This window comes from Emydura macquarii, unplaced genomic scaffold (assembly GCF_026122565.2).
Source record: "Emydura macquarii macquarii isolate MOO-44397 ecotype Brisbane River unplaced genomic scaffold, CSIRO-AGI_Emac_v2 contig_1483, whole genome shotgun sequence".
In the NCBI taxonomy this organism is placed as follows: Eukaryota; Metazoa; Chordata; order Testudines; family Chelidae; genus Emydura; species Emydura macquarii.
Window position 1 is genome coordinate 9,461,228 of NW_027131620.1, and position 144,179 is coordinate 9,605,406.

The window sequence follows — 144,179 nt, forward strand, 5'->3', positions numbered from 1 at the left end:
CGGGGTTGACAGTTTCTCCTGCGTCCCTGCAGTGCTTGCTGGTAGCGACTTCCCTCACCAAATGAGAAGTAAGTTTTCAACTGTGGATTCTTCTGGAGATTAGGGTGACCAGATGTCCTGATTTTATAGGGACAGCCCCAATGTTTGGGGCTTTGTCTTATATAGGCACCTATTGCCCACCCACCCACCCGTCCCAGTTGCTATCTGGTCACCCTACTGGAGATAAGCAGGAATAGGGAGCTCAAACAAGCATTAGACAGAGGTCTCTCCAAGGAATACTGTGCTTTCTGCAACAGGTGCATTGCATGGATGCTGTGAGACAGATTGTGTGTCACATGTAGCTGCAGTAAGGGAGTTCGAATATTATTAGTAATTATGATAAGAGCATTTTGGACAGTCCAGTGGCAGCTTCTTCATTGTCACCTGGCTTGGCTTGCATTTCCATCTACTTGGCTCACTTCCCAAGAATCCCATGTAGGCAGCAAACTCAGTCCCTGGGGAGGAGTAAGCGTTGTTCAATAGTAACTCCTCTGCATGATTAAAGAAGCCACATTGACAGAGATGGTTGCAAGAGCGGGGCCCAGCAGAAAAGAGAAGGAAGGCTGGGGCGAAGGCTGCTAAGGACTGCGAAGGACTCTTGGAAGGGATGAGTTCTGATCTTCAAAATAAGCAGAAAAAGGTCCTCGGAAATCACATACAATGTAATTACTCCAAAGCCTTTTATTTCTACAGCAACTGTAGGGCCCAACGCATTTGACACAGAGCTCACAAAGTAACCCATCACTGAAATACAGACACTTCTTGGGTGCTGCGTGGCAGCCATCTTCAGCCAGCAATACTCTCTTTCAGTCTTTAGGATTGAAAGTGACAAATAAATTCTGCACGTGAAACTGCAGGAGAATTTAGGGTTCCTGAACAAATGGGTGTTAGCTATGTGTTTGTGAGATAATTAACCCTTTAGTTACTGTGCAGGTATGCCCATGACCTAAGCTAGTGTTCGTGGACCAAATACTATCCTGCTGAAAACTCAAACTGAAATCACTAGGGCTTAATTTCTGCCCAAAGAACTGATCCAATGTGTATTGACATGAGTGGAAAGACTCCCACTGACTTTAAAGGGCTCCAAATGAATTGCTGTGTTCCCAATGTCTAGAAAGGTACAGGCTCAGTGAAAAGTGTTACAATATTGAAACTAATATTTTAGTTTATATTTCTTTTTAGACACACTGGAGAGAGATATTTAAAAGAATATGTGCTGGATTTAAGATGTTTGGATTGCTGCTTAGATCTCTATGTCCCTTTGAAATTTTTTTCCTTGATTAACTAAGCATTTTGCTAAGGATGTACAAAGAGGTACTTTATTCTTCAATATAAAACTGGCTGTATTTGGCTTGAAATCCAGGGTTAAACTTTCCATGTCTACTGGAAATTCATCAGGAAAGAGAAACAAAATGAACCAACCATCTATTATGTTTGGGATTTGGGGAAAAAATCCTATTTGCACTTTAGAGGATAGGTCTAGTCTGACTACTTATTAGGACCTGGAAAGCAACAAGCAAGGATACTTTGGAGAGAAAGATCAATGTAGATCTGACAGCCAAGTTTAAGAATACTTGTTCAGCACTAAAGAGAAAAAGGCTGGATTAAAGTGGGAAAGAAAGAAGGGATCAATAGTTCCCATCTCAGAGACCGTGAGGATTACGGGACAAGTCCCTGATCTTAGCCTTTTGGTTGCAGTAACAATTTCTTACTCAGAAATCGATTGCCTCACTAATCATATTTTTAATGCAGTTTTATAAGGTTTTGGGTTTACCTTTAAAAAGGACAAACAGAAGGGGATAGAAGTCAGAAAAGGCTCATTGTAAAGTAACTCCCTTTCTCAGACAACATAGGCCATCAGTGCTAAAGGAGTGTTTGTGGATGTCTCCCAGTTCCCTTCAACACCCTGAGGAGAGAAGATCATGGCGAATAATTTAGCTTGTGGGCTGCTTTTCAGATTAGTTTTGCCATTTTCCTTGATAGCAGGTAAGAAAATTTCCATTCATGTTTAAAGAGTAATGTATCATGATGGCATGAAAAGTGGGCACAAATTACCTTTGATGTAATTCCATGGAAGATAATAGATGTAGACCAGGGATAAAACTGGCCACATACATTCAAAATTCAACCAAAAAGAGTATGAGAACTAAAAGAAAGATGTTTTAACAAGTTGGTTTTAGATGTATCTGGCTATCATTTGAATGAGAGATACTATATAAAATACAATGGTATTGCAATAGATAGAACATCACATACTTCAGATGGGAAGAATACTAGGCAGCCACCTATTTATAGTGTGGGATTATTAATTTACAGAAGATGGAGAACACATTACATTTTTCTGCACCTTGTATTCAAATACTATGGTAAGTAATACACAAGCGTGTATGTTTCGAGACATCTTGTAAGATGTTCTCTCTATTCTCCAAAATATCTTCCTGATGGATAATATTTTTAGAGAAAATTGCTTTACAGTGAAGAATTACTACCAAAATATCATGGCTCAGTTGATAGGTATGCTTTTTTTGTGAAGGTTTGCTCAGTGTATTTTTCTAATGAAGGCTCTGATTATAAAATATGAATATATAAAATTGCAGTAAATTAAATTATTATAATATATCCTGCTGAGACCTTATTGGTTTTGTACAGCTACCATATCTCAAGTTTTAATCATGTAACACTATCCGGGCAAAAATGCATGGACAAAATATTTTCTTTTATTGTTCTACTATACTAGTCAATTTTACACACAGGTTCTCAATTCAGATAGCTATGTCTTTATGGCATGAGGCAAACTTGCTTTCCTAAATTCATATTTTCTTATTGTGTCTTGATTTTTTTATTGTTTTACACTTTTGCTTTGTTTATTGTTGTACGTTTTTGTTTTGTACTTAATGTACTCTTAGTAATACTTCACACTTATAGAGAGAGAGACGACATTTAGGAAACTTAGCACATAATAGTACAAGTTTATATTAGGGTTAATTGAGCATAAAAATACATCAGCTAAAGATTAATTGCAGCTTTGGCCTACATCCTACATAAATAAGCAATCCTGGAAACTAGAAGCCTGCAACTACATTACTGTTTTGGTAATATTTACTACATATAAAATTTGGCTGCATTACACATTTCTTTGTATGGTTTACAATTTAAATTCCTTTTCCAAATACAATGCTTGAAAGGTAAATTTCCATAGCATAAATAGTTTGCATCGCAAAGCTGGCCAATATTTGTTTTTGTTTTCAAACTTGGCAATATTAGTTTTATAGCTGATGACATGAAATGCATATTTTCAATGGTTTGCATGTATTATTGAAAATTTACTTGAAACAGAGATTTGGGTCAATTTAGATAGTAAAGATTAGTGGTCCATTCCCAAACGCTTCCATAAAACCAGAATCCCTTTGATTTCAGTGCAAGCTGTTATAAGAAGAGCAGGATTACACTCTGTGTTTCTAGACAGAGTGGTACTTGGGAATAGTTACATCTCCTCCCCTCAAAAAAACCCTTAATTAAAGTCAAGCATGCTTCAAGTACATTTCTTATCAATACAATCACTAAAAATCTTGGAAATCACTAGCAAAGGAAAAATTTGCGTCCAACCCACCTCCATCTCAATATTCACAACCACATATTCATCCATATTCCCGTCCTACATGCCACCACAACATGTTCTCTGCCAGTACAAACCTGACCCAACCACAGCTTCAACATCTGATTACTTAAGATTAAATCTTTACCCTAAGAGTGAATGCTGTAAGTGTGGTGAGGATAATCATTTTTTTCAAATGTTATAAAGACACTTAATCCTCACTATGACAACAGGCCACAATAGAGCCTTAATTATGGAATGGTGCTGATTCAAGTGATCCTCACTTTGATCATACAGCATGTTTTATTCCTTTCCAACAGTCTTCATATCTATCACCGATACTGATATGGCTTCCATTACCAAGCTATCTGAGCAACAGTCTTTAATGTATTTATCCTCACAATACCCCTGTTTGATAGGGCAGTGTTATTACCCCCATTTTACAGATGAGGAATTAAAGCAAAGAGACTAAGTGAATTGCTCAAGGTCACACAGGAAGTCTGTTGCAGAGTAGGGAACTGCCGAGTCCAAAGCTAGCTCCCTAACCACTGGAACGTCCTCTCTCTTTTTCCCTACTTTTATCTCTTTATGCTGGAAGCACGTTAGGAATGGGAGTGTATCTTCCTATTTGTCTGCAGAGCACCCAGGATATTGTGGATCCACTAGGATGATGATAAAGAAGAACAAGTGAATTTGCGAATGGTTAAGCTGAAGAGATAACAAGGGGTAAAAAATAAAATTAAAGTAGCAAGAGGCAGAGCAATGTAGCAGAATACATTGGCATGGCTCTTGCTCTGAAGAGTGGTATATGGTAGAAATTAGAGAGAATGAGCGATATCCTTGAAATAAAACAGCTAAATTCCTCTATTGATCCAGCGTTAATGATACAAATATACATAGACTTTCTTTTTATTCCAGTTTATGTCTCAGTTAAAGTCAAGTTTGATTATTTCACAGCGATATCGTTCAGATACAATGGGTTGTCTCTGGCCTATCTCATCTTTCTACTGCTTATTCCACTGTTCCCCGAGCCAACAGCTGTCACAATGAAAGGTGGGTGACCTCCTTCAAGTTCTAGACTATCAATATTGCAGTAAGCCAAATTCAATTAACTGAATAAGCAGATTCCACCTTATAGAATCCTACAGAGGCACGTTGTACTAAGTTCTCATTTACTTCCTTTACTTGACCTTTAAAGAACGTAGCTGTGGTAGAGCATCTTTACTATTTGTTAGCCTGGGGGTTGGTCCCACTCATTGGCTGGCAGATGTTTGGACTTTCCGAGGGTGGAATTGCTTTTGTCCACAATGCAGTTGGGAAGGGCATGGAACTGTTGCCCCAGGCATTGCATCCATTTGGTTTAGTCTGTTAGCTCCTTGGGGCAGGGATCTTGGCTTGTCACATGTTTTGTAGGACGCTTGGTGCGCTATCATAACAAAGCCGGCATTTTATTTTTCAGGAGGCACACGGCAGTTGCTTAGAACGATAAATTACACCAGCTTCACTTTTCTTGGGATCCAAGTGGCGTTTCAGATTGCTTTCTACTATCTGCCACCTAATGGTAAATTTGATTTCCACTGCAATAATTTATCCTGTGGTAAAGAGCCCAAGGAATTCATCTATGGGAGCAGAATGCCATCATTGGGGGATGGGCCTGTAGCCAATTACCTCTGAGCTAAAACGAGTTTTGATTAATCCCAACTTCTCATCTGATTGCATTTTCTATTCTGGGCTGAAACAAACCCTGAATCTAAATGTTGCAGTTCAGATACATCTCTTATTGCTGCTGAAACTTCTCCTTTAAAGCCTCGATTCACAATACATTTAGACACGTGCTTCAATCCCACTGAAACTCCATGATTGCTAGGCCCCTTTGGAAATTTTGGCCCACATGCTTCACATGTGCAAATGAAGCATTTTGCTTGGGCAAATAATGCAGGTATGTTCTTTGGAAGTCTTTTGAAACTCTTTAAACCAAAAATAGATTATATTCCTGTCACCCCAATGTTGTTACAGTATAAAGGGATCCATGTCAATGAATCTTGTTTTGGGGAGTTATGCACTCATAGAAAGCAATAGCAAACACCCTCCCTATTTTACTGTTCTGCATGCTGCACTGTATTTCCACAGTCTATAGATTTACATCGCAAAAGGATGCATGCAGGAAAGTGAGACACAAGCCTATTGACAAGAATGCATGTTTGGGTTTGAAAACGTTAGGGAATCAAAGTTTATAAACAGGCCTCTTTGTTCATTTCTATTAGACTACAGATGGGAGGACTTGCTGAGTCATTTTGGAATTCTAAGGTAGGATGCTACTTGGATGTCTCTTCTTTTGAGATGTGGACACTGAAAATTTAATGCTTAATACAGGGGTGCTGGAACAATTTTTATAGAGCGGGTGCTGAGAGCCATTGAATCAAACTGTAAACCCTAGATATAATGGAAATCACTGCAAGCCAAGGATGCGGTAGCACCCCTAGTTCCAGCATCTATGGTTTAATAATAACATCACAGATTTGTTTATGTCTGTGAGAAAGTGCCAAGTTATACAAGAGAACATCTGGTATTGTCTTGCAGAGAATTACAGTCCTCTGTAAACTATATAAGCATATCTTGACAGGGAGAATAAATTCTTTAGGACAGGCACTGTCTCTTTATCACACGTTTATATAGTACCTGGCACACAGAGGACCTGATCCCTGATTGGTGCTTTTAGGTCCTATTGTATTATAATTAAAAATTAAGAGCAATATCTGTTTTAGCAGCTGATTCAGGAACTGTGGTCAATGACCTATACACTTAGATGTTGCAGATGGGATTTATGTTAATATTGGAGATCTCTTTTTTTTTTTTTTTTGATCTGAAAGAACTGTAAAAACCTTACTATCCTATTGGTGTGGGAAAATATCCATTTACTTTTTTTGTACTGAGGTCTTCACTTTGCCAGCCTTGTCAGTTTGCTTTGAAATAAATAAACTACAAATTCTGAAGCCATTTGAACCAGAGATGCAGACTAAATGGAGTTGAAACACACATCACTGGAGCTGATCGTTCTGACAAAGTGTTCTCAAGCTGATTTCTCACTGACTGGTTGACTTTGTATTAAAAAAAAAAGAAGTCATTTATTGATTTTGGTTATAAGAGTATCAACAATTCTTTCCTTAATATTGCAAACTTTATAAGTTATGTTGATTATAAAATCTTTAGTTTGCTCACATTCTGTTAATAAAAGATGGAGATTTAAAGATTCTTCATTTCAAGAGATGTTCAAAGCCACTTATGGGAAAAAAGATATCTGAAAAAATTCTGCTCAGTAGCCGAGTATAATATTATCTGTTATTTAATAATATGGTATTGTTCTCTGCTGTTGAATACTGAAACTACAATAGAGCAAATTGCAATAGGATAACCAAGTGCACTGCGTTGTGTCCTTTTATTAATGCACAGATGCATTTCTGGGATTAGTTTTCAGGTTAATTATTAAAGGAACATTTGGAAAAATTAGGCAGTCGTTTTTGAGCACAAGCCTTATGTTTCACTCCTGTGCTTTCCACTCTGCAGGCTCAGCAAAGTTGATGCTGGAAATATAATCCGCCTACTGGCTCCTGATATTGGAATGTTTTTCACTGGCTTCATGGTTATAAGGCTTTGTAAAAAACAGGTGAAACCTCGCATTCCCCAAACGGAGCTTCACTTTGAAGACCAGGAGCAGGATGAGGAAGAGGAGGATGAGGAGGAGGAGGAGATGGTGTGTTCAGCTTCCTCTTATGTGAATTAAGACTTCAACAGGCCAAACCATTGGACATTTTCAGATGGGTCAAAATGAATTGGGCTGTGTGTGGGGGAGCTGCATGGGCAGTGGGTTACGTTTACACTAGATGCAGCCATGCTTACAGGAGCCAAATGCGATGACTGCTGCATGGTGGGACCGCTATGCAGGGAGCTAAAGAAACAATTCCGCTCCCTGAGCCAGTAGGAGTCCTGCCTTATGTACACAGACATGAGATTTGCTTTCTCCCTATTCATGACTGTCTGTCTAGCCTGATGAGATCACAGGACCTAAATGTTTACACATCAGACCGTATGTTTTCAGTGATGCATTTAGGGACTCAAATGTGCCATGACCATTCTTTTTCAATAGGACTCTGTGCCTAATTCTGCACTGCAGCATGTCCAGGCTGTAAAACACAGTACGCTCAATGACAGACGGTGCAGCCAAGGAGTTTCAGATCTGTCTGGCAACAGCTTGGCTTTGATGTTTAGATCTTGCTTAATCATCCGTGTTTTCACAGGACTATGAAACGGAAGCAGAAGACAGTGATGAAGACGAGACCGACTGTTTATCTGAAGAGGATTTGGGAAAAGAGGCAGGTGACCGAAAACCAGGTTTCATTCAGAAAGTCACTGTGTTCCTTGCAGGCTTGAAAATCATATTTGAAGCCATCCTGGCAAGTGCTGGAAAGGTGGTAGCAACTCTTCTATTAGGCTTAGCAGGTAAGAATGTTAAAGCGGGAGGTTAAAAGGAGGCAAGAGTCTTCGTCCCATAAACAAAGGATGAAAAACAAGACCAGCAGCTAGAAGCTCTTAATTGCCCTACTGTTCTTGCTTGTTATTTGCTGTTGCCCAATTATTTTGTGGTTTGATCTATGCACTGTTTTGTTATTGCCAGCCTTTATTGTTATAGTTTATTGTTGCAACATTGCAATCGCCTATGGGGCAGAATTTCCCTTTCCGAGCCGCAGAGAGACCTTTACGCAGCTGTTCTGACCTCCCCACATTGCTGCGAGGTTGGAGAAGATAATTTGTCTGCACTGGGCAAGTCGCTTAGGCCACTGAAAACTGTGAGGGTCTCACTTCTTTTTCTAGTGAGTTAAGATGATTGAAGGCGTCACCTAAGATTGTGCTTGGCTTGCTTAATTTTTATTCAGTTGGAGATTAATAAATGGCACTTTCACAGAAGTTTCTCTTACTAATTGGGATCGCTGTCCATCAGCTGAGGAGCCACTTTGGCCTGACCTGTATGTCTTGCTTGTTGCGGACCAGAAGCCCTTTCACAGCCTGTTTTTCCCCCTAGGTATAATTTTGCCTTCTGTGACTTCTTCAGTTTACTTTTTCACCTTCCTGGGCTTGTGCTCCTGGTGGGCTTGTCATCGCCCCATCACCTTGGTCACCTTCAGCAGTTTGTGTGTGATGATGGCTATCTTCAGTGCAGGGCACCTTGCTGCCCTTTACCTGTACCAGTTGCCATACTTTCAGGAGCTGGTTCCTCCAGATGACATTTATGCCAGGTAAAGACGTTAACGTCCATGCAGAAAAGGATAGGGTTAATACTTACAAATAAACTGTTCTGAAGGCAGAATTGAAATATATACGAATGATCCTAAGTGGGCCCATTGAGGCAGTATAAAAACAAGTATCATGTCAACATTTCCCAAGAAAAGAGGTATGTAGGGAACGTTTCGCTTTCAAGCTTTTAGGACTTCCGTGACCTCGCTGTTGTCTAGCGCCTTTGCTCTGAGGAGTTCATGGCAATTTACAAACATTAACTAAGCCCCAAGACTTCTGTGCTTTATCATCATCTCCCTTTTATAAATGGAAGAGTTGAGGCTAAATAACTTCCTCAAAGTCACGTAGGAAAACTGGCAGGAGAATAGAATCGAATCCAGAGAAATCCTGGCCCCCCAGTCGCCTTCTCTAACCACTAGGCCACATTCAGGAATTTGTCATTGTCTCTAATAATTACTCTGAGTTGCAAGACAATCTGACAGAACAATAAAAATGAGGATGATCATTTTTATTTTTAGTAGCAAAGTACTTAGTGTTATTTGAGGCTGTTCTTAAAAATTCTTAATACTGTATAAAAAAAGCAATAGTAAAAATTGTAGAAGACAATCAGTGCTAGCACTGTCTTCATCTTTTGTGTCCCCAGGCTACTGGGGATGGTGGCGCTCATCAAGACAAACACCACTGAAATCTGGAAGCTGCAGGTTCATCCTGGATTAAGCTGGCCTGTGTTTTTAAATCCTCTTATGCTGCTTGTACTATACTATTCACTGGTCATGTTGCTACAGCAGTGGGCTTTGAGTCCTAAGGTAATGCATACATGAAAGTGCAGAATGGACAAGGTAGATCGCAAATGGTCCCATTGTTAAATGCAGTCACATTCAGGAGAGAAATCAAGAAAAAAGTGCTGTTTCTTTCCACATGATTTCTCCATTTTCTCTTTGGAATTTATGAGGGCTGCCTGGCAGAAAGTTCTTTAAATATTCATCCCTCTTGTCCTGTGCACTGCACAAATGTGAAAACAGGCTGTGTCGGCTGTTCTAGTTCCCGCTTGGATCGTGTCCATGGAATATTATAATAAGGGTGATGGCCAGTATCAGTGCAGTAACAATTATATTGGATGGTAAGTAGCTGTGTCCAGAGGTGGCGTGACATCTTCCTGTTATATTTCCTTTAATATAGGAATGTGAAGAGGGCAGCCGGTCACCACTGGAAGAGCAGAGTAAGTTAGAGCTGGACACCAGGCGCTGGATGGCAAAGAATGAGAAGAAAAAGGTAATGGGTATCTTAAGAAGGATCCTGCAACTGCAACTCTTACAGGCGACACTAACGGTTCAGAATAGGCCCATCATTTGGGTCTTGTAAGAAGGGCCAGCATTTCCAGAAGTGAATGCCTAAATGTAGGCCCTTAAATCCGTAGTTAGGCACCTAAACATGTGGCCAGGTTTCTGAGCGCTCCCATAGACACCACATTCAGGGCCATCACTCCACTTCACTGTTCTCCTGTGCACTCTGGAAACCAGCTGTCACATTTACAAGGCTAGCTGCATCTCTGTCCCCTTTCTGGTCTCTGAATATATGCCCTCAGGTGTCAGCCTTGTGCCTTTACCTATTCCACAATGGGATACTGCAGTTCTCCTACTTTTAGATTGGGCCCTGGGCTACAATACCCATGTATCGACCATGCTTACACAGCTACACGACTTCTGACTGAATTCAGGCCCCTGCGGTTCTTCCCTTTGGGAGTCCAGCCAGGGGTGAATACTGGGCTTAGACAGCCTTCTGAAAAGCAAGTATTATTTATTCTAACTGTAGGAACAAAGGGCTTTAACTCACCAAACAGTCCACATGCATCTCCTACCTAAAAGCTTACCATCTCCTGACGCTAATCTATGCAGCTGTAACTTCTTCAGAATCCCATTGTGCCTACATCTTAGTCTGATTCTCCCAAACACCCCACTTTTGACCTCCTGTGTTCTCAAGCCTTTTCCTGTCCTGGTTTTTTCTCTTAAAAAAGCTCTCATGTGTTCACTGCAAAGTAGCTTGTCTTGAGCCGTTCTTTCCCTTCCTGCTTGTCCACCCCCTGCCACTCCCCCGTTAGTCCCCAGCATAGTCATACAATAAACATCCCAATAGCTAGATCAACATACAGTATTCATCAATTACAGAGCAGCTCCAATTCTGTCACACCAGCCTCCTAGACTAATGCAGTGTCTGTAGAAAAGCGAGGCAGAAAAAACAATGTTCTATTTCCTTTTCTAGGTGGCTTATTTTGCAAATGGAAGTTGGCAGAACATGCCCCTTTTACAGTGTGAACATAGCACGAGCTGCGAGGCTCCTGCTAACGCCAGTGAAGGACACAGCACTCCTTTATCAGGTACTATCCATCTCAGAGTGATGTTTGCATGACAAAGCATGACACACAAACCACAAAGTGTAGTAGGCATCCAACATCTTGGAAAGTGGGAAGTACCAGGAAGATTAGGAAAGAAAGAATTTGATTTCATTTTGCATTTGTCATACTCAGTACATTTTTCTGATAGAGGACAATGGATTATACAGGTAGCCTGTCTCCTTCTCCTTCTATGGCTGGCTCTGTCACTACCAACTTGGAAAACAAGCTAATTTTTGAATGAGGTGTGGAATGCAGCATCCTCAGTGCATGATGCCAAGGAGTCTTGTGCATTACATGCTACCTGGAGCAAGGCAAAAGCTGCAGGTAAATGAGGAATGTATATTGCATTATGCATCCCGAGTGCTAATGTCTGCCCTTGAATATTCATTCAAGGGATCTATTCAAGATATGGGCAGTTATATTTGCACATGTAAAGCAAGGATTTTTCTCCATCCATTTAACATCGATCATTTAGGGGGAATATCTTCTATGTAGGATCTATGGAGGTAACAACTTCTTCCAAGGTTCAGGGGAGTTGCAACACACACCCATAAGACAAGACTTCTAAAGGCTACAGAATGCCATAAATTCTCAATGTGTACTAGACACCCCTTCAATCGCCTTCACCTGGATCTATACCCTTTACGTTTCTTGCAGAGGATGGTACCTGCTCTGAAAATGCAGACACTGATGGGAATGGGACTAGCAGTATGGCAGGACTTGGGCAGTTCATTATGAATCAAAGTTATGTCAGTGCACTGATTGCCATGATGGTAAGATGTGGAGTTGATGGGACTCTTTGTACATTCATGTCATTTTCTGGTTTCCATTAGCCTTCCTGAAGAGTTTGCCGTAGCATCGAACATATTCATTGGTGTGGGGTGGAAAACATATTGTAGTGCCTCAAAGCCTTGTAAGAAACAGGGATTCCACTGCTTTCTTCTTCTTTGTATTCTGCACTACTTCCAGGAGGTCCAACAAAATTCTGCATATGTTTGTGCATGTGGTGTGTGTCATTAAATCAGGAACGGTGAATAAGATCAGCAGTGCACATTGTAGAGCAGAATTTTAGTAAGGAATAAAGGATGGCAATGATTGGATTCTGATTTGTGACGTAGGTGTAAATCCAGAGTAAGTTCACTTTTAGAGCAAGCTCTGAGAATATGCTCCCCTTGCAAGTACAATGAAGAACACTAATAGCAAAAGTATATCTAGTAATAAGAAATTCTATCTACTCAGATTTTGTAACGGTCAGTACACTTTGGATCAAATTTTCAGCTAAATCTCAGACTGGCCTACAATTGTGTGTCAACTTTTGCACAGACAGGAGCACGTACCAGTGTTATGCACAGAGAACCTGCACCTGGGTGTAAATCAGACTGCTGGTTGTCCCGCTGTTCAACAGAGGGATACAAAATAGAAATATGTTCACTTGGATGGCCACAGTCAGGTGCATGTGCCAAAGTTGTGTGCACAATTAAAGATGGAAGCTGATAATACTTTTCAGCCACCCCTGGTTTTGCCTTCTTTAAGATTTAAATAGCTGCATTTTTTACTTAAATGTATCTGTTGGCAGGTTTGGAGCATCACCCATAACAGCTGGCTGACTTTTGTTCTGCTGATTTGGTCCTGTATCATTTGGATGGTTCGGGATCGGCGGCGTTATGCTATGCGTAGCTCTCCGTTCCTTGCCTTCTATGGAAATATCCTGGTGATCCTCAATTTCTTTGTAGGGTTCAATATTTCACAGGAAGAACTGTTTCCTGAAATTCCAACCTCAGTGCTCACGGACTTTGATTTAAAACCATACTCTTTGCCATGTGTGCATCTTGGTGCGAAGGTACGGACTCAATGTTTACTCACTTAATTGCAAGGTTAGTAATGCAGAGGACACAGGAAAGAACCAGAAAATACAGATTTAGAAGTTGCACCTCCATTTTGAGAAAAATTTTAGATATCATGATCAAGGACCGAATGAGAAAGATCACAGCCTATACAGAGATAGTCATCAGGGATTTACACAGCATGATCATCATGTACTTATCAAACCCAATTAATTAATTAATACATACAAGCAACATTGTGCTTTCTTCCTAAGCCAAACTCAGTAGGTTGGCAACAAATAAACTAACTTACTGTTTTTTCCACTAAAAATGTTGGTTTGCAAATTATTATTCTCAGTTTGCACTGCAGTAGTGCCTGCAATCAACCCCACTGTGCTAGGTGCTGTACAAACACATAATACAAGATAGTGTGGCCCCTAAGGGCTTGCAACCTAGATTCTGCTCCTTTATTATAATGTAAACATATGTAAAATCTAAACCCTGGACCAGCTTTCTTGTTTTTTTTACATTGTGCTACTATTTTCCCCACCTCATTTGGACAGAGAATTAGGGAACTATATTCCTAGGGAGAGGAGTTATTTGCATTTCTATGTGGATTCTTTACATGAAAAAATAAGGCACAAATATGGTTTAATTGCAGATCTTTTATGCATTTACATTCTGGCTATTGCTAAGGCAGCATATGATCAAAAGACATACGGAGGAGAAGCAAGAATTGCTCAAAGAAGTGACTGTGGATGCGAATGGTAAGAAAATGTAATACTGTATCATCAGATCACCCTGATACTCCATCTGCCTGTTGTGGTTCTGTAGTTCTCCATCACTACTTGTACTTGTGCCTCACCATTATAGGGGATACCAAATCTCTTGATGCATTAGGTCATTTAACAAGAAAGCTTAAGGCCAGTAAGCCATTGCTATATTATTACTATATTAGCAATATATTTTATTGCTATGTTAGTTATTCATACTATTACTTTAGCACCTAGGAGCCCAGGTCATGGACTAGTACCAAACTGTGCTAAGCACTGTGCAAACTCAGAATAAAAAAAACCTGTCCCTGCCCCAAAGAACTTAAACTATGTCATAGGCTTAGATTGTAACACAAGACATTAAACGCATTAGGATAGATATTTGCTAGCCTAGGAATTTTGAATGATAATAAAGGTATTAGAATGTTACAATTATCAAATCATACTAGGGTCACACCTGACAGATTTGCATTGCTCTTATTACAGAAAGGGAAATCCCACACAATCCTCTGCTGGAAATCTTTGGCTCTCTGATTAAAGGAATGCTGGTGAAATACTGGATCTATTTCTGCGCGGCCATGTTTTTCATTGTCAGTTTCAATGGCAAAGTAGTGGTCTACAAAATTCTGTACATTATGCTCTTTTTGCTCTGTGTAGCTTTATATCAGGTAAGCAAACTGGAATTTAAAGTGCTCACATTCTCCACTTTGTTTCCTCCAGGGCAGACCCACAGCTGCTGCAAACTGTCATAGTCCCATTGAAGTCAAATGGAGTCAGCCACGGATTTGCCCTTTTGTATCCTACCTTTGCCTACAGTATGACTATCTTGATACAGCAGCTGGCCTATATTTGATCCTTAGTTTAGGAAACTTCGTATGTGCTATAGTTACAATTCAATTTGAATTGACGTGACTGTCTCAAGCAGAATAAGGTATCCAAGCTGCTTATTTTGTTGGGGAACCATTGCAGGTGAGAGCAGCGGTTCCAATAAGTTTAGAAAAACAAAGTAAGATTTGCTCACACACATACACACAAGATCACATTGTCACGTGTTCCAGACTCATCAATAAGAGTTCGGATTTTGGCATTTTAGACAGGAGAGGGGATTTGACTCAGATGCTGTCAGTGGACAGCCTTCAGTTTACTTAACAAACCGAGGTTCATCTAACCTGAAATGCATTTGGTTTCAGGTTCACTATGAGTGGTGGAGACGAATTCTCAAGTATTTTTGGCTCACTGTTGTCTCTTATTCCATGGTGGTCCTCATCGCTGTGTATGCCTACCAATTTAAAACCATTTCTGGGTTTTTCCTCCTGACCTTGGGATTGTCAGAAGAGGGGTAAGAACTCTACATTTTAAAGAGCTGAAAGAAAATTATCCTCCTGGAAATCTTATTTCACGCTTTTTACCTAAGAATCTATGTTATAATTTACATGTATTATGGTAGTGTTTTGAGGCACCAACGCTAGATTAGGGCCCACTGTGCTAGGTAGTGTATAAACATAGTAAGCAACAGTCCCTGCCCCAAAGACCTGAGAGTCTAATAGATAAGACAGAGATTATAGACCAGACTGTGATATGCTCATTCATCCTGAATAGTGCCCTACACCACAAGTCGTGCTATTGACATCAATGGAACTTTGCCATTGAGCTTCTGGCTCAGAATCTGCTCACCTGCGTGATGAAGATCATGATGAAAAACAAATGATCATTTATTGGCCCATCCAAAAATTGCTCACCCCAGGGAAGATGCAGAGAGGAATTTTTCAAGGCTGAAGGAATCATTGTCACATTGGTTATTCAGGTACCCTTACTCCAAATGCCACCTTACTTCATAAGGATAGCCACTGATTTCAATAGAATTCAGAGTAAGTGTAAGTCACACAACATGAATAAGGATATCAGTAGCTAGCTCTTGGATCACCCCACACACACTACACATGTCCCCTCCAACAGTTATACTAAGCCACTAAAATCCATTGCTAACAGTAGCCAGTTCTTATCTCTCCATCATCAGGTGTGGCTGCTGCCTCAGTTTCCCTTCATAAGCAGCACCTGATGGGGGTGGACATTTTAGCCCTTTGGCCAATCTTTCAAGGCCCCCCCTTGCAGAATATCCAAAGTCCCAAGTAAACAACTGGGCAGCCGGCACAAAGGTTCACTATACACACTGCCTCCTCGTCAGGTTCCTTCACTCAGGCATTTCCACCCTAGAGGCTGATGTACATAAACAAAGCAAAGAGAGTACAAAATACACAGTCCGTGGAAGGATCCCTGACTACTTGATCACAGGCTCCCTTAGCTGAAGTGGGGAATGTGGGTCTCCTTCCTTCCCCCCTCAGCAGGAAGAGACAACTCTGGTCCCTTCACCCAGGAGAAGAAAACTCTAGAAAAGCCCCAAATTAATTCCCTTGCCCAAGGTTTTCTTCTTTGCCCAACCCCCAGCTCTCTTTCTCACATACCTTTGCTCACCTCCTAGGTCTGTCCTGGAGAAATCCACCAGCAGCTACTATTCTTCTCAAAACCTCTCTGGAAGGGGAGGAACAAAAGGGTTTATAAACCAGGCCCTCTTTCCCAGCATGCCCTGCAGCCCACTAAGGCCTGTTTTTTAAAGGGCTCATACACACCTGTACACTGATCACCTATTTAACCATAATTTCCTCCCCATCACTCCTTTATAGCGCAATTCAATTAAACCTCCCCCTCACATTTTACGACCCCACCCCATTCCCATCCCGAATGGCCTGATTTCAAAGTCTACTGAAGTCCATGGAAAGACTCCAATTGACTTCAGCGGGCTTTGGATCAGGGCCTAAATGCCTGTGAAGAAAAGAGAGCCTCGCAGTGTGCCTGGAAGATTAGTAACTCTGGGCTATGTTGCATTAATTAATGATTGTAGGCACTCCGAGAAGCATGGAGGAAAGGATTGGTATGGGTCCAGTCCTGCAAGGTGCTGAGTGCCTCCTCTGATTTCAGTGTGAGCTGGGGGACCTCAGCACTTCCCTTGATAAAACCCAATAAATGCACAACCTTATTATGAGATTAATAATGCAGGGAGGGTGCATTACCCTATTCCCTTTGTGGGTGTCTACAGGGACTCCAGTGGTTTTTGTATTTCAATAGTGTGGCTAAGGCAGCAGGATGTAGATTATAACCCAAACAAACCACAAGGGGTGACTTGCTGAAATACAAACCCAAGGATCGCTTGAGGGACTCAGCTTTTTAATTTTGGGAACTATCGCTGCTGTTAGATTGAAAATAGTGTAGCAAAAGTGCAGGCTTTTCTGGAAAGACTCTGTGCTTTGTTCAGTTACATAGTTTGAGGGTTTTCATAGTAATTATAGCCATACAGTGGTGGCTGTTCAAAGATCAATGGAGTTTATTCCCCCCGCAAAGTGGTTCTTGGATCTTTCCTGTGGTCAGAGAAACGGAGACAGCAGAAAGGAAATTCGGGAATAACATTCTGTGCTTGAAAAAAGACAACGGGGTTCTTTATGTGAACTCAAGGTAACATTGAAAATAAAGGGCTGTCTCTCTAGTAGATGTAGTGTAGTCAATAGCCCCTGTCATGATTTCAGAGTCCAGAACAGGATTCAGAGTCCAGAACAGGATTCAGGGAGACTATGACTGGTGACACAAGGCTCCATCAGTCAGTCAGGGATCTTGAGATCTAGAGAACACGATATGGTCTCTGCACCCAAAAATCTCAATGAAGAATCCCCTTGATGCACATTATCACTGAACTCAGTCTATCCTCTATTGCGAGGGACACTGCAGTAGCTCCACAAAACTAGCTACCTCACTACCTTCTAGAGTAACCTTTTTCAGTACCCTTCCTAGAAATTTTCCCTTAGTTTATAAGGCTGAGCTGTGAAAAGCATTTCCCTTTTTACCTGGCAGGTTAAAAGATCTGGGTCTTGAACAGTATGACACGGTAGAGCTGTTTGCTAAGATTCTGCTTCCTTCCACTTTTCTCCTGGCCTGCATCCTTCAGCTTCGTTACTTTAGTGAGGATTTTCTGAAGATCACTGACCTGAGTAATATTCCCATCAAGCATGAATGTACTTCTGGCAGGTATGTGAGCAGACCTGCACGTTGGTAAACTGTAAAGCATGTGAGGATATCCCTATCAAACAGTTATCATCAGCTGGAAAATGATATTTGAAAATGCTTTACATTTACAAGAATTATTGGGTTTCTGATGCACATGAAGAAACAAAGGCACTTTTACAGATAAGTTAGACCTGCAATTACACTGCAAAGTGGTGCACAGCTGCATATCTAACCAGTGCATGCATTTATTATAGCTGCATATACAAAATGGTACCTGCAGAAACAAATACTTAATTGTGATCATTTGTCCTGCACTTACTCTCCTGGGGGAATTTCACATACACACTAATCACGTACATGCATGTGCAATTACTATGCCTCGCTTATTTGAAATCTGGTCTTTTAAACATAATGGGCCAAATTTTCAAAGCCAGACCCACTGATTGTGCCCATAAAGAGGTGTGCATGTATTGTACCAGTAATCCCACTTTTGCATTCAAAAGCTTCTCTTTACATGTAAAATGGTGGGGCTTTATGGGTGCATTGGTATGGAAATGTTACATCTTGGGTTGAAAATTTGCCTCAAAATAAGAGTCAAACAAGAACAGAACAACAAATCCTTTCCTTAATTTCCTAAACATTGGCAGGAAAGGGTTTCAACTGCTTAATATTTATAAAGAATTTTCACAGAAATCTTATTACCTGTGGAAATACATTAACAGGTTACTTTCCCTCAATGAATTGTAATGGCCCATATTGCCCTTAAAATATTCCATTTTGATTTTGTTGATTTTCTGTTTCTGAATGGAGGGGATGGGACTAATAGAAATATGCCAATATATAGGAGTTTCATACACAAAAAACCTGATTCTACTCCCACTGAGATCCCTGGTAGTTTTGTTATTAATTTCAATGGGAGCAACACGGAGCTCATAAACTCACTTTCTGTGAAGTACACACTGAACCATTGCCATGTAACATGCAACATAGTGACACGTCCATAATACAGAAAAGGCCCAGTTATCAAACTTGGGTGCCTAAAGCCCTAATCCTGCATTAGGATATGCCAGCGTGGAGCCTTGTGCCCGTGCGGATTCCCATAAATGCAAAAAAGATCCTTGAAACCTGTGTTAGGTACCTAAGTGTTAGTTTGAGCACCCAGAAGCACAAATGGATTCCCTGATTTAGTAACCCCGCTTTGAAAATTGGACTCTGTATAACTCCAGAAATACTGGCCTCATTTTATTTTTGGAGGGGTTTTTGGAAAGGAAGGTACTAGCACCGATCCTCATTGTGATGCAGAAAATAATGGGGGAGACTGAGGCACATCCTATCAGCCATGTGCTAAAGAGAACACACACTGAGCTTATGCTATATTTTCTCCATAGTAAAAAGAAAACTGAAACTCAGGTGTATCTCCTGGCTGACATGTGAGTTCATGTGATCTCTTCATCCTTTTCCAAATGTTTTCTTTTTAACTGTATCCAACAACTGTTGTTTTGATTGTACTTCATTTTGCAATTGGGCTCACAACTAACACACTGTGGAGCTCAGTCAGGATAGGAAAGTAGGTCACTGGTAGAGCGGGGAAGAAGAAATAGGGAATGGGCCACCACTGACCTCATGCACGTCCCGGCCAACGTTTTCTTTCCTCTATTGTTGGGCAGTATTCTGTGTGCAAGTTAGCTGCCTTCTCCACTCAAGGCGGATGCACTGTAGTTGGTGCGGTGCAGGTGTAAAACACTTGTTCAGTGTGTGAAGTTGTCTCTATCTAGTGGCTGTCCCCAGCCAGAATAGGCCCTTGCTGCTTCCCTGTTAGCTGCTTACTGATAGCTCGAGGAGTAAGGTGTTGGGTTTGAGTCCTGTGAATGACCTGTATGAATGTGGCCATGTATAATTTGCAAAGTACTTTTGGCGGGGGGAGGGTGTGTGTGTGAAAGGCTCCATACATCTGTAAGGGATTCAGATCAGTAGGTGGACAAAACTAGACAGATCAAATCCAGTCGTTGATGTTCTATTTTTCCTGCTCTTAATTTTCAGGCTTAAAGAAAGTATTTGGAAACTGCAAAACAGGTGAGACTGAAACGACACGGAGACATGCATTTCTCTGTACACCTCATCGGGGTCTACTCCGCTCTTGATGCCTGGATGATACACAGGTTTAGCTCTGATTAGGAGTAAATGGATTTAGTCGTGTTAGTTCTCCATGAATCTATAGATTAACCAAATGGTACATTTGGTGCTTAGAAGTCTAGGAATGCTTGTTCCAGATATGCAGCATTGCCATAGCATGGCTAAGAAAATATTGGAGACAGAATTTTTTTTAAATAGATTCCCATGAGATTTGTTTGCTTTAGTTTAGTTTCCATACTCACAATACAGTAGTATTATTTACAAATGAAACGGGGGGATTTGCAAACTTGCTCAGCTTTGGTTCAATTCTGCTTCTATTAAAGTCAGCGGGAGTTCTACCATTGATTTTAGTTGGAGCAGAGCTAGGCCACCCATGAGTTCATTTGAAAATCCCACCCATAAGTTATACATAGATCACGTGTTTACCTCCACTTTGTATTATGGTCCCTTCGATTAGCTGCAGGCAATTACAAATGGATCGCAAATTGCATGATATGTCTAACTCTCTTGAACACCACAAAGTAACGAGATCAATGTCTAAGTTGTCTGGTATTAGCAACTTCCTCGTGTTCCCAACAGGCTGGCAGCCACTGAACTGCATGGTGAAAATCAAACCACCTTGGACAAAATAGAGAATACAACAGTGGATGAACCCCTGGGAGAGAGTCAGCAGGAGAAATCAGGTGAGGATATGTAGCTCCTTGTACCATTAGTTAATGACTTTTTTTTTTTTTTACATGAAGCAAAGCCAGTATTATGTAGTTTATAGGCAAGGGGTTGAGTATTTTTATTCAAGTATTGCAGGTGTATAGCAGTGAGATTCCTGCCCGCCTGGCCACACCTGCAATCCTTGTCCTCCCTAAACCCAAGGGCTATAGTAAGCAATAATGATTAGTGGGTATAGAGATATAAAGCATGGTGGGTATATAGTTTTTCCTTATTTAGGCCCCAAATACAGTTTTGCTTTGTTCTGTATTCCTAACCTGACTTTGCTCTAGGAACTGTGAGACAGTAGAATTCACAGCTTGTTTCTTAAACTGTAATTGTGCCAAAACAGAATTGTCACCAAAGCCAAAGGAACAGCGCTCCATGTAGGAGATATTGTCGACCTCTTTAATCCCACATTTCTCCACCACAATACTGCCTCCCCTGCACTTTTCCTCCGCATCAGAAATAGGAAGGATGAAGGCAATTGATAAGTCATCTGACAAAGCAGTAAAAATCATAAAGAATCTTTATATCTCGGTCTCCAAAATATTCTTTAAAGGTTATTTTAAAGCACTAACCCAGCATTTTTTCTTTTCTTAGTGGAAGAGCCTAATAAATGGACTCTGGTGATCGACAAGTTGGCTTCTCTTCTCCTGCAGCTTTTGGAAATGGTTCATAAAACTCAGGTGTTAGCATGGAGAATCCTAGAGCTGCACATCCTTAAAATTGTCTCCACTTGGGTCATCTGGATCACTCTCCAGGAGGTCAGTGAATAATACGAAGAACCTGAAAATCTCATTTGTTTTCTGCAAACTCCTTTTCTGGTATTACAAGAGACTCTGATCTCCTCCAGATCAACAGCCATGGCCAGTTATGTTAGTATTTTAGGCCAGTAACTGGAATCCTTGAAGTACATAGAAATGTATAATGACTTAGTCGGGGGCTTGTTCCCCCACTTCTAATAAGGTGTATGCACTCTGTCTGTCATCCAAAACTAGCAGCTTCCTGGGGTTTGGCTTTATTGTCAATACAAGCAACCCAACATAAACCTCAATCCAAACCATTGCTGCAAGCCAGCTGTTTGTAGGGTTTTCCATCCAAGGACTCTCTCCCACTCCCTAGTTTCCTCTGCTTTTTGAAAGGCCCCAACCCCTTTGCTATATTTTGGATGGACCTGAATGAATAGAGCTGCCGGTACTTCTCGGCTACAATTCCAATGCACCTTCATACAGGGTTCATTTATGAGTAGAGTTCTAGACTCTGCCCCCTGTGCCCATTACAAGGCTTCTCTTTAATGCACCAGCCTGTGCACCGCCTCCCAGATCTCCCAGGGAGTGCAGCCAGCATGCCGCCCTTAAAGTGTAGTGTGAACTCTCACCTGACAATGAGCTGCTTTGCTAACTATTGTGGTGGGAGATGCAGAGCCACAGCCTCACTTCTTCCCTGCCCCTTTAGTTAAGATGTGTAGTCCTTGAGTCCAGGAGAGCACAGGGACTGCTACTGTGCCTAGATGGGGGGAGGGGAGACACCATCTGACTTGTTTTAGACATTTTATAATGTGATATGGCATGACAGAGCCTACCTGCTTTTCTTCTCAGTTTGCTAAGTAAAGAATTTCCTTTCTTCCCTGCAGCCATCAGAATAAATCTTAACTGAAACTCAGGTGGCCTATGTAATTCAGACCCAAGGTTTCATAAGTAAATAGCCAGTTAGACAGGGCTCCACCAGAACCCACCTCATCTGTTTGTTTCTGTTAAGATCCAGATTTTCATAACTGTGCCTGTATAATCTCTTTCTAGAGTTACCATGAATGTATGCAACTTCAGTATCTGTCTGTGCAAACTGCCAGTTAGATATTTAACTCTACAGAGGTAGGAACCTGCATAACAGGGACCTAAATGTCACTTAGTTCCTTGTAAGGTAAAAGTCATCCTTAAATATCAGTAAGAGAAAAATGTAAGTAAAATCGTATCACTTCCTACATTTATGTAGGCCCTTTCCTGATGATTAGAGAATCTTGTCCTTTCTGCCCAGCAGCATTAGTGGCCATCCCAAACCACGGAGGCATGTTTTCCTCAAATAGTCTTTTGCTTTATCTATAGTTTAGCTGTTCTTCTGTATTGTGTTGTTGCAAATACTATAAACTGAATTCCTCAACCCACAACCACTGCAGCAGGGAAGTAAGGTACAGGGAAACAACTCAGATTGTTTTCTGCACTGACTTTAGGTATCTTTGATGAATTACCCTTTCTTCATCCTTTGGGTGTTTGCTCTGCCCTATTCCAAGCTGCGCCCCCATGCATCAAGGATCTGCACAGTTTGGTCCTGTGTGATGGTTATCTGTAAAATGATGTACCAGCTGAAATTCATCAGGCCCCATGACTACTCCTCAAACTGTATACAGGTAAGCATTCTAGAGCCCTCAAGTCCTGATTCTGCAAACACTTGGGATATACTGTATCTAGCGCAGCATTTTGGAGTGAACAGAAGCAAGTTTCCCAGCCTGAGTCAGACTCAGGCTAGTGAGGCTCCTTCTGGCGCTCTGAAAAGAGCCATGTAGACGGTGATTTGATGTTGCATCTCAGACTAGAGTTCAGGCTCTGAAGCCTGGGAGAGGAGGGAAATGAGGTTCTGAGTGCATCACACTCAGCAAATATCTATGAACAACCAGCCAGGACAACAGTGTCTGTCTCCAAGTTCAAGAATATCTTTGAACAACGTGCAACTTTCAAGACAAAAATTAACATAGTCGTGTGAGTACAATTCTCTCAGCCAAAGCTTTCCTAACAAGCTTTTGTAAGTTTGTATTTGATAAACAGCTGCTCAATAGGAAAGAAAGTAGAAAGTTTTGAAACTTGCTTATTGAAAGCTAGTAAAGAACTGTAGATAAACACAGACCTTCCGTTTGTGGGCACAATTCATGCATGTAGTTTTCACACTTACGAAAATTTAACCCACAAATTTTGCGCCTGCAAAAGATTTAGGGTCTCACATATTACAGCACGATGGACAACTACCTGATTTGTACTTGAGCTTCAAATGATGGCAAACAGAAGCAAAAAAAGAAGTTGCTTGCCGTTGGTCACACAGCAAGTAGCTGACCCAGGATTCAGGAGTCCTGCTGAGGGCATGTCTACACAAACACTTCATGTGTAGCAAGCTGGGATGTAAATCTACCATGCTCCAATGTGCCATGCACTGATTGTGTATGTGGAAGCTGCTGTGCACTAAACATACCCTGTTTCAGCGGTAGGTCAAGGTGCACGATGGAGCTTCATTTCCTTTACTCGATCACTTCTCTCTCACGTTACTTAATGGGCACAAAAGTAATGAATGGTCAGTAGGCTTATCAAATTAGAGACATATAAATGATAGCTATGCATATAGGAGTGTTGCCAAGAAATCAAGTACTCCTGGGTGAAAATTCTGGCATACAAAAATCATCCATATCTGCCACAAAAGCTAAATTAGAAGGCATCTCTTCCATGTATGTGTGTGTATTACATTCTGGATATAAATTGGTAGACAGACACTTTAAACACAATAGGGAAGCTAGTAGGACTTGTGCTTCCCCTCCCTAGTATTGAAGAAGTTAGTTTCTGAGATTATGTCAGACAAACATGCTTCTTTCCATAGGTGCTGGACCAGAACACGACCTACTATCAGGACAGCCTGGATGAACTGTTGCAGAAATCAGTGTTGTACGTTGCTCCTGTTGATCCTGCAGATTGGTGTGGAGGGTTACGGAAGTGCAATGACAACGTTTTACCCTGCCTGAAGGTAGGATTCTCACTGAGCTGTCTTCTGCCACTATTACTAAAATGAGTAACCAGGGTAGGCAGCAGCTTCTTTGCTCAGCACGAACCCTCTGCTACTGTGTCAGACTTTGACATGCACAAGCAGAAAGAAGAGCGTGAAATAGGAACAGGGCTGAACAAAGGGATCTGAACATTTCTTTAAAATAAATCCTATTTAGATCTTAATGATAAGATTGATAAAAAAGGTTACAGGGTAAGCGGAAGAGAGAGGAGATATGAAAGAAAACGAGAAGGTTCTCAGCCATTCTTCTGTACTTGGTTTTCTTCTCATTCTGCTTCAGTAGCAGAGGAGACATCAGTAAACATTCTCCCGACCTCCAAGAGTCATTATTGTTTGTCGCAAAGAACATCTTATCCCTTGAAATTGTCACTTGCCTGAATCCAGTATAGCTACTACGCTAATAATATGGAGAGAAGTCTCCGAGGAGAATCTTTCCCAAGTCACCATGTTGCAATCTCCCAGGAGAGAAAAGAAGCCTTTATCATTCGTTTCTCTTAGCACTTATTCTTATGAGACATTTTTATAGTGCTGGAAATGTACATGGTACTTCACATCACTTAACATAGCAAAGGCAGTGTCCCTGGCATCCAGTGTAACAGACAAGACATGATACAGAACAGTTTAGTTGTTGTAAACTTCATTTGTCCTGCCATGTGTCTCTCAGGGCTGGTTGCTCAATATTGCATTTAGAATGTCATTAACGTCTGGTGCCATTTCATTCTGCCCTCCCAGAACCACCTCACCATCTTGGCATTAATGGTGATCGAAGTGACCGTGCATCGCCACCAGCTTTTCTACCGGACTCAAAACCAACTGACACCGCCCGTTATAGGGATCATTTTTGATACCATCACCCGAGAGCAGTTGGATGATGGGTTACTCAGCTGTGTCAAATACTTCATCAGCTATGGTTTTTACAAGTTTGGGTTAGAGGTGAGCAAATATCAGGGGAGAAACAGTCCTCTTGGGATCAGGGCCCCAGCAGTAGCTCACTGAGGTATTAAAAAGCCTGTGGAAAACAGAGAGGCTAAATTCTCTTCTGGCGTGAACAAGCACAACCCCATTGACTCTCCTTATAAAATGTGCTCTCATGCAGATACGAGCGGCAATTATCAGTGATATCAGATTGGCACAGATGCAGAGCTCTCAGGGCTTGATTCACCTGCCTGGTTGGAGATCGAGGCAGTTTGAAGTCTGCCCTGCCCAGGTAGCCATGCCAGAGAGTAGATTACAGTAGGAGGGATTCAGCTTGGGGAAGTCAGCTTTAAAATCCAGGCTGCCTGCAAACTTCTGGCCTGGTCTTGTGCTTGCCATACTCCCTTTTGGGTGGCACCAGCTGGCTCCTGTGCCCTGATGGAGAACCACACTCCCTCTCCCATTGGATAAGGAGGGGAAAGGTCAATACAAAAAGTTGATTGCTGCTAAACAATTTTACATGTCAACAGGTCCTTTTTTTGCCTGTTGCGGGATAGTTTTTACTATAGCGTAAGGTGAATGCATTGTTTTGCAGGTACATCCCCTTCCCCAGCTTTTGAAAACTTGGCCCTTGTAGTCCGAGTCATTCTCTTCACGACATGAACTTTTTAAGTGTTTCCCCTTCGTAGCCCCAGTTCAGCGAGAGTCACCCTTGTGGAAGAAAGGCAGAATTTGCCTCTCCCTATCTTATTCCCTTGTGACCAACACTCCTTTCTTTTATCTATCAACTTTGACTAAAGTTTTACCAATATAATTAAACCACTATAGTCATATGGTTAGAACTCATGTGGACCCTTATTCTGGAATGAGTGCCTTTCAGATTAGTTTAAACTCCTTCTCAAGTGACAGAAGATAACTGAAAAAGCCTCTCTTACACCAGAGTAAGAGTGTCCACGTGGCAGGGCTATACTGCTAAAGTTACATTGGTTTAAATGTACATCTTAGCTTATACCAGTATGACTTTCCCACATAGCCAAGTGCTAACACGCACCCCAATGGTGACTTCTGAAAAATTAAGCCGTCGGAGGGTTTTCCGATGAAGCCACCACCTGGGCTCACTGGAATATTCCATTCTTGCAGATATGTCTCATCGCTGCCATTAATGTCATTAAGCAGCGTATGGATTTCTATGCCCTTCTCCATGGCTGCTGGGTGATCTACCTGCTGCATCGCCGCCGAAGGAAAGCAGTGGCGGAGGTCTGGCCGAGATACTGCTGTTTCCTTGCCAGTGTCATGACCTTCCAGTATTTGCTGTGCATTGGCCTTCCTCCTGCTTTCTGCAAAGGTAAATGCAGCACAGTGCATTGTCCGAGTGGGTGTGTGAGTGAACACGCACCGCTGGTCTGGCACCTCCTCCTGGTTGCTTTGGAGATTAGCTCAGGGCCGACACCCCCTGTCCACAGCCTGCGCACGGTCACCCAGTCCCTGCTTCTGCCCACAGCCTCTCTCTCGGCTGCCAGAAATGCAGTGTCCTTTTAGTGGCTTGGCCCGCGGCTGCATCGCTATCCATGTTTCCCCCTTCCGGGGGCTAGTGTCTCAGTCCAATAATCATGCCACTTCCCCGTGGTGAGTGTGGAGGAAGCTTTCTAGCCCAAGGACCCTGAGTATAGCAGCCTCCTGCTGTGCCTCTGTTCCTCTCACCGCTGCTACGATCCCCTGGACTACTTCCCCACAGCCCCAGTACCTATTTCATCCTTACCTCAGGACACTCCGCTGCTCAGTCCCTGCAGCCAGCCAGAAGCTCTATCTTCCCCACGCCCCGCCAGCAACTGACCTGTCCGTGGTGCTAACTTTCTTTCAGCCTGCTAGGGACACAGCCCTCACTTCTTGGGCTTCCAGCAGCAACTGACCTTTGTCTGTCCTGCAGCTGCTTTTATGTGAGCTTGCTAGGTCCTGATTGGCTGCTCCTTGCAATCTCTCTCCTATTGGCTGCATTCCATGCAGCCTCTCTAGGCCTCTTTGAACCCTATACATGCCAGTGTGGGGCAGGAGCCCCATCACAGACTCCCATTGAATTCTTCGGGGGCTTGAGTCAACTCACACTGAAGAACTCACAGCATCAGCATTACTTGTTTCAGCGCTGATGAGAGCTCGATTTTATTGGTAGCAACAGTACCAACCCTGTGCTGCTAGCCAGACATGTGCCATTTCCCTTGAGAAATGCTGATGCACAAATGTTTTGTGTGATAAAAAGAACCCATTTGCCAACAGATTATCCATGGAGAACCTCTCGCTGGACAATCCACTCCAATCTGATCAAGTGGCTCTATCTGCCTGATTTTGCCAAGAGACCTGATGTCAGTTTTCTCCTGTGTAAGTAACAATCATCCAGTGCAGCATTTTACTGTCTGAAAGTCCTGCTGCTAAATACTAATAATTGTTAACCATAATATTAAACATCATTAGAATAATCTTGTCTGAAGCTGCTGAGAACCTGTTTTCCTATGGCTTCTCTCCTCCAGATGACTTCCTGCTTCTGCTTTTTGCCTCGCTGCAACGGCAGGTATTTGAAGATGAGAATAAGGCATGTGTGCGAATGCAGGCAGGAGACAATGTGGAGATCAGCTGTGAATTAGACCCAGCCACTCTCAGCCAGTACAGCCCTGTGCCAAACTTTATCTATTGCAGGTAGGAACCAACAACGTTTGCTTTGGCCAGGTGTAACAGGTGGAAGGGTGGACTCTTGAAAGTGTTTGGATGCAAGATTTCATTCAGGCCTTTAAAAGAAGTAGAGGGCAGCTATGCAGTTTGGGTCTGGAGCCAGGTTTGTGCCCCATCCAGTCCAAAGTTTGTGGGTGTTTGTATGTGCGGTTCATCTTTAGTTACAAACCCTTTCGTAGATTACGATTTTAAAGCCAGAAGGGATCACCCAGTCTGGCCTTCAGTGCAACACAAGTCAGAGAATTTCACCCACTTACCCCCATCTTGGCCCCAATAACTTGTATTTGACGAAATCATAGTTTCAAGATGGGCAGCCCGTCTTTAGCTGAAGACATCAAGAGATGGAGAATCCACCACGTCCTTAGGTAGTTTGCTCCAACAGTTCATCACCCTCACCCTTAAAAATCATAAGCTGACCCACTGCTGCCATGCTGACTAAACTCTAGCACTCTCCTGGAATTTCCTGTGTCTTATATAATACAGTAGCTGGTTTTAGTATACTCAGTGCATCCAAATAAAATGTCATTTCATTAGAAGCCGGCATAGTATCAGAGAATGGACTGCTACAGTATCCTTGGATAAATAACAAAATAGATTTACAGTTAACTTTATCAACTCATTAGCAAAAGATCTTGAGTGGGTCTATGCAAAGTTCATACCGAATGGAAAATTTTTGCAAGTAGCAACTTTTCTCTTCTCTGTATGAGCCAGCAACATATTTATGAACCACTTTAATTTTTAGTGTAATAGGCATATAAAATAACCCATGATATTTAGCTCTTTTCTTGCTGTTTGCAAAAGGAGTGGGCAAGCCTGTTAACTCAGTGCACCTGGAGGAACTGCTTCCTAGGGACCACAACGTTCACTGATCTAGTCTCAACTGAGCTGGTGTGTAAGGTGTAGGTGCAATGGTGTGCTGCCATCAGTCAAGGGGCACTGTTGATTTAAATATTTAAGTGCATGGCCACCAGTTGGCGAACACAAGAGCCGCCCTGAAACTGCTCTGACACTCCATTCCCCCTCCCACAGGTCCTATTTGGATATGGCTAAAGTGGTTGTGTTCAGCTATCACTTCTGGTTTGTGCTCTGTCTGATTTTTATCACTGGGACAACTCGAATCAACATATTCTGTCTGGGCTATCTGATGGCGTGTTTCTACTTTATGATCTTTGGAAGCAGTCTTCTCCTCAAGCCGGTCAAGAATATTCTCAGATTGTGGGACTGTTTGATTGCGTACACTGCCTTGGTTATAATGATGAAGAATCTTCTAGCTGTATGTATTGTCTTTCACAAAATTAAGGGAATATCTGCCCTCTTATTATTTTTTATATTACATTTGGACCTAGAGGCATCAGCTGAGATCTGGGACCTAATAGGCTAGGGTTTTTACATATGCGTAGTGAAAAATGACCCTATCCCAAGAACTTACAGTCTGAGGCCCTGATCCTACAATGATCTCCTCATGGGCAGATCCTTGGTGCCAGAGAGGTTCTTGACAGACAAAAGGTGGAAGAAAGGGAAGTATTAGTATCCCCACTTTTCAGCTGGGGGAACTGAGGGACACAGAGTGCAGGTGACTTTCCCAAGGTCACACAGGTAGTGTGTAACAGAGTAGAGAACATAACCCAGAACTCGTGAGTGCCAGTCCAGTGCTTGAATCTCAAGACCGTCCATCCACTATATTTCCATAGCCAAGTAATAGCCAGTGGGCAGTGGAATTGGTGGGCTTCTGCTGTGTGGGGGAAAGCAGGATGTGGAGCCCGCACTTCTGCCTCTGCCGAGTTGAGGAGCTTGTGAGTGAAGCTGGTTTCAGGAGATGTGGCGTGCAGGGGAGCTGGGTTTCAGGGCAAGACAGGGGAGTTACAAGGACATGTCCAGGGCCCCTACAATGAAGTGGCTTCACTGGTTAAAGCCTTTCTCTCCATGCATGAAGGGGTGGGGACACAGCCACTATGAAGGCCACTGAGTCCTGAGGCCAACTAATGGCTCTGTGACTGCCCTGTGGTCTCTGGGGCAGGATTTTGCCACCCATTTGTGGAACTCCCCTGAGCACAGCCCACTTACTCTCTCTGGAACATGGCCCTGTTTGATTTTTCCAGTTCAGTTGATTTAAGCCCCTGTATATTATGATAAATGTTACATAATAAAATTAAGCACGTTTCAAAAAAATAATCTGGCCATATATCTGAATGACTTATTCCCCTAGAAGGCAGGGAAGCATTCCCAGCTGTGGTCTGTGCTGGATCTCTTCTGTGAGTGAAAGGACAACGTCTTTCCCCAAGCTATTCACACGGCACTTTTGATCGGAACTAAATTCACTGAAAAAGTAAAAAAGAGTTTTCGGAAATAGCTTCCTGCTCATGAAAATCTATGAAAATCTATCAGTCCGTCCATGAGAGACGTGTGGCATGGCTTGACCCCAGCTTTCCACATGCATGCCCTACCAACAGCAAACAGAGAGCAAAGCAGTTATAGGCCATTCCTCCATGCTGCCTGTCTTCTCTGTTCCATTGGCAGGAAAGGGTTGGGATACATGAGAATCCTCTTCTCCAGCTAATTCAGGAACAGCGGCTAGAAAGGCTCATTAAATTGACCCATTATACTGGTTTGGATAGAAAGAGCAAGTGCAATTAGAGCTGAGATGATTGAATGCAACGGAACAGAATGCTGCTGAGCCTTTTCACTGTCTCCTTTTTGATTGTAGATTGGAGCGTGTGCCTATCTTGATAAATTACTGAGAAACCACTGCTGGCTAATACAGACGTTTGGCATGTTCTGTACTATAACGGGATATGACTTGAGTAAGTAGCAAATAATGAACAGGAAGAGAGGAGGTACCACACGACTGTCGTTCCAGGCAAACATTTTCTTACTGAGGCAAAGTCAATAAAACCCTGCATGCCTAGCCGTGCAAGCAGATCCCTGCTCTATTGAAGTGGAGGGCAAAATGTGTATGGTATGTTACAATTCCATGTGGAAAGATACCACTGGCCCATCTAGGCTGGGGAAAGGACAGGAGCAAGTGCTAGAGGCTCCAGAGTAAGGTAGCAAGCCACCGTTGTGCACCCTATTCACTCCAATGTGTTATGGGATGTGTGTGTGAGAGAGATGGTAACCACAAAGGAGCCCAGCAGCCTCTAGTGGAATTGTATAATGGGTCTGATACAAAGGCCATTGAAGCCAACGAGAGTCTTTTCATTGACTTCACCGGGCTTTGGATCAGATCCATAGAGAATGAAAATAGGAGCTGAACCTGTCGTCCCGGCTTGCTGTCTTCCTAGTCGCTGTTGCCCTGTTTCACGATGTCTATAGCACAACCCGAGGGAGCTTTATGGCCTGCAAATTGCTGGACGCCAAGCCCGTGTCCATCAGTTTTCCTGCTGTGTTGCAGCATGAAGGCTGGACACTGCCTGTCTCAGAGGCACAACATGCAGCGAAGCACGTGTAGAGCTGGTGTGATGCTTTCTCCTATGTAGCTCTTCCGGAGGACGAGAAATGCGAGCTGCCTGAAAACGAAGCCGGGATTATCTGGGACGCGATAAGTTTCACTTTCTTGCTGGTCCAGCGAAGAGTCTTTATGAGCTATTACTTCCTCTACGTAGTGGCAGATCTGAAAGCTGCCAAGATCTTAGCTTCCAGGTACATGCGCAGAACGGAACCAGTTCAAACCAATAGTCCTCAGTGGTGCAGACAACAGTTGGAGGCCCTCTCCTCTGCGTAAAGAAATGGGGTCTCCTAGGGACTTGGCTTTCTGGGAAGGAGGATGGGAAACCTCCCAAGGGTTGTGTTGCTAAAGCAAGGGATCCTGTCAGACAATTATCACTTGCTGAGCACTGGTAATGTGCTCAGTGCTGTAGAAGTGAATAAGACATGGTGCCTGCCTGAAGAAGCTTACAACCCGACTCAGGCCTGGAGAGTGCCCTGGGTGATGATGCAAACTCAAGGTGGAAGTAGAAATCTTGCAGAGGCCATTGGTTAAGCAGTGTGACTTAAGGAAGCAGATGCTTTAAGTGCTAGCGGCTCCATTGCAATGATCATGCCTTAGCAAACTGGTCAGTGAGGCAGGAGATGAGGAGGATGGGCCTATGTTAAGCCTGGCTTTAGATCCTGACTTTCATGACCATATAATTCACACAATGGAGAGGGTGGGGAATTGAGACCTTTTTTGAAAGTCATAACATTCTGCTGTAGTTCTGAGGATTTCAGTGGCAATCCTGAAGGGTTTGACAAGCAGATCATCATGGGTTTAGGAGCCAAGTTTGTGCAGTATCAGAAAGTGGCTGAGACAGAAAAAATGTTACCTAGAATAAATAATGTGCACTCTTAATTGTGAGGTTATAATTCCATTGGGAAGTTCCTGGGGCACCACAGACCATGAAGAAGAAGCTTCTTATGGTGGAGAGGATTCCCTTTACCCTTTCTTCATTCCTATCCCACTCCAAATTTCTCTCTCTCGTGTTTCTTTATCCATTATCTATATCTGCTTGTCTGTTTCTGCATTTATAATGCCCCCTTACATTAGTATTTAATATCGATCAAGTCCTCTTTCTGGTCAAACTGCTGCTGGTGTGATTTACCCTGAATCATCCATCTCACTGCCTGAGTGACTCTTCACTGAAATCTTCTGAAACTGCTGTTTTTATTGGTGGAATCAGAGGTCTGATGTCAGTTTCTCTTTTTATCAGAACCTACCGATCAGAGCTTAGAGAATGGTGTAGTTGCTGTCAATTATCTTAATCCACCAATGAGATCTGGGATAGAAGTGTCAGTCCAATGATTTACCTGATTGATAATGATCTGGTTAGCTGGGTGTATTTAACATGGTGTACTCCTTTATGGTGTGATGATAGTTGCATGCTACACAGTGAAGTATTTAATTAATGGTCTGGTTTGTTTCTTCATGCAGAGGAGCTGAACTGTTTGAAGTGAAACTGAAAAAAGTTGTGGCGCTCAGATTGGAGGAAGAGAAAAAATCATTGCAAGCCATGAGAAGGCAGTAAGCTTACTGTTCATTTAAAATCACATACTACTACACCACACATCTAACTGGTGACTATAGAGATGTGTAATTTTTTCACTTCTCTCTGTTTTCAGGATACTCTATTTTCCATCCTCTTTTGTTGTCGTCCCCCTCCCCGAACCTTCTTAATGACTCATAACTCAAATCCTTTCCTGCCATTACAAGGAAGAGTTAAGGATAATGCTAAAAACAACGATAGCAATCAAATAATTATAATTATGAAAATGAATGATAATTATGAAAATAATTATCGAGGAGCCATAATCAAGATTTAAATGGAGGGGCTCAAAGTATGGCCTCAGTGCCTCCCACACACTAACAGCTCCCTGCCTTTATTCTTCTGTGTGACTTTATCCTAACAGAGTTAGTTCTAGGAGAGTTTTGAACTCTAGGCTGCAAGACCAGAAGGCTATTGATTCTGCTCCATGGCTGATATTGCAGAGGAATTTTAACTCAGGACAGCTGTTCAGCTGGTACAAGATCCTTGTGCTGGATGACAATCAGCTGTTCTCTCCCATGGAATTTTAGCCTTTTCACTGTTCTAGAACGAATTGCTAATAGGTTCAAGGATGGTATCCAGTCAGAATGAGTCTTAGACCTCGTCTACATTAGAGCTTTAGCCAGTAATGTAGCTACCCTGGTACAAACCCTATCATATTGCACTGGGGTGAACTGGGGCTAGCACTGGTGCAATTTATCCCAGTTTGAAACCAGGTAAGTAGCATTGGTACAAGTCTCCATTAAGACAGCACATCTACAGAAGGGACTGGCACCAGTACAACTACACCAATGCATCTATACCAGTGCCAAAAGCCCTGCTGTAGACAAAGGCTTTATTAAAGAGTCCCTCACTGGAGATACCCCCATTCAGACAGAGAAAAATACAACCTAGAGACATATTAAAGCTTCCCTTGAAGACCGAAAGGATGTGTTAAATGGGAACGCATACTGGGCCTATAATCATTGGCCCTACAGAGATGGTAAATCTGATTGTACTTGGCTGTGTCAAGTCCCTGGGTGCTACATGATTACTGATGTGGTATAGGTGAGAGCACCACTGTTAGAAATAATATCATCTGCCTAGTGGTGTCAGCATTGGAACAATGACAGCCCCCCCGTCCATCTTGCAGTGGGGACTGGATGAAACCTTGATTACTTGTTAGATAAGCAAAGACTGATCAAACATTTCATATTATCTGCTGCTGAATTTTACAGATGTTTCCTTGCAAAACTCTCAAGCAAAATGCCAAACATTTCCTCACCCCATACAAAGTTGGCCAAAAGCCAAACTTTGGCTGAGTTTATTTTGGGTTTGCCTAGAGTATTGCATGCATATGTCAAAGCTGTTTCCTGTTTTGAATATTAGATCTTGGAATGGAGAGCTTCCAAACCTTAGCCAGCTCAAAAGTCAGCTGTGCTCAGTAAAATAATAAATAATAATAATTACTACCAGCAACAGTATACATAGTCAGATGAATAATTATGCTTTTATTATTTCCTGGCTGGCTGGCTTGTATGTGTTCTTCTGGTTGTGGCCAGCCTTCTCAGAGACATATGCGTATCTTTTCTGGCCAAAGGGTATTAAAGTCTCTGTTATTATCACAACCTTCATATTTTAGATGTCAAAGGAGTGCTCATCAAAATGTGTATTTAGAGTCTAAGCCAGTTCCCACTGAAGTCCATGCAAAGATATCCTTTAACTTCAGTGGATTTTGGATTAGCCCCACTTAGAATGTTAATCTTCTCAAATTAATTGAAGCCCAGTGAAGACACAGACCCCCTGTGTTAGTATCAGTTACAATATTTTAGATAGCTATGAAGAGGGAATTGTGATAAAAGCTTCAGAATGGCGCATATTGGTGACACTTCTGGTGTTAGGAGGAGAGAGCAAAAGAGTGGGCAAGGAGATGGAAAGAGAGAGAGACAAAGAAATGTCTTGTTATTTGGGCGCAGGAGCCAAAAACTCCAGAGATCCAGACCCATCTCTGACAAGGCCCCTGCTCCATCTGTGTCTTTGGGTAAATTGTTTCCACAGTTCACTTTTTTTGATGGAAAATTGGGTTTTTGACAGAACACAATGTGTAGAAAGTGCGCATTTCCTTGAAAATTTGTAACTTTTTTCAAAAAACCGAACCCCAGCCATTTTTAGCTGAAAACAACATTTTTGATTTTGGTAGTTATCGGCCAAAATTGTTTATTTTGGGTTTTGCTTTGTTTTGTTTTGAAAAAAAGTCAAAATTTTACACGAGGGAAAAAACCCACATTTTCCGATCCCCTCTCTTACTAATACTGTGCTGGGGATAACAGTGACACAGTTGGGGATCATACGTCATGGGGATGTTTTTGAGGATAACGATGTAACGTTTGTAAGGCACTTTCGAGTGAAGACAGAAAGCACTTACTTATATGCTAACGATTTTTATACGCCTGTCTTAAACCTATAGAATGGAACTAATCAAATCGAAGCAGAAGAAACTTAACAGTTTGAAGCAAAAGACACCACGCCCAGAAGAAACAGCTGTGGAACAATCTGCCAAAGAGCAGCTGCTGTCAGATCCAGGTGAAATGATCTTGTCACATTAAATAGCCTGTGGTCCCAAAATGGAGCGTGGGCACTGTGATTTCCCTTCCTCTGCTTTCTGTTTTCGTACTGCTGTGTTCCACAGTACAAAGCTCTAAAATGCCTTTTCACAGCCCCAGTGCCACTGAGGGTGAAATTCACATTCAGCCTTCACCACCAAAGCCAAAACAACTGGGCTCTATCCTGGGTTTGTCTGTCGGGTCTGTGGGATTAATTTAATCCCTGAAACTCACAGTTACACCACTGGTCTTCAATATAAACTCCCTCTGCTGCTTCTTATGATGGGGTTTCTAGGCAATGGGATCCTGGGCCGAGAGATCCACTGAATGGATCCTGCTGTCCATCTGTTTCATTAAGTACATTTTATAATCATCTTTGCAGAGGAGGGTGGCAAGAAGGAAAATGAGGACCAGAAGATATGGTGGCAACCCTGGGCTACCCACACCTCCAGTAAGTTTTCTGTGTGTGCTTAAAGTCTGTGAGCTACAATTAAGTGGAAAGAGGACATGTATACATTAAGGCAATGTAACCTGCTGGAAACAGCATCTCTGCACACAGCTGCTGGGGTTGCACACCACAGGAACCTGCAGAAATCTTTTGTTCACAACTAATTGCTGGATGGTTGCATTTTAGCCCCCTCACTCCAAAAAACCAAACAGACCAAAAAAAACCAAACAAAAAAAAACCAAAACCCCACAAGCATGGGGCTTCATGTAGAAGTCAATGGGAGTTTTGCCATTAACTCCAGTGGGAGCAGGCCCATGATTCTGCTGTAAACCTCAGGCCAGATTCTGCTTTCGGCAACATTACTTCCCCAGCTGTACACAGCTGGATGACAGGAAAAAGGAAACATCGGGGCCGGGGGTGAGGAGGAAGTGAAACCATAAAGGACAATTGTCATTATTTAATTAGGGGACAGCTGACAATTACATGATTTTAAAAACCCATTTATAATGCAACCAAACTGTTCTTCAATAGCTGTCCTAACAGTCATCCCTATTTAGGGAGGACAGTGTGTGCATTTTGGCAAATACTGTACCATTTGTCTTCTCTGTCCCTCCCAAACTCTCTCCTAGCCCTCCTGAAAGGTGGTTTTCTCTCCAAATGTCCCTATTCATAGTCTAAGGGCTGCTCTAAATTATATTAAGCATAAAGATACTAAGGAAGAGAATAAAAACTAGTAACAGTAAAAATACTCACATGCTCCACTATGCTAGTTAATATTCACTAAAACATGTGTCCTATTAAAATGGGTAGGCTAGGATTTTCAAAGCCATGTAGATGTGCAACTCTTATTAATTTCAAGGGGAATTATGCATCTAAATCCCATAGGTAGCTCTGAAAAATCTCAGCCATATCTCTTTCTGGAACTGATTTTAGCGATTCGGGCTGGGAGCTACTACCTCTTTGAGACAGACAGTGAGGAAGAAGAGGAACAAGGGCACACAGAAAAGAGGGAGGAAGAATCACCAAAGAAGAAAACAGCATTCCAGGTGCAGGACTTAATTCTTGATAATATGCAGCAGCATTGTCTAGTGGATAGAGCACTGGACTGGGACTCAGGAGACTTGGGTTGTATTTCAAACTCTGTCACAGGATTGCTGAGTGATTTTGGGCAAGTCACTTGATTTCCCTGTGTCTCATTTCCCCTTTCTTTAAAATGACAGTGATGATGCTTACGTCCCTTGTAAAATGCTTTGAGAGCTATGCGTGAAAGAATTAGGCATTATTATTAATTAATTATTATTATACCCGGTTACCTTTTTCCAAAGAAAATAAAAGATTTATTTCACAACCAAATATTTTCCTAATGTTGCTTTTCTGTGGAAGCAATCGCTGTTGTTACTAGGGGGGTGGTAGGTGACTGTAAAGGGAAGCAAAGGGTGTCAGTGAATTGCCATTGGGCGGGAAAGAGGTCTGTGAAACTATGAATGGGAGGGGAGCGAAGGGGATCCAGGTGAATGGAAGTGGGAGCAGGGAACACACCACATATATGATCCACTCTATTAAAAAGTTCCCAGCACACCAGAGTACATCAAACGAAACACAGCTTAGACTTGATCAGCCGGATGGAAGCAGCAAGCTTCTCACCAAAGACTAATGGGGTTTCTCTATGCAGCTTGCATATGAAGCCTGGATGTCCAGTTCCAAATCAGCTCTAAGAACAAGAAAACAAGATGAAACCAGAGAGCAGAGAAAGAAAGAGGAGGAGGAGCAACTGCGACTGGCGGGTAACAGGAAGAGTACACAGACACCCGTGCATAGGGGCTGCTAGGCCAGATTATACCAAAACAAAAAACAAAACAAAAAAACCCTCCAAACAACTGTTTGAATGAGAGAGGCTGGAATTCCTCCGGCAAGAATCAGCTAACACAATGTTAAGAGTAGTCATTTACATGTGGCCAGGTCAGGAAACGCTTACACCAGCTTTAATTGCCATCCATATTGCCGGCCCCCAGCACACCCCACATGTTGGATGAGGACTTCCGTATTTCATAGCCATGATGCCCTTAACTCTGCCTCACATACCTGTGCATTCCAATACAGAGTCTTATTATCTGACTAGTTAACCCTTATCTGGAGTCATAATCCCATTGATTTCACTTGGGCACTTGGCTGGACTCATAATTGCTGAATTGGTGGAAAGATGTCTAGGCAAAGTTTATCTCCTCTGTGATTCTGCTTATGTTCCTATATGACACAGGAGAGGTGAGGCTGGAATCCCATGAAGAGAAAGTGGAGATATCAGCCACTGATGAGAACCTAGAGGAGCCAGGTGAGTAGCTCCATATTGTAGCAGCAATCCAGAAGCCCTTGCTCACATGACTTCATAGATTTGAAAGCCAAAAAGGACCATCATGATCTAGTCAGACTTCCCGCACTTTCAAGGCCACAGAACTGCACCCACCCCACACCTGTAACAGACCCCTAACCTCTGGCTGAGTTACTGAAGTCCTCAATTAACAATAAGAATTTTTCCTAAGTGCATGACCTGGTACTTTGCACTATTAAATTTCATCCCAGTTCTATTACTCCAGTTTTCAAGGTCATCCAAATCTTATTGTATAATATTCCAGTCTTCCTCCATATTGAGAATACCACTCAACTTCAGTAAAATGGATCAGGATTGGAGGGGCATAAAGATGACCTAAACTGACCTTTGGAATCCTTTATCACTGTGTCTTAGCCAGTGTTGAGAAGCTGGTTGAAATAGAATAGTACGTAGAACCATTTCCTGTTTGTAATTTTATGTGATTTTTCTCTTTTTCGCAGAAAATATCATCGAAAGAATAATCAGCACAATCAAGTTTAGTTGGGTCTTTGTTCAAGCATTGCTAGATGATACTACAGAGGCACTGAACTCGCTCTGTAAAAATAACCTGGACATAGCAAATGTACTGAGAATTGAAAGGTGCATGCTATGGCGAGAAATAAATAAGGTAAGATCACTGTCATTTTACATAATTTTTTTGGTTTGTGTTAACAGGATGTCTGGACTTTATTAAACTAGAAAGCTGCAAAGTGTAGACTCTGTCCTGAAATCCTCATATACACAAAATTCCCATTGAGTTAGAGGTGCATAAAAATGCACCATTGAGTACAAACTCCTTGCTAGAGCTGTCTTCAAAAGAGAAAAGAAAAATCACAGAAAATATTCATTGGTCACTTCAGTTCCAGCCCAAGACTCCATTTCAAGTCACTTTTAATTTTCTTTTTCGTTTTCAGAATATAATTTCCAGTTTTTTTATGGAAATTTTCCAACCAGCTCTGCTCCCTGACAATTTATGCATTACAATAGCAACCAGAAATATGTCCATCTGCAGTTGACTGGGGTCTGAAATCCATTGTTTCTGCCCTTAAAGAGACTCGATGTCAATAAAAGTTCTGAGCAATGCTTACATCACTGAACAAAAACGGGCCAGGGGCCTGAAGGACTGACTTGCAAGGAAGGATTAAAAGTGCTAATATTTACAGCTGGCTGAACATTTTTCACTGAAACTATTTTCCAATGAAAAATGGTTTTTTGACTAAATGGGAACTTTCATGAAAAAAAATTCTGTTTTTGTAAAAAAAATTGGGATTTTCACTAAAAAATAGAAAACAGGATGTTTTTTTAGTTTTCAGCAACAAAAACAACTAATTGAAAAATGGTTTTGTTTTTTCAACAAGAACCGGGAAAATGTTGAAGAAAATTTTTGATGAAACTGAAAATCTTTTGTTTTCATCTAAATTTTTCATGGAGAAACCCCCCCATCCCTCAAGTAATTTCATAGGAATTGGTGTATTGGATCAGACCCAAGGTCCAGCTAGTTCAGGATCCTGTCTCTGACAGTGGCCAGCATCAGATATTCAGAAGAAGGTGCAAGAAATACCACATTAGGGAGAAAGGGGTCTTCTGATCTCTAACAGAGATGGACTTAAGTGACAAAATATGAGGTATAATATTCCTTCCAAAATTTGTGCTATTAATTATGATAAATCTCGGTGTTCTTGAGATCCATATAAATGTCCATTCCCAGATGTTTCTAGTAACTACATGTAATGATGACTGAGAGAGGTCATGATTATATTCTGAAGGGCATTAACTGTAAGGAAGAGAAATTCTTATTTAGTGTGGGATATAAAATGAGCAGCAGCTATCTGTTTTAAAGGTGGAAATTCCTCATGAGACTGTAGGGGGTCTCAAAGAGTGGACTGGGATTATAATCATTTCCATTGATAGAAATGAGGACAGCGTGACTGATTTTGTATTAATTTTTTAAGGGAAAAGAAGCCTCCCCAGATACTATTCTCCAGTATTACAACCTGAAGAAGAATCAGCAAGTGCAAGCAAATCCTTATGGAGGAAATAAAATGAAAGGCACAAGGGATGATCAGAGTGAAGACACATCATCAGAGTGCCAGCTGATACCCCGAATAGACAGTGGGGATGTTATAAGGTGAATAGACAGTAGGGATGTTCTCGTTATCAGAACTTCTCATAAGAGCCGTGCAAACCTTTAGTAGGGCAACTCACAGCTAGGCAATATTTGCTCCATTTGTTACAAATCTAAGGTATTTAATGGCCCCCACTACCACAAAATCTGAGCAACTAATGATCCTTTAATGTATGTATCCTCACAACTCCCTAGAAGGGAGGAAAGTGCTGTTATCCCCATTCTACAGCTGGGAAACTGAGGCACAGAGAGGCTAAGTGACTTGACCTAGGTCACACATGAAGCCTGTGGTGCACAGGGACTTGAGCCCTACACTTGTGCCCTAATCATTGAACCATGCTTCCTCTCAAGACTCCAAGCCTGGGGTGTGGCGTGAACCTGGTCCCCATTCAGCATGAGTCTGGGATAACTGATGGTTTGAGTGGAAGCTGGGTGATGCTTGGCACCTTTGCTTTGCTTCACTTTGAGATTTTTAAATTCATTTGAGCTCAAAGCAAAAAGTGCGGCATGCAGCAGGAATAATCCCATGGGAGAGGTACCAGTGTCATCAGTTAGCAGCTCCTGGAGTCAACCAATGAATGGCTACAGTGAGATGAGGTGGCATACAGCAAAACTCAAAAAACTGGTAAGTAAAGTCCCAGGAAGAAAAGCTAAGGGGAAAAAGAAGTTCAGGAGAGCTGGCAGTTTCATGAGGAGACAATATGAAAGGCACAACTGCAACCTATCCTGATGCAAAGGAAAGATAGGAAGAATAGTAAGAGGCCAATATGGCTCCATGAGGAGCTCTTTAATGACCTGAAAGTAAAAAAGAAATCTATGAAAAATAGCCCCTAGGGAGTTACTACAGTGAGGTCAATTAGCAGCAGCTAGAGTAAACTCAGGGGAACAGTTACAGTGGAATTAGCTGGCATGCAGCTGGAGTAATCCCTGTGCAGTACTGCAGGGAGATCAATTAGCATGCAGCTCAGGCAATAACTGCTGTGAGGCCACTGAACTTGCAACTAGCATGATGCAACATGAAATACGTAGAATGCTTTTTGAAAATTAAAAGAATAAGCTTGTATGGAAATAACGTTAAATTCTGTGTGAATCCTTTCGAATTACTGTCATGGTGACCTTAGATGTTGGAATTCTTTGCTAGATTCTGAGTTTATGGTGGGTGAACCCCTTCTCACTTTGGCATGAAACAGGAGGTTTCATATTAGTACCATTTTTTCATTGTCTATTAAGACACTTAATTTGCGGTTTCAGTGATTTCTGTTTTTAAAACTCCTTCTGGATCTAGGACATCGGATGAAGTTGCTGAGGAAATTCATGGAGATGAGGCAGGAGAGAAGGTGGAAGATGAAGATAGCATAAAAGCAGCTGCCCCAGAAATGACCACTCCACTTCCTTCCCAGGCAACAAAAAATTATGCTGTTTCCCCATCTGCTGAGAGGAGCAAAGAACCAGGAAGGCCATTAAATGAAGTTCCTGTTATCATGACTGCCAGTGAGCTGCTTCTGAACAGGCAAGAAAGATCTATAGCCAAACCCAGCTGCAGTGATACACACAAAGTGGTCATGGAATGATGATGTGCCTTAAACAACATGGAGGCGCTTAATTGTGTCTAGTTTTTTCACGTGCGCAAGCTGACATTGGATATTGTGTTTGATGTCAGACTAAAAAGAGACTTCATGAGTTGGTGTCAGTCAGTGTAGCTGCATTCACAGTAAAGCTATGCAAGTTTTCACCAGCTGAGGGATATGGAGCTGTGGATTATATTCTCTGCCCATGAGACTAATACTACTACATGGTAGAACTGGTCAAATATTTTCACATTAGAAAGTATTTTTGGTCCAAAAATTGCTTTTTCCCCCCCAAAATAAAACTTTTTACAAAAAAATTGTTGAAATTCTAATTTTTCACAATTTTTTCCATGTGATTTCACTGAAATCTTTATCAAAATTGTTTTCAAAATTTTTTGTTTGCCACAAGTTGTTACATATTGAAAATGGTAGTTGTGGTAAATTAAACATTTACATTAAAATGTCAGTTTAAAAAAAAAAACCCACAGAAAATTTCAGGCCCAGTTTGAACCTTATGAGATGGAAACAAGTTAAAAAAGGTGTTTTCTGTTGTTGTTTGTTTTGTTTCCCAACCCCTGACCAGCTCTACTATTAGGGCTAGATTTGAAGAATTGTGCTCATGCACATGCATTTGTGTGTGTGCAAGCACTATGGTTGTCATGCACTAATGCTATTGAATCGGTGAATTAAGGGCCAAGGCCAGTGAGAATTGAGGGTATGCAGCACCTCCAGGAGTTGCTCTGTACTGGGAGGCTTACGTGTGAAAATGCACCCATGTTTTTATGGAGGCCATTGAGCAGGTGCCGTTCAGAAAATTTGCCCCCATGTTCTTCTAAGCTTGCTCAATTCCATTAGGAGACTCCATGTGTATGGAATGAGTGGGGACTATGAGTGTGTGTGAGTTGTATCAGTGACAGCTTTCACTGAAGATTTGTTTGACAATTATTACAGCTTTAGGCATGCAGTTCTGAAGCGATTATATTATGCCATACATCTGGTCTGATATATTTAATCGTCTGTCTTAAAAATACTGGCTTGTAGCCTTGCACCAATTTTTTGAGGAAATATAATTAATCTATTTTTTTGTTCCGTGCTTTAGGATGTTTCATGACAACGAACTGGAGCAGTCGGACAAGTTTTACCAGCGTCTGCCTCGATCCCTGAAGTTGGGCTTTGCTCTGTACAATGCAATGGTGTCCAAGTCAGAAATGCTTTGTTATTTCGTGATCATTCTCAACCACATGGTCTCTGCTTCAATCCTCACTTTGGTTCTGCCTATCCTTATATTTCTGTGGGCCATGTTATCCATTCCAAGGCCTACTAAGTTCTTCTGGATGATGGCTATTGTTTATACAGAGGTATGCAACAGCCAGAAAATCGCTTTACTGCAGATATGAATGTCTCTCTGCAAAGAAGTACTATTCTTTACATTAAAGTGCAATAAACTTCTGTTAAAATTGATGTTAATGGGATAGACTAGATGGAGGATGTGGCTAAAGGACATTGGTAGGTCTGAAGGTAGTTCATGAACTACAGGTAATTTACTGAACATAAAACCAGAAATAAACAATAAAATTAGAAAACATCCATATGTGATAAATCTCAACTGGATCCCAAAACAAGGCTAGCTCTCCAGAATCTCAAGTTTTTCCCTAGATTTGGAAGATCTACAACCTCTTCAGAAAATGTTTAAGACTAGCTGTTGCCCTAACAGGCCATGTCTTCCAGCTAATTTTGTATTTTTTCCTCTCTAGATAACAGTAGTTGTCAAATATTTTGCTCAGTTTGGATTCTTTCCCTGGACCACTAAGTTATACTGTGGCATCAATTCAGAAGAGCCATTTGTTCTGCCAAACATTGTTGGGATTGAGAAGAAGGATGGCTATGTGCATTTTGACCTTGTGCAACTGCTGGCTTTGTTCTTTCACAGGTCTATCTTGAAGGTAAGTTGTTCTTGAAGAGAAGGAGGAGGAGAAAAAAATGGCTAATTTCTCAGAGCTCTGCTGAATGTTTGCAGAGAAAAACTGAAACTCTGCTAAACTTGCCTGATCTTTAATTCTGTTATAAATTCAAAACTCATCCTCATGCTTTGGGTGGAGGGACTCAGACTCCAAACTCACGTTTGGATTTAAATTTAGCATTTGGTCCTGAACGCTAACAGGCTGAATGAAATCCCAGATTTGAACACTTATGGACCTCATTCTTCTGCCACAGGCTACAAATAAATACCATTTACTTTAATGTGAGATACTCACATGCTGTGATGGGAGATTAAAGTCCTTGGGGTGAAATCCTAGCCCTGCTGAAGTCAATAGGAGGTTTGCCCCTGGGTTTTAGAGGGTTTGAAGTGTGGATCCAAATTTGGGGACTTGTGCCCATTCTCTACCCACCATGAAACCATCCTTTCAGCTCAAGTGTAAACTCTCCTTCTCTCTCCCATTCTCTGTCTCCATTGGTAGAGTGATTCATGGTTACTGTGAATTTAAAACGCTCTTTTGAGGACACAGTGTATCAAACTGTATTAATCATTCTTTAAATGCCATTAGTGCCATGGACTATGGGATTCCAAAGGTGTCAGTGTGTCTGATTCCAAGAAAAAGAGATTTTCTAGGAGGCAAAAGAAAATGGAGTTCAGAGGTGACCTGCAGGAAGATGAGCCTGGATCGGGGGCATGGCACCTTCTCAAACATCACAAGCCCTCAGCGAGTGTCTTCAGGGGAAATAAGACAGCCTCAGTTAACAAAGGTAGTGGGGGGCCACACTGAGCTATTTTTATACACTAAGCGGGCTTTCATTTTAAAATTAAGATGGAGAAAATACTATAGAGGCCACATTTTCAGCAGTTCAGCTTCCTTTTTCTGGTTGCACCTGAAAATACGGAGGTTGGGCCTTAGATGGTTGTAGTCTCTATACCCACCCATACTAAAGTATTACTGTCATTTTTTCCCTAATGTGCCCATCAGCATGGTATGTAGATGCCAAAAAATTCTTTCTGAGTAACTTAGTGTATTTGCTGGCCCAAGAAACTATATTTATAGGGCATTCTCAAACAATGATTTCTTGTGAGATAACCCTACTGGCTGAATTAATGCCTTATTGGGACACCTAAGGTTAAACAGAATTGTAAACCTTTTTGACAAAATTAGGACCCGGCTTTAAGAAAAGAATGGCCCCCAGGCAGAACTGTGATTTGTCCTCTCTTTAGTAGGCCAGCCTCAGAAGAAGGAAGCCAGGAGGAAATGGAGTCTTTTTAGAAAGAGTCCCATCAGCAAGAAGAAACTTCTTAAGCAAAAGATGAAAGAACAGTTATTGAAAGCAAAGAAGCTGGTGATTAAAATGTAATTGGGGTATTATTTATAACATCTCTTAAGAAAATGAAATATTGTTGCACTTCAGTTCAGTGGAATTATGATGATTCCAGTTTTTATGGGTCTTCAGCTGAAGATGTGTACTGGATACATCTGATCATTCTGAGAATGCATTGTTACAATTTCCATTGAACTAATTTATACTTGTTTTTACCCTTAGTGCCCTTCAAATCTATCGACCTATCAGGCAGTTCTTCTATGACATTATACATCCAGAGTACAGCCCCGTCTGTGATGTCTATGCACTGATGTTCCTGGTTGATGTGATCAATATTATAATTGTCATCTTTGGATACTGGGCTTTTGGCGTAAGCACAAATGCATTTTATTTATACAGACTGCAAAGCAAAATAGCTTGATTATTAACTTGGGGACTGGTATATAGTCAGCAGTCCCTTCCATGACTGCATACTCCAGGCCAGAATTTAGGGAGACACGAGGAGGCACAGGCTATATGGAGCCAGGAGGAACCACAGGTTCCTGGGTGTGTGAATAAAGAACACACTTTGTATTCACTACAGTCGAGTCCTCTCTCTTCTCTACCACCAGAGACATGATGGAAATTTCCCATGAATTACAGCCACTCTGTTTGTTTGTTTTTTGATTCAGCTTTCAATTCTGTTGAGCAAGGAATCTCCATAGAGAGAAGAGACTACAAAAGACAAGAGAAAGGCTAACTGATACAGATAACATAGTGACTAATGATGACAATGGAGAAGGGAGAGGTTCAACAGCAGACACTGGGAAGAGAGTACCATTGTTGCCGAAAGAAAGTGAATGTTTCACTTCGTTTTATCATGAATTCTTTCTTTGTTCCATTTCCCCCCCTTCTCTAGGCATTGCTTTGTTTTATTTATTTTATAGAGCCTGGCTCCAGGCTGGGAGTAGATCACCTCCGTGCAGAGATTAGAGATGGAAAACTAGTCAAAAGAAAGGCAGGGTCATGGAGGGCCCAAGGTACTGAACACCTCCTGCAAGGTGAAGAACTCCGTAAACATTAATGGGAGCTGAGGGCACTTAGTAACCCATCAGCTTCTTTCAGGAGAGAGTCCTCATGCACAGAGAGGTGGAGCCTGTTTCATTTCCAGAAGGCCTATAACACCAAACCTATGGTAAAGTAGCAGTGAAATGTAGGCATCTGGTACAGAAGTATAACCCAGTCAGTGTTATGCTGCTCATCATGCTCTCAGCGTTGCTGCTTTGCACACTGTGCTTGGCTGTTTTAGCACTTGCTTGTGCTTTCCACATCTGGATGTTGTTGTTACATCTCAAAGAATGTGATTCCGCTTCCAAGTGGGGGAATGAGCAGTACTAACAAAACTAACAACAGACAAGTCTATCAAGATATTAAGAGCTTGGTTCCATGCAAAATAGTTTTAGTTATAAAATCTTAGAGGGGAGAAAGAGAAAGCTAGGGATGGAGATGGATCAAAACCACAGATCTGAAACCCTGATATTTTTATAATGGGTCTCGTTAAAACTCCAGATCTGAACCCTCCCAAGTCTGGGGATTTGAAATCTGGATCTGAATATTTCCAAACCACAGGCTGTTTGATTTTTGGAGGTTCAAGCTACAAACATGGACCTGGATCTGCATGTAGGGCCATCTCTCTTTAAAACAAATTAATAGAACTGTTTAACAATCGTTCTTCCGAATCTTCCATGAGGCATCAGCAGCTGCTCACTGTCATTTTATCTGTGTCCTTATTTAAGATGCTTCTACTTAGTGCCTGAAGAGTAGGGATTTGCTTGTAGAGAGGAGGGATTAGGGTCTTGCCTTTCCAACCCTTACACCAAATGCAGCACTTGCTTACAGCAGTAAGTCCCCTTGCGCTCAGGGGGAATACTTGCTTGAATAGGGACTACTCATATAATTAACTGTTTGGATTTTCCCACTATCCTTTGGGCTATTTAAAATCATCGGATAAATCCTGAGTGGTATTTGTTTGTAACTAGATTTTTTTTCCCCTTGTTTGTTATGATGAATTTCAGAAACACTCAGCGGCTGCTGACATAACTGAATCCCTGTCAGAAGATCAGGTCCCTGAAGCCTTCCTGGTGATGCTCCTGATTCAGTTTGGCACCATGATAGTGGACCGGGCCATTTACTTGCGGAAGACCATGTTTGGGAAGTGTGTATTCCAGGTTGTCCTTGTCTTTGGCATTCACATCTGGATGTTCTTCATCTTGCCAGGTGTTACCGAAAGGTACAACTGGGGCTCATGTCACATGTAAATCTTTCTCTCTCAAGACCAGGCTTTTCTTTCAATGGGAAAACAGACAGAAGCAGTGGTGGCTTTGTATTCTGACATTTCTGCATGCTTTGAGCAGAGATTTAATTTGTGCTTTTGGCACTTTTGCTGGGATGGATGGGTTTGGAAATGGATAGATGGATAATTTAATTTCCTACTGTAGGTCTCATGTGGCAAGTGTGGAAATCTGGCATGTGTTGGACAAAGAGACCAATAGAGAGTGCAATTATGTGTGCAAAATGCAAACTGAGCTGCACACTTAGTTTACTTGAGCAAATAGTCAGGTATGTGATTCATATGCAAGCTCAGTGCATGACTCTTTGAAAATGAGACCTCAGCCGTCCCAGGAAAGGGAGACCTCTGCAGGCTTACAAAGTATGGCAAGGGGAAAAACCTGGCAGAAATATTCTCCCAACTTTAGACATATCCTCTTTTGAAGCTGCTCACTGCTGGCCCACACCCTCCTTTCATGGGTGGACTTTTACTATTCAAGTTGCAGGGAAAAGACGCTGCATTTAATAGAACCCATGGCCACTCACGTTTCTCTTTTTTATTAGGTTCCAATCCAGTCTGAGGTGGAGTTATGAACACGAAGGTCAAACTAGTGATTTAGGAACTGTCATATTAAAAAATGCAAGGACTTTGGTGACAAAAAGAGTGGAATGAAATCTCTGTTCTCTTTACTTACAGGAGATTTAACAGGAACCCCGTGGCTCAGCTTTGGTACTTGGTCAAATGTGTTTATTTTGGCCTGTCAGCATATCAGATTAAATGCGGTTATCCCAATCGGGTCCTAGGCAACTTTCTGACAAAGAGTTACAATTTTGTAAACCTATTCCTATTCCAAGGGTAAGTAGAGCGGGGATGTTCCGCTTTTATAACAGAGGCTAAAAAACTGTGGGCCAAGTCCTAGTCTCATTAAAGCCACTGGAACGATTCGCACTCAATTCAAAGGGACCAGTATTTAGCTCCATGCATGTTGACTGCTCTTTTTTGGAGTATGTGTGATTCATGGCACGTATATCAGAAGTCAGACTCAATCCCTAGGTTTGCACTTGGGAAGAAGGGAAAGCTGGATCTAAATGCCATCATTTGACTCTTGAATACAACCCACATTTCTTGTTGCTGGAGCTGTTTTTCCCTCTACCCTGATCGCTACTTTTCTACATAATTGCTAAATAAGCTTTTCAGACAAATCTTCTCACTTCCTGGCTGTCTCCCCTTTGCTAGATCCTCTGCGATTGCCTGGAATAACTGCTTTTTCCTCCAGCATAGGTCTCTGAAATGTATATACTGTAACACAGTATCAAGAGGCAAGGAAATATTAGCAGAATTCAATGTAAATATTGTATAAATCATCCTGAAATAGCATGCTCGTGAGATGAGCCAAAGACACTAACTGAAAGTTAAATAGACTAAATAAATATAGACTAAATATATTCCATGCCTGGAATTGCCACTGGAATGGATCCAGACAGGAAATATGTTGAAACACAGTCTTGTGGCAGAGATATTAAAAAGCCATTGGCCAGTTTGGTGATATTTGGGATGAATTTTATGTACTCAGTGCATTTTTAAATACATGCTGAGTTACATATTATTAACCCTAAAAAAAAACGATGGAAAAATATCCATTTCCCATACTGACTAACATTGCATGGTGCAATCTGTGGGTTTTGTATAAAGGAAGAGGCTCTGAAAGAAATTTTAAGGCAGAAATCTCTCTCTCCTGCATATTTGGGGCCTGGTTTTCAAGCAGTGGCCTTCAGCAAGCCATGCACAAACTCTGTACTGCAGTTTTTGAGCACCATTACCTGCCAACTCAAGGCACAGAAACAATGATTTCTGCCCAAAGGGGATAGGCTTTGCAGACACACACCCATCAGGACCAGGGGATTTCCATGAATAAACTCCATCCCTTACATCTGCAGGTGAGAGACTCTATCAATTTGGGGCACAGACTACACTACACTGTACAGCATCTAGCACAAGGAGACCCCATTCTTGGATGGTCTTTTGTACACAGGGGCTGACACCTGAAAAGAGTACACACAGGTATTTGCACAGGTACAACAGGAGGCCAGGAGAAGGCCCCTTTGGAAATTTGGCCTTTAAAGAAGATCTTCCAAATCTGAAGCATTCCCGGATGGGTGAATAGGTTTATAGAAACTGCCAGCTGAGATCAGATGAATGATCCTTCCAGTCCAGTATCCTGCCTCTGACAGTGGCCAGAAGCAGGTGCCTCAGACTTCCCATAATGGAAAACTGTGGGATAATTTGCCCATAGGGGAAGTTTCTTTCTGCCCCCCAGGCAGTTAGCATTTGTCTTCTGTCCTGAAGCATGAAGATTTCTGTGATTTCTGAAATCCCTGGGAACCCTGTACAGTCTCTGGTACTTAACAAAGATGTCAGTCTAAAAGGTTAATAACATTCTTTCTTCTTTCAACTGGTAGGTTTCGCATGGTGCCTTTCCTTACTGAGTTGAGAGCTGTCATGGACTGGGTTTGGACTGATACCACACTAAGTCTTTCCAGCTGGATCTGTGTGGAGGATTTATATGCAAATGTGTTCATTATGAAATGCCTGAGAGAATCTGAGAAGGTGATTCTAGTTGTATAATCCCTTCTGATGAAATTCTCTAACACAGACATTCTGAGGCCAATTCAGGCTTTGGAGGGAGAATAATGAACCCGTCAGAAAAAACTGGACTTGCAAAAAGACAGAGAGAGTTACGTTCGAGCAGAACCTTCCCTTGTTCGCTGTGCACGGCAATGCTGTAAATAAAAGGATATGCCTGTAGTGTTCTGACTGTATAGTTAAATAAGGCAGTGGTAATTATGCACTCAACATAGACCTGTTTTATTGAGAATGGGGATTTTGGCTGGGACAGAAAGACTATGGGATCTTTTGCCTCTAGTCAGATGGACACGAGAGATGGGAGTTGGGTTTTCTCTAGCAGTATATCACCATTCTAGTACTACTTCAGTGTCAACATTGGTCTGAGTCCAAGAGCTGCGGGATCTTCTATGTTACCAAAAGCTACTCATGCACTCACAGAATAGTCACTGCACTTGGCATCACAGCCCCACTGAAGTCAATGGCAAAGCTCCTATTGACTTCTAGAGAGCCAGGATTTCACCCTATCTCTGTAAGGTGAGGGGAATAATTCATTGCCCATGTCTAAAAAAGACTCTCCCTTAAAGGGGTTTCCAGCTACAGACACTTCTTCCTAATTTGTACATACAACTCATATTTCATGGTGGAGGTGAGGGACTAGACTAAAGGCACACAAGTTAGAGCTGCAAAAGAACTATTAGGTGGCCAGGTCCATCCCCCTGGCTCAGGCAAGACTGTTCCTACAGTACATTTTCTAGGATTTTATCCGATCTAATTTTGGTTCCTACAAGCAATGGAGCTTCAACCAGTTGTTTTGGAATCAAACCTGGGCGCCAGCTCCACCTCACTGCTTTCTGTGGAGAGCAGCATCCTTTCAGTGGAAGGAACTGGGGGAACATCTCTTCTCTACCAAGACTTTAGGCTCCTGGACCTTCTCCCTTTAGATGCTGCTTCCTAGCCCTGTCCGCTTTTTTACAGCTTAGCTCGTCTATTTCACTAATGCTGTTTCCTCTCCAAAGAGGTGTTCCATTGCAGTAGCTACTCAGTCCTGAGCGGGATCAATGGGCTATTTTAAGAACATTGTATATGCACATTATGCTGATAATTTTTACTGAATTATAAATGTGTACAGTGCATTACAACACCAACCCTCCCAAATAAAATAATGGGCACTTACTGTGCACGTCTTAAAAACTTGATAATTTTTCAAATAGTTCATTAAAAGTGAATAGATACATTGTGAGTGGAATAACTCACTTGAGGCTGTGTGTTGGCCAGTCCGTCTACACGTCCTTTGCTTTGAACACACTCGGCACGCGATTGAGTAATCCGTCACTCAGTGTGCACGCAAAACAGCTAGGTTATTTTCCAAATGGTCTGACTATTTTATAGCCTCAAAATGCTCACCAAGTTCTTTCCAGCCCTACCTGATTTCCCTGCCATTATACTACAGTTGCATCATACTCATTTGTACTTTTTTCTTTGCAGAAATATCCTCAGCCTTCTGGCCAGAAGAAGAAAATGATTGTGAAGTATGGAATAGGGGGCTGCATTGTCTTTATATTGATCTGCATCGTGTGGTTCCCACTGCTTCTTATGTCACTGGTTAAATCCGTGGCAGGAGTAACCAATCAGCCCCTGGATGTCTCAGTCAAAATGACCATTAGCGGTTATGAGGTAAGACGGTATTCTTACAACAGTGTGACACACACACACACACACACACACTCTAAATGGATTTATACTAGGGTAGGGAGCTTTTCACCTTATAGTTCACGGGTGGGCACATGGCCCATGCTAGGAGTGATTGAACCTTGCTGCCATCTGAAGGCTGTTCAGTGCCTTGAGCAAAATGGCGGTGGAAGCAAAAGAAAGAGAAAGGCTAATAAGAAGAAAGAATTTGTCACCTCCCCCTTTTCTATTTGCTTTCATACTTCATACCAATGGGATAGACTTTCTCCGTATTGAGACAGTCTGCCCTGGATGCATGGGGGGCCCAGGCTGCGGTGAGAATGCTGTAGCTGTGATTCGCCCTCTCTTTCTCACCTAGTCATTATTCACCATGAGCGCTCAGCAGCGGAATCTGATCCCTTTCTCTCCAGCAGCATATAATGACCTGGCCAACCAATATGCCCTTCACCCGGTAAGTGGCTCATTTAATATAGCAAGCCCAGATTCCCTCCTGTCATCCCAGGGAGAGTTGTCAAGCAGCTGCCAGGTGCTTTGGTGGGTGTATCTTCCCTTTCCCGGGGGGGAGCCCTTCATAAAACTGCCGTGATTTTTAACCAAGGTCCTGTCTGCAGTGGGGTTTCAGCGCGCTTAGAAGTCATGGCACTTGCTGGTGGGGTGACTCGGCAGAAACAGAGCACAGGTGCGGTCAGCAAGGGCCTTGCCTCAAAAGGGGAATGTTTGCAACTTCAGGTCAAAGTAAAAAACAAACGGGAGTCACCAAATATTTCCCCAGACTAGAGCCTGATGATCCTTAAATTAACCCCTCTCCTCCACACTGCCTTCAGCAGCCAGTTTATAGCCCTTCCTCTCAGCACCTGTGGAATGGGGAAGGGAATAGGGAGCTGGTATTAACACTGTGTGTACCAAGAACCAGGTAGTGCCCCTGCACCCTGACTACATAGTTTAAATCTGGCTGCAGGTTAAACTGGTTTCTAACCCTACTCTGGTATACATCCCTGCTCCTGTTAAGGTCAGTGAGCCAGATCCTCAAGTCCACTTATGGCCCCTTTGTTCCGCTCAGCAAATGCGAAGGAGTCATCATTCAGCTCCAAATGCCCAGCAGAGAATTGCCCTGTTGGAGGACAGCTCCCGGTCAGCACATCCCTGCTGCCGCCAGGTCCTGTCCTCCCAACCAGGGGCAGGAGGAAGGCATAATGCTGGGGAGGGGAGATGGCAAAGCTGTACTCCACTATACTGCCTTTCCACTGGCTTAGACTTGCCTGGCAGCAGCTGTGTGGGGATTGTTCCCTGTCCCACCTGGAGCTTGGCTGGGAGGCAGGATTGGGCTCAGCACAGGTTTCTCAGCAGCGTCTCACACAGCCTGGCCCTGCTCTCAGCAGTCGACCTATCTGAGTTAAACTCCGCAGGGTGGCTGCTGTCAAGTTGAAGCCATTTTAAATGTGTTGGTTTCAATGGTGTGAAGCCTGTGTAGATGAGGCCTGAACAAGAAGCCAAAAGCTTCCTGTTCGGGTGTTTTAACCCCTTCTATCCCTTCCCAAGTCTGCCATGCAGTTTATCGTGAACTACAGCCCAGAGGATATCGTCATTGCTAAAATAAAGAGCAATGCCAGCTTGCTGTGGAGCATCAGTCCCGCCAGCCGGGAAGCCATGATGGATGAGCTCGCCAGCTCCACTGCTATCTACATCAACTTTCACTGGACCATTCACAGGTAACTGCAGCATCGTGGTTCACATCGCAGCTGATTAAAAAGGATGCAGCTCAAGTTCTTTCTTTATTTTTAAAGTACTTTCCAGAGGCTTTCAAGTCAGTTTTAACTACACCAATTAATTAATTATATAACTGTTCTGTTCATTCATTCAAACTTCACTGTGCTTAGCTTGCTAGTGTGCTGAGGCCACTGCCTGTCATGCTGACCAATATTGTCTCACTGTTTCCCCGGCCTGTCTTATACTTAACCTGTAAGCTTTTGGGGCAGGGACCATCTTTGTGTGCTGTGTTTGTACAGCATCTAGCACAAAGGGGTCCTGGAACATGACTGGGGCTCCTGGGCGCTACTCCAATACAAATACATAACAACAATGCAATTAATGGCTTCCATTCAGGGATCTCAAGCAAGTTATAAACTTTCATTGCAAGCATTCATGACTTGAACCTCACAACACTTACCTCCACTGAGAAGCTGAGGTAATAAGCCTCTGCAATCTCTGCAGCACTCTGTGTTACAGCTTCACCTCCATGTTCCCTTCCCTAGGGCTTGCAATGGACCCTGGTAAAACAGCCCACAGCTGTCTTACACAGTGCCTGCACCAGGGGAATTTGTTCCCCACCAGTTAAGCAATTTTACAGCCCCTGTAGACCTCCACAGCAACGCACATGGCCCACAGCAGGAAGACACCCTTCCAGTAACTCTTATCTTGAACTGCATTTGTGTACCATAGCTGAATAGACCTTGCTTGATCTCCTTTGGCCAGGAATGCATCTCTGGTGAAGAATGTGGAAGCATCTGGCAAGCACACCGTGCGGTACGAAGAGAAGGAGATAAGAGAACAAATTGTTCAAATGCTAAATGGGACCAGGAAAGAGCCAATGTCAGTATTTTTCTTCTGTTTGAGCAGCATTTTCAAAACATGCCAGGGCAAAGAATTGTTGGTGAATACAGTCGATGGGATTAAATGGGAGGGTCATTCCTTTTACAAACATTATAACCACTCTTTGCTAAGATTTCTTCCCATTGGATGGCAAGGAGCGACAGGGGTGTTGTAGTCACTCCTGGAAGCATTTTAGCTCCCATTTACTGTCCTCCTTTTCTGAAATACATTGCAGATGAACAGTGATGTCTTTACAGCCCTAGAGACTGAAGCCCGGGATTCCACAAAGCAGATACAACACAGGCAGCAGTTGCCCTGCACATGTGCCTGGCGGGACCGTCTCTGTGTGTCAGGGGTGGTTGGTTTCCAGAGCCCAGTCAAGCCCTGGACTCCTTGCTGAGGCTACCCCAAAGGAACACAGCCCGAGGCAGACTGAGTTGGCTGTTAGCCTAGCAGGCTAGAGATCTGGGTTCAAGTCCTGATGTTGCCACAGATTTCCTGTTTAGCCTTTGGTACACACAGATGCAGATCCACAAAGTTATTCAGACACCTAACTCTTGTTGATTTCAATAGGGGTTAGGCATCTAAATACCTCTAAGGGTCTGGGCCTAATTTCCCCATCCCATAATGGGGATAATAGCACTGCCCTACCTCATAAGGTTCTTGTGAGGTTAAATACGTTAATAATTTGAGGTGCTCACATACTATAGCAATGGGGGAAATACAGGCACCTTAGATGGTTTCTCTTATATGCTCCTTGAAAGCTAGACAGAGACACTCTGTTAACAGATATGGGTGGGAGTTGCAAAGTTCAGATTCACTCTGGGGGAGCTGGTCCAGGCATCTTTCTGAATGGTAATAATCCTGAAGATTGATGTATAGCACTGATTTGATAACTCCAAGGCAATTTTGGCTTCCACTTGTTTCTAGACTGCTTCCTGGCGTAGTACCAAGATTCCTCAGGGCTACTTTTGGAGCAGAAGCTAAAATTGCACATCGGTTGCAAGTTGGTAAGCAATTGCAACAAAGTAGCTGGGCTTTGGTCTCAGGGGTCCTTGGTGGAAACCAAAGTGGTACCCACTTTGGGATAAGAGGGGAAATATTGTGAGCCTCACACACATTTCCAAGTATCACAGAGTTGCTGCAACAAACTGACTGAAATGGAAACATTGTCCCAGTAAAACATTCTCATACATTTTTGAGAATATCAGTTTTTACATGTGCAAGAAAGCAGATCTACTGCACTGATCTACAGAGCAGATTCTCACAACTGAAGAGGAGTACTGGGTGAAGGAAATAGCATGTGGGGAAGGGAAGTATAATACTGAAAGGTGTTAGGCATTTTGGGAAAAAGCTCCTAATTTTATTTTTGCATTTGGGAAACAGCTCATTCTCATAAACCACAAGACGTGGACAAAATGGCTTTCTTCCGAAACGTAACCATAAAACTACAGAAGCTGGCCATCAACTCATCTTCCAGCCAAGTTACTGAGTGGTGGGTTATTCAAGAGCTGAATCCTAGCTGCTCTGGCAATGCTTGCAGCAAGAATGTAGAGCTGATCATCTACAATGACAAAGTCAGCCCTTCCAGTCTGGGATTCCTGGCAGGATACGGGTAAGGATGGTTCACTTGTCTATTGCTCTTACTAGGTGGTGGAATACTTGCTGGGGTTTATTATATTATATATATCTTCTGGCTGGTTGTGCATTGTATTTGGCAGGTTGGTTCTTTCATGATTTTTCAATATTTTGTATTTGGTTTCTATCCTTCCTTGGTCAGATGGCTTAAAAGCAGAGCCTTTCAAACCTAACTCAGGCCCTGCACTGAAAGATAGGCCACAAACTGGGTTATTAGCAACTGAAATGGAGGTGTAGGGCTATCACAGCCCAAATTTGACCTTTGATTACTCCTCTTTCTGACCCTGCTGTGGTCAATCAAGTTACACAAGTGTAATTGAGAGCAGAATTAAGCCCAATAGACACAAAACTGCACACAGGCAAACATCTGATCGAAGTCAGGCTAATTGTTGCAAAGTGCCACTGCTTTCAAAATTAGCAGTGGTCCTGAGGGAAAATAGTCCATACAGCAGCTGCACTCCCGTGTGTCCCGTAGTAGGTTTTATGCATCACCTAGCAATTCACTGAAGTCCTAGGTCTGTGTTCCTAAAGGGCTTGAAGATGCAGGTGCTTTATTCTCCTTTAACATCATGAACAAATTCCTTGAGTTTTGCCAGAGAGTAGTCCTTATACCTCTTTGTAGTTCCATCTAAAAAAACCTTTCACTAAAACCAAATGTGAAAATGAAGAGGGGGGAAAAAGGTTCTTTTCCCAGAAAGCTAGGCTGGGAGCTCCTTTAGACCCAGTTTCTAGTCCCTGGGTTAGGAGATTTTATTTCAGAGCAGAAATTTAATAGTAAGGGTGATTAACCATTGGCACACCTTACCTAGGGAGGTGGTATTTTCCATCACTTGAATTCTTTAAATCAAAAAGAGAGATCTTTCTAAACAGATATGGTGTAGCTCAACCACAAGTTATGAGTTTAATGCAGGCAGCACTGGGGGGAAATTCTCGGGCCTGTCTTAGGCAAGAGGTCAGAATAGGTGCTCATAAGAGTCTCATCTTTCGGCCTTTGTATTTATCTACCTTACTGCACTGGTAGTACCACTGAAATCAGTGGAACTCTACATAATAGGGAATTATTCAAGGCAAGGATGATAAAGTTAGACCCTTTGTAAAAAACTAAGTTACACACAAATGAATGGAAAGCAGAATAGCTTGCTTATTATAGACGTTTATGCACAACTCCCATAGATTGGGTGTATAGAATGACAATAGGGTATGGTCCCTTGTTTTGCACAGTCCTGACCCTCTGTGGAAAACAAACTCTTATGCTGTCCTCCCTTCCTCTCCTCAGCATCGTTGGCCTCTATATGTCTGTTGTTCTTGTCATTGGGAAGTTTATCCGAGAGTTCTTCAATGGCATCTCCCGTTCAATAATGTTTGAAGAGCTGCCCAACGTGGACCGCATCCTGAAACTCTGCACGGACATCTTCCTGGTGAGGGAGATTGGGGAGTTGGAACTGGAGGAACAACTATTCGCCAAACTCATCTTTTTGTACAGATCTCCTGAAACCATGATCATGTGGACCAGAGAGTCAAAGGAACAATGACAGGACATAGGCTTGGTTTAGCGAAGATCAGGCTTAGGAAGCAAGCTATTTTCATGCACTGCTTTAGAAGCAAATACGTTCAAATATATTATATTCAGGAATGTGAGTTGCTAAGATCATCTCCTCTTCGTTGGCATATTTTCACATTAAGCTCTTCCACAATTCCCTCACCAAAATGCATCATGTTTAAGCAGTATGTGTACGTCTCAGGCCAGTGACTGCCCTTTGCTCAACCAGAGACGGCCCAGTATCGCTCCCCTCCAGACGTCATCCCGCAATCACGGGTGCAGAAAGCTTGGTCCAAGTTCACCTGATTTTGTCTGAAAGTAGCCAGCAACTTCCTTACAGCAGGAGGGATTCTAGTCAGCCTCTGAGCAACAGCAGCCTGGGCTAACCCAGCCGAATGCCATCAATGGCTGAAGATAATTTACAGGGAGAAAATTTGAATAGGGTCATTTACAAGAGTCCAGGTTCAAATGTAAGATTTGAAAGGAACACTTAAAGGGGTGTGATGACATGAGGCTTCCGTTGCTCATTGGACAAAATGCAGAGACTAAAGGTGTGCAAAGATTCCCATTTAGAACATAAAAACAAACATTTCAAAGACAAAATAAAACCGGACTGGGGCATTTGCATAATCAGAGCATGATCTCCCCAACTAGCCCCACGGACCCTACCATAGCCTTTATCAAACTAATATTCTACTTTGATAGCTCGGAGAGGTTTCCTGTCCAGCTCTGCTTTTAGGTGGGTACTCGCTCCTTCCCAGTGAGAATTCATCCATCCTTTCCTCTCTGCAGAATCACTGAAAAATGGGTTGGAAGAACAGAACAGGAGTATTGGGCAGTATGGTTACCTGAATGGCATTCAGGATGATAAGCTAGCACAGGGACGAGGGGATGTAGTAGAGAGGTTTTTTTACAAATAATAATCTCTGAGAAGGCAGCATGCATCCCGGGGACTGGGCAACAGACTGAGCATCAGGGGCCCCAGGGTTTCTATTTCCAGTTCTGCCAGGCTGTGAAACTTTGGCAAAATCAGTTCCCCCCTCTGGGTCTGTTTCTTCTCCGGTCTGCCTTGGCTGTTTAGACTAGAGGCTCCTCAGAGCGGGGACTGTCTCTTAACATGTGTGTGCACAGCACCTAGCACAACAGGCCCCCCCCCGATCTCCGTTCAGTGAACTGAATGAAAGAATTGGATATTCTCACTCTCATCGTTCGTGGAAGCTCCTCTGCACTACAAAGCCACCCAGTCATTCTGCACAAGTGGCAGCATCTCCTTTGGAGGAAAACGGTGCTGCAGGTCTGATTTGAGATGCAGCAGTAGAGCTGGGCCTGAGAACTTGTGCAGCGCAGACCAGTCACACTCATCTTCCGAGCACCCAGTATTTCCAGAAATGCAAATAATGCCATGAAATTCTGTGACAGGATATACGAACGGCTTTAATAAACATATGCCCCCCATGTGTGAAACAGACACAAGCAAGCAGCCACTTTACTTTGTAATCCAAGTTTATTCATACTTCCAATATTTCCTCTTTTCTTTAAAGTTAATATGTTCCGTTATCTGAAAGAGTAAGATCTACATGGATCTGTGTTTTGGCCCATTCTTTTGTTGACTTTATGATCAGCAAAAGATTAACATGCAGGTACAGCATCTTACTAAAATAAAAAGCCTTTTCCCATTAGACCTTTGTTGCCACTAAGCTGAATTACCATTGAATAAGCCGAGCACACAGTGGTTTCTTTTTCACATAACTGTGTCGTGAGAAGCAGTGGGGGCTGTAAGAATCATTAAACCTCACTTACAGTAACAAAGGAAATCGGAAGGCCTGATAAGCAAGAGCAGCAGTTGCTTCTTCATGCATTAATACACTCAGGAAGTTTTGTGAGGTGCTTTAAAGGAGGACATTTCCCTCCCTCCAGTAAAGCTAGTGGAGATTGGAGACAGCAAGGTCATTATTGTTCAGTAACTATGCGCACCAATAATCTAAAAAACAAAAGAACAGGCCATGTCATCTGAAATAAGTAATCAATCAGTCTCATGATGACAGTAATTAAAAAAAAGGGCAATTTCCGAAATGTGGTACAGTATTTTCTTTGTTTCGGAACGGATCAGTGCATAGTGAGGTAATACAGGCGCACCGTCGGCCAGGGCTGGGGGGACATTAAACAAGGCGCCGTCTTTTAGAATCTCTCTCCATGTCATCATCTGGAGAGTCTCCATTGCATCCCAGAGGGGACACCATGTTCAGCAGAGGATCTTCAGATGCACGGCCAAACAGGGACAGCAACAAAGCCACTCCATAGCCAGTAGCTCGTTCACCCTAGAAACAGATTGTTATACTTGATTTTAATTTCACTTGGTGTCACACTTGTCCTGTCTCTCTTTTTCAAGTGCAAGTGGCAGAGAACTGAACCATAAGTCTGGATGTCCAACTCCCTTAGCCGTTCTGGAAAATCCCACCCTTCATGCCGCTTGAATCGTAATTCACAGCACTTGGCAGAAGAACTCTGAATAAGCTGGCAGAGTGCTCACAGGCAGGCATTTCTGATGGATCTTGGTGAAATGAAAGTGCTAAATAATAACAGTGGGCACCACACAGAAAGGAGAAAAATGGAGAATCCCACTAATACTTTAAGATGTGCAGTTGTCTAGCAACACACACTACCAATGCACAAATCCCACTCTGCTCTGTAATGATACAAATGAACACAGCAGCACATCCTTTAAAACGATCTTTAACAACAAAGCAAGAAGTTATTCTATGAAACTGATCTACAGATCTCTCTGGAACAGTACTCTGTTTAAGTTATGGCTGATAATGATAACTGGGCAAAGTTTGCACTCTACTGTAATGTAACAGGAAACAGAGTACAGTTAATTTGCATCAGAGAGATACTCACAATGACTGTGTTGTATTTATCCTAACATCTCTCAGGGCAGACAATGTACAATTCAATATCGGAGAGGAAAATCTAGCTGCACAATTTTGTTTTTAAAAAAATAGCAAAGCAGCTGGTTGGTTATCAAGAGAAAAAGGAGGGTGCAAATATCTGCTGAGACGTTCGGGGAGCAAATAGAGCCCCACAGAAATGTAACAGGCTGCCCAGACAAGCCAATCAAGAAGAGACAACTAAGCAAACTCTGTCCAACCACCATGAAAGGACATTGGACTAAACCACTTATCCACACGGCAAGTTTATTTACTTATTTCTTAAATATGTAGAAGGTGCATAGTTGGTTTAAGAAGGCACATGTTGCTGCAAATCAGAAATTAGGCTAAGTAATATTTAGAGGTTGTTTTTTTAAAAATAAAAGCCCCAAATTAAGCTGCCAGAATAAAGCAGTTAACTTTCTAAAATCGAGATCTCTTTGTACAATCATTGCTTCCTAGAAGAAAGCTTTTCTGTCTAATTCCCACCCTCATCAGAGAGCTCTGCAAAAGGAGCAAGTAGGAAAGGTAAAACGTCACAGGATAAATGAACACACTCACCGCATGGACAGGTGCTGCAATGTCTATATGGACCCAGACACCAGACCAATCAAAACCAATGTGAGAAGCAATAAAGAGCCCAGCACAGGAGCTTGGAGTATTGTCTCTGTCCTGGAGAAACAGTAAAAATAGGTTTATTTTTGTAAGATAATTTGTCTTTAACTACATTTCTTTACATTACCCACCTTTGTAGAAGACAATTACAAATCCATCTCTCATAAGGCACTCTTAAAAGCAACAGCAGCTTAAGACTGGCCTTAGTATATGCTCATAAAATATGCCAGCAAGTTCTCAGGTATGCAAGAGTGAGCTAATGCCTGTTGTTCTTTTTTTTGGAGTTACCGTCTCTCCCCACTCAGCCATGTTTTCTTCTTACCTTCTTTCCCCTTACTAAACGGAACCATCGTACTCCTACTGTGACAGACGGGGTGGGTTACATAGCCATGATGCACGTGGCAGTTAAGAAGGCAACTTAGAATCCTCCGTTACACCAATTCCAACCCCCCAGACACGCTTTGGCACTTGTTTAGCTAAGATGTACCAAGGTCATCAGCTGACCTCAGCCATACCAGACCTGAGGTCAGGCCTCGCTCCCTTTTGTCAAGAGCAGAGTTGTCTGCAGGTGTCAAGAGCAGGCAGGTTTCTAAAAGGTCAAGGCACGTCTGAAGAGCTTTTATCAACTACTAGTGCATCATCTTTGTATTTCCTAGCCACTCCTAGAACTGGGGCATTAACAGAACATGCGCTGGGAGTCTGGCCTGAAGAATTCTTATTAAATAAGGGAATTAAAAAGATAAAGAATAAACCTACTGCCACAGAGTTCTTCATATCGGCTACAGCAGAGGTGAATTCACTAAAATGGAGCTCAGGACAATATACAAGAGGATGGACCAGGTCTCCGCAGTTTCTGCCAGCTATAACACATGCCTTCTCCCACTCTTCATTGTTGGTGAGGACAGCAGCATGGTATTTCCCTGTGGCAATTCCCTAGGGAGGGATAAGACACAACCAGGTAGGATTAATATGGGTTTAGTTCCGAACTCTTTGGTGGACGTGCTGAATAGAACAATTTTCTGCTCCCTAGCAGTTGCCTGCATTGCAACATGAGAAAACCTATCTGAAAACTACAGAAAAAGACTAGGTGTTATAAATCACAAGAGGGGCTCTGGGCATCATCAAAACATTTTACATTTCTGATAAATCCATTTCACTGTGAAATATTCCACCTTCATCTGGGCTAAAGCAATGGCAGACACACAGACATCTCCCTGCAGTTTCACAGCCAACAATGCACATATAACCCACCTAGCATTTTGTGTCAATCTCAGATAATATGGACATTGTGAATACAGGAACCTTCAATGGAAAGGTCATTTCACCCTAGATCTGCAGGTAGGTCTTGGATTCAACCCGAGACCTAGAAGCCACAAGCTGTTAGTGTTCTGCCATAAGGCAAACAGGTAGACATACGGCAAGTTTTCAGCCGGGCACTTTTACACTGGCGTGCACAATCCCCCGATGTATGCAAAATGCATGCTTTCAGGAATCTACCCAAGTTTTAAATGAAGACTAATTCTAGTCATCCAGGCCAGATTGCATCACAGGAACTACTGCCTGTCCACACTATCTCCTATAAAAATGTTATAATGGTTTGCAAAAGTGGTATTTCAATGTCAGTTTTTACCCTCGTACTAATATTATATACGGTGAGTAACATATACCTTAAACCATATAACATACCTTATAAATCAAGAGTTGGTCAAGTAATTACCTGCAGATGTTGGGCCAAATACTCAGCTGGTGGAAACCAGCATAGCTCCATTAATTTCAAAGGAACTAGGGTGCTTCATATTAGCCAAAGTTGGGCCTACTAATCTCATATAGAACTTTCAGCTCTTGCAACTGCTAAAAAATATCCAGCTACAGTAAAAACATCCTTGCAATATCAGAGAAAATGTAATAGGCCAAGCACTACGTTCTCTTACCCGGCCTTACTAGGATGAGAAAGTTTACCAACATGTCACTCTGTCATACAAGAACTGCCTCATGCCTAAGCAAAGGGGCAAGTCAAATTTGCTAGGCTGAATTTAGAAATACCCATGTGTTCACCATTATTGATGATTAATACCTGCACTTTAGTAAACCTCTCAAGGACTTTAATGAGAACAGGATCAGACCATTAAAACTGAAAACAGCACCTTAAACATTGGTTCAAAATCTCTCTAGGAGAAAGCTATAAAACTGACACTTTTGAATAATACTGGACCATTCACATGAGTTTCAACTGTATCTGAATAAACTCCATTTTCTACTCAGTTATGTAAGATATATAAAGCCAATAAATCACACAAACCATGTTTGACAAATGTAGTTATACATATACTACTACATGCCGGCAAAGTGTGTCGTATTCCCCTCTGGTGGCTGGTCCATGTAGAGGATAACAGCCTATTACTGGTGCTAGCTAATAGAAGTTAATTCCCCAGCTCAAGTTGTAGAAGCCTACGGTTTGTTACTGAAAGTGCAGCATTCTGTTTCTACAGACAACCTACAGTGGTGCAACAGGGTTCGTTACAATCAAGAGTTGTTCTCCAGCAAATAAGTACCTGAGCTCCAGTGAGAGTGGCCATGTCAAGAATGATATCAGCGCCAAGATCCTTGCACGCATATGCGACTCCATCAGCCAACACCAGCCTGCCCTCTGCATCAGTGTTGTTGATTTCCACAGTTCTAGGAAGAAAGCATGTTATTTGATACAACACCGTTTCAGACAGGGATAATCAGATGGGCACCAATCTGGGGCAAAGAGACCCTGCTCAGCAACTCTTTAAGATCCAACACTGTTGCTTAGCAAGAATTATGAAGAAAATGCATTTACTTCTTATTTGATGCAGGACACCCTTTAAAGTTCCAAAAGAGAGCGTACCAGAACATCTAGTGCTGGGCTCCATCGTAGATCCTACAGTCTGCAGGGCAGGGGCCATCTTTTAATTGTGTTTGTACAGTCTCTCACACAATGGGGCTGGGATTGTACAGAAAGACAACAACAAAAAATGTCCTTGCCCCTCTAAGCACTTACTGTATAAGAAAATACTTTCTACAGATATACCCTTTTGTTCACTTGAACTGGAGCCATTTAAATAAAGTAGAGACACAAAGCACTACTAAATATGTCTAGGAAAGGGCCAGACAATCTTACTTCCCCGAGTAAAGGACATGGATGTCATCAGGTCTTGTTGCATTAGGCCCAACAGAATTTTCAGCCAAGCAAAAAACAGCATGAAGATTGTCTTTAAAGCCCTGTAACAATAACAGGAGAGATGCAATTCAACATAATGTACATAGTAGTTTACCGGGACTGAAATCAATGAAGGATTATGGCTTTTAGACAGAAATATTACCATGAAATGCATTTATCACATGCAAAACTGGTGACAAGTGGCTTCTAACCTTGAGCTGATACCAAGAGTTATGTAAGCTCGTTGGGGCAGGGACTCTCTCTTTGTTCCGTATCTGTACAGTGCCTAGCACAATGGTGTCCTGATCCATGACTGGGGCTGCCAAGGGCTTTAGTAATACAAATAATAAAAAAGACTGTGTAGAGATCGACTGATTGTAGCTTCTGAGTTTTCAGTGGAGAAATAAGAAGGAACCTATCAGAAGAAAAGCAGCACATACTGAGAAGAGAGAGCATGTGTGTGTTAGTTAGTGTGGGGAACTAAAATGCCTTTGCCAGATGCATAAATCATTAAATTCAGCTTCTTTATTTTGATCTCATTTCCATTGTTGGGCTTAGTGGATGGCAGCTGGGTGGTGCTGGGGTGAGCTCTGACGTACAGGAGGTCAGACTAGATGATGCAGTGGCCTCTTCTGGCCTTAAACTCTGTGACCTCAGAATCAAAGGGTCTTCTGCTCAAATTGTCTGCATCAGCAGAGCTGGCTGAAATTTTGTGAAATTTGATTCTTCGATAAAAATAATCGAGACGTTTTTGCAAATTAGTTTTGCTCTTTTTGATCAGCTCTAATAGGATCAATCCAATCCAAAGCCTATTGAAGTTGACAGCTGTCTTCCAACGGGCTTTGGGTCAGCTCCCTACTAAGTACAAGCTCCTTATACATAAAATCTCAGGGAAAAGTAGTAATGAAGAAGGATAGACAGAATAAAAGTTGGTCTACAGCCATTTGTGAACTGTAAGCCTTCTAACGAGGAATCTTCAAAGAGCAACTGCCTGGCCACATGGACCTCAACTGGACTGAACCAGATGCCAGAAGAGACCCGCTGTAAGGTCAGTTCTACAGACAATAATCTGAGCGACCTCACTGCCCATTATCTGTCCGTTGCTCTTCAGGGCCTACTTATAATGAGCAATCTCCACCTAGAGGATATGCCAATGCCTCCTGCCTCTAAGAAATTCCAATATGGAGACTTCTCAAGGGCCAGTCATCTTCCAAACGAAGAACACTCCTGGAGTACGGGTATTGACGCGTCAATGCATCTCTTCCCATCTCATACCGGTCTACTGTAGGGCTTCTCGCACCACAACATCCATAAGAGACAAGATACTAGTCCATCCAGTCCACGGGTCCGATCCAGCATAGCAACTCCTATGGTCCCCCCACTTTTAAATGGTACAATAAGATGTCTCAGACCCAAAAAGAATTACCACCACTGCTGGTCTCCTGTTTTGCTGTGAGCTACACAGTATGCTCTTAGGAGCTGGCAAATAATTTGTATTCTCCATTCCCCCTTTTTCTCTCCTTCTGAGCAAGTCACTCTGTTTTTTCGGTTTATAATCAGTTTATGTTTTTATTTTGTTTGATGAAATTTTAAAATATATCACTGTTTTCACGTGTACAATATGCTGAACGCTCTGGGAACGGGGTCAGGGGACTCTGTATAGAAGTAGAGAAGGACGAATTAGTGGTGGCAGTGTCTTTAAAAACAAATAAGTCTGCTTTTATCCCCTTTCACAATTTTCAACAGCAGCAACTGTGTTGAAAAGGAGCAAACTCTCGGTTGTACCAGAGGTCAGTTTCACTAGGAATCTTTTGATAAGCTTTTGATCACCTGCTAGAGATGGCAGGACCGGCTGAGCCAGCTCAGTCTTAAGTCCAAAGGGCTAACCCAAGAGTTAAACTGGCTCTTTGTACTTTGTAAATTAAAGCCAACAGCCATTCTTACAAATGGACAGCAGCAGGGAACCATCAAATACCTTCACACTCTCGAGAGCTGGGGAACTTTGCAAATAAAGGGATACATTAGAGACTATCTGGTGTCTAACCGGAACCGGAACCCCCTGCTGTGCAAAGTTGGTCTGCATGACAAAAAGTTGTTCTATTCATGATCTGTAAAAGGAATTCCACCAAGCGGTTCCATATTTATTCCTTTAAATAGGAAATGCAGCTAAACTAATGCCTAGAAAGGTGGACACTCCCTCACATCCTCAACTGTCCCCTGGTAGATGACTGAATCCTGTTGGTTTCTCTTGTAGGTGTTTAAAAGCAGCACCAAGTGCATTAATCAGCAACCTTCAGGTTGGGAGACAGAATGGCCCCAACGCCCGGCTGAGTGCTTTTCCATTACAGCTCCTAGAGAATACAAAGCAGCAAGAGTTTCTATGGAAAATACTTGCTTAGTTCAGTTTTCCTGGCCAGAGTCACACGCTGGTTTGTGCACTTTAAGAGAGCTTTTGATAGGGAAGTTTGCACAGAAAAGGCTCACTCCATATATATCAGAATACCACACAGTCAGAAGATTTTTTTTTGAAGAGAGAGGCCCTCTGTTCTCTATCCTCTTGACCTTCCCAGAGTTGCAAAGGTCTCCTCCGGCAAAACAAGCAAAATTTCATCTTGTGATGAGGATAAAATAAGCTCCCTCAGGTTCTATGTTGCTTTTAAAATACTTCAAATCAGTAACGAAAATGAATACTCCCCTACTGCCCAAAGGACAACTTTGAAGACAGCTTCGTTTTGGACATATTCACCTAGAATTTAGTTTAGAGATTTAAAAAATTAAATAAGATTTTGGTTTTTACAGACATGCAGGCCAGGATTTTCTGAGAAATACAAAAGCATCTGTGGGCTTAATTTGCCCATGCTAATTTTACTGCCATTTTGTATAGTCATAGTATTGTGTGTGAAAATGACCAGTCATTTACATGCAATTTACCATGACTATGAGTATGAGTACAACTTCACTAACTGCACACAATTAAGTGCACATGCATTTGTGGAACTTTGGTGCACAATTGCTGAGGGATAACTGTATAAGACAAAGTCAAGTTGTCAGGTTGATGGCATCCATGGCTTTTGCAGTCTCATTGGAGTGTTGTGAAAATTCTGCCTTGTCCTTTGGAATTGCGTGTGTGTGAGATTTAAGTTATTTGAGGTATGCGAGTTACAGAGCACTAGCAGATTCGTTTAAGCTGCTCCTTGCAAATTTGCTTCCAAGTGCAAGTCTCTGCAGATAACTATGAGGTTTATAGTCCTTCGACATCAAACGGTCCTGTTATGGCCACGGCACAGAGCTAAAGTTGTAATAAACTGCTGGGAAATGGAAGTTTCGCATCTGGCCACCTCCTGGACAGATCTTCTCTCAGATCAACATGCTGATCCACAGCAGCAAATGTTCTTTGAACCCTTGGAGGCAATGGTTGCTCAGTTAGCAACAGACTTACAGTGACTGGATTTATGGTGAGTGCTGAATCCCTCTGGCAGCGTTCACACTAGGTTTATTATTATTATTATTCAGAACAGTTCCCAATATTTCAAGGTTTGGCTTTACGTTGGTCCCCTTCTACCTTCTGGCCACAGCAGCAAATCAAAAGCCAATTCCTCGTGGGGCCATAAACTGCTGTTTTGTCATTTCCCCATCAGATGATATAAGAACTGGCTTGAGATTCTGGATGCTGGTGGGGAAAGATAAGCCTATTTTCCTGTGTTCACACCATATCTCCCGTTTGCTGAGGATAAAGCACCCAACGTCTTCACCTGAGGCAACTGATTAAGAGCATATGCTAACAAACAATAATAGCACAAGAAGAGGAGAAGAACAACGCTGTTGCATCATTGTGTCGTGCTAACACAAATATATTCTTCTTCTCACTAACAGAAGCTACAGACAGTTCTGCAGAATGGACATGACCCAAGGACCAGAATCAATAAAATTCTGCAGGATATGAGTATACTTAGCACTTATACATATAGGTGTTGATTTAGGAAAGCGGGTTCCTGAATCAGGGCCATGGTGCTTTACAAACATTAATTCCCAAGACCCCAATGGTGTATGTCAAACCACCACTCCCCATTATATAGAAAGAGAAGGCCCTGATGTGTAGCAACAGTTAGAACTTTGGAGCTCCTAGCCCCCCGTCCAGAGTACATACCACGAGACAAGACTGCATCTTCTTGGCAATACACGAAATGAGGCAAGAATTCTGATCGAAGTTACGTTGACTAACATTTCACTTACTTGATTTATAGTGGCTTTGAAGGCACCCAAAATAGCAGCCGCTCCACCACAGTCACGTTTCATGCCAGGCATAGTTGTCTATTTAAAACAAAAATGTGTATGTGTATATATATATATAATTCAAAATATGGGAAAGAGTCCCAGTTTTATTCCCTGTTAAAACTAGAATATCTGATGCAACCTCAACTCTGGTCTTGTGACTGCTTGTCCACAATACATAGTCATTTCATACAGGGTGAAATATCCACCTGATCTGTCATTACAATCACTTTTCAAGGTGTTCGCTTTTGCTTTGCACCTTCAACTTCTAAGATACAAAACACAGAAATGCTACTGCTAACCCATTTAAAATAAACAGCTTGTGCTTTTTGTCTATACTAGAAGTGAAGCTTTCACAACATGATCTGCATACTGGACAAGTCGTATTTTATTCTCCAGACATCATTTGTGTCTGGCTCTTCCTGGATCCTGTTTTAGAGCTGAAAATATTGAACTTCTGTTTCTATTTCATTATAAAAGAATTCAACAGGCTGCAATATTCTCTATGGGCCTGACAACATGGGTTAACGTCAATGGGTGATTTTCCATTGACTTCGATGGGCTTAGGATCAGGCCTTGTGTTCAGGAACTAAGGTCCTTCAATTCTGGCTGTCTTCTAATCCTGCAAGCTACTGCAAGAAGAAAAGACCAGCAATTTAACTGCTTTGCCACACGTTCCCAGAATCTTAATTGCCACTTTCACCCTCAAAGCATATTTACAGCTATGCAACCATGCAGGTGGGAAAGATCTCAAGTATAAGTGTTTAACTCAAAGAAAAACAAGTTATTTTCCATGGACATTTTCGACATGAAGTTGCAGCGAAAAATTTATCACAAGCAAAGGTGTACGTAGGATGCAGCACATGGAGACATACCTGAGTGAGCTTTGACCCAGCTAGCTCAAACATCAATAGCAGTTAAGCCATGGCACTACGCCCTATACATTCCCGCCCTGGACCCTGCGCGGACTGTGCTACTGCACCTTAATTGCTCTGGTCATCTGACCTAGCTAGAGAGAAGCCGGCTCAAGTACATCTACATGTGCCGACTGAAGCGTCAACATCCCCACAGCCACATATGCTACCTACAGATTCAGCATTCACATACCTTTCCCTTAATGCTGAGGCCTCCGGTATCATAGACAATACCTTTCCCAACCCACGCAATGGTTTGTGTAGCACCCTCCGGGGTGTGACTGAGTACTGCTAGGGCAGGTGGATGCACGGCTGCTTTGCCAACTCCATAGATACCTGGAAAGGAAAGATTTAAAAACCCGAGTTGTTAGGGCACTGTGTGCGCATGTGGGGGAAATGTACGAGGCTGTTTCTGTTTGAACCTGACTGGGGTTATATGGGGAATTTCAGGGCTATAAAATTGCGCCCAATTTGTATAAACAACACAAGTCATAATGAAGTGGACACTATACTGAAGTAAACTGAAGACGAAAGACTGAGCTCTCAGCAAGACATACCTCCAAATCCTTTCTCCTTCAGCTCCCCATCCCGAATGATGGTTGGGACAATCCCAAGATCCTTGCCAACTTCTTTGATTTCCTTTAAGGTCATCATAAAAATATATATATAAAATGATAAAAATCAACCAACGTTCATTAGCATGTGTATTTGTCTTCCCACAGTCAAAGACGCCCACACCCACAAACGTCCACTGTGAGCAAAGCCACAAAACAGCCAAGATCTTGGGTCTGATGCTGACCTCATGACACTGCAATTCTTTTGATTTCAGTGGAAATACCCCTGATTTATGGTAGGGTCAGAGCTGAATCTGGCCTTTAAGTTCTGATAGAGAGAGAAGCTTTTAAATAGGAAGGCCAGCCAGCCTCCACAGATGGCACTTTCCTATATCAGACCATGATCAAATAGAGAAGGAAAGCTCATGCTCTCAAAAACTTTGTATAATAGTAAACTAATTTGCATACATGGCTCCTTTCATTCAATGGTCTCAGAAACACTTTACAGTGATAACCAAGCAGTATTCCCTTTTCATAGATGGGAAACAAATACGAAGTGGCTAAGACCTCATTTGCAGAAGGGGAGAGCACCCTAGTATCAGTGGGAACTGTGAGCGTCCAGTACCTCTGAAATAGCAGCCGTAAGTGATCTGTCCAAAAATTACGGCGTAAGCCAGTGGCACAGTCAGAAAGATATTCCAGCTCTCCTGACTCATGATCTACCTGCTTGACAGCACTTCCTTCAAACTTGCCCGTGCTCTTGGGCGGCGAAAGGGTCAGACGTTACTGACAAGCCTGTAACAGTTTCTTGGGGATGCCTGTCATCATTCACATTGCACAAGACGTTGTTAAGCGATGCCAACGTTAATTCTAGACCATGACATTCAAGACAGACGTCCCATAAGCAACTCTGTTATAAGATGCATTACCAACCTCCAAGAAGCTGTCGGTGTTCATCTCATTGCATGGGGCATCCACAATACGAGCAGCCAGCCGCACTCCTTCTGTAGCACTTCCCAAGCACTAGAAATAAAAGAAGTGAAGGGCACAGCCAATTGCGAGTTGGTGACTAATTGTACAACTCTGCACAGGGACTGGATTCAATGGAAAGACACAAGATGTGCAGTTTCTTGATTCTCAACTGCAGCAGATCCTTGTTAAAAGTCCAACACTGTGGCACTGCTTATTCTTAAGTTCCCATTAATTCTGCTGTACCCTAATTTCTAAGGAAACTGAATTCCTTTTCAGCGTGAAGTGATTGCACAATTGATAGTCTTTTTCACTGTCCTATTGAATAATCACTCAGTATAATGTTAAGTGATGAATGCAATGGAGAGGGCATGAAAATGATTCAAACAATCAAGGGCTCACGTAAACTGTGGGCTGCTTATGCTGGAAGCCTGTGGAAATGACACAGTCCTTCAGAGGAGAGGCTATAGAGTTGATAAACTCTGTGGGCTTCAGTGTTTACTACTGCAATACATTCTTCATGGGCCACCATCTTAAACTGACCCGGACAACAGAAATGTGCAGAATTTAGCAGCCTGCCTGGTAAGTGGCATATCCGAAATGAAGCAGGTGACGTCAATGCTCTGGGATCTACACTGGCCATCTCATATTTTCTGGATTGAATTTACAGAACGAAATCCTAGCCTCATTGAAGTCAATGAGAGTTTTTCCACTGAATTCAGTTCTGGAGTAGGGGGGGGTCAGGATTTCACTCTAGGAGTTGGGTTTGAGCCATAAAGTCTTAAGTGGCTTGGGCCCTGCTGGGGTCCGTTTTCATTACCCATTGGTTATTTTCTCGTTCAGGATAAGAGCAGCTGCTGTTACACGTCTGCACTATATGTATTATACTGTCATAGCAAAGATACTTAGAGCCTGGGAAAGCCACTTTAAAAAAAGAAAAACACATCTATATCCTGCCCTTAGCCAATCTACAAATCCTTCCCTGCCCCCCCCTCACAAAAACTGATTAGCTGGGTTGGTATCATTTTGTGTTGTGTAGCTAATCCAGCTGCAGGCCAGGGCAGAATCAAAGGCATAAACTAGACAAATTCATAACTGCTCTTCTGATGGGGACAAGCGTTATCTCAGAAACACTAGCTTCATTAGTCAATCTAGGCCTCTTCAGCTCCATCACAGCCAGAAACACAGTTGTAGGTTCCTCCAACATAATGCTTAGCCTTTCCGATCATCTGCGTTAGTTTCAATCTCTATTGAAATACTGAAACCCGGAGCACCGTGTCTTACCACTAAGTACAGCCAATTCAATAATGGCTTTGACTGGTAATGACCTATCAACTTTAAAAGATCTAATCAAATGATATGCTAAATTCATGCTGTATAATACAGACTTGCAGCTCATTTCTGACTGATTATTTCCCCAGTGTCTCATTTCTGGCTACAAAGTTTCACTAGGAGAATAAAATCAAGAGGTGATGTCGTGTCAGATATAAATACCACAGGCCCCAGAACATTCAGCTATCGGTGACTTCAACGAGAGATGCACATATGTAACCAACGGTAGAATTCAGCCTCATAAAAGCAGGATAAACTTACTGTAACTTCCTTTTCTTGGAAACATATATGCATGCCTGATTCAATGCAATATGAGGCCAAAAGCTAAAATCTATTAATTGCACCTATGACAAATATTATAGAAGTGAAGTCTCTTTGTGTGATGTGTTTGTACAGTTCCAAGGACACAGGAGTCTGATGGGATCTTTAGGTAACACTGCAAAAATATCTTCAGCATTTCCAATTCTGCATGCTGTAAAGTTATATTCACCCAAGCCGTAAGAAAACTGAGTTGATCTGTGACCATTTCTTATCTTGGGTGCAGTAGATATTCCACGCTCATTAGATACTGAAGGGTAATTCATATCAGTGTAACAATTCTCAAATAAAACTGGGCTGTATATAAAAGGAGCAATGTGACAGCTAACTGACAGAAAATCTGTAACTTACTTTAAGGGTGGCCACTTCTATGGGCCCATTGTTCTGTCCAACCAGGAAAAACTCCACAGTTACAGTTTTCTTCTCTGTGCGCCTAGATGCACTGGACCGGTGCGTGAACAGTGGGAATGCCCTGGCTAGAGCACAAGCCGAGGCAAAGACTTCAGAGCGCTCACAGACCATCTGAAATACAAGCAGGAAGACAAAGGGGCACAAAGCGTTAGAAGTGGGTGAAACTGGATTTATGGAGGTCTGTTATCCTTGATAAGGGTACAAGGGAGAGAAAAGAGAAAGAGCTCGGGCCTGGCCTATACACAGACTTTATACTGGTTAAACTATTTCAGTTAGGAGGTGATTTTTTCCCCCTGAAATAGTTATACTGGTACAACCCCTCATGTGGACACAGTCCTACCGGGATAAAGAGGCCTTAGACCAGTACAGCTTGTTCTGTTTCCCATACGGGGATAAATTATATTGCAGGACTCTGTAGCGCTTTTATCCAGGTATAAATATGTCCACACTAGCAGTTTAGTTAGTGCTTTAACTACACTGATATAGTCAATGTGTTTAAACTTTAGTGCATAGTCAAAGCCTAAGAAGTATAAGACTTGCCCATCTCGTCACACAATGTACAGTCAACCTGTGGAACTCCTTGCGAGAGGATGTTGTAAAGGCCAAGATTATAATGGGGTTCAAAAAGGAACTAGATAAGTTCATGGAGGATAGATCCACCCATGCCAGGATAGGCAGGGTTTGCTGTTTGCCAAAGGCTGGGAATGGCCAGTGGGATGGATCACTTGATGATGACCTGTTCTATTCATTCCCTCTGAAGCACCTGGCATTGGCCACTGTCAGAAGACAGGATACTGGGCTAGATGGACCATTGGTCTCACCCAGTACGGCCATTCTTCTGTTATATTCCAAGCACATTGACAGGATTTTACTACTTTGGGAAAGGCTAAATATTAACTTCAGCCTCTCAATACATGCAATAGATCCCTGAAGTTTACAATAGGTATGAGAAGTGGAAAATTGTTTTAGAGAAACATTACAAATGTTAACTCAGAAGAAATAGATTAGATAGACCAACTGCCTCCCAAATAACTTTTCATGTGACGAGTGTTGTAGATAGCCTAATAGTTTATCTAGAGAAAGGTTCCATTACTGACAGTAACCTGAAACTGGTCTGCAGGAGATTCTTGTCAAATTAAAAAGTCTCATCAATTGCACCAGCTTAACTAAATCCTTATCTAGACTAGGATTTAAGGTGTGCCATTAGCATGTGTTAGCTAACACGTTTTAAGGGTCTAGTGGAGATTCCCTCTAACACATCCTAAACCGGTTGTGTAGCATGTATTAAAGGCAGGGCGATACTTTTATACTAAACTTTTAAAACATGCTTGCTTGTATGTGTTAATGTCTCATTTTAGATCCTTGTCTAGACAAGGCATCTATTGGTGCAAACACTTTGTTTGGACTCTTCTTCCAGATCTAGCTTAAATCCGTTTAAAAAAAAATTAAAAACAATTCTTAAAGTGATTCAATTAAACGGATGATCATGTTGTGCACAGACTAGCTCTTCCACTTAGCCCTTGTGTAAGTTGTACCACATTATGGGTATGTCTATCCTGCAGCTAGGAGCATGCCAGGGTGGCTCAGGCTAGGTGCCTGAGTAGGGATTCCCAGGAGTCCAAGTGGAGTTGTACTCAGGTGGCTAGCAAGAGCCACTGCTTGTGCCACCCTGGATACGCTGCTTTGTAGAGCTACCGCATCTGTCTACCTGCATTGGTAAACACCTTCCCAGCTTCAGTGTAGACATATCCTGTAACTACACCAGTATAGTTATACCAGTGCAACCAACCCTCCCCGCCAGCACAGATGCAGTCATATTGCTATAAAGGTGCTATATACCAGGATAGCTAGCCCATATGGGAACGGGAATAAGCTATAAGCTATAAGCTTCGTTATAGTGGTATAATTGCACCCACACTAGGGTTTAACTGTTTTGGTTAAAAAAAAAAAAAACCACCCAACTCCCTAACTGAAGTAATTACACACTGATAAAACTGTCAAATATAGGCCAGGCCTTATTTATAGATCAGACTCCCTCGAATACAAGAAAATGCTTAAATTGGCTTTACAACATGGCACTTTCTAACTGTCACTTACCACAATACATCTGTTGATGCCTCCTGGAAGACAATTTCGAACAAGGCGGGTGATGAACTGAGCTGCAGATGGGCTGTTGTGTCTGCTAACCTTGGAAGGTAAAGCAGCTACGGTGGCATAGTTCAGGTAGAGGGGACAGCTGTCGGTAGGATTTGGATTCAGAGTGCTTAATGCAGCCTGCCATATCTGAGAGGAGGAGAGAGGGGACGAGATTAAAAGCAAAGAACAGTTATGTTTTTATACACACAATTTAAACATGGGGAACCTGTTTGTGATGGAAAGCAGTTATGTCTCTTCCTGATGAATAAACACCCTTCCGTTCCCTTCTCCCTAGGCAATGCAAACTATGTTTGATACTACATTAGACATGGAGACAGGTCATTTTGTGTAATAGCTTCTTCAAAGCCTTTTTAATTAAAACTGCTTTACTAGTGATAAAAAGTGGATGGGATTTATTAGCATAGGACATACAGCTGTTTCACCCAGCCATTTAATTAAAAAACAAGACGAGCACCAATTGTTCTTTACGGCGGAGACGCAGTCCAATCGAGAACTGCCAAACATCTCGCAAGCGAAAAACCATAATGCAAAAAACATTGGTGCCTGTCCCGCAATTTTTAAAAAAGTCATTAGACGCATGAAAATAAAGACAGCTCTAGACGTTCCCCACACAGGGCTGGGAGAGGGGGAAAGAAACCACATGATGCGCTTCCCCCTTTCCTGAAAAAAATAAATTGCAATTTAGGTCTCCAGCTTCCCATCGGGCGTGCAAGGAGCTGCAGCTCGATAATTCCCGGCATTGCAAAACTCACCCCCTCGCCTTGCCAGCACACCTGTTACCTCGGGGGAACACCGAGCACTTCACCCCCAGCGAGGCACCTTGAGCCCGCGACACACCGTCCAGAGGGGCCAACCCCGCACCTCCCCCGCAGGGTGGGAGTCACCCCAGGGACGAATCAGCCTCCACTGCCCTAAAGAAACCAAACCGGCGCGGAGGGGGCCGGCGGATCCCACCCCCTGCAGCGGCCCGAGAGACAGGGAGCCGCTGGGGGGAGCATGCACCCTGCAGCCTGGGTCTCGCGCTCCCCGCAGCCCCGGGGGGACCGAGCAGCGGCAGCCAGCGGGAGGTGGAGGACTGGTGCCCCCGGCCCGGCCTCACCTCCTCGGTGACCCGCGGCTGCAGCTTGCCCCGCAGCTGGGCCCAGGGCAGGCGATGCAGGTTGGGCAGCTGGCCCAGCACGAGCAGCGGGCGACTCTGCGGATCCGCCTCGCCGGCGTTGGCCTGGAACTGCAGCTGCACGTTCGCCATCTTCCTGCCCGCAGCCCCGGCCCGGCCCGGCCCCGCGGGGCGCCTCCCCTGCCGCTCCCCGCCCAGCGCTGCCTCGCCTCGGGCGCCTCGTGCGGCCGCGCCGGGCACAGCTGCAGCTGCCGCAGGGTGTCCGGCGCTGCTGGGACCGGACGCGGGAGCTCCGGTCCGGTCCAATCCGTCCCCGGGCCGGTGCAAAGCCCAGAGCCGGCTGCGGACGGGCAGGGCAACGTAAGGCTGGGCGCTCCGCTGCACGCCCGCCCGCGGCAGGGAAGGGCTCCGGCGTTCGCTCCTCCCACATCCTGTTCCTGCGGCGTTGCAAAGAGCGTTTCACACAGCACCTCGCCTGGCCCGGCGCAGGGAGGCCGGGGGAGGGGAGCTGAAATAGCCTGACGTGCCCTTGTTTCGCTTTGCTGCCCGCCCCAGCTCAGGGTTTTAACTCCATGCGTGCACCTGGGTGGAGCTGCTGGGGGTTCAGCACCATCGCAGGCTGGGAGGGGGTTTGGAAAGCAAGAGGAACGTGTTACCTGCGTGGGGCAGGGGAGGGGTTGAGGTTTTGCACCCTTGGAGCCCTGGTTAAAGCAGGGGCCTTTCACTGGGGAAGGAGGATCATCGGTCAAGAATGTGAAATACCTTGGATGGTTTTTTAACCTTAAGGCCAAACATGGCCACAACCCGTGCCGGGGCTGCACAGGGGGGCTATAGGCCAGCCGCTGGCTCCAAGAACACCCAGCCCCGAGGGTAGGTTGGAGGTGCAGTGCCAAGGCAACCTTCTGGGTGTCTGTGAGTGGATGGGACCGGGCCCAGGGACGGGCCTTGGTAGCTGATGAAAGGGCAGGACATAGGCCTGTCCACCTATAGTGAAGATGAGTGATGGGGGAAGAAGAGAAACATATCTATAGCACTACCTTCGAAGAGAGAGGGGAGGAAGGATAACAAGATGGAAACTAATATAAAAGAAAAAAATGGGCTCAATACAAATTAAAACATTTCAGAGTAAAACCAGATTGTGGACTAATTTTCCAAAGGAAGTGGGAAAGCTCGATTGCTTGGGATATTCAAATGCAGGCTTGATAAAGCAAGAAGAAACACAAGGTAGCAGAGGATGGCTTAAATTGTGTGTGGGGGGGAGGTGTGTTCAGCTTTTCCAAAGTGGGAGCTCCCTTCACTGAGCTGAACTAGTTTAAAGGCAGATTGTTCCTGTCTGTGGCTCCAGGCTGATAAATCCTGAGCTACGTGATCTAACAAGTCTTTGCATTTAACATAGCTTTCAATAAGGATACTAACAGGTTGTTGTTTTTTTTAAATGATTTACTTTACTTTACAAACAGTTCACAAAGTGAAATGGAAGAAAATACACTGTACATAGTTGTTCAAAACATGAGATCTCTTGTGTTACACCCCACAGATTAAGGAAGTCAGTCACATTTTAAGGAAATGAACAGAAGTTATTACCACTGCTTCCAGCTACTATCCACCTACAATTAAAAATATGCACCCTTTATAAAAGGAAGAGCTCAAGTTTCACATTCTTGAGTGGGTTTTTTTAATACCGTCTAACTGATGGAAAGTGTAGAGGCAAAGTATAATTTTCATTGGTGATTATTAAATCTAAATGGAAAGCTGAATTTTTTTCTTTGCATTCACAAAAGCATAACTAAGTATCAGACCTAAATTATGTTTATAAAGGAGCATGCCAAAAACAAGAGGAAATGGCCAATCTGTGCTCTGAACACCAACTGTTACAGCATGTGAATTCACTAACAGGAAACAATTTCCAAACTCCATCTTTAGTAGTAAACCATGTTTAAATCAAACATACTGGAGTATATTTTCATCTCTGCATGTTTGGTCAGCAGGAGACAGACAATAATCTACAAATGGGTGGAGGGTCTACATATCAAAGAGGAAGTGGATTTATTTATGGTGGCAAAGGGGAATGTAAGTGCAAGTAAAGAGAAGACATTTAAAAAGGAAAAATTTAGGCTGAATACCAGGATAAACTTTCTTATGCTAAGATCTTATTAGGCTGTGGGATAGTCTCCCAAAAGGAAGTGGTGAAAGCCTCACTGTTTGAATCATTTAAAACTATCCTGGATGAAAGCATATTGTGGAGAATAATCCTACACTGTTAGGGAATGTACGGGATGACCTAATACACAGGTTCTATCTTTGGTGATATTTCTGAGCCAGAGGACATACTCCACTAGGGATTCAATTCTATTCCAATACACATGGACAAACTGGTGGGAGTTATGAGACATAGGAGTACAAAGCAGTGTTTTCGATTTAGAGGAATCTACAGTTGGAAAAGAACTATTAGGTCATCTAGTCCAAATTGTAGGATGTTCACATACTCAGGAGGTCAGATTTGGAATGGGTAAAAAGCACTGACGCTTACATTCGGCTTCATCCTACATTCATTGAAATCAATGGCGAAGCCCCCCTTGACTTTAATGGTGCAGGATCAGGGTCCTAATCAAGGCAATAGACTGGCTGAGAAAGTCTAATCTCTTTCTGAAGAGTCTCACCCTATCTATGTGGTGAAAATTTCCTAAAAATTTTCCACCATTGGCTGCTAATAGTAGTGCATTGTAGTCCCACTAACAACGGTGGGAGACCTAGTATAGACAACTAAATTCCATGACCACAGTGATTTTTAACCTTGTGCAGGTTCAACAGTGTTCACGGAATCCAGCAACTACTAAAGACTTACATGATTACTTACAATTCAACACACAAAACTGTATTGGGTTCTTTATTTTAAGTGTGTTTATTTTATAAATCAAAGTTTTGATTAATTTGATCTGGAAACGTGTTATTTGGAGACCTAAATCAAGAAAACATTTTGATGAATGTGAAAAACATTGAGGTTCAGGAAAAATCAATATGCAAAGTAAGAAATAAGTTATGTCCCCATGTATATCCAACTGTCTAGAAAAAGGGAGGCTGATCAGAAAAAGGCCTGACAACCCCTTAAGCAAGGACTTGTCCCAGTCTTTTACTCAAGTTGTCTTACAATGAAACTATGAGGGATAAACAGAAGAGATCTCAAGTTTGCAAACCCTTTGGAATGTACATATCTTACATTTAATTGAGCTCAAAAACTAAGCTCTTAAACCATAATTCTGTTCAGATCACTTGCTTATTCTTTCCCTCCTCCAAAAACAATGTCATTTGCTCTAATTACAAGTGAATAAATTACAATATACACAAAATCTCAGAAGCGCTCCTCAACCACCTCATAAAGCTCTATTTTGACAGAGCATAGCTTTTCATTCCAATGCCTCATGCACTAACAAAATTAGACTGTAAGGACCAGTTTGCATTAACATCCCTTGGCAGATTACACCGATGCAAGTTTGTTTTTTGTAAATAAAATTCTTTTACTATGTTTTCTTTATCAAAATTCCAACTGTTTGTCACCTCATTTCTTAATGTACTGTACATGGCTGTACTGAAAGCCAGAAGTTTGTAAAATTTAAGCAAAACAGGTAAAATTAAAGTTTCGTAACAGAATGCGTACAGCAAGCATCAAACATTTCAGTATGTTATATCCTACATTGAAAAGCCCCAGTGAACACTAAAACACTTGTCATCCCACTGCCCATTAAGTCCTGAGACCTACAAGAGGCATTAATGGTTAAGTTGTGCATTTTAAGGAGAACCATTACACATTTTCAGTTTCTAAAGAGGGGTCAAAGTGGCACCTAATATCCTATTAGCATTAGCTTAGGAGACGTAGTTTTCAGAGATTTAACGAAGGAGCAAATTCTAGTAAGTTTGATTTACACTTAAATGTAGATTTGGTCATTTTTGTAAGCTTGTTTGTATTTTAGTGGAGAATTTTAATACAAGTCAATAGGCTGGCCAAGGAGATCTGTAGGTCAAGGATGTATTTAGGGCAGGCCAGGAGAGCCATGCATTCTTGGAGAAAACATTCTTGCAATTTTAATTCTGCTCACTATTGCAGGTGCCTGTTTTCCCAGTGAAAGAGCTTTCCACATCAAGAGCTGAATCCTAACACCCTCTCCCACTCTGCCCTTTGCGCCCACAGCAGATTCTAAACATACCATGGCTCCACTACAGACAGGGAGGTGTCTGGAGACCAGGAAGAGGTACACACCCCACATGCCATTTAATACATTGCATTGGCTTTCTCCACAGCATGCAGGGATAGGAGGCAGGTCAGAGGCATGACGACACTATGCTGATCCAATGGCTCAAATCCTGTGTAAGTGTAGCAGCTTCCACTACAGTTCACGGGCTATTGTGGCTATTCAGGTACTCCACAGCCTAGGTCAGAAGGGTAATACCATCCATCTTTAACCCCCGGGGGATTTCTTTCGCAAAGCCTGATTACTCCAGCCTTGCCTAAGGGACTATGATTTGGCCCTGAATAAGTATCTAGAATGAATTCTAATGAAATTCAGACATCTGGAATGATACGGGAAATAAAATCCTACTAAGGATCCTCTCTCTCTGATATTACTGTACATCAGCTTCAACAATTTCTAGCTAATCATGTAGAGTTATGCTAGACAGTGCATCTGAGTCTAAACTTCTCATTTGCAATGTACATAAAATGTGCATCTCTATTTAAAGTGTTCACATTTGTTAAATATCTTCTACCATTTTAGCATGGTTAGGTTATCACTTCCATTTCAGCAATACCTATGGAAGAATGCTGTTACTTTTCCAATTTTGGCTATGTACAGTAAAGTGTTCATGCTACGTGAGCTTTAAGATTAGTTAAAAAGAGCACTAATTTTCCAGGAACTTCTAAGTTGTTGCTGCTTCCATTTAAATGTAATTTGACAGACTACAAACACAAAATTTTATGTTTCTTAAATAAAAATATGTAAGTGCTTAACTATTTATTATTATAAATATGTAAGAAAAATGAGTAATAATTGACCAACTAATTTGGAAGTGTTGTTGTTTTATTATGTCTTTAAATTCATCAGCTAGGATAAAATATCAAAAGCATTGGTCAAGACAGAAATAAATAACATCTTAGACTGAAGGTTGCAAATACAGTATATTAAATTAAAGCAATGTTTACTGCTTCGCACCATATGATGTAGATAGCAGTAACACAATTAGGAGACAGTAGTTTTAGTCACAATCATCAAAAAGGTCTATGCCAACACTTGGGAGCTACACACCAGCTACAAGACTAAAGAATTTTATTCTTCTTTTTACAAATTGTGTGTGCATTTAGTGCTGGTGAAAGATCTAGATTGGCTGTTTCTGGAAGCCAAACTCCTCTTTATCCAGAAAACAAATAGTGGGAGTAGAAGCAGTGCACAGATTCCCACATTGTCCCACATTTCAAAGCCAGAGAGTAGTCCAATCAGTTAAGATTTGCAAGGTGGTAGTTAATGCTAGTTTGTGAATCTGGCCTGAAACTATCATCTTATTCCACATAGGCCATGAATTATCCATCAGGTAGAAGTAACTAAAGGTTGTTACCAACTTGGAGCAGATTTCAACCAGTAACCTACCAGTGAATGACTCCACATATTTCATCACCAATGCAATGAATCATCCAGCCACCCAACAAATTATTCAGATTAAATTGTGTAAGAGGATATTTTGTCCTACTCCCCAGATCAAACAAGCATTTTCCAAGCATGTGCTCAGCCCAAGAAATGAGGTATTCTGAAGGTATATATAATCAGCAAGTACTCCGTTTTTCTACAGTTATCCTGAAAATGTCTGTAGTGTGGAACCTATTTGTTCAGGATTCTATCCCATTTCACAAGTTACTTTGTATTTGTAGGATTCTGCCCTCAGAAAGCCAGTCATAACAATTAAATGAGCCCCTCCCCATTATTCTCCTATCTTCTGCCTGATTCATAAAGGACAATAAATGCTTCTCCCAACTCAGGGAGACTATTAATAAAACGTGAAAATTAATCCAGTTCCAAGAAAAGTTCCCTGGCACATTCATGTGGCAAAACTTAAGCACACGCTAGGGAGCTCTCTCTTTAGCCTGCAAAATCTTCTCCATTTTCCATGTTGAATAGAGAAAACACCCATTATTGTGACTAATCATTATGAAGGACCTCCATGTGTCTCTTCTGCCCTACAGCTACCAGCTGCAATTCTTCAGGGGTGGGGGGTTGGTGGGAGGGGCAGGAGAGAATATCCTCTTCATTAGTGGACCTCTTTCCATCAGAGTCAATCTGTCCAGTTTGATTGCCATACATGACAATTACAGACTGGGAACTGACATTGAAGAAGTACTCCAGTGAGTAAACAGACACCCTAAACTTCCTAATGACTACAGATCATCAGACAAAGGCAGATCAACAAACTATCTAGCTAGAAATACTTTTTAAAGGGCCATATTTTAATATTACGTTTTAGTATGCCAAGGAAGACCCATGTATACTATCTTCTCCTCATTACTCAGGACAGTAGGGGTTGGTGGATGGCATAAATGGCCCATTACAGAAAGAAAGCTGGCAAGAGTCTGTGCACTGATCTGGATAGAGGATCCCAATCCCACACGTACAGCTTCAGTGGCTTTGGGCACAAGACTGCAAGCTTATGCAGACCACTGCACAAATCAGAATAGAAAGTGCCATTAGTACAAGCTATATAACTCCTTAGAGAAACCAGATGTTCAATACAGAATAGCCATATTAAAAACATTATGATAATGCCCCTCAAACTGTGCAACGCTTTAGGATCATATTAAACCATTAATATCCCACTGCTCAACATTTCTCCTCTCTCTCCCATGACCTACCGCAAACTGTATTGCTGCAGAATCACAGAAAGCCAGAAATCCTGTATCAAAGGTCTGATGCTTACCCATATTAGTACATCATTTGAGTCATTGCCAACATTACACCTTAAACTTGTCCGCTTATAAAGTCTGGCAGGAGGCAATGACTGCAATACATATTGTACAAATACTGAAATACTTATTTAGGTTGAGTGTATGGATAGATGTACTATAAATGTTTGGGGCTACTTGTATGTGAAGTATAAAACAGCCTTTCATCCACTGCTGCGGGACACCTGATGGAGGGATATAGATGAAGGATATGGGGAGATAAAAGGAGAATTTCCTTTCTATTGCAGGTTTAGCTCAAACCATTAACATTATTTTAATGTAGCTGGCTGTACTTAATATATAACCAAGAAATTTGCAATCTCGTGCATGATCTTTTTGATGAGGAAAAAAATATCCTATGATATTTTAGGAAAGGAAGTTATTTTAATTAACTAAATGTGTTAAATTATACCAGTGATTCAGTCTTGTTATGTACACTATTAAGTACTACCTTGATCATTATTAATGTTGAAAAATCTAAATTAAGATCACAGGGGTAGAATTATGTTGTATTTTAAGAGGTTTTGTTTTTAATAGTCTATCCAAATATATTTTTTTTAAAGTTTGGAGAAAAGTAGGTGAAATCAAACAGTTAGAATTTTGTGCATCTTCTTTTAAGGCATTTAACCTCCAAATCATAGTCCCACAAAAACCTTTATAGTTTACAAAATCTAAGAAAATTGCAACATAAGACTACAAAGAACAGCTCACTTTTTTTTTTTTTTTTTTTGCACACAGTGAAATACTAATTATTGTACTTTTCCTGTAAACATCTACTCTTATTTCCCATAATTTTTTTAAATACTGCACAGTATTCCAAATATGTCTGGATAACGAACCGGATGACCAATTTGGTAGCATTATCAAGTGTCCTGATATTTTCTATACAAGTTCCACAAATACCTCTTGTATCACCAAAATACCACCATGTATTATGAAAAGAGTTCTTCTGAAACATTGCACAGACTTTGTACCACGAGGGCTTATACATTCAAAGACAACTTTCAGGAGTGCAGGTCCATTCATTCACATTAGGGAAAAAAAAATCACATACACACAAAAATAAGGAAATCATAGAACTGTTACCTAGTGTGACTTTACAGCAACAAGAACAACGATTAGGACAATTACTATTACAAACAAAATTAAAATGACAAGCATCTTCCGATTCTTCTTCTGATATTGCTCAGCCTATAGAACAAAAGAGAGGTAGTTAGTACTTCGAAGCAGACCCTGGTGTGAGCCATGTTTAATATCTAGTTTTACTGTTGTAACTTGACATTTCACAATCACTGCAAGGTGGTCACTTTGTGTACCTTTACACCGCAGTTAAACACTTGCGGCTGGCCTGTGTCAGCTGAATTGGGCTTGGGCGGCGGAGTTGTAAAACTGTGATGTAGGTGTTTGGTCTTGAAGCCCAGGCTCTTGGGACCCACCCTGCTTGCGGGCTTCAGCCCAAGCCCAAATGTCTACACTGTATGTTCACAGCTTCGCAACCTGAGCCCCACGAAACTGACTCAGCTGACACGGGCCAGCCATGGGTGTTTGATTGCAGTGTAGACAGAGTCTTATAACTCAGTAACTCGTGTCAGCATTGTACATAGACTTCTTTAACTTGGTATAGATGTACTGAAGACAAGTATATGTTGAAACCCCATTTACCTACATTAGGTTAATTCAGACAAGAGGGAAACTTCATGTCACAGAATTTGACCTCTTGTCAATTAAACTAAGATTGGTTGTGCTTATCTTTAGTTCTTGGAAAAGCTCTATACTTCATAGGGTACTGTGCAAAATATTACTTTACATAAAATAGAGGTAGCACACCTGAAAATATAAATGATAACTACGATCAGAATTTTAGGTTTCCAGAGTAAATTAATGCAATTCAATCGGTATAAAGAGTTTGAAATAGCTATGCACATTAAAGCAGAAAAGAAAATTGACAACAGATATCTCTTTTCTCTTTAAATAAAGTATCAATAGTATTTAAAATAGCAGGATCTCTCTATGTTTTATAGTATCATGTTGATTTGCATGTATATCTCCTGTGACTGATTAGAATTCTATCTAGTGCTTAGCTACAGTCCACATCTATAGAAACCAGTCAGTATAAAATGCATATTGCGCCAAGGATTCAAGCATTAATCAGCATGCACCAAGGGATTTGCGGAAGGATCACTAACTAGGACTCCCTATATCTTTCCATTGTGATAATTAATTTATTTCAAGCCCATTTTATGTAAACTGCAGGTCGTTACTTTAATAATCACAGCCAGGAGATCAATGCCCTTTTTTCAGTGGTCACCAATTTATCTTTATATACAAACAGAAAAAAGAAACTAGATAGCAATGTATTATGCTCTTCTCCAATGGCACTTTTCTGCTGACAATGTATCAGAAATCTGCAATGATATGTGAAAATTGAATTTGCAGTAAGTAGGTTTCCAAGTTTCCAAAACATAATGGTCCACTGAGATTCTGAGGTTAAGCATAAATCTCTCATTCCACTTTGTTTCCAGCCATGAAAGGATTCAACTGAACTGACAGAACAATTTTTTTTTTTTAAACAAAGGAAAAAAAAGCCTTTTTGTATCATTTTGCTGGAGTCCAAGCTTTTCAGTTACATCAAAGCTAAGATGTTCAGAGCAGAAGCATAAGGTTGAACTTAAATCCTAGCAGATGCCATAGAAAAAAGGAAAACATCTACTGTTAGCCTCACAAAAAGCAATGCCTGTTTATTAAACCTAGGACTCAAGGGACAACATTTTCAAACTTGGGCAAGTAAAGTGAGGGACTGAAGTCCATGATGAAAGACCTAAATAACTAGCCTGATTTTCTGTGGAAGCTGCACGTGGCTCAGCAACTGGAAGTCTGGCCACCTATATTTAGGTGCTTAACTATGGACTGGGTTCCTAATGCCAGGAATCAAGTTCGAAAATGTTACCCAGTAAAACTCCTGCTAGGGTGAGACCACAGATTTCATTTGTTGTTGCATCCACAATTGCCACAGGGCAATTGTACATGACAGAAGAGGCACGGGTTATTTTTTTTTTTATTTGGCCATGGTGTTTGATAGATCTTCTTAAAAATTTTAAAGAATATAACAAAGTATACAGCATCTTAAAGGTCCTCTGTTTACCTTATGTAATTGTTTCAATCCCTCTTCAGTTTTTACGCACGACTGTTCAACATTGTAGTCAATTCTGTCCAGAACTGTACCCTGAATAACAAAATTACAATGAGAATGAAGCTGAAACTAAATAAATACTACAGAACAATCAGTTACAATTAATAGTAAGGTGAAAAACAGGGTTCAAAGAAGACAACTGATGAACTATGCAGGCTATGCACTTCTTCAAAAGAAAGAACTGGTCAAGAAAAAAATCTCTTTAAATGAGCTCCTAGCTTGGTTGCCTAAATAATAGGACTGTTACACACTTCAAATTGTGCATGCTTTAGCAGTGATCATTTCAGTTTTTAAAGTATAAATGCAGATCCAGTCACTTGTGATGACCAAGAATTTCTTGCAACCTTAACATTTTCTCATCATCCTGGGAAACAATGTTGTACTTTGGCTGGTTTTCCCAATTCCCAAATTCCTTGTACCATGGAAATGAACAGAAACAACAGGCATCTAAACTCTTTGGGTATGTCTATACAGCAACTGGGAGGACACTTCCCAACATGGATACACAGACACGCACTAGCTCTGCTTCAGCCAGTGTGCTAAAATTAGCAGTGTGGCTGCAGTGGCCCAGGCAGTGGGTCAAGTTAGCTGCTTGAGTACATGCCCCGGAGGATGGGCAGGATTGTACGCGGGTGACTAGCCCAAGCCACTACGTAATTTCCTCTCGTAACAGTTTGTGAATCATTTCCTAGGTTTAAAAATAAAAAACTCAAAACCAAATGCAATCATCTGACATCACATTGACGCACACAGGGCTAAGATGCAGGGTTGGAATCTTTAGGCTACATCTCCAGTATGAGCTAGGGTGTCTTTTCCCCGGCTCGTGTACTCCTCCTTGGGCTAACTTTTATCAAGCTAGCATGGACGTAAATAGCAGTGCAGCTGCAATAAGAAGGGAAGCGGTATTGGAGGCATGGCTGAACCATGCGGAGTACAAACCTGCCTGAAACTGATGGGTACATACATGGCATGGTTCAGCCACGCCTCCACTGCCACTATCTGTGCTACTGTGGTTACACTGCTATTTATACTAGTAGCATGAGCACGTGTACGCAAGCAGGGGAAAAAAATCACACCTCTAGGTCATAGTGTAGCTATAGCCTTAGATCTGTGCCCAGATCTCTGCCATTTAAGCTAATACGTTGTTGTCCTCTACATGGACTAGCACTAATGGATGATGAGACCCTTTGATTTCAGCAAATATCTGTGAAACCTGCCAACAGAGGAATGGCAACACTCAGGAATCTTGGGTTCTATATGCCAGGCTTTCGAGAAGAGTCTTCTCTAGTGGGCACAGATTCTTCTATCCATTTCCCCGCAAGTGTGACCCTTCTGCCCCGTCCCCTCTAACCTGTCCTTGTCCTATTCCCATCTCTTTCACACCCCTGGCTTTTAAGACCAGGCCCAACACCTTCGTTTCAGCCCTCTGCACTCTCCATTTCAGGCTTCACCCCAGTTATTTCCAGTTCCAAACCCCAAACCTCTTGCTCCCAGTCCCCAGTACCACCTCCTGGCTCCTCACCCAATAAGTTGCTTCCTGCCAACCCTGGCTTCCAGTCACTGGCCTCATTGGCTTCCAGTTCCAGTCTCCCTCCCCACACTCCTCGTCCAATTCCAGTGTTCTCCTGTACCAGTCTCTTTTTCCAGCTAGTCCCAGGTCTCCCCCACTCCCTGGCCCACTGATTTTATGGCCCAGTCTCCCCACAGATCCTCAGCCAATCCCAGTCTCCTCCTCCCTACTGACTCCCAGTCTCTACCTCTGCTGCTAGTCCCAGTCCCCAAACACCCCAATTCCTAGTCCCAGCTTCTCTATCCTCCCTGTCAACCTCCAGTTCCTGTCTCCTCCCCTGCCTAAGATCCTTGTTCCAGTCTACTCCCCTGCTCCTCCACAGGTCTGTCTCTTGACCACTCTGCCTTCAAATCATGCATCTTCCTCTTTTACACTGCTGGAACCATTAGATGTGTGTGTGTGTCACTGAAAGCACAGGGGTGAGTCTTCCTGCTCTTACTTCAGGTGCTCAGACATGACATGGCCTGCTGCAACCCAGAGCTGCAATTGCAGGGAAAGTCCTCCTCGGCTGCAGGTTGAAGCATGTCCAGTGCAGACAGAAACTTTGGGGAATTTAGCTGGATCAACTAGGGCAGATTTTCCTAGGGACAGACAAAGTGAAACAAAGGCCAACCCCTGCCAAATTTTCAAGTCCTTCCGCCAAAGCATGGGAGTGTTAGAGCTTTCCAAAGAAAAGGCTGCCAGAACTTTTTAACATGGACAAACACATTTTTCCCTAGCCCGCAAATGACTCATCCATTTTGGCTGAGGGGGGATGGCATGCGTGCAAACTAGCTTGAGGCAGACACCAAGCATGGAATATCACAGCCCAAATGGTTGAAATTTGGCCATTATAAGAAACTGAAAACAGGGTCTTGCAGTGAGTAGTGTCAGACAACCTTAACAACAGCCAGTGCTAGCAGCTCCATCTGTAGCGCTGATACCATAGGCCCACTCACCTGTTCCACTATCATTGCTCCAAGGTCCCTAAATATTTCATTGAGATCAGAGATTGATTGTACAATCTGGCGGATTTCTCGTTCCCGCTCCTCTACCATTAATGTGTTTTGTTCCGCCAATACTAACTGGTCATCTGTAAAACCCTGTAGAAATAGAAGATTTAAAAGATGAGCGAACAGTAATATCATGGAACACTGTCAGTAATAAATATAAAAGATTGTCAACCTAATACAAGGGCCTCTTTGGAGCTCCTATAGCAGCCACAAACATTGCTAAGAAAAAAATCTTAGTGTGCAACTATGCATTAAATATGTAACAGATTTAGGTCTGCCACAAAAATCATTTGGATTGCCAGCTGTATTTCTAGTAGAGATGATTTAAATCCAGCAATGCAGAATTTAAAAAGAAGAAACTTGCACACCCAAAAGAGGCTAGCAGTTAAGAAGTCAGCCAGGCATGAAAGTCTGTCTGAAAGCAAGTTTGTCCACATGAATAAAACCAAGAAAGAGGCAAAACAGACACATTAATGGTAGTAGGTATGGCCTATCAACTAAATGCTCAGTGGTACGGCGCATCTCATAAGGTCAGCTGCTGTTAAAGTGTGTACATTACTGCAATGATTGTGTTTGCAGAATCCTTTTGCATTACACAGACATGACTATTTTTATCTCCCAAGGCCATTCACAATGGAAGCACTGTGCTCATTTTCAGGCTGTCTTGTTAGAGGTCAAGTGGAACACTACTTTTATTATGCTAGCTAAAATACAGCCCACCACCTTTTCTACATGAGTTTGCCACTTAACTCTTCAGCAATGGAGGTTATGGTGTGCTGCAGTGCCAACAAACAGATGCAGATTGAGAAACCCTGACGTAGCAAGGGTATATGCACTTCCCTGAAACACTGATGTGGGCACTTGTAAGGAACATATCTGGCGTGTGTGGTAACCCTGAAGATGTGTGTTGTGTAATTTACCAAGTAGGTGAGGTAGAAGTGAAGTATTAAATTGGACACATTCTTCATAACTATGCTCCATAGGTCTGTGCAGAAAACTTCAACTTCTCTGTTGAGAGGAAACAGGGCCCCAGGGATCACTCCACTTCGCACATTGCCACCATCCATTTGAAGCTACCATCCTACTAGCTGTTGACAATTCTCTTCCAAACCCCTGCATGTGATCTGGGAACATGGAGTGAGGGGTGACAGTGCTGCCTCTACAGAGCTCCTAGTCCCTCGCACGGGAATGAGAGTTTGGAAGTGGAACTCATGTCTCCCACACTGCAGTATCAAAGCTAAGCCCAACTTCCTAACATGAAAATCTGTGCTTTTCCTTTTCACCAAAGAATTATGGCATGGTACGTATTACTGAACACGTCTTAGTGATGACTTGTCCGAGCAGCAAAATACTTCTTTTAAAATTAAAGTCTTTAAAAAAAGCCCACTCATTTGCAACAGTGCTATTAGGAAAATATTAAAACAGCTTGCAAGATGGAACTTCTATGCATACATCAGGCACAATCTGATTTTTGATTCATTCTCATGATTGTCATATTTAAGACCACAGTAAAAAAAAAAACAAAACCAAAAAACCCCCACTCTCCAATAAACTTCATGTAACAGCCTCCTAACAGCCTACCCGATCATAAAGAGTATTGTCCTCTCCATCATCCATAAGCGGGACTGATGTATCAAAGAAATGCTTGGATCTTTCTTCTCGATTCTTCATGCCTGTAAAAAGAGAAAAGCTGAGGTTGAGTATAATACTTAGATACACAAAGCAGAAAGTCACTCAGATTCACTATTAGCATTTTGAAATAAAACACTCTGAATGTTAACGTAACGTAATATTTTTCCAGCAGCTTATGGAGGACACAAGAGATGTGCAGGAGAGGGAAAGTTATTTATGCAGAGCAATATCACATAAGCAGCCACATTTTCCTAAGTGGCGTGAACTAAATTTTAATCAGCACATACAGATTGCTATTCACAAAGCGTGACCAACTTTGACTATACAAGATTCTGGTTAGATCAACAACTCTTAGTCATTACTCCATGAACTTCAAGTAAATGAGTATTCTCTAACATTCAGCATATAAAATTTAAAGTAATTTAAAGGAGCTTTTTTTTTCTGTTGCCCCATCTTTAAAAAATGTATTTTTTTTATTTTTGCAGTAAAGCACATTATTAGGAGTGAGCAAAGCTAGAGGTGATGAGTAAACACAGATACTAAGGTGATGGGGGCCCTAAAATACATAGGTAGATACATGCCCCCATGTTCCTTACAGGCCAGCAGTTTTCATTATGTCACCTGTGAGTTATTTTCTAACAAAGAAATCCTCTCAGGTGCATATATCCTCTTAGTCATGATCCCAAACCTTACCTGTGGCAACTTTAGTGCTGGGCTACAGGATGAAGAGATATTAGGCCAATATTAAGTAGACGAGATAAAAAAATAAGTTGGTATACCTGCCTAGTTATGGAATTTTGGATACTGAACATAGTATATGTGGTATATTGCACATACCATTTTGCATCTGTGTTTTCTCTCCTCTATTGCTGTTGGATGTCACCATTTAGTAGCAATCTCCAATTGTTAACTGAAGCTCACACTGCTCTAATCTCTTTATGTCATTTATCAATTCGTTTTTCAACTCTTATTTTTTTGCTAATCCCTTCAATTTTGGTGTCGGCCATAAATATAATCACTGTTTTTTTACACCAAAGAAACAACTGAATTTAAACCAAAGAGGTATGAAGCAGCCATGTAGCCTTTTACTTTTTGACTTTAGTTTGTCAAAACACACCTTTGGAAATCCTAGGGGTCCTGAATTAGGGTACAACTAGCAGCAGGCATCACTGATTAAAGACTAACAGCTGCTTCACCAATGTAACAGAATTAGTTCTGCAGACAACTTGCAAGCAATTTGCAGACCACATGAGTTCCACAAAATATAATTTGAGAAAGAATTAAGTATCCAAACTGATTGCAGAATAAGTTAGTCTGTACATAAGACTTTACTCTTATTTCTACCTCACATTTGTATTTGTACCAAGGCCATGCTAAGTACATTTATTTATTTTATAAAAAAGAACAAAAGAGGCATAGTGAAGCGGTCTGAGCACAGGACTTAGAGCCAGGAACTCCTGAATTCTACTACTAGCTCTTTGGGATGTTGGACAAGTCACTTAACCTCTCTGTACTTTTGTTTCCCCAACTCAGAAAATGGGGATACCACGTTCATAGGACAAAGGGAATAGGGTGAGGGTGAGGGTGAGTGTTTGTTCAAAACTTGGTAGACAGAAGGCACTTCGTACTATATATCTTTGCAGATGCTTACGTTTGAGATAGTCAGACTGTGCATGCCTAAAGTTGGTGGATAGCTCCTGAAGGGACTGTGCTAAGGAAGACACTACATTTCTGAGAACACGTTCTTCTTGTTCTGTACAATTACGTGACCTGCTCTGCAAGGCCTGGACTGCTCTCTGACACCTGTGAAATAGCTGAAAAAATAATTCCCATTAGTCAAAGACATTTTAATTATCATACTGCTGAATGAAGGACTGTAATACTTTCATATAAGGATTTTTAGAGAAAAGTAACGTACACTGATGTCCAGGCTGGCATTTAAAGCGGTATAAAAACACACACACACACACAGACGAAGGCTAATATCCAAACAAACTTGCAGCTAAATGTAAATAAAAGTTTTCCATAAACTAGATTTTGTAATTGGTTAAAGGGTTTGTGAATAAAAAAGAATTCAAGAGAGCATGTTCTGCCCAAGAACAATATTTATTCCATTAGGAAGCAGTTACTTCTGTTCAGAATGGAGGTTATATTTTAGTAATACCATTTTATAACTTTTACAAACATGAATTACTTGAGCCTCACAATCCTACTGCAAGGGAGGTGGTTAACATCTCTATTACAGATAGGTAAACTGAGGCACACAGCGATTAAGTGACTTGTAATCATAGATTCAGTCAGAGTGTAAGACCAGAAGAGACCACCAGATCATCCAGTCTGACCTCCTGTATATCAGAAGCCATCAACACCACCCAGGATCTCAGTGACATATTGGCAGAACTAGACACAGAACCCAAGAGTTCTGGCTCAATCACCTGTTCTAATCATAAGATTGCACTGATTATCAAATGTAAACTTTATCTCAAACAAGTCAGTGCCATACCAGGATAGAACTAAGTAAAACTGTGGCTTTGGAACCGAACATAATTAACATCTTCTCTAAAAACATTTTATCTGCACCTGTGTGATCTCTTGGGTAGTAATTTCTATTGCATGCTCTTCTTCGCTGCTATCATCCAAAGTAGGTCTGTTTAAATATTTGTCATGAAGACTGGCTAATTCTTTCATCTTCAATTTAATCCTGCTGATATCGTCCTGAATCTAAAAGAAATGGAGAAAGGACAGTGACTAATGCCAGAGAGGAAAAGGTTCTGACAAATATCAATTAGACTTAATTTATATAAAGACATAATTAACGGAAGTGTGTACTATACAAAATCAGGCCAAATATTTTAAGCCAAAATGTACAAACAAAGATGGCCCCTGTGTGGTCTGTGACCTTGTTGCTCTTTTGACATTTTAATACATTTAATACATTTAATACATTCAAAGAATCACTCAATTATATAAAAACTAATAGCTGCCTCTTCACCCTGATCACATGGTGTTGTAATACAAACCAAGCGTAATGGTAAAAATTAAAGGGCATATTTTCAAACTGGCTTCTAACAATACAACTCTAAGGTTTTAAGCCATCTGCTTGCAAGCAGTATATTGTGCTTGTAAAGGCTGAATGCTCATCTTTGTGCACGTGATTGTTTCTGTATACACAAAAGGATGGGATTGCAAATTTTGTGAGCACATTTTTAAGAGGTCTTTTTGAAATCTGTACTAGTAGGATCAGCCTCATTTTTTAGGCTGTGTTTCTTGCATTATGTATGTAAAAGCGCATTAGAATTTACAAAAAGACCTCACTTCAAATAACTCCTTTGTAAATTACTATTACAAAAAACCTTAATGCATTAGTGTTGTCACTGCTATTTTCCCAATAAAATCCTTAAACGAGAAACTACACCCAACATTAACATGTAAGTAACTTACTTCTCCCACTCCATCAACCCACTTGGGAGGAAGTCGCTTTGTTACACCAATTGCTGCTTCGGGATCTAAACTGATCCCTGATACTAGTGCCATGCGATCATCAGCAAGCTACAGAGGGTAAAAGCAACATATTTAAAGACAGAAAACTACATATATTCAGAGTATATACATCCATGTCAGGTATTTGTAACCACTGTAACTGCATCCTCCCTTAAAAAAGCCAGCTTAACAATGGTTTAGGAGAGTAATTAATGCACTCCATGTACGGTTTACTCATTTATGATGGATGCTCCTTATTTTCTGTCTTGTTTCTCACACACTAATTAGCAATGTCCTTGTGTCTAGTCCTCCTGGACCCAGGAGATAGAATCCACTCCGCAATTAGCAAGCAGCCACACATTTTCCTCTGTGTTCCAAAGTAGGGGCTCAGGTAGCCCTTGAGCTGGAGTAAGGGATGTAGCCTGACTCCATGTGAGGTCTTGCTGCCACTGGATCCTCATATTAGCAATATTACTCCACAGATCAAGGCCAGATAAGTACCTAGACCAATATATTTAATAACTGATCATGTATAATGTCTTCTAGAATTGATCTGAATAAACATTAGAGGATCCAAATCATGATAACCAGCAAGTTGAGGCAGTGCACGGGGCAGGGGTGGAGTGTGCGATAGAGAGGATTCCACCCTCCGAGGGCACAGGGGATGGGAATACCTCTCCAGGAAACCCTACAGATTTCCAAGAGGTGGAGAGTAGGGCAGAGCCCAGATGTATCTTCCCCCTGGTACAAAGCACTGGTGAATGTGGCAAGGTGAGGGAAGAAATCCACTTTTGCTTCCACAGCATAAGAACCCAAGTATGTTCTTCCACTATATGTTCTCAAGCAAGGAAAGGCAACATCTGCAGGCAGGCTACCCACTCTGGGAGTCCCAAAAGACTCTCACTGGCACCTTCTGAGTCAGTGACATCAAGACATCTACTCCATACTTGAATGACAAATCTTCTGTGGGGAGGAACTTTTGGTGGCCTCCCAGCCTCATGTGAGGAGGGGACCCCATCATCTGAGGGCAATGGAAGAATAGTTTGTATTTTAAAAAAACCAAACTAATAATGGTAGGTAGAGGAGCTGTCTGGAAAAGATAGGAGAGAACGCAAAAATAAATACAATTGTATACAACTAGGCAGTATGGCCAGAGTCACCTCATTTGGGGTAGGAGGAGAATCTGAGGGGCTATATTTTAGGAGCCCTCTTTAAAATAAGAAAACTAGTATAAATGGTCTGTATCTGTGCAATAATAAGCCTATGTAAATACACGTTACCCCTATCCTCCCTGCCCCACAGCCTTCTATTGCATGTTGCACTCATTTGGTGCACCTTGTCCACTTAGGACCCAATCATGCAGAGATCTGCAACAGCAAATACCTGAATCCATGCAGGGCCCCACTGATTTCAACAAGGGTCTGCCTGCATGGAGCTCACTGTAGCGTCAGGGGCTTGGATTGTACGTATCCTTGTATTTGTACAGTGCCTAGCACAACTGGGCCTTGATCCTAACTGAAGCCTCTGGGAGCAACCATAAAATAAATAAGTAAATAAGAGTAGCAACCCTGGCAAGACAAAGCTGCCAACATAAATGCTTTTAGAAGAAAACAACCCCAGAATCACCTCGTTTGTACCGGTAATTCCATTAACTCTCATAGTGAAACTAAGCATTTAAAAAGTGGCCCACTAGCATCATAGTATATTATCTAGAACAGCACAAATACAAAGAGGAAAAACATCCTCTGTATATCACAATTCATAGGAGTCACATAATTTGAATGATACAAGGAGATGGGTGTCATGATATAGAGTTTAATATTACTGGGAATGGAAATACACTGATGTATTTATATAAGTGTTGTAACAGCTTTAGAATGAGGGTGCAGTACATTTGGAGGTGAGTTAGTATACTTGAAAATGGAGCATATATTTCCATTAAAGTCAAGCATGATTGCAACCAGATTTGAAAAGTTGAAACGCTTAAGGGAAAGAGAGAGATAACTAATCACAACGCTTAACTGCAGAGTTGCAAATGATTACAGTATGTGTGCAGGAGCCTTATTTTTCAAATCTTATTAGGTGTAAGTCAAATAAATTTCACTTCATCCTCGAAAGGCATCTAATAAAGTCTTGAATCCAAAACAAAGAAGCAAACAAGAGCATAACATCTTTGCTCAGTCTGGCAAAGACTAAAGACCCAGTTTTGATCTCAGATATGCTGATGCATATATACTGAAGCATATCTGTTATATGATTTGACATAATTAATGGTGAAATACACTTGTTTATCCTCAATCAGACTTGTGCACCTAAGGTGTGGGGTGGGTGGAAGAAAAATGCCCATTTATTTTCCTGCCCCAGCAATCTCTTGGTGCCCTCCCTGCCACTCCTCTTTACCCCAAAAAAGTTAGCAACCACAGAAGAATCTCAAACTGAATTAGACACACAGAACAAAGTAGTTTATCTGGATCTGTTCTTTTTGCTGAGTTAGCCGCTGTAACCTTCAATATTTGTTTGGGTTTTTTTATATGCGACTGAAATAACTTTTTAATTGTAATTAAAAAGGAAAATGAACACAGTATGTAGTTATGAAGAGTAAGGCTCTACAGCTCTGTACAAACAAGAAAACTAAGGTAAGGCCAGTAGTATAGTAAATAACAAACTACTTAATATTTCTATAGCACTTTCCTTCTGAGTATCTCAAAGTGCTTTACAAACATTAACAAAGCCTCACAAAACGTAGTATCCTAATATAACTGATGAATAAACAGATGCATTGAGAGGTTAAATGACTTGGCCACAGAAAATCTGTGGCAGAGCAAGAATGAGACTCGATCTCTTGACTCCCAGTCCTGTGCTCTAGCCACTAGACAATGCTTTCTAATTTAATTCAGTCAGCCTCCTCTCACTCCCACTAAAGTACTGCTGCAACTCTCTGCTCCTGCTACAAATGGAAACATTCAGTTTCTATACCGGACATTGTACAAATGATAGAATGGTTTTATGTGGTAATTAAATGAAGTAGAAGGTCAAAAATACTTTAAAAGGGTGGAGCATGTTAATAAAGCAGCATCAGTGGTATCTGATAATGTACTTTAAAATTTTTTAAGAAAAGAAAACGTTCTTCAGTAGCTTTTTTTTCTCAGTTCATTTTGTTTGGGTGACATGGGTTGCTGTGCGTATACACATGGGTTATATGTGATTATGAAGGCAAGATTTTTCAAAACTTCTTGTAAACAGGAGATGTCATATTGGAGAAATACCATTAATACTTCTTTGTGTAAGCAGATGGCAACAAGTACCGTATTTCCCCATGTATAAGATGCACCTTTTTTCGAAAAATTTGGGGTCTAAAAACTGGGTGCGTCTTATACAGTGGTTGTAGATTTTTTTACTTGCATTTATGATGAATAAAAGTTGAGTTCAATAACATTTTTTTTCAAATTTCGGGCCCCAAAATTAAGGTGCGTCTTACACATGGGAGCGTCTTATACATGGGGAAATACGGTATATTTTGTAGCTGTGCACACAATCAAAAGCTGGGCAAATTAATTGTTTCTGATGGATAATGCTTTTTTAATTTAAAAGCTTAAGCTTTGAAGATCTGTTGATAATAAACATGCTCCCAAAGGCTCTGTTGCTGCAATCATTACTCGGCACAGTGCTTAGTCCATTGAAACCAAACGGACTACTCACAGAAATAAGCCCTACGCCTGCTATAGTTTACAAAAGCAGGAATAATCGTTAATGGTTTCACTGTACAAAGTTTCTATACACAGTGTGTACACAGTAAATATGGATAGCTTTTATGCAAGTATATAGAAATACCGTAATGTGCCTATCCCCAATATCAAAATGTCTCAGGAAAGCTCTCCTTCAGACTAATGAAAAAGCTGCCTCATCTTTGTATTGTGGAAAAAAAAAAAAAAATCAGTGAACTCACAATGTTAAATCTGAGAAAGTAACAGTAAATAGAAATGAGGGTTCTAAATAATAATTATCTATATTGGATGCACCATGGTGGAACAAAACATGAAAAAAACAATACCTCATCCAGCTCCTGATATGATTTGTTGATTCCATCAGCCCCATCCATTTAGGGACAGCAAAAGGTAAAAACGAGAGAGAGAGAGACATAGGACAGAGACAGGGTACAGTCAGTTGAGAAAATACTGAAACTTTGTTTTTTAAAATTGACAGTTTACCAAGAACAATCCAAAGAAGCTCTTAAAACAAGAATGCTATATTTTATTAGCCATTCTCAATGTATCTACATAAGCATTTATGGTGCACAAAAGCACGTTTTTCTTTAAATTTATGTCAGTTGTTTGCCTGGTAAACAGGAACATAATTTTAGTTTTTTAAAAAAATCAAGAAAGTCAAGAAATTGATTTAAATACAATATATGATTTCAGTTACCAACTATCAGATAGAAGAAGTGCTGTGTAAAACATGTTTAATGAGAGCTGTAACAATTTACTGTAGCAAGGATCATATGTCCATAATATTCAACACTGTATGCATTTTGGGTCAATATTCTTACTAGGCAAAACTTGAAAAATGGACTCAAGAAACACATTTACTGATAAGCATCCCAGTCACCATAAGAGGAAATAGGGAAAAACAAAAAACCCCACACCCAAAAACTAAAAGATGCAAGAGCTAGTTTATGTATAACTCTCTAGTATGCTCTAATTATCAAATAATGCTCTTGTCCCTATAGTACAAAAGTGTATAAAAGACTAGCAACTACAATATATTTGCAACTTTACCAGTGTAATACTGCATTATCTTTGTACTGTATAGTCTATGAACAGGTGATCAGAAGGATCATATAAAAACTAATAAAGCAAACATTATTTTTAAAGCAAGAACAAAATGCTTCAGAAGGGAAAATGTGTCTCGCAACCTTTAAATAGCTCTTATACTCATATATTCAGCTTTAGAAATAAAAAGTAATTTAAGAATGCTGAGTATTTAAACTTTGCCTGTGTACTTAAAATTTCAGTTTCATTGATTCATTGGATGTCGGTATCAGAAGGCTGAACTTTTCTACTGCAGAATACAAATGTTAACTTTTTACAGCAATTTATAGTACTCATAAAGATCAATAGCCCTGGAATCTGTTTATTCAAAAACAAGATAAGCTGAGGTAGTGACAATTAGGTTTTGCCACCCTGCCAGTGTGCTTCAACCCTGTCCTGGTGGCACCAGGTTAGAGATGAAAAGACAATTTGCATAGATGTTATAGTGGTAGGCACTTTAGACAAATATGTGACAGAAAGCTCAGTTTATACAGACTTTGGCTTTTTTGCTGAGACAAACATGGATTTAACTAAGTAGCAATTATGGAGCAGACACCTATCCACTAGGAACTAGGTCCAACTATTAATTCATTTCTCATAGGGCAACAAGGAGAGAGTGAAGTTTTTCAATCACGGCCAACATTGGTTGCATTTGCACCAGCATCTGACAAAATAGCTTTTTTTCCCCATCAATGTTACTAAAGGCTTTGAAAATGTAAAACTGTAAACAAGTGCTAAGTATTACTAGCCCATTATCCTTTCGATGGAAACTGAATTTGATTGGTCAGTTGCTTCAATACCTGTTTTCATTATCAGTAACATTTCTAGGTAAGTATTAAAACTTTAGAATGTCTAAAACATTCCTGGTGATTTAACAACCTCTAATTACAATCTGGACACATAAAATTTAGAAAAGCCAGAAATTTTAGAGTGCCAGAATAAAGTACATTTAAAATATATTACTTCAGAATTTGGGGATTGAATAATCATAAATTTGGAATGCATCTATTGATTGAAAAACTTCTACCACAACAACAAAAAAGACCTTTCAGTTTTAGTATGCCATGTTATAAGCTTCAAATGGGCCATTTGTGCATTGCATTTTAACAAATGTATGATACCATGATACATGCCTTTTTTTCCTTTCATTAATTAAAATATTGGATACACATTATAGACAGCAGTCATTCATTTTACTTTGGAAAAGGAAAAAAAAGAGTAACAGCAACTTGTCTCAAACTAAAAAAAAGTTCAAACAATGATAATATTCTGTATTATAGTTTTTAACAGTGTCCACAACAAAGAGAGAGGAAGAGATCAGAATGAAAAGATAGCTTTGTTCCTTTTCTCTGGGACGGGAGGTGGGATTGGGAGGAAAAAGGAGATACAACAACTTAATGTCTAATAATAATGTGAAAATATTTAAATAATAATAAAGTTTATTATTTATGGCACAAACAGCAAACTGAGACAAGATGAGTATGAAAGGACAGATCTATTCATTTTACACGGGGTAGAGGACAGCGGGAGGGAGAAGGGATGTTAGGAGTGTGAGATAAATGGGGGAGAAAGAAGTGTAAGGGGGAAAGAGGCAGTAAGAGGAAAGGAGATGGGGAGGAAGAAAAATATATGGTGAAGAGAAGAAAGGGGAGCTGGGGAAGTTTAGGGGGAAAGGTGAGGCGATGGAGTGTAGGGGAGAGGAGATGGGTGGAGGAAGGAGTAGGGGGGACAAGAACACTTGCTGTCTGACAGTCCTAAGCAGATGGCATAAGAGCAGCGAGTGTGGGATACAGTAGGATGAAGGGAGGAGACTCACCGCAGCAGCCATGCTACGTGAATTCAGAGGGCTGGAGGAGCTGTAACTACTCACTTGCTCGGCCAGCAGCTGCCGGTTTTGGATCGCGTTGTTCCGCAACAACAAGAACGCGTCTGTTAAACGCCGGGTGGCCATGGCTCTACCCCCGAGGGACCCCCTGCACTCCCCGCAGAGCTGTCACCGGACCCCTCGGCACCCCCAGGGGTCCCAGCCCCGAGCCTTCAAGGGCCCCTCCTGTGCCGCCAGGGATCCCCGGATGCCTCGACTCTCCTTTGGCCTGCACGGGACACCCCTGGGCCCCCAGTGCCTTCTCTACCTAAGGCCTGCCAGGTCAGGCCCGTGCCCTGAGCCCCCGCCCCAGGGAGCCCCTGAGCCTCCCCCGCTACCCCCAGGGGCCTGGCCCTCCTAGGCCTGGGGCTCCCGTCCTAGCTCAGCCCGAACACCCCGGGGCGGATACAGCGCGAGTCCCCCGCGGCTCCTGTCCGCTGCTCACAGGGACCAGGGAGAGGGAACGAGCCCCGTCTCTCGGAGGCAGCCCCCGGCTCCATCCATCCTTCCTGCCCGCTCCCGGATCTGACTGCAGGCAGCCCGGCTCGGCCAGCGGCCCGGCTCACTTCCGCGTTGTGCACCGCTCTCGAGCCTTCCCCCAAGCCCGCGCACCGCGGCACCAACGTTCCGGCCCCTCTCGGGCCCGGCACGGCCTAGGCCGCCTGCCTTGAGTCCTGGCCAGAGAGCGGTGGGGTGGGGAAGGAGCCTGTCGCACGGTTTAGCCTGCGGCTGACAGCTTTGATGGATTTCTCCGGGCTGCCCCACTGTCCAGAGCAGGTCTAGGCAGCGCCAGGGGGGTTACCACCAGTGCCAAGCCTGTGGGTGATGCCAGTGTTATGAGCCACCAACACTGTATTTCAAAAATAAGGGACTGCTTTCTTGGCACCCCTGCCCCACCCTTCTCCCTGATATTATCATTACAATAATCAGGACTCACCTACATCTGCCAGGGGGATTTCTTGCTGCTTTTTGCAGCACTCAGCAACTCCTGATCTCCTTGTACCGGGATGAAAAAAGAAGGGACTTCCCACATAATAAGGGTCTGTTGGCAACCCCGAGCCATCATCCCAAACTTGTAACGATGCCCTAGGTGGGTCATTGTGGGCAGGGACCAAAGTCCGGACTTAAAAGCATCAGCCCATACTGCTTGTGCAAAGGGTGCTTTGACTTGAGGGCAGCAGCTGACTTGTTAACAAGCTACAGGACTAATCTCCAAGAGGAGAAGAAAGCCACACTGCGTCAGTAGGATCGCCCACCCCAAGCATTCAGAAATCACAAGCCAGGACCCAAAATCATGAGATTGGCTTAAAGATCATGAGCTATTACAAATAATAAATGTTTGGTAGTGGGTTCTGCTGATTTGCCTTCTGTTTTCCAAGCATTTACTATTTACATGTTCCAGCTTTTCTTTGTAACCGGGAGGGCTGAAAAATGAGCTTCTAATGTAATCACAAGACTCCAGGAAGTAGGGCTTTAAGAAAAGCACTGGACATTGCAAAATTTGGGGTAAAATCATAACAGTCATTAACACTGTGTTACATAAGTATCAGAGTAACAGGGAATGGAAGAACAGAGCTGTGACCTGTCTCTAGGCAGGCTGCAGCTAGGACAGTTCTCGAATTCTTGTCTGCTGTCTTTTAAAATATGGGAGATGTTATTTACTAATTAAAACAAAAATATGTATTTAAACATTAATTTATTTGAATTTTTCAAATGGCAGAAAAAAACAGGGGAGGTGGGGTTGACTGAGAAAAGAATCTGAGGCTTTTCCTTTGTTGCTGGGTTGTTTTGCTGCACTGGACATTCTGTTTGCTGTGCTGCTTCCTGGAACTGCCTGAGAGGCTCTATTTGATATGGAGAGGGATCTATGCTTCTGCTGACTGTGCAGTGATCTATAACAAGGGTTTACACATTCTTTCTTGTACTAGAGCCCTGTCTCAACAGGTCCCTAAAGCTTCCTTTTGAAACAGCAAGAAGCTGAAGCCAATATACAGTGACAGACAGCAGAGCAACTGTCCCACTGTGCAGCTCTCTTGTCCTTCAGGAGATTCAGTGGCCTAAATTCTCAGAAAAAGACATTTCATTTGTACATATGGTTCCAGCAGTTACCATAATCACAGACACCTTTTCCTGAAAAATCATTCCATTGTGTCTAACCACCTGGGGCAGCATCTACAGTAAGCAGTGGCTTTTGCCATTATAAGACATTTTAGCATCCTTTCTTGAACAGCTCCACTGCCTCAATGCAAGAGACTAGAAATGTGGAATTTGAGAGGGATATAGGTCTCACTCCTGCAAAGTCTTAGGCACATGCTTCATTTTCAGTGGTCTGGTGAAAATCTGTTTTGATTTTGGCTGAATTATAAAGGATTGAAATATATACTTCACTCCTCCGTTCAATTTTTTTTTATTCTGTGAAAACAGGTTTTTGCTAATGATCTTCCAACACTTTCTTGGCACTGCACATGCATGTATATGTAAGCTGAGTGGAATTCCTCATTCAGTAGGCGATCTCTCAACATTCCTTTACCTCTGGACATGTGTATATAAGAAAGCTGGTTAGAATTTCTCATTCAGAGGGTTGGTGAATGTGAATCTGATGTGGGTACATATGGAATAAGCCCTCAGTCCATACCATGTTGCAAGGGGCATGTGGTACCTTAACTCTGGCATTTCCTGACTTCATTTTGCAAACCTAGATGTTCTTTTAGCGTAGTTTTTTTCTTTCTTGTCTCTGTTTAAAGATGTTTTTGGATTGCCAGCTCTCTGGCCTCTTTTGGTTTTATAGCTCACTGTGGTATGTTTTGTTTCTGTTTCTTCTGCTGGCTTCCTCCCTGCTTCTTAGTATTTTTTCTTTGCTGCCCTACTTAGCAAACAATGATACTGTACATGTTCTATGGACTCTCACATTCCTCCACCCACGTTCTCTCCCACAACCAGGGATGAATCCAAATCTCATTGAACTTGTTGGGAGTCTTTCCATTTACTACGGTGGGCTTTAGATCAGGCGCCCAAAGAAAGACAAAAATATGCCTTATTTCATCTAATAATTACATTTTGAGGCAACCAGCTAAGCAACATTTTTCAAAAATGGTTAGATAATTAAAGCCACATTTAAAAAAAAATGACTTTAAAATTGTGACCAAAAGTTTTGGCATCTCAGACTAGTTCCTAATGGAGTGCTATCCACATTGGACTTGTCACCAGCATTGTGTAACTCTTCAGACTGTTTAGACAAGGGCAATCAGAACTCATGCTTCAGGCCTCCAGACAAGGGTCAGGAAGGTCTTTTCCCTCTCCAATTGATACATTGCATATGGGGGTAGCACAGGGAATATTGCAATCCTCTGATGATACAGGGCTCTGCCAGTGGCAGGACATTGGGCTAAATAGACCAATTAGTCTGACTCAGCATGGCAAACCCTATAGTTCTTTCACAGCTGGGACCCTTGGGGATGCAGAGATGTTAAAGAATGAATGGACCATGGTGACTAAATTGACTTTGTAACTGCTAGAGATGGAGTTCAGGCATTTTGGAGGAAATTTGCACTGCCCTTGCACCTGTTCAGTGGATAAACAGATGATTTCAGATGCATGTCAGGCTAGCAGCTTTCACAAGTGCTTCTTTCATTTTCAAATTAAAATAACACACTGCTTTGACAGTGAATTAGGGTCCTTCCTCACTTTGGCAGGTTGGTGTGATTCTTGCAGGCTCCCTGTAGGTGGTGTTATAGGGTAGCGAAATGAGAGTGGAAACATTCTAGGTTTTGGGGAGGTTTTTTTTGGTAAATGAAGTTCCCTTTGTTTCTACTAGTCCTTGGTATTTCAACTTTCTTAAAGAAAACTGGAGGTAATTGTCTATAATTTCTATATTTTGTTGAGCCATAATTAAAATGCGTCCATTGGAAAGTTGTATAAATAGCGGAGAACTGTTATTGACTCTGTGTTACAGTTATGTACATATTACTTTTCCTTTCCTGGAACCCAGTGATTGAACAAGCTGTCTTTTCATATGACCTAAGTTCATTTGAATTTTAACAGCAGATTTGTTAGAATTAGAGAATAAGAACATCACTAGGGAGAGACACTGAATAACTAGGCATTTAAAATACAGTAACGCTAGGAATTAATCTTCCAATTTGGGGCCAGTCATGCCCTGATCCACACTCAAAAGTCCTGTTGATTTCAGCAGCAGTCCTGTACACAGAACAATTGCAGAATTAGGCCCTATCACTTTCCCTGCCATTGAAATGCAGTCAAAGCTGGGGTGGAATGTAGCATCTGTTTAATGGTGTGCAGAAAATGAGCAAGTTGAAAATGCATGGGGCGTTTAGTGGATCAGAATTTAATTGCTACAGTGGATGATCACATCTAGAAATGAGATTAAAGTACCTTTGGTTCACATACCTGAGTAGAAGAGGTACCCTGCTCAAAAGCAGGTGTGAGATTTACAGTTTATGATCTCCAGAAATCTATCTCATTCAAATGCCAGCCTAATGATGCATATGGTACCATACCTAACAAACAACCTTGTCACCTTATTTGTGGGACCCCCCTTTCCTCCCCTTTGAATGATGTTAAATTTCCAGTGTGACATCATGCAGTATTGGTCACACAGACTGTAAATTACACTGGTATTAATCTGGGCTAACTCTACTGATGTCATTTGGAGATACTCTGGATTTAAATTGATGTAGCGGATGTCATAATTTGTTGCTGGGTCTTTATTCTTTTTGTAAAAGGCATGAACACTTGTGCTACTATATACAGATGAATAATGATAATGGATAATAATTAATATAACACAGACCCAATACTGCTCACATTGAAGTCAAACGCAAAGCTCCCATTGACTTCATTGGGAACTGGACCATATGTGACTGTGATGAATAGAAAGGGTCAGGTTATGTTCTTTTTATTTATGTAATAATGTGGGTGGATGGGCTGGTGCTAGACAAAATAAAATATACAGAGATCCTGATTCCCATCTCACACCACTGAAAACCAGGAACAACATCACGGAAGTAAAAGGAATTAAACTGCTGTGAAAATTGTACAAATGAGATCAAAATCAAAGCAGATTATTGGCCATAAAGAAGTCCCCCTTCCCCTGATATGACTGATCGAATACCTGAGATGGTTTTGTAAAGCACCAGGATGAGAAACCAGTTCTGCACAGGAAAAGTGAGGAGAGATCATTATTCACTATCTGCATTACAGCCGCACCTAGAGGCCTCAACTGTGCTCAGAGCCCCATAGTGCTAGGCATGGTACAAACCCACAGTAGGAGACAGTCCCTGCCCTGAAGAGCTTATCATTTAAATGCCCAAAACAGAAAAAGGAAGTACCACTATCTATATTTTACAAATGGGAAATCAAGGCATAGAGAGCTTCATTAAGTGATTTGGCCAGGGTCACACAGGATGTGAGAACCAGGAATTAAATCTGGAAAGCAGAACTATCTCCATTTTCAGATGAGGAAACTGAGGCACTGAGTGACTAAGTCATTAAGTGACTTGTCCAAGGGCACACACAGGACGTCTGGGGCAGAGTCAGTAGCTGGCCTAGATGTCTTGAGTTGCAAGCTGGTGCCTTAACCACTAGATCATCTTTCTTCCCTGAGAAATTGATGAGGAGACCAAAGTGAGAAATTTTCCCAATAGCTATGGGATCTAAGGAAGATTGTTTTAGGTGAACAAGAAACCTGCCTTTGTAATAATCAGAAAGGGAACCATGGACTGCCGTGTCCCCAGTCTCCAGTTTCTGCCTATGTTCACCTTTTGAAAGACTTTATCTCTTTAAATAGGAAGAGTTTGTATCTGCTAATAAAATTTAGTAGAGTGATTCAGAAAGCAGCAATACAGTAGATCATGGTCTGAAATTCATTCCAGCAATAATAATTCTTATCAAAGAAGGATCTTTTTCATGCACTTAGGAAACAGTTAGGCCAAAATGGCTTTCCAAAGAAATTAATAGCTTTTGCACATTGAAATATAATAATAACCTGTGAAATAGCAAAGATTTTTTTAAGTTCAGAAAGACCACATAATATATATATATATATATTAGCTTGAAACTTTTAAATAGAAATAGTCTGACTCTATTTATATATTAAACATTATTTAACCATAAATCATTTTGGGATAAGGGGAAAAAAGTAATTAGCCCCACTGGCAGAACTATTTGTAAACAGCAGAGGGCAAGCAAGAGCAGGCATCTAGTTAGCAAATCTCAACTCTCCTGGTCTAGATTTTCCTACAGAATTAGGAACTCTGAATATTGAATTTCTTAACCAATTGGTGGTGCCCAGTGGCTAAAAAATTTCTTAAATGGGTATCCTCAAAAGAGGGAGTCTTAGATTTCCAAATTGGCTTTCTGTCACTCAAAATAGCAGCTTGCGGCTTACATACCAGTGACAAGATGCAGCTTTGCATGGTGTTTATTGCTATTCTCAGAGGTGCTTAGGAAGTGAGAAATGTTAGAATCTGAGATAAGTACAGGGATGATGTAAGAGGGAATGAAAGGAAAGCAGACCATGCAAAAAAAACACTATGCTTATTAGACCAAGTGAAGTGAGGGGGCAGAGGTACAACACTGAGTAGCTGAGAAGAGAAGATGAAAAGCCTTTTCTGTCTGAAATAGCCCCAGAGTAAAAATACAAAAAGCAAGCCACACTGCTTAAAACAAAGCAGAGGGGTTGTAAGAATCAGCAGCAGGTCCAAGAGAGGAACTGCTGTCTCACTAGCTTTTCTTCTCTTCCTTATGTTCAAAAAACATAATTACAGTGTTTCTATAAACACAGATGGGCACTTCTATAGTGCTTATCGAAGAACTTTTACTAACACGAATTAAAGCCTCCAAAGCTCTCTGTGAAGTAGGTGATTCTTATTGTCGCCATTTTACAGATGAGGAAACGAATGCACAGAGAGCTTGAGGCTCTTTTTGGGCCAAGGTTTGCACTTAGTTATCCCTGCAATCCTGCTGAAGGCACAGACTTCCTGGGTGACCTTGGACAAGTCACTTAGGCAACTGAGGCCCAGAGAGACTATCTGTACAATGGGGGTAATAGCACTGCCCTACCTCACAGGGGTGTTGTGAGGATAAACACACTGAAGATACTGCAATGCGGGAGGCCATATAAACACCATAGATAGATAGATAGTTCAAATTCTGTCCTGATTTTACCTTATGCAACCCTGTTGAAGACAATGGCACTGAAGGGGGTAACTGGGGCAAAATGTGGCCTGGTGTGGGTTTTTTGAGGCATTCTGTCAAAGTGAAACTCAGCATCTTTGCCTATCTCCAGCTAGGATTCCTGACCAAAGATGAGATACTAGGAACTGAACTACGGTTCCTGAGAGGGAGCCTTTGGAGCCTCCCTTGCTTTTTCTTCTCCTCCTCCAGTGGTTCAAAGCAAAACAGCTGCCAGTTCCTTGTGACTGGGAATGTGCTGAGTGGTCTGGCAGAAATTCAAGGAGAGGCAAGCAACAAGCAAGCCCCACCCACACTAGCAAGGGCTCCATACCACCTGCTGCCTGTGTGTTCCCTGCACCCTGACTCCCCATTAATTGCCATCTCCATAAATATCAGGCAGAAGAAATGGCTAATGGGTTTGCATCATTGCACCGCACTGTATCACATTAAATACGAGTCCTTAGGCAAAGGATTTGTCCTCTGATGTAATGAGGCTGTCAAGGCAAGACTGGAAAATATGATCTTTTCTTGTTTGTTGTCTCCTGTCTTGACTCAGTTTGCCTGTGGGTATTTAGGGAAATGGAAAAGGAAGCATGCAGATCAGAGACATCTTCAGTTCATGAACTCAGATGTATCAGATTGGCAGGTACCTCCCAAGACCTTTCTATGGAAGGCCAGTTAGTTTGTAAAGAGCATTTCCTATTGCAGTTGGATTTTTCTGGGATAAACATAGCAGACCAAATTCATCCTTGGTGTAACTCCGTGGAAGATGAAGAGTGCTGAGCTGATTTCGTGAAGCTACATCAGGGATGAATTGGACCAATTTTGCAAGTCTGGCTCCAAATCCAGTTAAAAATTTCCGCTTGCAGTACTAGATGTGACTTACTATCCTCCTCCTGTGTGACTGGAAGAAGTTTTTCCGTCTGACTGAAGCAAAGAGTGATTTGGTCACACTTGTGTTTGTTTCTATTTGCTGTTAGATCGAGGTGCTAGTGAGATCTAGGAACACCTTTCTGGGCTCTCCTGCCCCCATTTGCTTCTCCAGATATGAGGGCAGCCACAGACTCGGCACATTTTCTGTTTCCAGCTAACTTTTCATTCTTCTGAGCAAGCCGTCAGTCACTAGCACCAACCTGTAGACCACTGTAAAGAACAATAGGATCCTAATGTCTACACAGCAGAGAAAAACCCGCAGCTAGCCCTTGCCAGCCAACTCGGGCTTGGGCGTGGGGCTGCAGAGTTGTTTCATTGCTGTGTAGACTTCTGGACTCAGGCTGGAGTCCCGGGCTCTAGGACCTTGTGGGGTGCATAAAGAAGTACAGCCATACCCACCCCATCCTATCTGCTAATAGCTCTGCTCATCCCCCTCTCACTCCACCCATTCACTTCATCTTTCTGTTGTCCTCTATCATTTGAAGCCCTTCTCCCCTGATTTTTTCCAATCCACTTTATGGGCCAAGTCTATCTCTGCTCCTCATCCTGTTTCCTCAGCCCATATAGAAGCACTGGCCTCCTGTGTATGTCTCCGCCCCACACTGCCTTGCCACTGTTAGCTGGAAAACCTACTCTTCATGCACTTACACCAGAGATGAATTAGGTCCCTTAGACACAGAAAGCTGGAAAGCGTGAAAAGGACCATAAGTGGTTATTTGTGAGTGCTGTTACTGCCAAATGTGTCCTCGGTTGCAGGAATTGTGTTGGCAAATTAGGTTGGATAGCTGTGGGAGCAAAACAGCCAACATGTCTCAGTAATCAGTGCTGCTATACAATGGGACCACACCCTAATGAAAGACTGCAAGATTTCTGGAGCAGGGACTTTCATTTTTGTTTTGTGTTTATATGCCACCTAGCACAATGGGGTCCTGATTCATGGCTGGGCATTACCTCGATAGAAATGAATAATAATAAGTGATCTCTCCAAAACATCGAGAAAAACCCTTTCTGGCCTGGTTTTACAAATACATTTTGGGGTTTTTCTCTTATATTGCCTATGGCTATACAGTCTAGTTCAGCCACCCAAGGAAATCTTTTGTGCTTTTCATCCCAGCATGCTATCTATCTATCTATCTATCTAATCTATCTATCTTCTTGCATAGCACCCTTCACCAGGGTATCAGAGCACATGAAGCCTGATAGGCTTACATCTCACCCGGAAAATCAGCCTTCCTAAGGTTGAGAAATTTTGTTCTGGGCCCCTGATAAAACCATTACATGGAGATGAATAACTCATGCGGTTTTATGTTTCCTGTCCCTGAAATGCCATTAGGAACATCAAACACTTCTGTGTTTATTCAAGAGAAATGCATGCAAGGGGGGGGGGGGGAAAGGAGGGGCAGAGAAGGGAGCTGGGCCCAAATTATGCTGCTGACTTGCAGTGTCTGAGCGAGAGCTGAAGAGTCAGGCTTTTTGCCTCATTTAAATCCATTGGTGGGACCATGAGGTGCACTCAGGATAGGTTACATTGTTTGGGGGAAGTTGAAAAACCACATCAAAGCCTCATGCAGATCAAAGGTGAAGCGACAGGCATCCCCCCTGCTCCAGCCCCCCCAAGGGTTGTGTGTCAGACCTTTCCCCTCCCTTTAGTTTCCACTTTGAATTTGATGCTGCAACCTGAACTCAGTCTTTCATGCTGCTGCATTCCACGGGGCGCAGGTGGTGTGCAGCATGTATCTCATCATCATGCCACATGGGGCATAGGGTTTCCAGAGCTTACCTCTCAGGGTCAGGAGCTATTGAAAAGTTCCATAGTTTTGAATGAGTTGGTGCAGGATTGATCGAGTCAATGCAAGAATGCAGCTGCCCTAAGGACTGGGGTGCAGAAAGGTGGCAAAAAGCTGCACTGGTGCCCCCAAAGAACTGGACCATAGTGAATTGTTAAATATTAATATTATTTGTATTACCGTAAAGCCTAAGGGCCCCAGTCAGCACCGTGGCCCCCTTGTGCTAGGCGCTGTACAAACATAAAGACTAGAGCTGAGCTATATTTTTTGACCCAACCATTTTTTTTCATTGAAAAATGCAGATTCAGCAACATGAAAACATTTTGCGAATTTGTGTCAGCTGCACACAAGAAGTTTGTGGCAGAACAGGGAATTGAATCTAGGTCTGGAGTTCATATCCCTGGCTCAGCTCACAAGTGAAAAAAGATTTGGTGGTTTCATTCATTATGCTCAGGACTGGACACAAAGAGAGTGTTGCATCAGGCTGTAAGCTCTTTGGGGGCAGGAACCATCTTTTTGTTCTGTGTTTGCAGCATCTAACACAGTGGGGCCTTGTCCATGACTGGGGCTCCTAAGTATTACCACAATAATAATAATAAGACCAGCATTCATGGAGCTTTGGCAGAGCAGAGTGTGGGAGCTCACCCCGTGACTTCCTGTACTATGCCCCAATTTAAGTCAGTGCAATTAGCTCTTAATTTTAATGAGTGTAGAATTAACTCACATACTAGGAAGGGAGGAGGGCAGTGGATAGGAGGTGTTCAGCAAAGAAGTTTCACAGGAATGCCTTTGCCTTTCTCCTTTGCAGAAGTTCTTGGAATCCAAATGATGGCAGTTGGGATACTCCATGGGGCATGATTCACTGCAGGGTTTGTATGGCCAAAAGCTAGCGCAGATTCCCGCGTTAGAAAGTCTGCCCTGAGGGAACTGCAGCAGTGCAAGGAGTCTGCAACCTTCTCTCCACTTGGGAGCCTGCACATGGCCTACACATCTCCAAAGGTGAGAGGGAGAATGGTCAGGATGCCGTGATTCAGCCCTCCCGCTGGCTGGCATGTAATGGAGATTAAAACTGCCATCCCCATTGAAAGCTCAGGGGAAAGCATCAGTGGCAAAGGGAGCTGGTGCTCAGGACATCTAACACCCAGGCTGTTAGCCTCTCTGCACCTCAGCTTCTCCCTTTGCAAAGTGGAGATAATAACTGTGACCTGCCTAAGGGGGGTGCTGTGCTGGTTAGTTTGGTAATGCGTTCAAAGCATGGGAGGTGCTATAGGTGTGTGGTTATTGCATGAAACAAATTGTGTTGACCTAGGTATAAACGTTGCAGTTGTTTAGCTCCACATAGAGCATTTGGGACCTACCAAAACCCAGCTTCCTTCCAGTGGTGTGTAACTACAATGGTGCAAGTGGTGCTGTCGTGCCAGCGCCCACAAGGTTATGGGGGCCCAACCGGCAGATGCTGCTCCATCTTAGGCCCCACTGTAGTTTTGCCACAGTCTAGGGGCAGACTAGGTGGTTGCCTAGCAGCCGGGACTCCAGGGAGCAGGAAGTGGTCCCATGTCAGACTTCCTGGGAAGTGCTCCTGCCCCCCGCCCAGCCGCTCTGTTTCTCCTGACTAGGCTGGATTCACTGGTGCATTCTAGGTCCTATGTAACATTCTGACAACGGAAAACCATTGTCAACCTAGCTTGATCAGCCAGTTAAACTGGGTTTTTGGAGTGGTCCCAACGAGGCTAGAGCATACCAGTGAATCTTGCTCTATATGCAGGAGGATCAAACCCTATCTGAACAGCGTGTGCACCTTAGACACACTGAGAAGATGTTACAGATGTTGGGGAGGGCTGTCATTTTATCTAGGTCAGACAACATTTCTACGATATGGAAGCAGACATACCAGAAGTGCCTGACTTAGACAGTAATATAAAAGGGACTAGGTATAATCTTTGAGAAATGTTAAGGATGTAATTCAGGGGTTCCCAACCTGTGGCCCGAGGGCCAAAAGTGGCCCGCAGGGGCTTTCAAAGTGGCCCGTAGCTCCGCTCTTGCTGGCTGCAGAAGGGAGCCGCTGCCTAAGTGCCCAGGAAGAGCGTGTTTCCGCAGGACTAAAAGACTGGTGCAGGCTTGTTGCAGACAAGGGGATGGGAGATCAGCACTTCCCTCCCCCTCTCTGTAACAGGAATCATGGTAAAGTGCTTCACCTAAGTCCATAGGCACTGGGGACCCTGCTGGAGCCAGAGGGAGGGGAGCACTGATCTCCCATTCCCCTGGCTGCAGAAGAGAGCCACTGCCTAGGTACCCAGGTGGAGCACACGGTACTATAGGACGCGTGCGGTTTCCCTGCTGCAGCCAGGGAGACAGGAGATCAGTGAGGAGGGAGGCAGCCTCTTCACTGCACTCCTTCTGTTTGGCTGCAGTGGGAGACGGGGGGTGGGGGGAAGGCTGCTGGCAGAGACTGGTGGCCCTTCAGAGTTTGTAACAGTGATATCTGTGGCCCTCGAGTCAAAAAGGTGGGGGAACCACTGGTGTAATTGTTTTAATAGTGGATTTTTATGTATTTATTTATTTTATTTCCTGGGTCCCATTATGTAGGTTTGGGCTTGATGGAGCTATACCACCCTTTTACCGTGGTATAACTCTATTATGGTAGTTCCAGTAGAGTTGCACCAGTGTGAAACTGGAGTAACACAGTGATGACTCAAGCTCTTGGGCCTTTTGACTACCTACATGTATGTTTTGGATATGCCTTGTTACTTAGTTTTAAGTATGGCAGAGAATCACAGAATCATAGGACTGGAAGGGACCTCAAGAGATCTTCTAGCCCAGTCCTCAAGGCAGGACCAAGCATTATCTAGACCATCCCTGACAGGAGTCTGTCCAACCTGCTCTTAAAAATCTCCAATGATGGAGATTCCACAACCTCCCTAAGCAATTTATTCCAGCTCTTAACTACCCGGACAGTTAGAAAGCTTTTCCTAATGTCCAACCTAAACCGCCCTTGCTGCAGTTTAAGCCCATTGTCTCTTGTCCTGTCCTCAGAGATTAACGAGAACAATTTTTCTCCCTCCTCCTAGTAACAACCTTTTATATACTTGAAAACTGTTATCATGTTCCCCCTCAGTCTTCTCCAGACTAAACAAACCCAGTTTTTTCAATCTTCCCTCGTAAGTCATGTTTTCTAGACCTTTAATAATTTTTGTTGCTCTTCTCTGGACTTTCTCCAATTTGTCCACATCTTTCCTGAAATGTGGTGCCCACAACTCACCATTTACATACTAGCAGCCTCCTGGTTTAATAGTGAGAGAGCTGGTAGCAGATTGTTTCCATGAAGGGTCCTTGACTCTGGAGTTCATCCTCCACTCCTGGATCCATCAGAGTCTGGGTTTATTGGCCTTCAGGCCAGGCATAAAGCTCATAAATTTCCAGGGAGCTCAGGGATATGGAATGGTGTGATAAGGAATCTACCACTTGTGCTCGATTACTCAAATCAGTGATTTATCTTTGGGGGATGAGGTTGGCTTTGAGAAGAGCAGGCAGGTCTTGTATTGTGGATATTTTTTCATTTGTTTTGCATATTCAGATGTATGTATAAGAACCCATGGTCTTGATTGGGGGCTTTTAAATCCAAATCTAATTAGCTCCATTAACACATTTATTGCAAAGTGTCACTTGCTCTCATAGCTGAACTGGGTTCTCTTATCTCAGGTTTGATTTCACAGAGTTACCAAGCTGGCCTGGCAATAAGATGGACAAGATAAGGCAGTGGGCCTTCTCCATCTCTAATTCCTGAGGGAATCTGAAAAGAAACACACTAAGACTCGCAACCAAGAAGTTTTGTTTTCTCCAGCAAAAAACTTTGCAAACCCTCTTCACACAATGCACTGTCAACCTGTGGAGCTCCAGTATGTTGTGAAGGTCAAGACTATAACGGGGTTCAAAAAAGAATTAGATAAGTCCATGGAAGATAGATCCATCAATGGCTATTAGCCAGGTTAGGCAGAGATTGCTGTTTGCCAGAGGCTGGGAATGGCCGACGGGATGGATCACTTGATGATTACCTGTTCTATTCGTGTCCTTTGAAGCACCCAGCATTGGCCATTGTAGGAAGACAGGATATTGGGCTAGATGGACCATTGGTCTGACTCAGTATGGCCGTTCTTATGTTCTCTGCTCCGAGTTCTCTTAGTATAGTCTCCCTAACCACTCCAGCATTGTGTAACAGCCTCCCACAGAAAGACAGCGGAATGTTTCAAGCTAGAAATTCTCCTTATTTCCATTAGCAACAGCTGCTTTCCTTTTTATTTAATTCTACATTCTGGAGTCTGTTTATGAAAGCTGCCATTAATTATGTTTTTCATCAGTCAATGTTCAGAGATGGCTAATGGCCCAGCACACCTAATTAGTCCTTCATGTATGATAAAGTTTCAGCAAATCTATAGTTAGTCGTGCGGGGCTGATATCTCCTGCGTGGTGGAGTAGTGACTGGGCTGTACAAACTCTCCTGGTGTGTGTCAGATAGTGTTACAGATCTGTTCCACTGCTGTTTCCAACATCTGGGCAGCTGCGGGCTGCAATTACTGGGATGTGATGATAATAGTGAATGCCAAAAATGGCTTCTAATGTCACTCATAACAGGCTAACGAAAGGGTGAAACACTCAAGATGCCTTTTGAAATCCCTTTGAAGACCATTAGAGTATAGACTAGACTTACAGCTACTTTTTTTTAAGTGATGCACTTGGGATATATAAGAAAAGCACTAACTATGGCTACACGCTTGACACAATTGTCCATAGAAACATTAATATATATTTAAAAGGATTTATCTGGCTCCAGATGGCAGCTCTGGAGTAACAAGTAGTCTTCTCTTTGTTCAAACATATTTAAAACTAGACTGACTGAAATACTAGCCAGTACTAGAGATGGGTGTAAGCTATGGAGCTTGAATGTCAGTCTGGACCTGAAAGCTGAAGGTGTCTGCATCTGGGGATTTGGTTTGGTGGTTCTTGTCATGAAAATAAACTGTAGAGAAGACTCCTGCATTGGGTAAGTAATGGAGATTATGGAATGGGTGACCAAATGCAAGTAATTTTAAAAATGGTTGAGTGCATTAAGTATATGAGAAAAATATCCATATTTACCATATTTGCACATGAAAATCCAGTAAGCGTGCATGCAAGTAGCTGGCTCTGGTCATTTGCGTGTGCTATTATCGGATCTGCTCATGCCACCATGGTAATTGCATGCAGAAATTAAGAGCACGTGTTGCTCATCTTGGTTGAAAACTGACTGAAGCCCAGATCACGAGTTGCAGTGCCTTGCATAAGGCAGTTTGTCACGTTCACACATGCCTTCTTTAGGGAGGAGGCCAGGCCTTGCACAAGCTACACAAATAATGTGTGTGACAGTAGGATTTGCTGTGGTTATTGAAGAGTAGGACTCACTGTAGTCGGATCCCTATCCCTTCCCCTGAAAGACTCCACCACCTCACAATCCTGATCCCTCTAGAGCAGACTCACTGCGTTGTGCTTAATTCACATGACCTTTGTTTGCTGTGTCCCACTTGGAAATGGAAACAAGTGAAATAAAACTAACCATATTTGCTGTGTATTATAAGAAAAAATCCTCTGTTGACTATTTCAGCAGGTTTGGGGTTGAATAATGTTAGAAAGCTCTGGTACGTTCATTAACATTGGAAGTAATTTTAATTTCTTTAGGCATTGGAAATACATCAGCACAGGGAGGTGTCCTTAGGTCATTATCCCAATAGTCCAGATTCTACCCATGCTTCCTCAGTGAAGTCAAAACCAGCTGACTTCTGCAGAGTTTCGATTTCATTGGCCTTAATGGATGAAAGCAGCACTGCAAGTGCCGTGCAGGACTGGTACTGAAATAGTTATATGGGAACACAAGTAAGAGCATCCCATGGTTATTTTTAAAGGCAGGAAAATATGAGTGACCCATCAACGCACATATGTACTTCCTGAAGCCTCGCCTCTCAAACTACAGAGGGGAGAACATGTTCCAGTGAACTCTATTATTATTTTAGTGTAACACAGGTTTAAGTGGCTAGCATGCAAGTGTCATATTATTACTGTTATCCTGAGTTTGGTTTCTTTCCTTGCCAGTTCTTTAATTACCTCAGCTATGAGGCCCTCATCTGAAATTTCTCAGTTGGAAAATACCAGATACACAGAGCCTCTGGAATGATGATATAAAAACAATGTATTAGTGGTATCAAGATCTGGCTGTTAGCTGTATCAGTGTAAATCCAGAATAATTCCAGTAGAGCTGATGGAGTTACTCTGATGTATCTGAGGGTAGAATTCATCTCTCTGTGCTTCTATTTTGGACTGTTCTGTAGGCAAATGAACCTGATGTAATATTGCAAAAACACATCATTTGAGTGAAAGTGATAAGAAAGACAAATGTTTGGTTTTTGCCAGAGAATTTAAAGAGGCTACAAACTCAGCGTCCTTTGAAGATTGCTGAGTTCTGTGCTGTGTTAGTTGTATATGTCTATCTTAAGAAAACACTCATTTCATCACAGCCAATGCCATAAATTCAGGCATGCAAGCAAATGGCTAGATCGAGTTAAATCACCTTTCTAGCTGCTAATGGCATTTATGCCTTCACTTGATGAAGGTTATCTTGCTGTTTGGAAGTTATAACCTACAACTGTTAGACGACATTATCTTCAGACTTGGGTGAGATAAGTCATATGAAAAATCCAAGCAATCTGTAATGTATTGGCTTCCATTCAAATGGGGCTGAAATGATTCAAGATTCCAGCTGCCTTCACATATTGCTTTACCAAAGCGCCTCCTGTTATACAGTAGAGAAAGAATAGCAGATGGCAGATGATTGATAACAATGCTGCAGTCCAGTAAAGGGTTTCTGTTGACATCACAAACAGGAATGGGAGCAGCTTGAGCTGTTTATAAAACTCAAGAGGGGAATTTTGCCTCTGAATGAATTAGCCACCATTTTCTGTCTTTCCTCCTTCACCCCCACAAATTCCAAACTCCTTCAAGAGAAACAAACATCTACAGAGACACAATGTTAATTGTTGTACTCAGCACTGTTGTTTACATTTTTGATGCAGGCGAGGGAAAGCACGTCAAGGCTATCTCAAAGCGGTCAAAACAAGCCAGCAATCATGTTCCAACTGAAATAACACAGGGTTGGGTTCAAATCTATTAGGCAAAGTTGCTCTGGATTGATACTGGCATAAATGAGATCTGAATGTGGACCCATAAAGTGTGCAAAACCAGCAGAGGGGACCATCAGAAGGTAAACATGGCTGAGTCACTGGGGAATCATTATAAGCATATTGCAGTTTTCCATTATCTTAAATAGAATTGGGAATTTCACTGCATTTATAAGCTTGGTGGGACATGTTTCCCTAAGCCCCTCTCCCATCAAAATCCAGCTTAATTGTTCTATATGTACTCTTGGAATGATGGATCACTGCCATGCCCACACTCTGCTCCCTGATTTCCACTACGCTTGCATCCACTTAGAGTTCTTTTTAATTTTAACACTTACAGTGATCTATGAGCCAAGTGTGACCCTGGGGTTCACAATCATTTGGTAATTACTGTATCCACAGGTCTCTTTAGGTTGCAATTTCAATGGGCTGTGACTCACACAATATTTTTTCTTGTTGTCTGAGCCACTCCAGGCAGGAGATGTTATACATGAGTCTCACAGGATCTGTCACAACTAAGGACAGAATGAAAGGTAATGAAAGAGGGTGAATATGTATCTAGCTGAGCAGGATATGAGGTTGTCTTAGTTATATGGCTGATAAAACGTTGGCTGTGATTCAAAAAGGTGCTTGGCTTTCATCTCTATGTCTTCCTTCTTCCATCTCTCTAAATATTAATGGCTGGACCCAAACCTCCCATAGCCCTGACCTACGATAATTGTTCACAGATTGTTGTGAATAATGGGATTGGCCTTTTGTCCTTACAGATGTAGAACTCTCTACCTAGGCCTATGATGAGTGGCCCGTTACTCCCAGGCTGCTGGACCTAACCCCGCCTTACTGCTTGGTTCATTCCCACGCAGCAGGAGCAGACAAGGCCACATGTGCCGAACTGGTCTATTAGGGGAATCGGGATGGAGCTTTCCTGTTAAAAAGGAGGAGAAGAGGGACCTGCAGGGCAGGGAGCCTGACTCCATTGAGACATCCTGGGGCCATGGTTTGTAGGTGTTGCTGGCATTTCTCACCCACAGGAGCCCCAGGGCAGCCTTGTTGTTGTAATGGATATTTTGACTGTGGGTGTTTTCAGCACTCAGACTTTGCCCTTCGTTTTTGTACTTGCTGGGTGTTTCTCCATTATGGGCTCAGGCAAACGTTAAAAACTTGTGAGCGATGTTAGTGGGCTCTAAGCACTGAGGCCTGTGTCCCCTGGAGACTTGGGCCTGGGGTGACTTTAAAAACTAAAATGGAAAAAATCTTGACCTAAAATTTGAAGTGAAAAAAAGCTACAGGCTCCAGATGAATCTGGCTGCGTGTATGCAAGGAGCATAACACTGAAAGTCAGTCCTGGCTTCATTGAAGTCAATGGCTAAACTCCCATGGATTTCAATACAGCCAAGATTTAACCCTGAGAGACTTGGGGGAAGTCTAGGAACCATGTCCAGGGGCAGAGTAAGGCAGGAGCCTTGGCAGTCACCAACAGCCAGAGGCTCCTGGGTTTAGTGGTAACTCAGAGGCACGGGAGCAGGTGATAGTACAACACAACTGCCTGCAGCCAGTTTCCTGGGGCTGGGGCTTGGCCTGGCTGGGTTGCCTCACTTGTGGGCAAAATCAAGGATTCAGAGGTGAGCGGAAAAAGTCAGTTCATCCAGTGGGTTGGGTGCTGGGAGACCAGGAAGAATTGTCTGGAAGCCCCAAAGTTTTGATGAATCTAGACCCCATTAAAAGCCAGGCTACGGCTTTAAGCCACTGCCCACAGAGGAGCAAGGAGGCTGATGAGGATTCATCTGCGATCAGTGTCCCATTGTGCTAGGCACTGTCCCAATACAATCCCTGCCCCAAAGATCTTGCAACCTAAAGGGACAAGCCAGAGACCAGAAGCTTTATTATCTCCATTTAACAGGCAGACAACCGAGGTTTAGAGAGAAGACTGTTCCAAAGTCATGCAAGAAGCCTGTGGTGGAGCAGTGGCCTGAATCCAGATCTCCTGAGTCCCCGTCTGGTGCATTAACCGCAGGACCATCCTTCCTTTATAATGCAGTACCAGGAGAACAGCCTCTCTCATGATTCTTAAGTTTCGGACAAGCAGAGGCAACTGTGAAAAAGAAACATAATGAAGAAAAGTTAACAGACTTTTTTCAAAGTCTAAAGAGTTACAGGATCAGTTTGAGTCAGGAGGAAGGTTTTTTGGGGGGAAAGTGCTCTGATTTTGCCCAAATCATCTCTAATTGTAACACAGTAACTGAGCAATTGACTTATATCTTATTCTTTGTACCATGAGCAAAGAGCATGCCCTCTAGGAAACAGAGGGAGTGTAACTGCATATCCTATAATGCCGTAAACATGCCTTACAGGGCCGTATGCATATGCAAAGAACAAATATCCTGCACCATTCCCCTTTCATGCTGGATTCTTCTCAATAGCACCATAAGCTCTTCTGCAGTATTACAACTTTCGTTAGATGGACTTCACCTGATTCTCAGCAATGGGGAGAACGGAAGAGAAAATTGCATTATTTTCCTTTAGAAAAGACATGAGGCAACATAGCTATGTTGGCCAGATTCTGACTCTTATTAGCAATATTTGGCTATGTTGCTGTGGACATCTCTAGTACTTTCCAGTGCAAATTTCGCAAAACAGTCTATGCTCTTTCAAAGTTTGTGGTAGAAAGAGAGTAAGATTTCTTTTCCCTTTTCAGATATTAACATTAAATAAATCAATATTTTTAATAATGTGGCGATTAGTCAAATCAGATATGATGGTAAATAAGCCCATAGACACATGGATGCACAATTAAAATCTGCTCCTAAGGCCATGGAAGGATTTGAAAGAGTCTATGATGGGTCCCCTAGGGGTACAGCCTGGAACAGGGGTACCACTGCACCTCCTTAACTCCCTAGACTGGGTTGTCTCCCACACTACTTTGCTAGTGACAAGCAGCAAACCCCTCTAGGTGCTATTATCACTCAGCCAAACTGTAGGGGGACTCCTACGCCCAGCTAGATTGCATGAATGCTCTCAGAGCCACTCAGGAGTCTCACAAAGAAAGGCCTCAGCCAGTCTGCCCCAGTTCCCTGCCCTTCTACCTGGAAGTTGACCTGTCCTGCCCTGCCTCCTCTGTAGTTACTAGCAAGCTTACAAGATATTGTAATAAAAGCAAAATCTTATAACTTGATACGTACAAGTGATATGCATATTCTGACAGGACAGTGGGTTTTAGCAGATTATGACCTATCATTGGATATCTTACATGGCATGCTTAAAATGAATTATTACAACCGTACTGAAAGGATGAATAAGAGGTTTACAGTGTGTTGCTTTGGGGTACAGTGTGTCATTGATGTCAATGGGGTTTGATCAGGTCCTTAAAAACAACGTAGTTTCTGCTCCATGTAGACATTTAGTAGATTTTTTTTCATAAAAGTGGAAATTTGCCCGTTTCCTTAGCCAGCATGTCCTCTCCCTATGATGGGAGTTTGGTTCTTCTCCGCAAAAGAGATGATTGCATGTCAATGGTGTGTGTTTGTGTATATACTGTAGTTTTAAAATACTTTTAATGGAAATATGTTATGTAAATGTAACTTATTATTAGTGGTTATTGCAAAGAACTGGAAACTATTAGACATATATTTTAATAATTTTTCCTTTGGCTTAATGGGTTTATGGACAATTTGTAGGGAGATGGAGTGGATGATCTAATCAGTCTTTTCCATCTCTAACCTCTGTGATTCTGCAAGAGGCTAGGTGGAAGTCTGTGTTAATACATAAGCAGCCTGCAGATCTGCGTTTAAATCTTGCTTCATTCAGAAGTGAAAGGAGTTTGATGGTGTCATCGTAGCCCTTAGTGGAAATTTGTCCAACTGACAAAAGCACCATGCAATTCAACACAGTGGGTAGACTTGGCTAAACAGATTTCTAGATGTAGGATAGCAGGGATGCTACTAATTAGCACAGAGGTACAGTAACATAGTTGGGTGGGGAGGGGTCCTGGAGTGGACTGATTGGTAAGGGTGGCAGATCCCAGCTGACGCACGTTGGCAAGCACTAGGTGTGGTAGGCCCAGGAATGGAACGGTAGCGGGTGTTGCAGGTCAGGACTGAGGTGCATTGGCAGAACTGTGGATGTGTGGGTAGGCTCAGCACCTGGCAGTACTATAGCTAGCTCTATTCAGAGTATTAGACCTTGAACACTAGCACTACCCACAAAATGTTTAGAAAAACAGAAGGAAACCATGTTTACTTGTGGGTTATAATAGCCAACTTATAGCATCAGACCGTCTTTTTCTTGGTCTTGAATCCTGGCAGCCTATTTGCAATCCAGATCTGATTAAAAATTAAAACTGGAAGGCATTTTGCATCGCATACCACTTCTAAATCTTATAATAAGTCAAGTGTCAATGCATCAATGAAGCTCATTTTCCAGGCCAGTAACTCTGGTTTACCAGTTAATGAAAGGTATAGCATGAAGAACCAGGGCAGCGGTTGAGAGAAGGGAACAGGAAAGAAAAATGAAGGGAGTGGACATCCTGGTGGAAACATCCCGTTTCTTGAAAAGCTGATTTTGAGGTGTCTTGTCAAAGCAAACCCAGTGTTTATTATGATTATTATATCACATGGCCTTGGAGTGGTTTGCCGGTATTTCACAAGGACCACCCAGAAGTGGGGCAGGTTGGTTATTGGATTTACAAAACAGAACAAGAAACACATAGCTCCTGCATGCTATTCAAAAATAATATTGCCAGGCAAGCAAACCACAGCATAGACCGCAGGGAGTTGAAGCCCATTTTCCACTTGCTTTGGGAACTGCCCTAGCTTGCCTCAGAACGAAGTCTCCATATGCTGGGAATGGTTCCCAAATGTGCTCCGTCCTTGCCGACTCACTCGCCGCTCAGCTTCCTTTCAGAAGCTACATCCAATGGAGACCTGGGGTAAGGAAGTGGCTCTGAACAGGATACTCAGGGGTGTTGTCTCTGTGCAGAGAAAATGCTGTAATTGAAAACACAAAAATGATGTTGGACTAGAACAGAGAGAGTCTGTTCCTCCCTTCCAGGGCTTCCAGAATTATGGCCTGTGGACCCCAGTTGACTGCAGAGGGGTTGCTGGTGCTCTGCCACTTAGACTGTGAGGAGGGTGTGTGTGTGTGTGTGAGAGAGAGACAGCACTGCTCCCATAGGATCAGGTCAGGCCCCTCTGATGAACTGTCTGTTCATTCTGCCACCAGGGGCTCTGTGGAAGGGAATTCAGCTCTCCTCTAGGGAGCTGGGTGTGAAGAAGAGAGAGCATACTTTGGTGGAGAGAAAGAATAGAATTTGCCCCTCTCTAAGAAGCATGGAGCTGGTGGTCAGAAAGAGAGAACGAATGGGTCTCTCTCGGTCACTGGGGTGGTTGGGATTTTAGGAGGGCAGCTGGGAGCCAAGAGGCTTCCTTTCAAAGTGGTGTGCCAAAAGAAATGCTATGAGTGTCAATGCAGCAGGGGAGTGAATATAACAAAATAAGGATAGAGCTAACTCACAACACTCCTTTGAAAACTAAGAGCCTGATTTTGCCTTGCCATGCACGTGGGGCTGTCACACCTGTGGAAGAGGGTGTAAAATGCTACCAAATCAGAATTCTCCGCTCCCTTATACTAGCGTTAACGCACCACACCCACTTGATGCAAGGCGGGAGAGAATCAGGCCCCTAACTCTCTATGCATTTTTGATCAAGCCACTTCTGTTTTCAGCCTACCAGCACTTAAGAAGTTAACGGGAAAAGTTTCTTCATCTGACCTTTCACCTCCCTAATGTGTTTGTTGATTTTTTTTTCTCCTGGGCACGATTTTTGTTTGGGAATGGACCGCGCTTACTCACTCATATGCATTTATTACATAGACACCATGTTTAGGTACATCATCAATCAGAGGAAATGTCACCCTGTGTAAAAGCTCCATAATCAGAGTGACAACTGAGTTAGAGCTTGTGGTATGTGGCAGCCTTCTTGCCAAGTTTCTGCAGCTGGACATTTTAAACAAAACTAATTTATGAATAGATCCACAAACACAAAAATCTGCAATGGCATTGTGCAGTTCTGAGGATAGTGAAAACTTATGAAATTCACTGGCCAGCTTACAAAAGGCATAGAGAAGAAGAGGAACTGGATGGATGGTGGTTCACAGAGCTGAGATGGTCCTGTTGTTTGCTGGGTCAAACGCACCTCTGGTCAGTAATGATCAAAAGTTGTTCTCATCTGCTGGTTGGTTGTCTGTGCAAAATGGGTTGTTGGTCTCAGTGCAATTCCTGTTGACTAGACTTCCATGTCTCGAAAACTAGCATCACCATTGCTGCTGATTGACACTCTAGTCTCAGCAGACAGGCCAAGGTCAGAATAGGCCTTGAAACTTCCTTCTGGCCTAGACTGGATCAGGATCTTAGGCACATCAATAGTGATGGCAGTCTTGCTTTTAGAAATCTTGCTAATATTTTACATACAAGAGACCCTGTTTCTTTCCAGCGCAAGTGTCACAGTTTTTGGGCTCCTGATGGCTGCCTGCTTCTGTGAGGGCGCTGCAAAGCCCAAAGACCACCCTCATCTGCATAAACAGGAGTCTCCATGATACAAAATTGAGCCAAATACTCTGTGCTTGAATAGGAGTTCTGCCATTGACTTCAGGATTTCACCCCTAAATCCTCTTGATGAATTTGCTCTTGCAAGTGATTGTCATGCAGGTGACAACAGTTTGGGCTCACATATTTAGACCTGAGTTACCTATTTATAAACTAAGTCCTAAGATTGACATTACTATGTTTTTTGTAGAGACAAGGGGCCTGAGGTTATATCTTTTATTGGACCAACTTCTGTTGGTGAAAGTGACAAGCTTTTGAGATACACAAAGCGCTTCTTCAGGTCTGGGAGAGATACTCAGGGGTTGTCTACACTTAAAACGTGAGAGCGCCACAGCCACGTCGCTGTAGCGGTTCAGTGTAGACACTACCTACATTGACAGAAGGGAGTCTCCCTTTGGTGTAGGTAGGCCACCTCTCCAAGAGGCAGAAGCTAGGTCAATGGAAGAATTCTTCTGTTGACCTAGTGCTGTCTCTGTGGAGACTTAGGTTGGCTTAACTATACCACTCAGAGGAGTGGATTTTTCATACCCTGCATTGACATAGTTATGCCAACCTAATTTTCTAGTGTAGGCCAGGCCTTAGAGTGTCACAACTACTAAATACAAAGTGGAACAGATTGTTCAGCCTAAGTAGTTAACACATATTCTGACAGCATTCCAGGGGAAATGGCCTTTTAATGTCTCTTTATTCATAAGACAAAAAAGGAGGGGGGTAATGGGTTACAGATTATTTATTTTACAGTGTCTTTATTAAGACCATGATTTTTAGTGTGTAGCAAAGTTATGAATTTAAGCTACCAGGGTCGTCTTTTGAAAGTGTTGTGCAGGTTTCCTTTGAGGATGAGGACTGAGAGGTCAGCTGTGGAGTGACCTTTTGTGAAAAGTGTTCAACCACAGGTAATAGGATTTTTTTTCTTTTTTGTGTGAGTTCATTCAAGAGTGTCATGACTGTCTGGTTTCACCCACATAGTTGCTCATGGAGCATTTAGTGCACTGGATGAGGTACAGCACATGTTGTGATAGTCATGTGTAGGATCAGGAGTCTTGAAAAGCATGTTGTGGGGGATAATGATCATTGTAGCAATGGAGCTATGTGTGCAGGTTTTACGTCTGTTGTTCTGGAGTGACTGGTGCCATTTGTCCAGGCCTGTTGGGAGCTTGTTTGTGATGATGAGCTTGGTGAGATTGTGGGATTGTTTGAAGGCCAGAAGAGGGGGTATGGGAAAGATTTCTTTCTCCATCAAGTATGGGTTGTATTTGCTTAATGATACCCCATATGGGTTCCAGTTTGGGGTGTTAGCTGACAACTATGAGTGGGTGGTAGAAGGGATTTTTTTTTCTATATTGAAACAAGTTCTCCCGGAGTGTTTGGATGGCCCGTTCCACGCTGTGATATTTTTTTATAGATGGGTGCAAACACCCTGAACTTTGAAGAGAAGGCTCAGAATCCAAATTCAGCTTCAGATTCATATTTTGCTCCTGGCTCCTATTTGTGTAATTAAAGCTGGTCGAGAAACTTTGTTTTCCTTGTAAAAATTTTCATACAAAATTTCTCATTTGAATTTCTTGCTGGGAAATTTCTAAACAAAACAAAATTAAATTTTGTGAGCAAAATTTTTCATTTTGTTTCAATTTGAAAACCAAATTGAAACCAAAAGCGCAAATCAAAAATCTAACAAAAATTTCATGTTGTTTAGAAATTTCCCATAGAAATTTTCTTTAAAAATAATTGAAAATAATATTTTCTCTCTAAAAACATTTTTTTAATTAAACCCCAGTTTTCTGTAGGAAAATATTTTGCTGCCAAATTTCAGCCAGCTTTATTTATTTTGGGCTTTGGGTGCCATTATTATTTTAAAACAGGTACTGATGTCCACAGTATAATTATTATTAGTATCCAGATACCCAGGGTGTTCAAATCTAAATCTGAATTGGGAATGGGATCTGATTTTTGTGGCATGGGCTACAATTTGTTTTGTGTTGAGGTGAAAGAATACATTTTTTTTAAGCAGGAAAAGAAAATGTGGCACCATGATTTCTCCTTAATATGTGGGAGTACAGCGCCCTTTCAAAAATGGATTGTGATTGCCCTTAGCTTTACAAAGAGATTACTCTTGTGAAAAAAGAAAAGCCCATGTGTTCCCGTTCTCAAAGACTGGTATTCTGACATGGCGGAAATGGTGTCAGGTGAGCATCACATATGTGAGATTAATGACTACATAGAGAAATCCTATGTGCTATGGGAGCAATTTATTTCTTGCATAAAGAATAATACAGATGTGTAACTGAGAAGTATGTAAGATCACAAAGGATGGGTGGTATTACAGCAGTGTAGCAATCAACGATTTTATTCTTGGTTAAGAGTCAGTTCAATATTTGCTTGTAGTAGTTGGGTTATATTGGGAAACATTTTTTTAAAAAGTTACATGTGCAAATGTGTGTATAATTGCATGCCTAATTTGAATTTGCAGTTATTGTGACTGCATGTGCAAATTGGGAATTTGCGCAAGCAAATAACTAGCTGTCCAACTGCACATGCCAATATCCAATTTGCTCATGAACTTGCAGTAAATATTTAGGGTTCCTTAAATGGCATGCAACTGCACAGTTCTTTTGAAAATCTGACCCATATTTTATAAGCTTCTACTTTTTGTAACCCATATGTATAGTTTTGTATCGTTGTTTTAAAAATACTAAAGGCATATCAATGGAGAAATATTGGCTATTCAATGCCAGTTCTCCCAGGAGAGAGAAATAAACCCCTTTTCTAGAACAGCTATTTTTTCAGGTTACATTTTTATATGAAGGATTTTGTGGCCCGAGGACAGAGTCAAAGTAATCCTCACCATCCTCTGCCAGGCAAAATGATGTCATGCTTGTTGCATACATTTCTTAAATCATTTTGATCCTTAGCCATATACAAAAGTCTCAGATGATAGCAGCAGCAAAAGGAAAATACAAGACTGCTGGATGCTATAAGGTTTGACTGAGAGGACACAATAAAACTTTTCCTAGTAAGAAGAAAATTGTGCTGTCACTAGAACAGTAATATTCTGCTTCTTCCAATATGGTTAATCTGACAGGTTAGGGAAGAAACCTTGGCAGTAAAAACACAACATATTTGCTTGCTGAGTGAAACAGATTTGTATCACAAACACATGTTAAAAATGTCTTTCATATTCCTGTCAATTTCTCAAATGCTGTGCTGGACATGTACTCCTTATCTAATCTTGACTGTTGCGTTAAACTGAGTGATGCTTTGTGTAACTTTAGACATGGTATCTATTTTCTTTGCATCTCACCAAGGTAGCATATAACTGCTTAGGAAATGTTAACATCTGCTAAGAAAGAAAAAAGTAAAGGAATTAATCAAAGCCCTGAAATTTATGAGCTCAATCCTTGGCCCCTGGTCCAGCTGTTCTGTGCTGCTAAGGCAGCGCATAGCAGCCAGAATGCTGCCTTAATAGAGTAACGGAGGATTTCCCCTGACACAGAGGAAGGGTGGTGCAAAATTGCCACAGCTAGCTCTATGCAATCCATCTACCATCCCCTCTCCATATATGGGGAAGGGCACACCATACTCAGTCAGATTCCCTGGTAGCTCAGCAGCTGGTGTAATTTACAACAGCCCTGAGGCTGCTCTAAATTGGTCTGGGGACCATTTCAGCCCCAGATTGGCCCAGGGTCAGGGAAGTTGAAAGGTGGTTTAGAACTTCTTTCCCCCACACTTTCCTGCAGCTACACTGAGCATAAACTTGATGCAGCTGAGGACTGAGCCCTATCTCGCAGTCTATACATTCTGGATTTTTTTTACGACGAGGTTTGGTTCACTGACCCTGACACACTGAATGCAGAAGAGATTCTCTGGTTTGTTCAGCTTATTTGGAATATTTTTTTTTTGGGTCCTTAAACTGTATAGAGGTGGCTCACTAGGAATACGTAACTGATGATACTGAAATGTACAAGGTTTTGCAAAGTTTACGCTGATGAAAGTGGGCTAACGTTGCTTGGATGGGCTGGGATGCAGCGGTACTAAAGCTCACCTAGCCTCAAGAAGGTCATTGTGAAATTTGGAACAGTCATGATCTACCCTGGCAATCGTAGCCATAATTCACCAATGGTGCAACTCCATTGGTGGTATAAAGAGAACCAGGTGCCTTTACCAGTGTGCCATCCATCCCAACGTATCTGAAGAAGTAAATCAAAGTTGAAATAGTAATTAATGTATTAATAACAAATAATGCAGCGTCTCAAGGTGATGTGTTCTTGACTCTAACATGGTGTGTGTGTCCCCACACCTCTTCCTCTTTTGTCTTTCAGTATCCTCTGCGAATCAGCAGAAGAAATTACATATCCTGCCATCAAGGGTAATAATTGCCTTGAAACCCATGGGGAGTCACCCTGTGCATGCAATAGTGAGAGCACTTAGTCTTAGGTACAAAACCCACTGTAGGAATTCTAGACTTTTCTAATGGAGATTGAGGCCTGAAACAAAACCTTGGATCCGAACCGCTCCAAATTTCGGGAGAGTTCAGATCCAGCACTCAACTTTGTGGCTTGGACCTAGTTTTCTTTCTAAGCTTCAAGGGTCAAATTTTCAAACACCGTCCTTAATATCTTTTGTACCTACAATCTGCGGGTATTAATAACTAGGGACATAATTTTGCAAGCAATTATCTGTGGGAGCAACAATGCAGGTATTTAGATGTCTAAGTACCAGCCTGAGCTGTAATTATTTGCCATTTGTCATGGTGCAAAAATAGAGGCCCAGTTAAGGGAGATCTGAAAATCTGAGCATGATGACACAGTTCCTCTGTTACTTACATTGGCATTAATCAGGAAGGATTCCATTGAAGTAAATGGAGCTATAATGGGGGTATAAAAGTGCTGGCAGGGGGAGGAGAACTAAGTCCCCTGGATTCTTTGGGAGAAAAAAAGAAGTCACTTCTTAATGCTATTTATTGTTTAGTCATCCTTTTCTGGGGTCTTTATAGGTCTTGTTGGCAGTGTGCAGGTTTTCTACCATGTACAGTAAATCATTTATGTGGTGATGTATTACTGAAAGCCACTGCACCATTGCTGCTGCTGTTTTCTTGCTTTGTGTCATTCCTTCTCTTTGAAGAAACACTAAAGAATTAAGATTGGAAATGGAGAAGCCAAAGTCATGGTAATGTTTTACTGTTCTCAGAAGCTTACCTGTATTTTTGAGGTTTCACAAGTACCGCTGATACTTTAGGTGTCATGCTGTTATGGTCTGCTAGAAACATACATTCAGATGGGATACCCATTACTTAAATTGATAGTGGGCATTTGGAATGAAAATTATGTGCTCTCTTTAAAGTTTTGGTTGTCAGTGTATATTACTTGCAGCATTGATACTGTGAATTGGAATACAATGTAGAAGCATAAAGGGATTTGCTGTTACAGAACTGGATATGTTGCATGATGTAATGCTGTGATATTAGACAACAAGACATTTCATGAATAAAACAATAGACTAAAACAGGAAAAAATGATAGATCCTGAATCTGATCTCATTTACTCTCTTGCTTTGCAACAAGGTGATTCTGTTAACTTCCATGGAATTACCATCATTGTTGTGGAGACAAGGTGAGTGATGCTAGTGAGAAGCTTTCAAGCTTACTCTGACCTCTTCACCTACCTGAAATGCTGTGTAAGGTCAAAAGCTTGTCTCTCTCACCAGCAGAAGTTGGGCCAATAAAAGACATTATCTCACCCAACTTGTCTCTCTATGACATTACTGCTGATTTACTGTAAGTGAGGGGAGAATCAAGCCCTAATAATTAGTTAATGTTTGAAAGGTGTTTAGAAGAGGAAAAGCTTATCATGCTGTAAATGCTAAGCATTTTCACAGATATCAGAATCTGCAGAGTTGTGCACTTGACCTTCCCACCTATTTCAATAAGCATGGGCTGAGGAGGCTGTGTTTTGTGATTGATTTTGCATGTGCAAATAGTAGTCCATGTAGACTTGCATGTGCAAAAATTAGAGGCTGTGTAGAGACCCCTTTGGAAATATGATCCTTACTATGTATTTATATTTGTTCGTTTGTTTATTTTGTTGTCTCAGTGTCCCCACTTTTAATTTCTGCTGAAAACTTGGGGCCAAGTCCTTCATCCACTGCACTGAGCTGCATGCAAAGTTCTTACTGTGGATGATATAAACTAAGGGCCTGATCTGCAAACACTTTCTAGTGAGCAAGTTGTTTTCTACTTTGAGTACTCCACTGAGGCTCAGGAGTAAATATAATAGCAAAACACTCCATTAAGCAATACACTCAGTAGCAATTGTTTGCACAATCAGGACCTAAGAGAGTGCTCTCTGAATGGGTTTTTCCAGTCTCTTATGTCTCTAATAATGAGTTGCATGGATGAAACCTATTAGAATGAATACACCAGTGTTAACTAAGCTAGAAAATTCTGTAATGCCTCAAGTTACACATTAGATGCTTTAAAGCCACAACACACTTGAAATATAATTGTGAGGGATCCACTAATTTTTGATGTTTAGGTTCATTTTAGCTGTGCTAAGCATCTCAGAAAATAAGATGATAAGCACTTGATGTTTTAGAATGGTTCCAGAAAAGAAGAGTTTGGATCATTTCTCCTCCTGATTTGCTTTGACTGGCAGTTCATGTTTAAAAGCTGCAATTATGGTAATAAAATCAAAATTTGCCACAAAACAAACAAACAAAAGCCTGCCAAAAAAGTCTTTTATTGGAATGCTGGAAAGTTGTAAAGAAATTAGAGCCCAATGAATTTCCACAGGAGGTAGAAGCCATTAGCAAATGCATGAAAGACAGCAAGCAGATTATTGTGAAAAAGGTATTTGTACATTTCTTTCAGTAACACTTGATTTAAAATTTTGACTTGTTGGCACTTACACAGTTTGTGTGATCTGGGTTAGTGAATGGTTATTGCCAAAAAACAGACTTACTAAGAACCTTTACCAGTCATCTAGAAAACTGCCGGAAAAGAAGCAGTTCCAAGTAAAGAATGAGATATATATACACACACACACATTTCTCTGTTTAATTTAAAAAATAATTCTGTTAAGATACAGGCAGAAGGAAAGGCCAAATGAGAAAGAAACAGATGGAGGATTTATGCCTGGAGAGTTGTTTTTTAAGGGGCCAAGTCCGAGATCCTTAAAGGCATTTAGGTGCCTCAGTCACATTGATCTCAATGGGAGTTAGGTGCCTAACACATTTGAGGATCTGGGCCCATGTCCTTGACTGGCAGAACGCCTAAGTAAATGGGGCTTCATGTAGATGTTGGTAGAACAGAATCAGCTCTCCACAGCTACATGGCATCAGTGAATCACTGTAATCAGAACCACTAACGGAGCTCGTTCTGCAAGGTTTCCAGACCAGTGCGGGCCAAGCCCTTAGGGTATGTCTATACTGTAATTAAAACCGGTGGCTGGCCTGTGCCAGCTGACACGGGCTTACAGGACTTGGGCTAAGGGGCTGTTTAACTGAGGTGCAGACGTTTGGGCTCAGTCTGCAGCCCGAGCTTGGGGACCCTCCAATCTCTCAGGATCCTAGAGCCTAGGCCAGCCGCAGGTGTCTAATTGCAGTAGACATACCTATTTCTGCTTGTTACCAAGGGTATCATGTTACTTGCAGCCAGTGGGAGTTTATGGCAGGGCTGAGTTATTTAGTTCCATGTACCCAATGGGCAGCACAAAATAGACACATACCCAAGTTTGCTGATGCAATCAGTAATATGCAAATTCAGAAGCCATCTTGAGGCAAGCTAAAAATGTGGCCCTTGAATTATCTCTGACAGAGTTTGTGAATGGGTTTTGTTGGAGTTCTCTTTTGCATGTCATTATTTATTAACTGTTTCCCAAGTTCATTCTAAACCTAAAATCTGGGCAATTGAACTTTAAGAGAATTTGATTGATTTCTCTATAGTTTCTCATCTATATGGATTCCTGCAGAGGTAGGTTTTGGGGTTTTTTGGGTTTTCATTTAAGCGAAATACCAAAAAATCCATGAAAAATTTAGAATGACATGAAGATGTTTCATTCCTTTCAAAAACTTTAGTGGAAAATATAAAGGGTTTTTCCTCAAATCAGCACTAAATATTATTCTTATATTAACATTTTTTTTTTCATTTTTAATGATTAATTCCTGTGGTGCTCACTCCAAGACGCTGCATTATACAGTTAGGGCTAGTTTCTCATTTTGACACTGTGAATCAGGAGTAAATCTATTGAAATAAATGAACTGGATTACACCAGGTTAACTGAGAACAGATTCTGGTCCCATGGGTCAAATTCTGATTTTTGGCATATAGGTGTAAATCTGGAGCAAATCCATTGAAGTCAATGGAATACCTCATGTTTTACTCCAATGTAATTGAGAAGGGAATCTGGCCCTAAATCTTTAAATATTACCTATTTTCATTGATTGTGGAATGAAAAATACATTTGTGTTATGCTGGTTACCTAAAGACTGTGTTAGCTACATACCCAAGGAGCACACAAGAGCCTTCTGTTCTTTAAGAAAATACATTAACTCGAGGAAGAGAGTTCTTACTACAACCCTGATTACTATTTCCCTTAATTCCATCAAAATGACTTCTCCGTAACCCACTCTCCCAGCCAGATGATCTACTCAGCCTGTGGAGTGTACAAACTCCCTTCATCTTTTCTGCAGTTAATGTTTTGCAGATTTCGGCAAGACTCCTGGGCTGTGTGTCTAAAAGTACAGTTTAAGCAGCGACAAATAGAAAGCACATGCTTATTAAAGCTAGATTGCACAACTCCTGATCTGTTTTAATGTCATCTGCTCCTAAAACAACAAACCTGTGGAGACTTGTGCCTCTGTGTCTGTTTGTGTGTGTGTGCGTGTGTGTTTTGGAAAGGGAAGGTTGGTTAGGGGTTATGACGACTCAAGTGCGCAAGTAGGTGTATAGATCTGGGGACTTGTGGAATATGCCAGGACCAGAATTAACTAGAAGATACCACATAGAACAAAATGACCATCTGATTAATAAATAGACATTTATAGTTTATATAAGCTCTATCAGGTTCTCAGCCAGGCATCATCTGTCTTGCACAGTTTGACCTAAACCCCTTTCATTCATAGCAGTGCCTTCACCATAGCAATAAGAGAGCCATACGGGATGTGTGGTAGGTTGGCAGCTGGTGTTTTCTTGGTTTACTTGATTTACTTTAACAAAACTCTGGAAATGAACAGCTTTGAATTCTGGGCAAATTTCGATTCAGATTTAGACCCGAATTTTGCAGTTCAGCCTTACCCCGAATTAATATTCCTCATTATTCAGCGAGAGATCATTTTGGCTGATGGTAGTGTGTACTGGCAATGTGTGAATAGCTATTTTTCCTTTGGGGGAAGGTCATTGCTGCTGTCGCTCCTGCTACAGGGACCTATTAGGAGTGGGAATGACGCTGTGAAAGCAGGAAACCTTTAAAAATTTGGGCACCTTACCCCAGCATCTCTAACCCCACAAAGATTTTTTTGGTGTCTAATGGCCCTTGAATGTTTTCAGCTGTCTGACTTTGTTTTACTTAGAGTCTGAGGCAGGCTTCGCAAGCCAAACTTCTAATCTCTTTGATTTTGGTTCCTAGTGCTCGGCAACATACGGTACATAATTTGTATGCAGTAGTAGTGGCATCTGACTTAGACAAATGTTCTCTGTGTGAACTTAAAGACCACGTTTTATTTAATTTTGTCATTTCCAATTAAACATTGCCTGTCCTTCCCTTACTATTTTGGGTCCTGCTTAGTGCTAATATTTAATATATACTCACTTCAAAGTGTTTTTGTTATTTCTGGTGTACATTTCAAATGTTTTTTCAAAGACAAAAAATAGTGTTTGGTCTTTCTTTCTTTCTTTCTTTCTTTCTTCTGTAATATCTGGGATTGGTGGAATACAATGTAGACCATTAGATTCAATTAATATTGTACCACTATTTTCATATATTTGAAAGTGGCAAACTCCTCCACCCCCACAACCCAGCTAAAGCTCCCAAGCCCGGTAACATGTAAAACTAATAGAAGAAAAGTGAAATAACATTGGGTATTATCACAATTTTTTCAAAAATGCTTTCTGAAGTAATCTGTATATTTTAAGTTTCCCACAGTGATATACTTTAAGTTTTTAAAACAACACAAACATTTACCTTGGCTAATTGCCTAGTATAAAGAATAAAAATTATCAACACAACTAAATGGCTTAAAAAGACAAGGTATTCTCCCTGAGGAAAAAGCGGAGAATGTAAAAGTAATCTGTGCAGGCGTGATTCTTTTCAGATGAAGCCAGCAAAAACAAACCAGTCCACTCAGCTATCTCTTTTAAATGGGGAGATTTCTTTCTTTACCTGTCCATCATCTCTCTAGGATGCTCACGTGCCCTGTCTGACTAGGGTACTTTAAGCACAATTAATATTTGTTCTGTATTTTGCTGGTGCCTTTCCAGTAATAATATGACATTTATTTATTGTTTTTCTGCAGGAATTAATTTTTTTTTTTAAAAAAGAGGAAGGGATTTGGAGACCAGTGATCTGAATGATGCTCACGGGCAGGTTATCTGCCCTGTGTAACCCTGTGGGGATCATTTGTCCATGAACTTAGACCATCACTTTGGCGCATGTCATTTAAATGCATTTTCCCTCTTTGTTTTTTGTTCTTCAGCCTTGCTGTGAAAATGAGCAATAAAGTTCAAAGCTCTGTCATGCTGAATTCCTTGGCAGCTTCCTAAAGGCGCCTGGAAACCATTGTGAAGGCTTCCATAATCAGATAATGACTGATATACAGTGTGTGTGTCGACAGAAGTGTTGGAAAATAAAATACAGGGTTGCTATAAAATGGGTTTGTGTGACAGTAAATAACATTTGAAATATGCAGCAGAATCATATTCCAATCCTGTTTGCTCTCTGCCTTGTTCCTTTCCTGGACAACCTGATCTAGTTCTGGGAAAAACAGAACAAGACCAAGCAAATTGGGTTACTATGGCGACTATCTATCATGCTGGGCTCTACTGAAGTGAAGGCCACTGTTCCTCCATTCAGATTCTTTTCTGTGCCTCGCTCTTTGCAAGTTGGAGGAGAAAGGGTGAAGGGAGTTGAATTTATAGTTGATGCCACCAAGTTTGATGTCTAATGGATTTCAAGCGTGATTGGCTACCTATAGTCCTGTCTGTCTGTCTCCACCTGTTGCCTCCCGTCTTCTACTTAGATTGTGGCATGCAGTGTTGTTGTAGCCATGTCAGTCCCAGGGTATTAGACAGACACAGTGGGTGAAGAAATATCTTTTATTGGATCAACTTCTGTTGATGAGAGAGACAGGCTTTCAAGCGACACAGAGCTAACTATCTGTTCGACCTTGTATTTAGCTGTGACACCGAGTCCTTTTCCCAGACCTGAAGAAGAGCTCTGTGTAGCTCAAAAGCTTGTCTCTCTCATCAACAGAAGTTGGTCCAATACACCTTGTCTCTCACTTAGACTGGGAGCGCTTTGGGGTAAGGACCACCTTTTTGTTCTGTGTTAGTACAGTACTTCTCACGATGGGACCCTGATCCATGACTGGGACTCATAGGTGCTAAGGTAATACATATAATATAATAATAATAATTAATAATACCCTGCTCTGGATAGGAGCTTCAAACCTTTCTGATTCCACAGTGCATTTGCCTTTTTCACTTGGTCCTACTCATTCTATTTTGACAAGCTTCCTTCAGAGTAACCCCCACAGACATCCACATCAGAAAAGAAATGCGTTAGTTTTAAGGATCCTCAGACTGTGGATGCAGGATATTGTCATTCTGGGTTGCAAGGAAGGAGTTTCTGACCATTTCATCTGACAACAGCAATGACATGTCCCCCTAGAGATACCTTTGTTCTACTGTGTAACTTGACCCCTGTTGCTTCTCTAGGGCCCCCTGTTCTCATTCTCATGCTTGCATCTCATTTTATTCAGCTGCCTTGTTGCCAGAGGCCACAGTGGCTGCTCAGCAGAGAGGCCTGCTCAACAGCAAGTAGCAGGTTGGGAGAGAAGTTGCAGGGACTCAGGCATGATCTCAGCTGCGATTTAGTCTGGGGTGCGGCCCAAAATTGCAGACACTGTGGTTTTGTGTTTCTCTGATTTCTAAGGACAGTCTTGAGCAGAGGTAAGAGTTGGGGGAAGAAGGAAGAACTTTAATGATCGGTAACCTTTAGAAAAAAATCAATGGCTCAGAAATCAGACTCACCCCCCCCCAAGGTCTTGGTCTGCATGCATTACCTCAGTTAGCATGTTCAAGGACTGCTTCACAAAGAGAAAGGCAAGGAACCTACTAGTTTGTGCTTGTTTAAAGGAAAGCTGGGGTCAGTTTGGACATTTCTTGGTCTCCTCACATCATGAGGAAGTGCAGCTGGGGGTTGGTGGGCCCCAAAGGCCAGTTCTGAAAGTCTGAGTTTCTTGTCTTCCAAAGTGTATTGTAAGCAGGGCCCCCACATGGAGGGGGAAAAGGGTACATGTTACCAGGGCCTGGAGGACCTGGGGGGACCGGCCCAGGCTGTAATCCCCATTACCATGAGGAAAAAAATTTTCATGGATCATGAGATTGTATATATGGGATGAAGGATTGTGGTATGTGTGTAGGAGGGCGGGCCATATTACAAGTTTGTACTGGGCCGGAAAAAATTATTCTTGGGCCCTGATTGTAAGACCTGTCTGTGTCCTGAGACTTTTGGCCTAATGGATTGGACTGTGTGGGTTGAGCAGTATTTACAGTCCAGGGCTTTCTCTTCACCAATTGGCTATTCATTAGGTGGTGATGTTATTAAATACATGGATCTGTATTCAAATATTACTGTGGGCAAATCTTTCGTGAATCAAAAGAGAAAGCTAAAATAATATTTTCTGCAGCCCCTTGATGTCCTGGCTAAATTCTTAATGGGTGATTGCAGTGTGCCTCCCTGAAATACCCCCTGAACATTCAGCTTCACTTTCACTCAATAGTTTATTTTTCTGCTCAACTGGAAAAGTCCTGTGGAATTTAATAGGGCTGAAACCACGAGAAATTTAACATGGTCACTTTTTAAACTGACAGAATTTAATAGGGAATAACATTTCTTCTATAACTATCCTATACAATTTTTTAAAGGAGATATATTTAATATCTACTAAATGCCATAGGATGGTTCACAAGACCTACAGAAATGTTAGTATTGTCTGTTAAATTCCATGGGAGTTTGGCTTAGGTATGTCTCCAACTATCGTGTAAGTGCTGATGTGGACTCGATTAAGCAAGGTACTTAAGCTAATGCTTAACTTTAAGCACATGAATTGTTCCACTGATGACAACGGGACTAATTATGTGTTTAAAAATAGGCCTGTTCTTATGTACCTTGATGAACTGTGTTCTTAAATAATTGCTGATGCCTCCCCAGAGGCAGTCATGGTAAAATAAGCCCAGTTTACAGAGAATCATGGGTGTGCAATTCCTAATGGCTTTAAAGGGAGTTTTGTGAGAACCTCTGAAGGCAGAATGCAGCCGGTAGAGCTGTGAATGAAAGGTGTTGTACAAATGTCAGCCTGGATTATCGTTAAGAATTTCCAGCGTCTGTTATTAAGACGTTTTATATGGATCTCTCTGTGTGTGGTGTGTCTCAGTCTGATAGTTTGGATTTAACGTTTGTCACAGATTTCACTGGCATGGAGGGTCATTGCTTTAATTTTGTGCTCTTTTAAGCTTTCCTTCCTTTCAGGGAAGAAATCTCTTTTAAAAATAGCAACAACAACAAAAAAACGACCTCATAGAAATGGAGTAATCCATTCCTACTCTGAGCTCTTTACTTTTCTCAGGCCTGACTTCCAGGAAGACTATAAATTCATTTGGTCTACAAAACACAGAGAGGTAAATCTTCAGTGCAATGTGTGGGGAAATTAGCCACTTAACTCCCATTAACATTTATTGGGAATTTAATATTTATTTACCCCACAACATATAAATCTTAGCCTACGGTTTCTTACTAAAATGTTTTCATTATTGTATGGATCCTGGTTATCTACCTAAAAAGTTTACCAGGGTGTCCGCATAAAAGAAATATATTGAAGACTTCCATCCCTTCACCTCATAAAAGCTGTAAAATGCATCTGAGATATGTAACATGAACTTTCTGAATTCTGTGTGATTCATGTCCCAAATTGGGGTTGGCTCCCGCATTGTCTCTAAGATCCAGAATTATTTGTTGTTAAGAAACCTTTGGAGCAAAGATCCTGGGCAATAAATGAATTGTGGTTAGAAATAGGTTGAGAATCACATAAATCAACTGTGAAATTGGTGAGGAGAAGGGAGCAGGACTGCATGGAAAATCAAACCCTGAGCAGAAGTTTCCCAGGTAAGTGCTTTACCAACTAAAGCTTCTCTCCTCACCCCCTAATGTACAGGATGATCATTGTTTTTTAAAAGATTCTTTAGAAATAAAAATAACCTTCACATTTTTAAAATGGGCCTGATTCAGAATCTCACACCGGTGTCAATCCGGAATAACTCTGCGGACATTAAAGTCCTGACGAGCCCAGTTCTGATCTCACTTACACAAGTTTTATATCATCATAACTTCATGGACATCAGTGGGTTTACATCAGTGTAAATGAGGACCTGCATGCCTCTTACACTCTGAAATCATGTCAATTTCAGCGGGAGCTGAGAGCACACAAACTTTGCAAGGCCTGGACCTTTACAGCAGTCTCACAGACAAAGCCACATCCCTGAACTAAATGCCCGAGCCGAGTGTGCATTTCTGAAAATATTTTTTCTTTCTTGTATTGAAACTGTGGCTTTTATCAGCCTTGACCTCATTGCTAACTGCACCTGTCAGGTTTCTATTGAGAGAGGAATGAGAGCAGTCTCTGGGTTTGTTTTCATAGCTCTAAAACACAGACAGGGATTCATTAGGCGGCCGTTATGCAATACGCCACCATTTGTTGTGGATTCATTTTCCCTCATGAACAAACATATTTTTTTAAGGTTCCAGGAACGGATTCTGGTCTGAGTTACATTGGTATAAACACATAGTAACTCTCTCAACTTCAATGGAGTTACTCTGCACTTACTCAGGTATAAATGAGAACAAAATGTGGTTTTCTCCATTCAGATTTCAGATACTGAAAGGCTGTGGCTGTACTTAAGAGTACAGGTTCCCAGAGTCTATAAAATATTAAAACATAAGGGGATAGTTATTATTATTATTGTAAAATGTATTAAAAACACATGGATCATAAACAATAGGCACACATGCAATATTTTTTTCGATCACATTTACAATGTATTTATTGCATCTTAAATGCAGAGGGAAGGAAATTTGCAGAAAGTCCTGTTCTGAATTTTGGTTCCTTCAAATCAGTTTACCCAGGCAATCACCACTCAGATATTTTTTCTTATTTACTAGCTAGCTCAGCTATGGCAGCTTTCATCAAAGTTTTTTTAAAAAATACTTTTTTTCTCCAGCTGTTGTAAAATAAATATAAATATATCTATCATAGGATCTCATATTTACAAAGCACATTTCTTTCGGAATGATCCAGAAGGGCCTAATGAACTATATACTATATAGACACATTAATTACTGAAATGTGACCATCTATGAGGTGGCATGCCTGTTGTTCAACAGTGTACCGTAGCACTGAACAACATGGTGAAAGTAGACATAGCAGGTTGTAATTACCCCAGTTTAAATTTGGCAGGGACATTAAAGGCTAATCTCACAGATACTTTGAAAAAACACCTTTGCATCTTTAATGATCACCAAGGGCCAGGACCTCAAGTTTTACTCCTCAGTTGAAAGATAGTATGCCACCCCTAACACTATCCTGGACATTAGGGGTTTCAGTCCAGCAGAGCACTTAAGCATGTGCATAACTTTAAGGATGTGATTGGTACCGATGGACCAGGGGCTAGTTCCATACTCACTTGGGTGGAAGAGTGCTACCCACTGTACTGAATCACCGCAGGAATTTCCTGCCCCATTCTCAGTTTCCCTTGAAGATCTGCCATCCAAGTACGGGTCCAGCCTGACCCTGCTTAGTTTATCTAAACTTATGGGATCATAGCTGATGGTATTATGGCAATATCACAAGTGGCCATGTGACTAAGGATACAGTTATGCCTTCAGGCAATATCACATAACTAATTGTGTGGATATACCTTCAACCACACATTGTCTGGGGCTTGTTAGATCCTGAAATCTGTAGGAGCTGTTGGGAAAATAACACTCTCAGCTTCTAGCCAGCAGAAAAATTATTAGAACTCCTATAAATTTCAACCTCTTCAGAATCACCGATTGCGCCATATTCCCAACATCAGGTACAGGCATCTTCGGTCAGGATCCAACAGGCTCCCAAGAATGTATAGTGTTTTGACTAAAAATAAATATAATTAAACTGTAGCAGGAAAACACATTAAATATCATCATATAGAGCTATTTGAAATATGTGTTCTGGGGAAATATGTTTGTACTTATTTGCACATATAGTACGTTTTCCTTAGAGAGAAAATTGCCAGAAACTCAGAGTCTCGTTAATTAATTAAAAATGAAAGGGAAGAGAGGTGGTAAATCACTTTTGTCATGTTGTTAGGCAAGTTGTTTAATGATATATCCTGTTTCTATTGGAACCAGCTGATTGTTGCCTGGTCTATCACAGTTCTTAGGAGCTGTGAAAGTTGATAGCAAGTATGCTCTTTCCATTTCTCTGAATTACACAGGCCCATTGGGCCCAAAGCACTGGTTTTCTTTGAAAGGTAGATCATGTTATCTGAAAAAGACCAGTAACTCCCAGATAAAGCGGGTCAGATTATTGGTTACAAATTAATGATCCAATGATTTAGCCCTGTTTTATATTTGTGACACCTTCATTTCTCCGACGTTTTAGCTGTTCATGAGTTTTCTCATGATCATTTCCAAAACAAATTTCAGCAAACTTGGTTGGTTTGACTCTCTGATATTTGGGATGATATTGCTCCCCTAAGTCACATAGTGCCGTCTCTGATCCCTGTGTGGCTGAGTTGAACTTTTCAAATAGGACGGTGATGAACGACAAACAAGGAATGCCATGTTTTCCAGCCTTTTCTTAAATGAATAATCAGGAAAAAGAAAACAAATATCAGCAATGAATAATCATAAAGAATTTTTTTGTTTCTTTTTTTTATGCAGGGTGGAAATGGAGTTTCCAACTTTTATTAATCTTTCAACTCTGTGAAAGGGGTCTTTTCTGGTGGTGATCTGAAGTGTGATATTCATCCATACTCCTAATAACGGGAATAACAATCCCTGACTTACCCATAAGAGTGTAAGAATTTCAGTATTTGGGTCTGCATCCGTTTGTTGGGTTGAGTACACACGAGTTCCATTGGTTCCAGAGGAGTTGCAGGTGCTCACTACCTCACAAAAAGCACTGAATACCGTGCAGGATCTGGCTGTTATTGTTATGGGAGTTTTATTTCCTGAATAAAGGTGGAAGGATCCCTTCCTCTATATTTACTCAAAACACTTCCAGATATTAATGATCATTAGTCAGATTTAGTGGTTAGTACACAATATATTACCATCCCTCCTCCACTACAAGATGGGCGTGTGAGAACACCACCACTAAGGAAAATATAACAAAACAAAAGACATGGAAAGCCTAACAATTTGTCAGGTTGGGGGGCAACTATCTGTTTAGCTGCCAGGGAGTTCATTAGAGGTTCATGTCACATACACTCAGTGAAAAGTAATTATTGGCAGTTGGCTTTCCTGGAACCAAAGGCTGAAGAAAAACTTTGCTGGAAAACTCCCTAAGGCCATTTCATTTAAAAAGAGCCTAAGCTTTCAAAAGCATGTAATTATACTTCATCCCTGCTGTCTTATCTCGCATTAAATTTAATTGCTCTTGATACTTGGCAACACTCTTGCACCTATTTAAAGAAATTAAGTGGTTCTGTCATTTTTTTCAGTGTTCTTGATATGAAAGTGCTTCAGATCAGACTATTTCTGACTAATTCACTCTATTCAGAGAATTTCTGCCTTTTTCTTTCCCCCCAAAATATCTGTGCTTCTGAAAAGAACTGAACGTAGAGAGAACTGATAGACAAGGAAGAGTTGGTTTTGACCAAAATTTTCAAAAGTAACTAATAATTTCCAGGGCCTTCATTTTTAGAGTGGGTGCTGAGCACTTTCTGAAAGTCACACTCGTTTGAAGTTGGGCACCCAAAATATTCGTCTCTGTATTTCCAGGAAAGTAGATTTAACAATCCTCACCAACTATGCTGAGAGTGGGGCTTGAAACAGGATTTTTTCTGCACAAGCATCTGTTATCCCAGCTAAGGGAGTAATTCCTTTAAGTAGCTGCTATAGTAGACTCAGCCTAGGATGAGGCTCATTTCACAGAATAGTTCTTTCACCCTTAACCAACAGCTGCTACTACCACTCAGTCAGTACCAAGCCGGAGTCAAACCAGTGACATGGAAGTGAAGGACTCCCAGGCCCATCAACGGGGGTGGGAGGGGAGAAGGCAAGGTGGGCAATTGTCCAGGGGCTGGGCAATTTAAAAGGATCCTGGGTGAATGGGAGGAAAGATACGTAGCCTCCTCTCCTTCACACATCCCTCTTTCCCTGAGGCCCCTTCCACTCACGCTCTTCGCCCTGCACCTCCTCTCCCTGAGCTTATTTATTATGCACCATGCGTGTTCCCAGGCGGTTGAGGAAATGGTATCTGCTACTCAGCTTCCTGGGTTCATTAGTGATCTCCCTGGGGAGTTGAAGGAACCCGGGAAGATGAGTAGCAGATATAGCCTCCTCAGGAGCCGGCATGGCACATAATAAATAAGTAAAAACTTCTGGCAGAAGCTCTCGGACCTCAGCCATCCTGTTCTAGGGGGGCCATTGACTGTTCTGCCCTTGGGCCTGGGATTGCTGTCTGTGGGCCTGACGATTCCCTAACCTATTCCCATCTCTGTGAGCTACCCAGTCCCCTATCTTTGCTGTTACTATCCCGTGGCATGGTTTGTTACTGCTCTCTTCCATTGTCAGACTGATATATATATATTCAGTTGCCCAGTTATTCAAAGTTATGGGTGGTTTTTTTTTATTCTTTTGGAGAAAT

At 42.0% G+C, this 144,179-nt stretch overlaps 3 protein-coding genes across 5 annotated transcripts; 1 reads left to right on the top strand and 2 right to left on the bottom strand.

Moving 5' to 3' along the window:
* Positions 1-1,961: 1,961 nt before the first annotated feature.
* Positions 1,962-56,502, top strand: LOC137157259 (piezo-type mechanosensitive ion channel component 2-like). Its single transcript, XM_067554551.1, has 48 exons — positions 1,962-2,025; positions 3,955-4,021; positions 7,199-7,385; positions 7,930-8,131; positions 8,742-8,925; positions 9,567-9,729; positions 10,103-10,195; positions 11,183-11,297; positions 11,973-12,088; positions 12,892-13,155; positions 13,800-13,905; positions 14,398-14,579; positions 15,102-15,250; positions 17,812-17,985; positions 20,005-20,037; positions 20,677-20,780; positions 21,406-21,569; positions 23,033-23,209; positions 24,454-24,585; positions 25,357-25,557; positions 26,680-26,884; positions 27,811-27,912; positions 28,062-28,227; positions 29,290-29,533; positions 30,965-31,061; positions 31,737-31,899; positions 33,167-33,256; positions 35,725-35,840; positions 37,242-37,354; positions 37,981-38,092; positions 38,566-38,637; positions 39,135-39,301; positions 40,626-40,801; positions 42,084-42,308; positions 43,466-43,724; positions 44,121-44,309; positions 44,913-45,111; positions 45,572-45,704; positions 45,895-46,042; positions 47,727-47,941; positions 48,677-48,835; positions 50,440-50,587; positions 52,091-52,279; positions 52,653-52,745; positions 53,834-54,003; positions 54,767-54,883; positions 55,814-55,893; positions 56,270-56,502. Exons 1-48 carry the CDS (start codon positions 1,962-1,964, stop codon positions 56,500-56,502), a joined length of 7,257 nt encoding a protein of 2,418 aa, XP_067410652.1.
* A 1,163-nt stretch (positions 56,503-57,665) lies between these two features.
* NPEPL1 (aminopeptidase like 1) lies at positions 57,666-77,245 on the bottom strand. Of its 2 annotated transcripts, XM_067554164.1 has the most exons (13): positions 76,814-77,245; positions 75,655-75,840; positions 73,498-73,668; positions 71,461-71,550; positions 70,531-70,612; positions 70,167-70,309; positions 69,021-69,098; positions 64,749-64,849; positions 64,156-64,279; positions 62,360-62,536; positions 61,550-61,660; positions 59,262-59,471; positions 57,666-57,936 (listed from the first exon to the last, which is right to left on the bottom strand). In XM_067554164.1, exons 1-13 carry the CDS (start codon positions 76,961-76,963, stop codon positions 57,874-57,876), a joined length of 1,686 nt encoding a protein of 561 aa, XP_067410265.1. In that variant the 5' UTR covers positions 76,964-77,245; the 3' UTR covers positions 57,666-57,873. The 2 variants fall into 2 exon arrangements, with proteins under 2 accessions (XP_067410265.1, XP_067410267.1); XM_067554166.1 differs by lacking the exons at positions 57,666-57,936; positions 59,262-59,471 and adding an exon at positions 59,547-60,379.
* A 4,637-nt stretch (positions 77,246-81,882) lies between these two features.
* Positions 81,883-101,880, bottom strand: STX16 (syntaxin 16). Of its 2 annotated transcripts, XM_067554167.1 has the most exons (9): positions 101,299-101,880; positions 98,726-98,737; positions 94,636-94,743; positions 93,775-93,915; positions 92,846-93,008; positions 91,144-91,235; positions 89,509-89,652; positions 86,953-87,033; positions 81,883-85,001 (listed from the first exon to the last, which is right to left on the bottom strand). In XM_067554167.1, exons 1-9 carry the CDS (start codon positions 101,431-101,433, stop codon positions 84,897-84,899), a joined length of 981 nt encoding a protein of 326 aa, XP_067410268.1. In that variant the 5' UTR covers positions 101,434-101,880; the 3' UTR covers positions 81,883-84,896. The 2 variants fall into 2 exon arrangements, with proteins under 2 accessions (XP_067410268.1, XP_067410269.1); XM_067554168.1 differs by lacking the exon at positions 98,726-98,737 and having other exon boundaries at positions 101,353-101,880.
* Between the last annotated feature and the right edge of the window lie 42,299 nt (positions 101,881-144,179).

What these genes read in the sequence shown, in the direction of transcription:
- LOC137157259 (XM_067554551.1), top strand. Translation starts at nt 1,962, where the DNA reads ATGGCGAATAATTTAGCTTGTGGGCTGCTTTTCAGATTAGTTTTGCCA. An exon ending in ACTCCTCAAACTGTATACAG is followed by an intron (nt 23,210 to 24,453) that starts GTAAGCATTCTA and finishes GTGCTGGACCAG; the next exon opens with AACACGACCTACTATCAGGA. An exon ending in TTGCAAGCCATGAGAAGGCA is followed by an intron (nt 33,257 to 35,724) that starts GTAAGCTTACTG and finishes TTAAACCTATAG; the next exon opens with AATGGAACTAATCAAATCGA.
- NPEPL1 (XM_067554164.1), bottom strand. Translation starts at nt 76,963, where the DNA reads ATGGCGAACGTGCAGCTGCAGTTCCAGGCCAACGCCGGCGAGGCGGAT. An exon ending in TCAAAGCCACTATAAATCAA is followed by an intron (nt 64,850 to 69,020) that starts GTAAGTGAAATG and finishes TTATTGTTACAG; the next exon opens with GGCTTTAAAGACAATCTTCA. An exon ending in CATGTCCTTTACTCGGGGAA is followed by an intron (nt 64,280 to 64,748) that starts GTAAGATTGTCT and finishes CTTTCTTCCTAG; the next exon opens with AACTGTGGAAATCAACAACA.
- STX16 (XM_067554167.1), bottom strand. Translation starts at nt 101,433, where the DNA reads ATGGCCACCCGGCGTTTAACAGACGCGTTCTTGTTGTTGCGGAACAAC. An exon ending in ACAGTCTGACTATCTCAAAC is followed by an intron (nt 91,236 to 92,845) that starts GTAAGCATCTGC and finishes CTCTTTTTACAG; the next exon opens with GCATGAAGAATCGAGAAGAA. An exon ending in GATTGAAACAATTACATAAG is followed by an intron (nt 85,002 to 86,952) that starts GTAAACAGAGGA and finishes TTTGTTCTATAG; the next exon opens with GCTGAGCAATATCAGAAGAA.